This window comes from Vulpes lagopus, chromosome 2 (genome assembly GCF_018345385.1).
Source record: "Vulpes lagopus strain Blue_001 chromosome 2, ASM1834538v1, whole genome shotgun sequence".
NCBI classification, from domain to species: Eukaryota; Metazoa; Chordata; class Mammalia; order Carnivora; family Canidae; genus Vulpes; species Vulpes lagopus.
The window spans coordinates 39877913-40022091 of NC_054825.1; the positions used below are offsets into that span (position 1 = coordinate 39877913).

The 144179-nt window shown below is 42.0% G+C and overlaps 3 protein-coding genes across 5 annotated transcripts in view; 2 read left to right on the forward strand and 1 right to left on the reverse strand.

Moving 5' to 3' along the window:
- Window positions 1-8816: 8816 nt before the first annotated feature.
- LOC121484091 (thymosin beta-4-like) lies at window positions 8817-14300 on the reverse strand. 2 transcript variants are annotated; one of them, XM_041742793.1, is made up of 2 exons: window positions 13937-14300; window positions 8817-9437 (listed from the first exon to the last, which is right to left on the reverse strand). In XM_041742793.1, the coding sequence occupies exon 2, from the start codon at window positions 9361-9363 to the stop codon at window positions 9229-9231; it is 135 nt and encodes a 44-aa protein (XP_041598727.1). In that variant the 5' UTR covers window positions 9364-9437; window positions 13937-14300; the 3' UTR covers window positions 8817-9228. The 2 variants fall into 2 exon arrangements, with proteins under 2 accessions (XP_041598727.1, XP_041598728.1); XM_041742794.1 differs by having other exon boundaries at window positions 14194-14261.
- An 86-nt stretch (window positions 14301-14386) lies between these two features.
- Window positions 14387-85856, forward strand: ERCC6 (ERCC excision repair 6, chromatin remodeling factor). Of its 2 annotated transcripts, XM_041742791.1 has the most exons (21): window positions 14387-14487; window positions 19475-19925; window positions 21744-21864; window positions 23991-24102; window positions 27849-28566; window positions 43756-43881; window positions 49260-49418; window positions 56454-56589; window positions 66467-66637; window positions 67073-67249; window positions 71410-71526; window positions 75290-75385; window positions 77191-77403; window positions 77842-77952; window positions 78375-78494; window positions 79003-79097; window positions 80621-80766; window positions 80852-81550; window positions 83045-83249; window positions 83832-83910; window positions 85024-85856. In XM_041742791.1, the coding sequence occupies exons 2-21, from the start codon at window positions 19489-19491 to the stop codon at window positions 85441-85443; spliced, it is 4458 nt and encodes a 1485-aa protein (XP_041598725.1). In that variant the 5' UTR covers window positions 14387-14487; window positions 19475-19488; the 3' UTR covers window positions 85444-85856. The 2 variants fall into 2 exon arrangements, with proteins under 2 accessions (XP_041598725.1, XP_041598726.1); XM_041742792.1 differs by lacking the exon at window positions 43756-43881.
- A 47610-nt stretch (window positions 85857-133466) lies between these two features.
- DRGX (dorsal root ganglia homeobox) overlaps window positions 133467-144179 on the forward strand; it is a 30329-nt gene continuing 19616 nt past the window's right edge. The window contains exons 1-5 of the mRNA XM_041737670.1: window positions 133467-133500; window positions 137808-137905; window positions 138783-138884; window positions 141763-141941; window positions 142025-142137. Coding sequence (XP_041593604.1) covers window positions 133467-133500; window positions 137808-137905; window positions 138783-138884; window positions 141763-141941; window positions 142025-142137 — 526 coding nt within the window. The remainder of the gene's footprint in view (window positions 133501-137807; window positions 137906-138782; window positions 138885-141762; window positions 141942-142024; window positions 142138-144179) is intronic.

The window sequence follows — 144179 nt, forward strand, 5'->3', positions numbered from 1 at the left end:
TATTCCAACAGGAGGGGGCGAAGTAGGAGTTTCTGAAACTGCTGCCTCCCATCTCCAGGCAAGATAGTGAATCACAAATAGTGTTGCATCCTTGGGAAAAGGCAAAATGTAGTGCCCCTGTGCCTCAATCTGGAAGGCTATCCCAATTCCAAGGCTCCACATAGAATAAACCAAGGCCTGTGTTGACAGTGCACTGTGGTCCAGTTTCCCCCTCTGCTCAGTCTCACTTCCTCCATCCCCTGTAAGTCTCCTGCACACAAATCTGCCTTAGCACCTGTTACCGGTGGGACCCAACTTAGGATACTGCCCATGACTTGTTACTGAGAAAAGCAGTTTGTAAAATCACATCCATCATAAAATCCTGTTCACACGAGGAAGTAGAGAGGTAACTGTCAAGAGTACAGCTTCTGGAGTCCAATGGCCTGAGTTCCAATCCGGGCTTATGGCGGGGTGAGCACAGGAAAATGAGTCAGTTTCTCTGGGCCTCAGTGAATGTGCTGTAAAATGGGGATAAGAACTATACTTACCTCATCAGTACATATGAATACATAAGTACTCCTGTGTTGTGGAAATTAAATGTTACCATGTGTAACTAATTGCAGAGTATTGACCTATGGCAAGCCATCGATTAAAATTAGTTATAATTATTATGTCAAATTATTTACCTCCATATGGCATAGATACCCGAATGATGTAAACCAAAGTTCACAATGGTTGTCTGTCAATGTTGTCTGTCACAATGGTTGTCTGACAGTGTCTGTCAGTGTTCCTGAGCTTTTTTTTTTTTTTAAGATTTTATTTATTTAGTCATGAGAGAAAGAGAGAGAGAGGCAGAGACACAGGCAGAGAGAGGGAGAAGCAGGCTCCATGCAGGGAGCCTGGTGTAGGACTCAATCCCGCAACTCCAGGACCATGCCTTGGGCCGAAGGCGGGTGCTAAACCGCTGAGCCACCCAGGGATCCCCTGGGTTTTTCTTACTACAGTTTTGGTGGTGAGTTGTCTATAACAAAGCTGATATATGTATCATAATATAGTTAAGAATAAAAATGTTTATTATATATAATATGTGACATATGTATGTGTGTGTATATATATACATTTTAAAGAGAACTGACACTGCTACTTGTACCCTGTCAATGCAGTACACACTAAGCTGGCTCCCCCTGCCACCACCACTTAGACCTTCAATCTTCCTGGCCTTTGGTCTCTGACTGTGTCCCTGCCCTGTCCTTTCTTTCTCTGCCAGGCATTGCTTGAACTCCTTACAGGTACTACTTCTCAGATTCCTTTCCAAATATCTCGCTCTCTTGCCCTCAGGAAAATAGTGCCTGTCTGCATTAATTTCCTATCACTGCAAAACCAATTTCTGAATTTCTAGAAGCTTAAACAGCACCCACCATCAGCCCCCAGCTCTGTAGGTCAGAAGTCTGGCCCAGCATGACCAAGAGAGTATGACTCTGTGCATAGTATCATAGGCTGAAATCAAGGTGTCAGCAGGACTGAGTTCTTGTCTGGAAGCGCTGGGGCAAACATCTACTTCCATGCATGTTATTATTGTTGGCAGAGTTCAGTTCCTTGTGGTTCTAAGACTAGAGTCCCTGTTTCCTTGCTAGAAGTCAGCTGGGGGCAGCTCCCAGCTCCTGGAGATCACCTGCATTCCTTGCCACATGGCCCCGTCCATCTTCAATACAGCAGTGGCACGTTGCAAATCTTTGACTTTCCCTTCTGCCACCAGCCAAAGAAAATACTCTACCTTTAAAAGGTTCAGCTGAAAAAAAAAAAATAAAAAAAAATAAAAGGTTCAGCTGATCTTATCAGGCCCATATAAAACATCTCCCTGCTTTAATGTCAGCAGTGTCATATAACATAACCTCACACGGGTATAAACCAGCATACTTCAGAAATGTGTGGGGAAAACCATCACATTGTCCTGGTGTCCAGGCCAGGTCTGGGATCCCTACCTTCATAGCCTCAAACCCCTGGACATAATAGTGAGTGGGAAGAATAAGGAAAACCAAATAAGGAACACTTATGGGCTTCTGCAAGACTCACGGGAGCTGGAGGGGTGTACGGTGTGTGGGGAGAGAGCTGGGGAAAGAAGTGAGCATGGCAGCTAGCTAGACGGATTGTTTAGACCTGGCACAACTTGCTCAGGATGAGGAGCTGCTTCAGGGGCTTGGAAATGGCTTCTGGGAGTCCCCTTAAACGTGAATCAGAGCTGATGAAGCAGTGGGGACAGAGAAGAGAAGTGAGAGAGTAGGTTCTCCAAAGTTCTCTCAACGATTGTCGTACTCACATGTTGGCACAAACAGTGGTTTTCCAACTCATCTGATCCAATGCACCCATTTCTATAACAAATATTTCTTCATATCTCCTATACATAGTTTTTTTGTAAATTGGTATAATGCCCTACTGAGTAAAATAAAAGGGAAATTATTATTATTCATAATAAAATCGTATTCATTTCAACATGCAAGTACCTGGGCAGACCCACACTCAGATGCAAACAAATAGTACCATGCTTGTACCTGTATGTGGAGTCACCTTAAAATTGACAAGCTACAGTGAAGATTGATGCAGGTGTTATACTCGAGATGTGGATACCAAGAGGGCTGTTGCCACTGGGTCAGGAGTTTAAAATGCTGTCAAGGAAACTCCTGGCTTATCTTGCCCACATGGTAATTACATGTCCTTAGTAAAATTGTGCAAAAGGAACTTTATGATTACATGGAGTTCAGGTATGATCCCAGATAATTATAGTTTTTTTTTTAAAAAAAATCTATATACATCTCTACAGAGCATTTGAAAGTCAAGTGGGATGTAGAACAAATCTTTTTATGTCCTACACATTGAGAATGTCAGATTTCCAGATTCTAGCCCAAGAAATGTCTGTGGTGTCCCCTGCTCCCCTCTGCGAGGATCAGGACATTAAGTAGTGCCCTGTGAAAGCATGCCAAGGATATGCAAAGAATGGGCATCCTGCATGCTACTCTGATCTTGCCTTTTTTTTTTTTTTCTGGAATGTCCAGAAAACTGGGCAGTTTCTGCAGAATTCGTTAACACTAAAATGGGGATGCTACCGACTTGGAAATTGCACCTGGGGGGAGGAGCTCTCTGTGGCCTCATTTCTGTTGGCCCTACACTTCTGCTAAAACCCATCACTTACTGTGTGACACTTTCATTATTTACTGCTTCAAGGCTCAGAGCAAAGCGGCCAGGCTGGTCTCCACTCACTCATTCACTAGTTTTAATTAAAACCTCTAGTTTTATTTATGCTGCCACAAACTGATTAACAATTTGCTAGCAAAAAGCAGGAAGTCTTAAAAAGCATCTTGAGGAATCTGTGGGTCTCTAAACACAGACCTCACAGAAATGAGGTGGGTGGTGGGTAGGGGCGCTGTCAGACTGGAGGAGGCACGTTTTTGAAGCTTCCCCACTTGGTTTGACCTGAGAACAGCTACAGGCTCTGAGATCTGAGGTCCCTAAGGGGCTGATGCATTGTGAGGGAGTAGTGGTCATGTCTCTTTATCTGTACACCTGACGGTTCTTGTGGCTCTGGGACAGAGGACAAGCCTGGGAGTGGCATCCCGTGTCCTTGGAAGGAAAAGGTCAAGGTTGTGGGAGCAGCTGAGATCTGGGGAAATGGACATTGACCCAGCCAATTACAAAGCTGTCTGGGGAGTGCTGTGCTGGAATTGAGGACAAAGAACAAGAATTTCCTGCAGCCTGAAGTCAGGTTTCAGGAAAGCTTTATGAAAGGGCTGAATTGAGCTAAATCATGGAGGATTGTAGAATATCCATCACCACAAAGAAGGACATGAGCAAACACTCAGATGTTTATTCCTCTGCTTTCTGAGAGCTAGGCACATGGCTAGCACCAAATATTAGGGAGAGAAAAATGAAAGACGGTAACAGTCTGAATTGTGCAGTTTTAACCTAGCAATGTACAAATGTGATTTTTCCCCCCTCTGATAACCATTACTATCGAGTTTGCTTTTTTGGGTTCTTTTTCCCATTCTTGAAAGTGGGGAGAAAGAAAAGTTGGTCTCTTGCCAGACAATATTACCTAGGTCACATCTGCCAGTATTCTAATGTGGGGTTAAAACCTTTGCATCCTTTCAGGTAAATATTCACGTTACTTGAGTGTTATGATTCTCTTCCCAGGTCTTTCGAAGCAGTGGGCTACTAGCAGAGGAAAGCATGTGACCTCCCTCCCTCCCAACCTCCCCTCTGTGCCCCAGGTGTCTGTGCTCATAGGGCAGTACACAGAAGGGTCTCACTTAAGGACCACCTGCTCTCTTTTTGCTTGCTCATTCCTGCATCTCCTTTGAATGTCAGCCATCTGTGCAGTCTTTGGAGTCCTTATGGATGTGTTTGCTCTCTAGGAGACAATGCAGTGACCTGTGAGCTGCCTGTGCCTTTGTGTAAATGGCACGTCCCCTCTGGTGTGATGGCTCCTAAGAAAGGAGGAGCATTTGTCTCATTGTCTTCCACATTTCTGGCACTGAGCATTTTGACAGTCTTCTGGGTCACCTTCCATCTCAGTTAACTTTTGCTACATAACAAAGTATTTCCAAACACAGAGCTTAACATAGTCAATATATTTTTTTAAAGATTTTATTTATTTATTCATGAGAGACACAGAGAGAGTCAGAGACACAGGCAGAGGGAGAATCAGGCTCCTTGCCTGATATGGGACTTGATCCCAGGACCCCAGGATCATGACCTGAGACAAAAGCAGACACTCAACCTCTGAGCCACCCAGGCGCCCCAACACAGTCAATATTTATTGGTTTTCAAATTCTATGGATCAGTGAGGAATTTCTCTAGTCAGGGTCAGCTCTGCTGATCCCGGAGGTCAGTTAAAAGTCAAGGTCTCACTTGGGACTGAATGGCCTAGGATGACCTCACTCACGTGTCTGGAGTTAATCTAATGTCCCTTTGACTTTTTTTAATGGCAGCTGTTACAAGATTTCCAAAACAAGAATTCAAGCCCTAATGTACTAGAGCTTATTTTTAAATTTTTTTTTTAAGATTTAATTTATTCATGAGAGACACAGAGAGAGGCAGAGACACAGGCAGAGGGAGAAGCAGGATTCCTGTAAGGAATCTAACACAGGACTTGATCCCAGGACCCCAGGATCACGCCCTGAATTGAAGGCAGACACTCAACAGCTGAGCAACCCAGGTGCCCCTAAAAATTGTTTTATTATCATTCACATACCATAAAAATCACTTTTAAAGTGTAAAAGTCAGTGTTTTTTAGGCTATTCACAAAATTGTGCAACCATTACCAATAATTCCAGAACATTGTCATCACTCCAAAAAGAAAATCTGTACTCTAGCAATTACTGTCCAACTCTCCATTACCACAGGCCTTGCAACTACTAATTAATATGATTATTTGCATTTCTGAAAGGACTAATGATGTTGAACATCTTTTCATGTGCTTGTTGGCCATTTATGTATAAATTTTTGAGAAATGTTTATTCAGATGGCTTTCCCATTTTTAATTGATTGTTCTTCATGTTGTTGAGTTGGAAGAGTTGTTTGTATACTCTGGATTCTAGTCCTTCATCAGAAATGATTTGCAAATACTTTCTCCCATTCTGTGGGTTGCCTTTTCACTTTCTAGATGGTGTCCTTTGGTGCACAAAAGTTTTAAACTTTGATGAAGAGCAATTGATCTATTTTTTCCATTGTTGCCATCTTTTGGCTGTCATATCTAAGAATCCATTGCCAAATCCAAGGTCATGAAGATTTACTCCTTAGTTTTCTTCTGAGAGTTTTATAGTTTTAGCTCTTTAGGTCTTTGCTCACTTAAGTCAATTTTTGCATATGGTGTGAGGTTGATTCCAATGTCATTCTTTTGCTTGTGAATATCTAGTTTCCCATCACCAAGTAAAATAAAATTTATTTTATTAAAATAAATTTATTTATTTATTAAAATAAATTCTGATTTATTTCACTTAAGAAAGAATAGACCAAGAGTCTATTCTTTCCCTATTAAATGGTCTTGGCACATGTGTTGAAAATCATCTGGGGGGTCCTGGGTGGCTCAGTGGTTGACTGCCTGCCTTCGGTCCAAGGCATGATTCTGGAGACCAGGGATCGAGTCCCACGTCGGGCTCCCTGCATGGGGCCTGCTTCTCCCTCTGCCTGTGTCTCTGCCTCTCTCTCTCTCTCTCATGAATAAATAAATAAATAAATAAAATATTTTTTAAAAAAAGAAAATCAATTGACTATAGATATATGGGTTTATTTTTGGACTCTCGATTCTGTTCCATTGATCTAAATGATGGTCCTTAGGCCAACAAATATTTTTAAATGTAAATTTACAATGTCACTTTCCTACTTAAAATCCTACAACAGATTTGATTTGCACTTGGAATAAAATCTAAATTGAATGCCTAGCGTACAGAACTCTAGATATCTAGCCTCTAACTGCCTTGGCTTCAGTCACAGTGGCCAAATTTCTAGTCTTTAATTTGCCAAGTTTGTGCCTACATTACCCTCTTTGCACTACTGCTTTCTGCCAAGAATTCCTCTTCTACTTGATACTGATAGTAACCTTCTTTTGTCATTCAGATTGCAGTCAAAATGTCCCCTATTCAGATGCTACTTTTTTTATTACTTCATCTTTTTTTTGCTTAATAAATTTATTTTTCCTCTGCAAGAATGTAAGTCTTATGAGTGCATGGACCTTGTCTGCCTTGTTTACCTCTGTGTCCCCCATATCCAACAGAACACCTGGCTCATAGTAGCCACTGGACAAAATGCATCTGCTAAAATGAAATTACCCAAACCGATTTGTGGGTGCTCTGCTTTCTCTAGTGGCCATTTGTTGAATAGCCTTCTCCGTGAGGTGACTGCTCAAAGGGAGCTGCACGGATAATGAATGAAGAGGTGGAATTGCCACATAGTGTACAGGATACTAAGATCACATAATTCCACTTTGTACAAATTTTATCTGGAAATAGATATCCTGTAAACATGTCCACATCCTCAGGTTATTCTTACTATTGCTAAATTCTTTATGTTCATACTCTCAGTACGTTTCCACTCATGAAGACTAGGTCTGCAATAACTTTCCTTCTCATGTGTTCAGAATCACCATAATTCCCTTCAAAATCTCCTTAAGGTACAACTGCAAATGTCGGTTACCATGCTGGTTACTACTAATAAAATTAGATTGAAATAGTGAAGCCTTACTAAGATTCACCTGTACCTTTTCCTGAAGTTTGAGCAGACCTTTGCTCATACATATCTATTTTTAATTCTTTCCTATTTATTTTGTTTTAAATTTTTAATTGAAGTATTGACATATAACATTAGTTTCAGCTGTGCCGCATAGTGATTCGACAATTCTGTACCATATGAAATGCTCTCCACTTTAAGTGAAGTTCCTGATGTGGGAACCAAAGGCAGAAGAGAAATTAAATTTCCTTGCTACCCACAGCCCATTCACAAATCCTTGAAACAGGCAGAGTGACATTCCTCTAGGGACTGTCTCCATCTTAATACTTTGCTCTGAGCAAAAGCCAATCTTAGCCTGACCCCCAGGATGTTGCACATCTACTTTAACATATAAAAATTCCTTTAGAAATCTCCTTTATTTTTAAATCCTCCAAGATATGTGTTGGCAATCATCCCCCAAGCATATGGCCCACCAATATAAATGGGAGGGTCTCCTGACTAACGTTTTATTAGACGGTAATAAATGACCTTTTCCCAACAATAGCTAGCCCCTTGAAGGTCCTGGAAACATTGCTTCCAAAATTCCTTAGAGACTTACACTACCCCTCCCAACTTGGGAGTATATAATTGGCCACTCCTCATGACCCCAGGGCAGCTCTTTTTGCTCACAAGTCCTGTCCCTGTGCTTTAATAAAATCACCTTTTTGCAGCAAAGACGTCTCAAGAATTCTTTCTTGGCCATGGCTTCAAACCCCAATGTTCTTTCTTACATCATTTACCATCTGTCTGTCACTATACAAAGTTATTACAATATTGTTGACTGTATTCTGTGTTGTACTTTGTATCCTCGTGACTTCTTTTATTACTGGAAGTTACTGGAAGTAGTACTTCTTAATTCCTTCACGTATTTGATCCACCTTTCTTCTAGCAATCATGTTTGTTCTCTTTATGAATGAATCTGTTTTTGTTTTGCTTTCTCATTGTTTTTTAAGGGTTCACATATAAGTGAAATCATATGGTATCTACCTTTTTTTGTCTGATTTATTTCACTTAGCAAAATACCCTCTAGGTCCATCCATGTTGTTGCAAATGACAGGATTTCTTGTTCTTTACTTTTATATATCAGCTTTGGAGAGTAAGGTGTTTGTTGATTCTGTAATCACCCATGTAATGACCCTAAAATTAATGTAATGATTACCCATGTAATGATTCTGTAATGACCCTAAAAGATTATAGAAAAAAGCAGTGCCCAAAATTAATCTGGGAGGGATTTGAGAAAAAGGGTAAAGAGAAAGTTGGACAGAATATATGAAACAGTGAGACTAAAGAGAGGCAAAGGCACAGAATGTCATGGTGTCCAAAGTAGGGACACTATTCCTCATCTCCACACCACACTTCCCCCTGTATACACACATGCACACAAACACACATATATATTTCAATGGAATCATATAACCATTGTTATATATTCATTGCTTTAAAAATTATTTGTTCACTTATTCAACCTATATTTAACATTACTTTTTGTAGTGGTGGCTAACATAATTCTAAATAATATGCTTTTACCTCTATTTTTAGATTTATCAGTTTCGCACAGTGTTCAATGCACTTCCAAAATATTTTTTTCACGTTTTAAAACTTTATTTGCATATTAAAAATTGTGCATTCCAGTAATTAAAATAATTTGAACAAAAAAATGGCACTCTGATTAAACTGCATTTTGACAGCCTGCAAGATACCTTGGGCCAGCTTGGTTTTTTACTCTAGATCTCACTGTCCTCCCACCCAGCTTCTTCCTTCACCAACATGCAAGTTCTTTTCCTTCCCTGCCAGCCAGCCAGCCAGGCAGATGGGAAAGACAGGCGCCTTTGTTGTCAGTAGTTCTCCATTCTTTGATGTGGAAAGGGGCAGCACAGTCATTTAAACTTGATCCAACAGCTTTGCATCTTACAAAGTTAAACAGCTAAAAGAAGTAAAATAAGAAGGCGATGCATGTGGAATGTACAGTGCATATTGGCGGTGCATGCCTCATTACGATTCGCCTGCTTGCTTCTCCTGTTCAATCGTTTCTTTTGAAGGCAGTGGATTTTTCTCTTGCGTTTCTGTCTTCTTCAATTTTGACTTATTGAATTTCTCAATCTCAGCCATATCGGGTTTGTCAGACATGGTTGCAGAGGAAGCGGAGCGAGGCAAATGAGCGAGCTGGTGAGAGGAGAGGGATCCGGTCTGTGCTGCGGTCGCTGCCGAATCCCAACATATTTTTTTTTAAAAGATTTTATTTATTTATTCACGAGAGATACAGAGAGAAGCAGAGACAAAGGCAGAGGGAGAAGCAGGCTCCCTGCAGGGAACTTGATGTGGGACTCGATCCCAGGACCCGGGGATCATGACCTGAGCTGAAGGCAGATGCTCAACCATTGAGCAACCCAGAGGCCCCTATTTCTGTTTTTTGTTTTTGTTTTTTGTTTTTTTTTTCAGTTTTTCCATGTTTCCGAGGAAGCGGAATCAAATTGGGGCATTGCCACTACCCTGAAGTTTTGAAAAATGAGAGTCAACTTAGTCCTTCTGTTTTGTAGAGGTAGGGAGAGAGTTTCTTACACTGAACACTAAATAGAAAGTAAAAGCACAGTGATAATTATGGTCATATTTAAGAGAGTTAATATTTTTAAAGCTCTCAGGACAAAACCTGGTCCACAGTTAGGGCTTTAAAAGTCCTTGTTATGTAAAATGTATTAAAATCCAAAGTAATAAGTACCATAGAAGAGATGCGGTTTGGGGTGCAGAAGGAGCTGCGAAGGCCTAATTCTATTTAGAGGATCAGAGAAAGCTTAAGAAAATAGAAACTTTGGAATGGATGAGAGAAATCCAAGCAGAGAGACCCATATGCAAAGTCATATAGGCCTGAGAATAACAAGTAGCAATATGCTGGGAAAAAATAAACTGTCTCCCTCCTATCAAAAACTCTGGTTCATAGAATTTGTCTGTTTCTGTAGTATATACTCCCACGTGGTCAATTTCAAGTTACCAATGTGAGGCCACTGATTCATATGTTGGAGCCCTAATGTGACTGTACTTAGAGATAGAGCCTTTAGGAAGTACCTAAGGTAAATAAGATCTTAAGGGTGGCATGGGTCCTAATCTGTTAGAGTTGGTGCCCTTATGTGATTAGGAAGAGACAGGAGCACCTGTGTGGCTCAATGATTAATCATCTGCCTCTGGCTAAGGTCATGATCTTGGGGGTCCTAAGATAGAGCCCCGAGTCAGGATCTCTGCTCAGTGGGGAGTCTGCTTTCTCCTCTTCCTCTGCCCCACCCTCACTCTTTTTCTCTCTCAAATCAATCAATCAATCAATCAATCAATCAATCTTTTAAAAAAGGAAGAGACACCAGAACTCTCTCTACCATATGAGGACAGTGAGAAGATAACTATCTGTGAACCCAGAAGAGTCCTCACCAGGATTAATTAGACTTTTCAGCCTCTAGAACAGTAAGAAAATAAATATCTATTGTTGAAGCCACCCAGTGCATGGTATTCTGTTATGGCAGCCTGAGCAAACTAAGGCAGTTGGAAAGAGGTGCACACAATGGTGCTAGCCAGTTCAAGATGACTGCAGCACATTACAAATAGAATAGTAAATAGTTCCTTAAATCTTGAGAGGACAAAAAATGATATAGAAAAAATCAGACTGGGCAGGATAATAAAATGGCTTGGATAATATGTTAAATAGTTTGGATTTTTTCCTGCAGAGGTCGGTCTGAGGCAAAGGAAAGACATGATCCAAAGGGTCTGAAATCCTCACCCAAGTGCATGGGTAGGGAACAAGACTGGGCTAGGAGACTGGTTGCAACAGTCAAGAAAACTGAACATAGGGAATGGAGAAGATGGGATAGATGTGTAATCTATGGGGGAGGTGGAACTGATGGAACTTGGGGACTGAATGGATGTCGGGGGGAGAGGAGAGGTTTTGGTTGACATTCAGACACTGAAGTTCATAAATGAATATTATAAGTAATTGCTTATAATTTATTTTAACCCATTCAGGCTGCTGACAAACTACTACAGACCTGGTGGCTTAGAAACAACAGAAATTTATTTCTCCTAATTCTGGAGGCTGGGAAATCTGAGATCAAGATGCTGATGGATTTGGTGTCTGGTGAGAGCTGACTTCCTGGTTCATGGACAGTCATCTTTTTGCTGTGTCTTCACATGGCAGAAGGGGTGAAGGATATCTCTGGGACCTCTTTTTATAAGGGCACTATATTCCATTCATAAGGGCATGAATGAAAAGAGGGATTTTGGGGTATTCAGGTAAGCACAGGAATCATCAAAATCTAAGTTGTTGCTGCTAATGTGACACTGCTACTTTCAGGCCACAGAGGTCAGAGGAAACTTGGCTTAGAGAAAGTACATAGATACTTCAATTAACTAAATACAAATTCATCTAAAAAGCTTTACTGAATTAATGGTGACTGTTTCATTGCGCATTTTCTACACTAAAGGGATACTAAAAGGATGAATACAATTGTGTAGGGTATAATGCATCTTTTCAGTTTGATGCTCCAAACCTACTCTCCATCTCTCTCAACCCTAACCTAGGCCTGAAGAGGCTGATCTATACAGAATGGCATCAACAGGCTCCATTGCCCTCTGGCTGTCAGTAAGTTTGGCTGGTGGGAGGCAACAACAGATGAAATAATAGAAGGGTAGTGAGTTCGGGGTGTTTATTTCCCCAGTTCCCTCTCAATGAGTGATCATGGGTTGATACATTTCAATTGGTCTTTTCCATTCAACTATTCTCTTCTGAACCAATGTCTTACCATTACCCTTTCATGCCCAGGGATGGTGTATTCATGTTAGTGCTGCCATAATATAGTACTACAAATTGGCTGGCTTATAAAAGAGAAATTTATTTTCTCACAGTCTGGAGGCTATAAGTCTGAGATCAAGGGTTGGCAGGGCTGGTCTTTTCTGAGGCCTTTCTTCTTGAATTGTAGATGGTTGCTGTTTCCCAGGGTCTTCACATGGTCTTACCTCTGTGCATGTCCAATGCCCCAATCTCCCCTTTTTATAAGGACACCAATTATATTGGATTGGAGTCTACCCTAATTACCTCATTTTAACTTAATAAAAGGTTTTTGGGGTTTTTAGAGATCCTATCTCAAAATATAGTCACATTTGAGGTATTGGGGGTTAGGATTTCAGTTGAATTTGGAGAGATGCAATCTAGCCCATAATGTAAGGGAATAGGTCCTGAAGTCTTGCTAGCCTCAGGGGTACTGTGCCATCCTGAGTTGTTTTCTTAATCCTGTCCACATCTTTGTAGAAGTTATTAATTCTCCTGTAGTTTGAGTGTAGCATCTACTTCTTGTCCAAATTCTGATTAATACATGGGGGCTCAGCAAGATAGTGCATATTTAAAAGGGAACCTCATTCTCAAAATGGTTGGGAGCCACTGTATATCTGGGAGAAACAGCTTTCAAATTCAAGCATTAAAACTAATATCTTACCAATGCCTTTCTATTCTCAATAATTGTATCCAGGAGATCACTAGAATTCTTTATTCCTTTTTAAAAAACAAAGTTAGGAGGTGAGGTAAGATGGCAGAAGAGTAGGGTCCCCAAGTCACCTGTCCCCACCAACTTATCTAGATAACTTTCAAATCATCCTGAAAACCTACGAATTCAGTCTGAGATTTAAAGAGAGAACAGCTGTAGTGCTACAGTGAGAAGAGTTTGCACTTCTATCAAGTACAACTTGTTTTTGGCCACTCTGCACTGAGCAAAATGACTAGAAGGAAAAACTCACCAGCCTCGGTGTCCATCAAAAGATGAACGGATAAAGAAGATGTGGTCTATGTATACAACGGAATAGTCCTCAGCCATTAGAAACGACAAATACCCACCATTTGCTTCAACGTGGATGGAACTGGAGGGTATTATGCTGAGTGCAGTAAGTCAATCGGAGAAGGACAAACATTACATGGTCTCATTCATTTGGGGAATATAAAATTTAGTGAAAGGGAATAAAGGGAAAGGAGAGAAAATGAGTGAAAATATCAGTGAGGGTGACAAAACATGAGAGACCCCTAACTCTGGGAAATGAACAAGTAGTAGTGGAAGGGGAGGTGGGTGGGGGTTGGGGTGACTGGGTCATGGGCACCTGAGGGGGCACTTGGCAGGATGAGCACTGGGTGTTATGCTATATGTTGGCAAGTTGAACACCAATAAAAAAAAGAAGACAAAGTTACATTTTTTGTGTGTGTAGGATGACTGTGTGTGTGTGTGTAGGATGACTTGAGGCCAATGCAGATTGGTGCTAACAGGAGAGACATCGTGGTATTACCATTACGCAGTAGTTTCCTAGCCCCCTTTTCCTGTTATCCCACTTCAGGCTTTAAGATGAGGAAGGCACTTCCCTACCCAGGCCCAAGATGTTTTCCTAAAAAGCCAAACCAAACCCAGCAACCCCCCAGAACACAGAGACCTTGTCTGAGTCCTACGACTCCCGGAGGACTTTCCGGAGCTGGCGCTGGAAGAATCCCCTGGGCAATCCCCGTCCTGCAGCGCTGGAATCCCCGGGTTGAGAAGCTGCCTTTTTGGGTAAGCCTGGCACCCATCACGGGCTACTCCTTTCTCAGGTAAAGCTTGGTTTCCTCCCTTTGCGGTCAACATAGGTGTGGATACTTTGTTTCTTCAAAGCTCCAAGCAAACGTTCTCATTTGGCTCAAAATGTCTCCTACCTCTCTGACAGGAGGCCCGATCCGATGGATTCAGTCACGCAGGCCCGCTGCACCCCCACCCCATCCCCGCCCGGACGCGCCGGGGCGGGGCGGGGCGGGGCGGGCGGCAGAGGGCGACAGGCCCGTCTCCACTCGGCGCGCTAACAGCCGTGCCAGGGGCCGGGGGGCAGCAGCGTCCGCCGTGCGTGGGCCCTGGAGTGTGACGTCCGAGCCACCTCCCTTCTCCAACCCTGCTTTCTTTGGGGTTCACGGCATACCTCTCTCTCTCTTCCTGGAGACGTAGCTTTTAATTCCCAAAACCAGACAACACACAAAGCGCGCAGGCAGAAAGGCGGGGCCACACGCCTCCTTAGAGATCACGCGCTCGGGCACGCTCGTCCCGTCGGCCTGGCGCATGCGCCTTGGTCCTGCCGCGCAAGCCCGTCGGGTCACGCTTGGGGCGGTGCTTACGGGGACCGAAGACGCATGCGCCGGGCCGCCCCGGGCCGGCCTCTCAGCTGCTGGCGGCCGTAGTGTCTGCGTTTCCGCTCGGGTGGCCGCGCGGCCCTGGGGTGAGTGTTGGGGCGGCCCGGTTGAAGGTCGGGCGGGGGATGTCTGGGCCCCGCTGGGACTTGCAGGCGCCGGTGGCGTCGCCTCGGGTGTCTGGCCGCCTGCAGGGAGCCCCTCCGCCGGCCGCCCGGGAGCTGGCCCTCGCGATGGGCGCGCGCCGTCAGCGCTGGCGCACCTGCGGCCGGAAGTGACGCGCACGGCGCTCACCTGGGACTGCGGCGGGTCCCAGCCTCAGGCTGGCCGCAGGCTAGCGGGCGGGCCCTGCCGCGAAACCTCAACTTCTGGGCTTCGTGTCGGCGCCGGCGCGCGGGATCGGGATCGGGATCGGGATCGGGATCGGCGCAGCCCTGTTAGATTTAGATGAGAATACTGCAGTTACTTGAAGGGGAGGATCGGGGTGGATACGAGTCAGGCACTTCCGGCATTGACATTGTCAAATGGGAACGTGTGAAGGAAGATCGAGCAGTCTGTACACGAATGCTGTGACATTGATTTCCCACGTAGCTTCCGTCTGCACTGCTGTCACCCTGTTCCAAGTGGCCATCACTTCTCACCCATATGTCTCCCATCATCTCCTTGTGCTGCTTCCTCGGATCTGTTATCCACACAGAGGCCAGGTGGTCTCTTCTGAACATGAGATGGGTCATGCCATCATCACCCTGCTTAAAACTCTTAAAAGTAAAAAAAAAAAATAAATAAAAAACTCTTAAAAATCATTCCATTGCAATGGGAATGAAATCCAAGTTCACGTTTTCCCAGGTCCTTTGTGATCTTACCTACCCCTCCATCCTCACTTATGCCCCACTCCCTCCTCAGCTAGGCATGTGTACAACCAAATCTGCAAACTAGAATCCAGCTCGTCTAGGAGAAGCCCCAGTGCTCAAAGGAGAGGACAGTGAAGATACTGTTTTCCCAGAGGACTGCACCTTACAGAGTGTTAGAAGATATTCTGTAAGATTTACACAATGAAAGGAGTCCTTATCAGCAGCTTTAACTCAGTTATCCATGTAGGATAAAGTAAAAAATTCCCAGTGTTCCACCCTTTCATTTTCCCAAGTGTACCATCTTTTACTAGCCTTAGACAGTACACGTTCCTTTCCAGAATATTCATTCCACTTTTGACCTTATTCATCCTTCAGATACTGGCTCAGATATTACTTTATCATAGAAACCTCCTTTCTCATACCTACTTCTGCACTGTCAATTAGGTTCCTCTGTTATTTTGGCCTTAAGAATCCTGTATTTTTATAGCAGTTACCATACTTACATTTGTGTGTATAATTTATATATGAATATACATATTTAAAATTGTAAATACGTTTAAATGTATATAGTTCTTAAAGTGTGTGTCTCCCCAGGGGACTCTAAGCTCTATGGCGACAAAAACTAGTTAACCTAGTGCATTGCTTGGTATAATTAACTCTCAAATATTTGTTGAATGGATGATTTATTTCACTTCTGAAACTGTTTATCTTCTGATAAGAACCTCCTGGTTTTCAGCTCTCATTCCCAGGAGACTTGCCTTTTGGTCCATAGTCACACCGGGTGGCTTCTTGGTCTTCCTCTCTCCTTCCCTCCCTTCCTATCCCAGTCTGTTCTGGATTGTTTTGTTTTGTTTAAATCTGTCCAGCTGGACCCAGAGTTCAGTTACTTAAACTACTCTCTTCCTCAGCATGGCATCCACGTATCCATGCCCTTTTGTCCTGCTACTTCTCCAAAAAACCGCAACAATGACATTTCCCCTGGGATTGGTAATTACAGAAGGAGGAAATTGTATAGCCTTGGGGATTGTTGTCAGTTTGTGGTTTTGGGGGGCTCCACACTTATGTCACCAGTGTTTGTTCCCCATTGGCTTTTCCCTTCTATAGGACATTTATTCCAGATTCTTACTCTTCTCCAGCCTCCATCCCAACTTCGTCCCTTGACTCAGGAGATGCCGAAGATCCCAGACTTCGGGATATTTTCTCTTTGGTCCACTTTAGCTTCTCTCCTCCTTAAAGATTTAGATTCATGAAGATCATCCTTCTGCCAGGGTCAGAGAAAGATGTGTCTTCTGTTTCCATCTGCATTTGGTCCCTGCTGTCTTGTACAACCTATTCTCCTCAGCATCTGTATCCTTGTCTCTGTAGGTTACCTCCGTATACATCTCCTTGCCCCTATTGCTTCTGTAGTTTTTCTTGACCTAATTTTCCAACCCCAACCCCCTTCATTGTTACATTTATCATTCCACATGTCTCCTTTCCAGCCAGGTTCCTTAGAGGGTAGGCTACCCAACCTGTGGCCTCCATTTCCTGATCAAATCACTTAACTCCTCACTGTCTGATTTTGGCCCCTATGGCTCCACTGAAACTTCTTTTACTAAGGTAATTAGTGACCTGCTAATTTCCAAATTCACTGCTCCCCTTCTGGTTTCCTTACATGAATTTGCCGTATCATTTCCCATTTTTAACCATTCCTTCTTCCTCCTTTTGTATTAGAAGTTTTCACCAAACATTATTTTAGTCTTGTCTTTGTACTGCAATATTAAGATTTTTGATTGAATTGATGTCTTTTTTTTTTTTTTTAACTAAGAGAGGAATCTTTGTATACATACAAATAAGAACAATGAAAACAGAGTTGTTAAATTCCAGCTATCATGAAGGCTCTGAGCCAGAATCCTGCCCACTGTGTTGAAAATGCCGGCTAGCTAGGAATGCCTGGGTGGCTCAGCGGTTGAGTGTCTGCCTTTGGCTCAGGGCGTGATCCCAGGGTCCTGGGATCGAGTCCCACATAGGGGCTCCCTGCATGGAGCCAGCTTCTCCTTCTGCTTATGTCTCTGCCTCTCTCTCTGTGTGTCTCTCATGAATAAATAAAATCTTAAAAAAAGAAAGAAAGAAAATGCCGACTACCTAATGATAGAGCACCAAGCTGATCCTTTCTTCTGAAAATAATCAGAAGGCCCATAGAAAGGAAGAACTTTTTACTCTGCGGTTAACTTTTAACCTTTGCAGTGTTAGCCTCTTCTTACCCTCTGAAAGGATCTCTGGTACTTGTTATAGCCTTGGGATTCCTTGGGCTGCATCCACATCTCATCCAGACTTTTTTCTTGAGCCCAGATTTGCATTTCGGACTGCATGCTGGACATGTTACCTGTGGCTAATAAGCTCTCTACCAGCCCCTCCTTCTGCTTCCCATCTGCTTCCTTTCTGAGATTTTCATTTTTATCACTGAATTCACGAGTGACTCAGTTGTCCACATCAGACTTGTTATTTTAGACTCTTCTCTAAACTTACTTCTGTTCAACATATGTGAAGCATCTTTTGTATATCAGACTCTGGGCCGGGGATTCAGATCTTAGCTTGTATATGTTTCTTTAGCACCAGACTCAGTGCATTGTTCCTTCCTCTGTTTCCAGGTGGCTTCTTGTGCGTGCCTCTTCTACAGACCTGCCTTGCTCTTCTTATTGACATGTTTCTCCTCTAGAGAGTCAGCTACTCTGGAAGGGATGGTGCTAAGTTCTTGCATTTTTGTATCCTAGTGCTTGGCTGCCAAGATGGTTTTATTTAATGAGAAATCAGTGGGGCTTCTGGTATTTTTATATAAATAAAGTTTTGGTGATGAAAGAAATCTTAGTTTATTGACTTAAAAAGCAAGGCTGTCTCTTGGTTATTGCATTGCTTTTTGATGTATTTATTAGATAGAGTTATACAGGCAACACAGCGAGTACATTTTCATTCAAGGAGCATCTGAGAGTATGTGGAGTGAAATGTGAAAGCTTCCTTTATTCGTCCCTGTTTCTTCTTGTTCCTCCTCCCCAAGGGTTGCAGATTTAGTGTATATCTCCAGATCACTTTGAATGCATTCCATACATACAGATGCAGAATACATTTTTAAATCCAACATAAATGTGTTCATATTATGTGATTTTTTTTTTTCAGTTTACAAGATTTTCATATCACGGTTCCTAGAAATACTTAATGCCTTTATTAAACTGTTGACTTGCTACAGTGAACATGCTTATATATATATGTGAATATTTGGTATAAATACCTGGTCATGTGCATTTAAAGTCTTGGTAGATACTGTTAAATTGCCTTCCCAAAGAGTTTTAGTAGTTTATATTGCCACTGGTGTTGTGTGAGGGGGGATCTTCCATGTCTTTAGTGGATATTATCAGGCCCAGCCTGTTTTCGCCAACCTGATTGGCAGGAAATTGTACTGTACATTGAAATGTTTTGTTTTTTTTTTTTAAAGATTTTATTTATTTATTCATGAGAGATAGAGAGGCAGAGATATAGGCAAAGGGAGAAGCAGGCTCCCTGCAGGGAGCCTTATGTGGGACTTGATCCTGGATCCTGGGATCACACCCTGAGCCAAAGGCAGACGCTCAACCACTGAGCCACCCATGGGTCCTGAAATGGGGTTATTTTTGAGAGTATTTAATCTTTCTCAGATTCAGATTTTAGTGGTGATACTAAGTCTCATTCAGAGTTTTTGTAAACGTTCAACCTAAAAGTTTCTAGGGTCGGATTCATACAGAAAATTGTTCCTTACTTCACTAAATTCATATATCACAGTTGATCATGCTGCTGTATTGTGAATCGTTGGTGCCATAGTGCAGTGAAGATGTTAACTTGGAAGGTAGAGCAGTCAAATGACTTCAGTTGATTTGGAGGAGACTCTTAGGGTGTCAGTCAAGATTTTGGTTGCCACTTTTCTTAGCTGGCTCTCCAAATGTCCTTTGTTGTTGATACTGTGTTTTTTCTTCTTGTTTGTCTTCTTTTTCCTTTGGTTAATCTTTCTTATTTACTATCAGAACTCAAGAAGATGTATATAGTTTATGCCATTTTAAGAAAAGTAATACTTGGAGACTTGAATTTCTCATTGGAGGATTATTACTTGATCTTTTAAAAAATCATTCTTTAATTATAAAAGTTTTAAGAAACTATATAAATATCAATTCTTTATAACCAAAATTTGACTTCTTACTTTTTTTTTTTTTCTTTTTAGATCATCTGTAGAGGATGCAAAATGCGAGAATCTCCCACTCAAGTCAAACTCAGGAGCAAGACTGTTTGCTCAGCAAGACTGAGCAAAGTCAATGTGTCAGTGATAAACAAGAAATGACAATCAAGCAAGAAGATGATGGCAATATGGAGGTGGAGGAGAGCCTCCCCTCTTGTTCTCCTGCTAATGGACCATCTGCTTCTGCCGAGGGGCGTTCATCGGAAGTTCCGAAGAGAGGGCCAGCCCTGCTGCATATCGACAGACATCAGATACAGACGGTGGAGCCAAGTGCACAGGCCCTTGAACTGCAGGGGTTAGGTGTGGATGTGTATGACCAGGACGTGCTGGAACAGGGTGTGCTTCGGCAGGTGGACAGTGCCATTCATGAGGCCAGCCGTGCAGCCCAACTTGCTGATGTGGAGAAGGAGTATCGATCAGTCCTGGATGATCTCACGTGAGTGTGGACCATCTTCTCTGGTTGCAGAATTTTTGTCTACATGTGATGGAGAAATTCAGATAGTAGTTGTAGTATTCCAGAAATTTAGGAGATTTATAGAACCTCTTATTTGGAAGATGGAGGCAATTAGGGTAGTTCTCACCCTTGTGTGTGAACCCTAGCCCTTTCCCTCAGGAGCAACATTGAACATTGTAGTCAGGCTTTCATGCCAGCTCATAGCAACCTGTTTATGCATAATGTCCTAGAGAGAAGTACTGTTGTGAGTACCCTGGAATTCATAAGCATGTGCACAAAATGGTTTTCAGAGTGTACCCAAAGGTGTGATGTGTCCTACTTGAGATACCAGGAACACATCGCCACATTGCCCCTCCTCCCATTTCTCTCTTGTTCTGTAGTTTCTTTCCAGTTTCCTGTGTCTAAACCAAGTCTCAGTCTTTTGGTAATTTTTCAGATTTGCATTTCTAGAAATAATGAGAAACAACTCATTGCTTTTCCTTTCTTCTGTCCTACTTGTGACTATAGAAAGATGAAGTCCCATGGAAATGTCATTTGTGTCTTAGAGAAGTAGGCTCTGGACGTGGGCTAGAAGGGCAGAACAGGTGAAGATTCAGCTCATTCCCTATTGCCGGTCTGCCCTGTCTTAGCCATTGTTCTAGGCTGTGTCAGGGCAAGCAGGAAAGAGGAAAGGGATGGATGGAAGGATGGTGCAGTCTCAGATGGGAATGGCTGGAGGAGGGGAAAGGAGGGAAGAATGAGCTGTTGGCTACCCTTGGCCGGGGAGACTGTGGTACAAATGGCTGTTGGAACTTAAAGGACATGTTTTCTGCCAGCAGCTTCCTGGTGTGTCCTCTTGGCCTCTTAAGTAGCAGGTATTCTGGAATACTTGTAGTCTGATCTTCAGGTGTGAGGAACTTGACCCTTCATAAGGAACACACCTTTACATTTGACTGTGGAAATGTGCCTACTGCTTACATAGGTGACACCAGAGTGCTGCAGAATTACCACACAGATTAACACTAGCTCCATGGTGACACGTGGTTAGAATGCATTGATAACATCTTTTATCCTGAAGTCCACAAAGGGTACAAACAGCAAATTATACAAGTGTCAAGACTGAATTTGTGTTTTGAAAATTGAGAGTTATGTCATCTGTTTTAGGAGCATTGTATTAGAGTTTTTTTTTTTTTCTTTTACAGTATAAAATATTATGCTACAGCAAGCCTTCCAGTTGTCACAGATACCTGACATATAAAAAAAAGTCAGCATTTTTAGTACTTTTCCAAACTTCAGATAACTTCCAGAATGGGCTTTAAAAAACCATCTGTGGGTTGTTGATAATGGGGGATGGTGTTTGTGTTTGGGGAAGCAATATATGGGTGTCTCTGTACCTTCCTCTCAATTTTGCTGTGAACCTAAAACTGCTCTAAAAAATAAAATCTTAAAAAATAAAGCTCAAACCACCTACGTACATTGTTTTTCATCTAAGAGGACAACTTATTGCACATTGTTTTAGTACAATCTCTTGAATCAGGCAGACACTTAAAATGCTTGTAGAATGAATGAAACAGCTTACAAATGAGATTGTGCTGATTTCAACCAGCCAGATCAAAGAAAACACTAGCAGTTAATCTTAAACTTCTAATAACCCTTCGAGTTGTATATGTGGCCAACAAGAATTTGCATTCTGGTTTAGTTTCTTTTATCTTTTAGTTAATAATAAGTAAAAGGACATCTTTGTAGCATTTCTGTCTTCATGTTACACTATAACAAAATGTTACCGGAGTAGAAAATAGACATTTTATTTTTATTTTTCAGGTCATGTACGACATCCCTAAGGCAAATCAATAAAATTATTGAACAACTTAGTCCTCAAGCTGCCACCAACAGAAATGTCAACAGGAAACTAGATTCTGTAAAACGACAGAAGTATAATAAGGTGATTCCAAATGTATTAAGTATTGCATTTTTGAAAAAAGTCATCATTTCTGTACATGTAATATTGGGGAAATATTCTGAAGAACAGTTAAGACAGGAAGGAAAAATCTATAATAGAAAACTTTGAGTTCCTTTTTTATGTTTAATATTTCAGTTGCTTCCCTTTAATATCTTCTGTTAAAGAATATCTTTTAAAATACACATATGCATACACACACATTTGAGATAAGGTTCCCTTTTTGGCTTTGCTTGCCAGCTTTTTGATGTTTATAATTACAGTCTTCCTTGTTGTGCTTTTTTTTTCTTTTTTCTCAGCTTAGTTTCCTGTTTGGCATACTAGCCTTTCATCAGTCTCTTGTGTTGTGTGAACTTTCTTTTTTTTGCTTAGCTCCTGCTTGTCCTGATGATGTACACAATGTTTCCTGTTGCTACAGCCATCACACACTCATGCTCACTCACGCACTCACGCTCACTCTTCTTAGGTATAGTTATCACCTGGCCACATTGATGGGTCTGCACTTAGGGTTGTGCAATTTCAGGGTAGGGAATATCTGTTACTTATGACACTGTTTTTATGAGGTTTGAAACATTTTTTAGAATTTATGTATGCTTTATTGAAAACATAGCAAAGTAGGTAGGAATGAATAGTTTTGATCATTTGATTTCTGCTATCTGAAAATATCCTTGTGCTGACAGTTGACGCACTACAGTGAGTAGAGTCCTTGCATCTTTTATTTAACTTCTACTACTGATGTCTATAGACTCAATGCCTCCTTTTGCTTTCCACTCACCAGTCCATTATCTTTGCCATCCCATCTTCTATCACCCACCTCCAGAATAACAGCCCAAAGGTCAGAGCTTGCAGTGGTTTCAGGCCACAGGGGTTTCCCCAGAGCAAAGAGAGGACATCTGGCCTCTTGTGGGAGCGTGTGAATGAACATGCAGAGACCTCTGACCTCGGGCTTCTGGTGGGCTGAGAGGTTTCAAGGAGCAACAAGGACCAGACTTTGGGCCATTTTAGGTACTAGTCTAAGTCAATTCTATATTCCTGTCTTTCTAAAATAGCCCTTTGATGGTTAGAGATAGACTATTCAGAGAGAAAGGCTGTTTTTTGTTGTTTGTTTTTTAGAAAGGGTGTTTAAATGAGATTATGAGGGAAAGACCGAACGAAAAGGAATTGCAGTTTAGTATAACATGGCATTTATATTTAGCATTTCTCCTTATCTCACTCTCATATTTGGTGTTTAAACATTCTTGACCTTGGGAAGAAGAACCAGGTACCATAAGCCTAGTTAATTGGAGAGGCCCTAGGAATGTTTGCATAGCTGAACTCTGGTGATGTGGAGGGAGACGAGTTAAAGAGGGGTCTGAGCTGGGTAGTATATCCACGTGTATATTCCTTTTAAAGCCTAGTGATTGGGGAGACTACTATAAAGGACTATAAAGGATAATCATAAATATAGTAGATTATCAAAGGAGGCTGACATTTTCAAGTTTTTAACATTTGTGTTTGTTTGTTATCCTCATAGCCTGTTGACCTCATAGCCCATCAGTTGATAAGGTCAGAAACAAAAGTTTAATATTTGACCCAGTGCGTAATGGAGAAAAGCAAGGAGAACAGTTCTACCTCCCACATTAGTGGAGAGTCCATACATGAGAACTTAAGTGCTCAGGCACATAGAAGACAATGTCTCTAGCCAGGAGAGTGGTTGGGGACAGGGATTCCTGCCTGATGAAAATGCTTTTGGGCCTACATCCTGTTAGAAAAGTGGCAGTTGCTCAAATAAGTTTTTCTATAGTAATAGTAACATAGAATTTGTTTTATTTTGCTCTTTTTTTTTTTTAAAGATTTTATTTATTCATGAGAGACACCGAGAGAGAGAGAGAGAGAGAGAGAGAGAGCGAGAGAGAGAGGCAGAGGGAGAAGCAGGCTCCATGCAGGGAGCCCGATGTGGGACTCCATCCTGGGACCCAAGGATCATGCCCTGAGCTGAAGGCAGGCTCTCAACCGCTGAGCCACCCAGGCATCCCTATTTTGCTCTTGATTAAAGTTTTTAAATTTATCTTTTGTATTTAAAAAGAAATCACTTCATTGCTGTTTTCTGTGTTCAATATTTATCGTTCAAGGAACAACAGCTAAAGAAGATCACAGCAAAACAAAAACGTCTCCAGGCCATCCTTGGAGGAGTGGAGGTACAAGTTGAGCTAGATCATGCCAATCTGGAGGAGGAGGATATAGGTGAGGATACTTGGGAACAGTGTCTCTTTGTTCTTGAATTGGTGCCTGATGCCTTTAGCTCCTTAGTTCTGGCCTGGGTTTTAAGAAAAATCTGTTTCTTTGCGTTAGTTTTAAAACAGACTTAGGAAAATTTTATTCTCTACACCTGCAGAACCAAATCTCTTAAGTTATAAGGGGGTTTTGGAGAATGAAAGTAAATGTTTAACTGAATCTACTAGAGGCTACTGGTGCACATTTGGTATTATACTCAATAAATTAGGGAGCTTAGCATTCTTGCATAGTTAATTCTGCAGAGACAACATCTTAATCAAATTACATTTTTATGCCCAGCATCATCAGTCACCATTCATAGAATTGCTTTTACATACATTTTTTGGATGTATTTGGCAAGCTTTCCAAGCATCACTTCTGTTATTTAAGAAAAGGTATCTTCATTCAGGTTATAGTATGACTCTGATTTTGTTTTTATTACTGCTTAGGATGGATGTCTTTTGGAAAACCTTTTGAGAAAATGCATAAGCTCTGAAATGAAATATCTTTGTAGTCTATGTGTATGTGTGGGTGTGTATTTGGAAATTGTTGGTAGCTGCTCAGTCATTTAATACTTGAAATGTTGATTAAGGCTTCTTAGCATTTAAGCTTTCCAAGCAAATATTTTCTGCTAGCTCCAGAAGTTTATTTAGTAACATAGGAGAATTATTATGAAGAACTGAGGTAACAGAAAAAAATACTAGAGAGAAGGATTTATAAAGTTCAGTCTCAGAATTTGTTGGGCCTGTGACTGAGACTTTCTGCTGGTGAGGTGCCATGTTTCTCATTCCTGTCTGGCTGCCTAAAACCTGCTGCTGCATTTTACCTTCTCTTGCTTCCTTAGTAAAACTTTGCCCAGGATTAATAGATACTTCCCCAGTTCCAAAAGCCCTTTTTCATTTTTGTTCCACTTGGCCTGTCTGAAACAGCAGATACTTCTGTGTCTGAAGCAGCAGATACTTCTGTGCCTTCCAGGATTCCAGTTGCTCCTGGTTTTCCTTTTGGCCCTCTGACCACTTCAGTGGGTTTTTGTTTTTTTCTTTTTTGAAGGAGAAATTTTGGGGTGGGAAGGATAGGGTGAGGGTAGGGGCATTAACAAGCTGATTCTAAAATTGATGTAGAAATGTATTGGGCCAACAAAAGTTACTTTTGAAGAATAAAATATCAAGACCTGTTATCAAGCTATAGTAATTAAGACAGTGAGGTATTGGCATAAGGAAAGACAAATAGACCAATGGGACAAAATATAGGATCCAGCAAACAGATCCACCCAATATGTGGTCATTTGGCTTATGACAGGTATAGCAATACAGTGCTGTGAAGAAGTGTCTTTTCAGTAAGTGGTGCTGGGCTAACTCACTTGAAGGTAAAATGAATCTCAACCTATTATACCATGTACAAAAATACATTCCAAATAGATTTGAAATATAAATGTGAGTGATAAAACAAAGCTTTTAGAATATAGCTTATGGAAGTATTTTCATGATCTTGGGACAAAGACTTAATGAGACACAAAAGATGCTCATCGTAAAGGAAAAGATTTGGTAAGTGAGCTATATTACAACTAAACTTCTGTTCAAAAGATAGCATTAGGAGAGTGAAAAAGCAGGCTGCAGGGTGGGAGAAGATACTTGCAATACATACATTAATTGAAGGACATGAATCCAGAGTGTATTAAAGAACTCTTGGGAAAGGGCTAAAGACTTGAACATTTTCTTCAAAAGAGACAATTCAGAAAGTCAATAAATCAGTGAAGAGTTGCCCTAGTACATTAGTTAGTAAGGAAATGCAAATTACAATCACAAAGTGGTACCATTACACATGTACCAGAATAGTTAGAATGGCAAGAATGTAGACCAGTTGAAACTCTCAAACATATAAACTTAAAATTAATAGGACCATTTTGAAAAACTGTTTGGCAGTGTCTGCTAAAGCTTAACATACCCAAAGAATTATGTATAAATGTAATACTGAAGAATGTGTACTGGCATATTCATAGCAATGTAATTCATAGTAGCTAAAACCTGGAAACTACCCTAATGTCCATTAATAGTGGGATGGAAAAATTATAGTGTAGTTAGATGATAGAATACTAACAGCAATGAAGATTCACAAACTGCCACTGTCTTCAACAATAAGGATTGATCTCAAGCATAATGTTGAGCAAAATAAACTGACACAAGTATACAAACATTTCCATGTTACTTAAGGTTCAAGGCCAGGTACAGCTTGTTTGTAGTGTTAATAGTGTGGCCAGCCATTCTTTTGGATGGGGTGTGAGACTGGAGGGTACCATGAAGGATGCATCTGGTGGTGCTAGCAATTTCTGATTCTCGATCTGGATCTTGGTGTATGGGTATGTTTTTTCCTGAAAATTCACTGTGCTGTACACTTAATATTTGTGTAATTTCTGATGTGTATTTTTTTCACTGCAAATTTAGTGAAAAACTGTGATATTACTGTACTAAAAGAAATGTAGATTTTAGAATATGGATTCCTCCTCTTTAGCCTTACTTACATTGGTATTTTGGCTGTGGGTAAAGTAATGTTGCTGGAGGTTAAGTTCACCTAATGAAAGAGGGATGACTTCTGGGTGACTTTATATTATCATGACCTAACTTCCAGTTTATGTCCCCTGTTCTGTCAGTTTGCACATCTAACACAGTGCTGTCCAGAAGACTTGATTGCAGTGATGAAAATGCTGTCTGTGTTGTCCATTGTGGTAGCCGTTAGTCACATACAGCTCACTGAGCACTTGAAATATGGCAAGTGCATCTGAGGAATTGAATTTTCAACTTAAATAGCCACAAGGTGACTATTATATTGGGCAGGCAGAGCAAACATTTATGTTTTACCTATTTAGGAACGTGTTGACTCTATGTTTGCAGTTTTACTGTTCTCTTGAATTTAAGTTCCGTGTGGATGCTGGTATTTGAAGTGATATGGAAACTTGGGAGATTATTTCTTCTGGGGCTACGCTTTGATAAGGAAACAGACACATTTATCTGTCTTTGGATGCAGAGAGTATATTTATAATGCATTATTTTAGGAAAAGTTATTGAGAATTTACCTTTTTGAATAGGAGTATATTGAATTTGGCACGATGAATGCTATAACAAATTTTATTCTGTTCTTTATATATGGTATACTTTAGTACATCCATGGTATGTTTTTATTTGTTTGATTTTATAAAATGTTTATTATTTATTTTTTAGAGAGCACGTGTGAGCAGGAGGAGGAGTAGAAGGGGAAGGAGAGGGGAGGGGAGGGGAGGGGAAAGAATCTTAGGCAGGCTCTGCACTGATTGTGGAGCCCACTGTGGGGCTTGATCTCACAACCCTGAGATCATGACATGAGCCAGAACCAACAGCTTGAGCCATCCAGGTACCCCCATCCATGGTATATTTTTAAAATGTGAGTTAGGGATGCCTTGATGGCTCAGCAGTTAAGCTCTGCTTTCAGCTCAGGGCCTGATCCTGGAGTTCAGGGATCGAGTCCTACATTGGGCTCCCTGAGGGGAGCCCGCTTCTCCCTCTACCCTGTGTCTCTTTGTGCACACTCTCTCTCTCTCCCCCACCTCCCTTTCCCTCTCCCCCCCAAATCTTAAAAAAAAAATGTGAGAATTGTAGGTGCTGTTTATTGAAGAAGTGACTATTTCTGTCGTACTCTCTGAAAGGTTTATTCTAGTGCCCAATGCATTGTCATCTCTCTTTCAGAACCGGGGCCATCCTGTCTTGGCAGCATGCTCATGCCTATTCAGGAGACTGCTTGGGAAGAGCTCATCCGCACTGGCCAGATGACACCTTTTGGAACCCAGATTCCTCAGAAATCGGAGAAAAAGCCTAGAAAACTAATGCTCAATGAAGCATCAGGCTTTGAAAAGTATTTGGCAGATCAAGCAAAATTGTCTTTTGAGAGGAAGAAGCAAGCTTGTAATAAAAGAGCAGCTAGAAAAGCCATAGCCTCGGTCGCTTCTGAGCTGAGTGCAACAGTCGATGAAAACAAATCAAATGAGCAAAGCAAAGTTCTCTCAAAAACAGATAAGCGCTTGAAAAAGCACATCAAGAAGCTCCAGAAAAGAGCTCTTCATTTCCAGGGGAGAGTGGGGTTGCCCAAAGGAAAGAAAACTTTGGAGTCTGACATGAGACTGAAGGTGGAGGGCAATTCTGAGGGTGAAGAGTCTGAGTACTTACCCACAGAGGAGGAGCTGGAGGAGGCAGAGGGGGTCAAGCTGACTGGGGAGGACAAAGACTATGAACTGAATCCCATGCTCAAGCGCTGGAAACGGCAGAAAAAAGTAATGGTGCAGGAGAACGAGGATGACTTTTCCCCAAGTTCTGGGGAAGAAGCAGAAGCTGCCTGTGGAGGAAGAGGTCGGAAGGTAGTGAGATGCCGAGATGATGGAGACGAAGATTATTATAAGCAGCGGTTAAGGTCAGTCTGCAGAGTTTGTAAACAGATTGTGCTACTTGCTTGATCTCAGGCAGCAGGTTTATTACATGAGAACTCTAGATTCAGCTTAATGTGTTAGACCCGTTTATCCAAAGGTTGGACTTCCTGCAGCCTTAGCCTCCTAGAACCAGCAGAGTGCCTGAGTCTCTAGGGGAACTAATTCCAAATGCTTCTAACTTTTCTTTATCTCATTCAGATTTGGGGCAAGTCTCAGAAGAAACGTTTAGGGGAAGGGCCAGGGCAAGAGGCATGCAGAGGACCGAGGTGTGAACCCCTATGCCTTTACACTCAGGTCAGCTATAGCCAGGGTCAGGAAAACGAAAAGGCTGGCCTGTGTGATATATGCTGGATGGTGGTTTTTTTTCTTTTGAAGCAGGAAAGTAATTATACAAGACTTTCCTCCATAAAGTAATGGAGATTAAAGCTTTAGTGTATGAAAGAATAAGCTTGTTTTCTTAAATCCCTCCTTCCTTGTCTTGAGAAAATAGTCACCTGCAGAATTACAAACTCCTGTCATGCTGCCAGAGAGGCATGTGGTACCCCTCCTTTTCATTCTCATTTTTGTTGCTGGACACTGACTTTGGGTTTTCTTTCCATGACTCTCTCAGTGGATGATGCAAATAAAATGAAAGGGAAAGTGATTGTGTCTCTTTAGGAAGTCCATTGCCACCTATTTTTGTGAGCCCTGAAAAACGGTCTATACACTGAAGCTACCTGGTGTGCCCACTGAGCAAGACCCTGCTGCATCTTTGATCTCCCACATGAGCTTACCAAGCACTAAGAATGTCCAAGGGAAAGGGAATCTGTTTATCAGATTACTTTTTAAGTATTTGCTCAATAGTTTTTTGTTTTCATTGTAGGGAGACCTCATTTATTGTTTGTTGTAGCTTTCCACTGACCTTCGTGAATACACACTGTCCTAATATCTTTTCCTTCTGTTATTTACTCATTCATTCATTCATTCATTCGAGACGGGGAGGAGGGGGCAGAGACACAGGCAGAGGGAGAAGCAGGCTCTATGCAGGGAGCCCGACATGGGACTCGATTCCGGGTCTCCAGCATCAGGCCCTGGGCTGAAGGCGGCACTAAACCGCTGAGCCACCGGGGCTGCCCTTCCTTCTGTTATTTAGAACTGATGACCCACTTCCAGCTGTCACATACATTCCCTAACCTTTAAAAGCAGATGTGGCATAATTCTTTTCACACAGAGCTTGAGGACCTATGACCTAAATCAGTTCTTAAAAGCTGTTACACTCACACGTGGTAGTCATGTAGCATAGTTAAGGAGTGGCTTACATTTGTTACTTCTCATTGCAACTTTAACTTTATTTGACACATCTAATATGTGCAGAGCCATTTGAGGAATATTCCTGGATGCTCTTGAACCCTGAGCAGTGTAAGTCTCCTGTTTTTTTTTTTTTTTAAAGATTTTATTTATTTATTTATGAGAGACACAGAGAGAGAGGCAGAGACGTAGGCAGAGGGAGAAGCAGGCACCTCTCAGGGAGTCCAATCAGGACTTGGGATCATGCCCTGAGCTGAAGGCAGATGCTCCTCCACTGAGCCACCCAGGTGTCCATCCTTAACTAACTGTAGAGAATTAATAAAAGTGTTAATCTCAACATACTGATTGTAAATGGAAAAATATTTTCTTCCCATTCAATATTAAATTTATTTTAAGTATATTAGTGTGTTGATCAGAAGCAGTTTATTTTGATTGAATTTTAAATATCAGCTTAGTTTAAATTCATGGGAACACATTTTTCTTAATAATGTCAAGATTGTAGACCAGTTATCTCCAAAGCCATATCAAAGCCAGTTTTTTGCTGAAGTTACAGTAAAATCTCAAATGAATTTCAGAAATATCAATAACTCTAATTGCCACCAAAATACTGTAGCTCTTAAAATTTTATAGCCATAGTTATTAAGGCTGTTAAACTGCAGATAGCACATTGAAATGTTTGTATTACATCTCCTTTGGTACTCTTTGGATTGAGGGATGGTAAAAGAAAATGCTTGAGATTGAGAAGCATTATTACCAACAACTGGCAGTTACTTTTTTTATTTTGTTACTTCTTGTTGCTGATCTTTGTATACAGATTGAAATTGTAATGGTATTCCCTTGAGTGAGGAAAAAAAAGACTCAGGCTTCCTTATCTTAACAGTGATTTGATGACAGATGATCAGAATAAAACCCCATGGAGTTTGCAACATAGAAAAAGAGTTTTTCTTTATGGTTAGAGTTTAGGAATATTTACTGAGGCCAAGCACCTTTTACTGAACTTGTATTGGTTATAGCCCTATTAACTATAATGCTCATTTAAACTCAGAGGTGAAAGTAGGTCATTCCTAGATGTCTCATCCCCTTTATTCTCTTAGCTGGAGCGTCACAGATTTTTCTTTAGTTCTCTAGCTTTGTCCCAAATAGGTATCTTTCTTTTTAACTGTTTTCAAGTTGGAATTTCCTCACAAGTCTTTTCTACAGCTTAACCTTTTCTGGAATAGAATAATGGCACTTAGGATCCTACTTTCTCTGACTTCGCCCAAGACCTCAGATCAGTCTTGGAAGTGTTACCCATTTTTTAAACTGCCCCGGTATTTTCTGCCTTTCCCACATTTGTATCTTGCTTCTGTCTCTGTACTAAGTTGCATTTGGAGGCTGTCTCCTTAGTGGTATACCCTGATTTTTATACCTCTGATAATGTACCAGGGTGGATGAACCAGTTCTTAGAAGTACATATTCTGTCCGTTCTTACTCATTCCTTGGTATGCAGATCCTAGAAAGCATCCATTATTTTTTAGTTTTCATTTTATAGCAGCAGAGTTTCTATCAGTGTATTGCTCTTAGTTGTGAGATTTAGGTTTTCTTAAAATACATTGTTGCTCTAGAAAGCTAGGGCCTTAGAAGCTCCAGGAGCCAAAGAAAGACTTAATAGGAGTGACACTTGTTCAGCGTTTGAGTGGTAGGCGTCCCTGGTGAACGCTTACGTGTCACTTATCCAGTCTGTACAGCCGGAACACATCAGGGTGGCCTAGAAGACCAGACATCTCATATGTGCACCTTTCCCCTCCAGGTGATCAAAGATCAGCAGTAAGGACTGCTTTGAAACCTCAGTGTTTCGGATTCATTTCCAGATGAGATATGAGGTACCTCCCATTGCTTTGCCTTTGTTCTCACTGCTTGAATACATTTGTGCACTCTAGGACTGATACTAGGGTTTTTGGCAAGGAATTTGCCGTCTTCCAGGAGATGTGGGCACAAATAGGCCCTAAGCAGAGTGAGGGAATAATGAATTCTGACAGATATTTGGGGAAGACTTCATGGAGGAGATTCATCTCAGCACAGGGCCTTGTCTGTTGGGTAGTTTAGATATGTCGAAATAGATCTTAGGGTGCAGGCTATTGAAAAGGAAAATACTTGCTTTGCTTTGGAAGCACCTCATTTCTCATTTAGATTTCCTTGTATAGTGGTGTGGTAGCTGTGTCTGCAGAGATGCCTGGTTTCTAGGTCGTCCATTATAGGACAGGCAGGTTGCAAGCCCTTGTCTTGCCAGACAGCTCCCATCTTGGGCAGTGGTAGTCTGTTTTGGGGGAGACTGAGGCCCTGTTTGGACTCTCCGGGAAAGGGTGCTGCAGTCTGTTAGCGATGTCTACCATGAGCACAGGGGCCTCAGGGGATAGCAGCAGTATTCATGACAGCTGTTTGACAACCTTCAGATAGAGCAGAAACAAACTGTCGCCAACTCTGGCCTCCTTCTTCAGCAGCAGTCAGCACTGCTTGGGTCAGACTTGGGCTGTAGAGGTCAGATTGCACTCTGAGTGAGAGGATGCACTTCGAAACAAGTGTTGTCTCCTGCTGGCACAGCTAGGATTGATGTTTATCATTTGACTTAAACCCATGCCCTAAATCTTTTCGGTTTCTATTTGCCAGACATTATTGTTTAAGTTGCTACACAATGGGCTGTATTTCCATGGCAGTGAGCAGAGACTAAAGCAGAGGTTCCCAGCCTATAGGAGAACCACTTGGGAGCCTTGCCATTGGAGGTGCTGATTTGGGAGGTCTAGCATGAGGTTACCAGGCAGCAGTTTTTAAAAAGCTTTTCTAGGTATTCTGATGCACTGTCAAGTTTGGGAACTATTTGATGTGTATAAATAGATTTTATATATTCTTTTCCTTTTTGAGGTTGTGGCTTTTGGCAGACTCAGTTTGTGTATGTTTCTCTAAAATCCTCTGTACATTCCCTGCACAGGTGTGTTTATGTAGGGGAGGGCTTGAAGAGGAACTTTGAGGTTAGTTCATTCAGCTATATGCTGTACATAATAGATCATTTGCTTCTCACCAGAGCAGCATATGCTTCAGAAGTACCTGGAAAGCATCTTTAGGACTCAGCCTAGAGTGTCTGAGGCAGCAAGTCAGGAGTGGGAGGAGCTGGATACTGCATGTGTGCTGTGACTGAGCTCCCGCTGATTCTGAGGCAAGTTTGGTGGCATTTTTCATTGTTATAGGCCCTTACTGTGTTTCCGTTTAGGAAGCCCTTGAGGTGGTTGGAAAAAACTGTGGGTAAGGATGCTGGGATTTGAAAATGTAATGCTTTTTCCCTCTGCTCTAGCCCAGAGTCAGCTTGGCATTGCTACTGCAATAAATCTACACACCCCCTCCAAATCCACTCCCACAGCAGTGAGTGAAACACAGTAGAGTTCAGAAACAGACTCTTGAGTAGGTGGTACCTGAGTTTTCTCAGATTATCAGGTACTCAGGGCAAGGTTGCTGAGATCACAGCCTGAAACCGACTTGAGTTGCTGCCTGGGAATGGTTTGAAGGCTTTCCACACTCCCCACTTTGCACTTTTGGTGATTCTTTGTGGTTTCTTTTAGTGAAATTAGAAAAACATTAAGATAAAAAAAACTACCTACACCTTTATTTTTCATATTATTTGTTATTCCAGGTTTTGATCCTTACATATCTTTCATTTATTACAACTATGGTAAGCTGTTGAGACACTTAATCATATCTTATTCAAGTTGATCAACTTGCCTATGATTTCACTGTTAAGAGGTAGAGCTGGGATTTGAAGCCAGGACAGGGTTGTTGTGTAAATGTCATTTTCCTTCCGTTTGTGGAATGTGCAATATCTAGATGTGACCACAAGGTGGTGCCAAGAATCAGCACATAAGCTGCTTCCACCTCACTGTGATGGGAACCAAACCCTAAACCTAAGCCAACTGAATGGGGACTTGGAGAGATTGTAGGGAGTCTAGAAGACTTGACAGGTATGGTATGGATGGGGATAGAATTTGCCTCATGTCTTGTATAATCTGCATCTATAGTCATGATGTCTGTTGCTGTAACTGGTTTCTAATCCATTTAATAAAATACCTTTAAACCTTAAACATTTTTCATTTCTGTCCTTTTTTTTAATTTTATATGACTAATTTTGAGTTTAAAAAGGCTCTCATGACTCCACTCATTATGTAAATCTTACACAGTCTCTTCACACTGCAAGGCTTAATCATTTGGTAAATGGTATCTCTCTTGTCCTTCCCATTGAGCACTGGTGCTGCTGTGGCTAGGGGTGAGTTGGATCCTGGTTTGGAGGGTTTGGCTGTATACATGAAGAGAAAAAAAAGAGACTGAAAAGAGAAAGGCTGTCAGCATTTTCAGATGCTTAGAGGGGTCAAGCCAAGTAGGATAAATGATGAAAAAAGTCTCTTGGACTTGGAAATTTGGAGGCTTTGATGGCCTGAGTGAGGTTGGCATGTGGGGGGTGGAGGGAGGTGCTATGAGAACAGCTATAACTGGTGTCACTGAATGCATACTACTTGGCAGTGCTTCATGTAAGATGGGCTCGTTGGTTTAATCTTCACAACCCCTGAGGAGACAGGAACCTGAGCCTAGAAAGCTGACATAATGTGCCCAAGATAGCATAAATGGAAGAGGCTGGAAGGTGGATTGGGCTCGCAGAAGTGATCCGTCAGCTTGGTGAGTGGGATAGCCTAAGAAGGCTGTTGCCTCAGCAGCACATTTCTGCCGCCACTTGATAGGGACCACCTCCACACTTTTTGTGGGTCTCATTCCTTGCCTGAAATGCCGCTGAAGGCGTTGCCTCCTAGAACCACTCCTCGTTGTTCCATCTCCATTTTATTGTGCTCACAGAGCCTCTTTCTCTTGCCGAGAGCCGGCTCCCTTTGTACTGGGGTTGTCTCATTTATTCTGCATTTGGATTTTGTTTGCACTGGATGACGATTTAGCACATCTGGGAAGGTTCCACATAGGAAAGGCCAAGTTACATTGTAGAGCTTGTCACTTTATTTTTATTTTTTAAAGATTTTATTTATTTGTTAATGAGAGACACAGAGAGAGAGAGAGAGAGAGAGAGAGGCAGAGACACATGCAGAGGAAGAAGCAGGCTCCATGCATGGAGCCTGATGTGGGACTCAATCCTGGGACTCCAGGATCACTCCCTGAGCCGAAGGCAGACGCTTAACTGCTGAGCCACCCAGGCGTCCCAAGCTTGTCACTTTAAAAAAAAATAATTTGCTCCCCAAAATCTGAATTTATTAGAAATTTAATCTAGATTTGATCAAGAAACCTAATGATTTGAAGATTGTTCTTACCATCAGTTTCTGGGAGTTAATTTCTCAAGAAATAAACATATATTCTTATCTGCCCCCCCCCCCCCCCCCCCCCCCGCCGCCCTAGGAGTCTATATTTTTAAGAGAGAAGAAAAAGTTGCTCCCTTAAAGAGTTTTCTTAGAATCTTGGCTTCTTTTAAATGACGAAGCTAAGACACAAATGAAGACTAATTCTGCTTCGTGCTCTGCACGCACCTCTTATTCCAGCTCCAGTGCATAATTGTCTGCATCAGTCTTCATTTACTCTGTGAGATCTGGACTGCTAACTGAGGGTATTTCATCTGCTAAGATGTGCCAATTAAGTCCACCCAGATAGACCATAAAAAGGCAGATAAGAAAAGTAAAACACTGAGTATCTCAATTTAGCAAATTAGACTAATCTGTAAGGGATTCTTAGCTGTCTGAAATAGAAAACCTATCACACTACAGAAATGCAAACTATATTAAATACCCAGCTTGGTGCCTTGAATATATTTTTAAAAATCAAATTGTACTCATTGTGCTTCTGTTGTAGAATTTCTTTCATGGATATTGCAATAAACGGAGAATGATCCTGAGATTGAATTTTCACACCGTATGAGAATGATTTAACTGTATGGTGTGTGACTTTTTCCTCACAGTGCAGATCTGAACTCTGGACTTGGTGGCCCTTGCAGTGTAAAAATGAAAGCAGGGCAGTTTGGTCACTTTTGAATTCCAGGCAGTTTTGGAGTGTATGTGTTCATTTTATTACTATATGATCTGAAGCTACTCGTATTTGACAATTCCTATTGATTAGGTAGATTTTTGCCATATTTGTGGGATGGTATAGGCAGTTGAGTACATTGGTTTGTCTGTTTATAAAATGTATCTAGTGTGTTAGTTCAGCCCTATTTGTAGTAAAAAGAATTGCTTAGCTGATTTTACTGGAAAAAGTTTGCAGGTGTACAGTGAAGAAGTAGTTTTGACTCTGCAGAGTTGAGATAGGTAGGGACATTTTTTGAGACAAATTTAGAATTTGGTTTGCTCTTGTACAATTGTTTTCATTGTACAGTGATTAAAGAGGTGATTACTTACTCTTTGGCTTGCACTATAAGAAAAGAGGTGGCTTTAGGGAGTTTTAAAAATATTTTTGAGAGGCAAGATTATGTAACAGGAATACAGATTCTGGGGGCTGATTATCTGGGTTTGAATTTTCATGTTGGTGATCTTGGCCAGGCTACTTCACCTCTCCCTGCCTACTTCTAACTGAAAAAAGATTAAAAATAGTATCTGCCTCATAGGGTCTGTAAGGATTGAATTAATGAATGAATCAATACAGGTAAATTGCTTAAAACAGTGTCCAGCACACAGTGAACATCAGTACCTATTCTTATTGTTATTATTTGTTTTCTGACTCTAAATCTAAAAAAACATATACATGGTATGGATGTTTGTATGTTCAATTTCAAAACACAGCTAGTCCAGAGCTAGCAAATGTTACCTAGGAGGTGATATGTGACATATGCGTTAGAAATCACAGCCATGGAATTGAACGTCAAAGTCTCATCTAGTAGCTATGAGATTTTTCTACATTTCTTCATCTGTAAAATAGGGATTATAGCAGTACTTTTTTCAGGGGTGGCATGAGGATTACAAAAGATAATATTCCTAAGCTATTAGGCATATGTCAGGCAGTCAATAAATATTACTTATTCTTATTTGCATGCCCACTACCTAGTGGCATTACTGAAAACATTTACTGAAAGATTTCATTGAGCCGGTAGGAGGGTCTGTGAGAATCATGAATAAGAGCCTATGAATATTGATATATATGAAAAGATGTCCTCTTTCCAAAGTAAAAGGCAGTTTAACAATTGTTATGATAGCCAAATAAATATTAGCTATTATATACTTAGTTTTGTTGGTGTCAGGTTTTCTTACCTATTATACTTTTTTTTTCATACGATAAGATCCACTTAGTGATAAAATATCTGTACAAATATGAGCACATTATCAGTAGTTGTTTGGGGAGAAATAAAGATTTCTCCTTTACACTAGGGGGCACTAGACTTCTACCCAGGGGGCATTCTTCAAACTTCACAGCATGGTCATCAGTTCTAAGTGTGGGTAGGTCAGGATTACACTTTGATTCCTCATGGTTTTCTCTGTTCTAAGGTCAGTGTTCAGATCATTCTGTTGTGTCTTGTAAGGCTTGATTTCCACACACCTTGCTGACCTAGATGTGTAGAACGTTATCCCCAAGTGGACTGTGATAATCTTGGCTGATGGCATGGGTAGACTAGCACAATGGCCTTCTAGACTTGGGGGGTATGTCTAACTCCTACCTGCCCAAGATTGCAGTAGATGTTTTCACGGTTGTTATTTTTTTTATTTGTATTTAACCTACGATTAACTAAAATGTCCAATTTTACTTTTTTGTATAATCTCCAGCCAATAATTAATTGTGAGATAGTGTCTGACATGTATGCAGTGTAAACAAAAAATAGTTTCCAAAGAGTGTAGGACCTATATTATCATGTAGTGCTGTGCGAACCTCTTACTTGGTTCCTTTTGTGGCCGGGGAGACAAATACAGTGATGTTGAATGATGTTTCTAAAGTTCAGATCTCCCCTTGCCAGTTATAGACCTGAAATGTAGCGCTCTGCCCACATCTGGTTTTCACTTCTCAGTGTTATCTGAAATCAGTGTCTTTTACCGGGTTCTCCTCTAGTGGCTGCCACCAAAGTCTGAGGAACTGTAGGAGTTAGAAACTCTTTCTAGTGAATAATGTGCTTCATTTTATTTGGTTGCAGCTGTGACTATTGCATGTGTGGATTAAAGAAAAAGATGAAGGTGGGACCATCAAAAGCTTTATTTCCTTTCTAGTAATGTGAGTGTTGTTTAGGGCTAGTTTAAGCTTTTTACCCCCCTCCCCCTGTCAGAAGATGAATTCTTTCATTAAAAAAAGTTGAATTTTTTGCCCACCCTTTCCACATGGATCCAAACTCAGGGCTCCCGATTCTTCCCAAAGGCTGGTGTGCAGAAACCCAGTTTTGTTGCAAAGTGAATCCACTGGAAAACCCGAAAAACAGAACTCAAGACTTGAAAATAACTTATAAAATTTTTACTGGTCGATTTAAAGAATTTCTCTGATTCCGTCCTTGCCATGCCTCATTTCTTTGTGGATCTTAACCATGTTTATCCAGTTGATGCATCTGGGGGTAGTACCTTAACATCATACATTAGAGAGAGGAGGAATGCAGCAGGAGGTAGGCTGTAAATGAGATAAACGGGACAATTCTTGAACCCATTTTTGAATGACCCACTTTGACCATTCCCATGCCACGCATCTGTCCCTGATGTCTTCCTTATCCCTAGCCCGATTCTGAACCGCATTCATTGATTCATTCACTCATGCAGCATGTACTGAGTATCTATATTAAGGTAGGCCATTTTACTGGTCTCTAGGGATGTGAAAACGACTATAAAAACAGTCTCTTGCCTCAGGTGGCTCCCAGTCTAATGGGGGAGATAGGGTTTTCAAATGGTACTGACACTTGGTGAGCGTTCTAGTAGAAACACCAGCCGTGGATTGGGAAGGTACCAGGGGGTAGGACACCTAACTCTGGCTGATCAGAGGAGGCTTCCTCCTTTGGAGGCACTGCTTGAGCAGAGCTCTGAAGGGTCCATGGGGGATGTAGATGTTTATGTTTGTGGGAGGGAAGTTGGGGACAGTATAAGAATGCAGATGGCACAGGAAGGATGGCACTACAAGGTAGTGGCATGACAGCTAGCTATGTTTTCCCACTTACATATTTTGAACATCTTTGGCGTTCTGGAAATTCTTCTTTGAAAATAAGTTAACTTTAAATTGGCTGCAGCTAGCTCTCAGGTGTATTCTTAGGGTTCGATTGATGAGGTGCCCTGGCAACTGGAGGAAGTGTTGTTCCTGGTATAGTTGAACTGATTATGCTGTGCATTGTTGCCAGCAGCCTGGCCCTGGGTCCCCGTTGCTTCTGACAGATCGTTGCTGTGGTCTCAGCCCCAGGCCTCACATCCCAGGCCAGGTTCTTGTTCTTGCATGAATGTAGCAAAGCCAGGGAGCATTTTCTCTGCCTGCATCTGATTGGAATTTAACTTTATGTTTATTGCTGGGTTCTTCTCTTAAGTGGCTGCCAGTGAAGCTGCTAGCGGGCTGACGATGGCAGTCTTGTGAAGAGTTAGAAAAACTGCCAGGGAACACCAGGCCCACTTACTTTTATGTGGTTGCAGCTGTGACTATGATATGTGCAGAGGTTTTTAAATGAGAGTATAGAAAACATGAAAAAGTTATTTCTTTTCCAAAAATGGACTGTTTCCTGCCCCCTTCCACTTTTAAAATCCATTATCTATGTTATTTATTGAAATAACAGATTTGAGATACTTTGGGTCCATATCTGATTTTTAAGATTTTAAATCATTGGGGCCCAGATCTTAATCTTGACCCACCCCCAACCAATTTTAAGTCATTCTGTATCTATTTTTTTGTTACTCTTATACAGAAAGCAGCCATATTTTATGACAGCTCCCTGCATACACATCTATCACAGAATTTTAAAATCAAGGTATTCCAGTAGATACCTTCTGATGGGTAGTTGTGTTTACTCATGGTGATCATGTTAGTCATCATAATTTTCTGAGCATCCGTTTGATTCACAAACATGGTTTTTGTTCAAATGTACATATTTAGGTAGTTCTGTTAAACCCTTGCAGCGTGTTGCATTATCACAAGCGGATTGTATTGTACTATATATTGCCTCCACTTCTTCTCTGTACACGAATGTAGTAATATACTGGCCTCTGGGGATTGCATGCAGGTTTGTGTGAGGATTTCAGTAAGCAGACATGATTACGTATAACAGTGTATTTATTTGTTAAGTACTTATATTCTAGGCTTATGCTAAGTGCTTTACATGTGGCACCTTATTTAATCTTCCCTAAATCTAGGGAAGTGGGTAGACACCATTGTTCTCCTCACTTCACACTTGAGGAAAGGTAGGTGCTGCAGAGGTTAAGTGACTTGCTGAGGGTTAAAGAACTGATAACTTGCAGTCAGAATTTGATTCTAGACCATCTGGGTGCACTTTTGTATTTTGGTTTGTGCTTATTCCATGCGTCAAACCCAGTTTATTCATAGCACGGAGATCCCTTTACACCTGCTGGCCAGACAGATTGCTCAGCCTGCCAGGCTGCAGGACAAGCAGGTTAAGCACACAAAAGAGAGCAACTTAAAGACCCTTGATGGCATCTAGGATGGGAAAGGCATCTGTTTCTCTCAATTCAGGTGAATCTGGCACTCCTCTGCCTCTCTAGTCTGCCACGGCGTTCTTGTCCATTGGCACTTGGTCCTGCACTGCTTCATTGGGCATTGGTTAGATGGTCCGAGGTCTATTTTGGCTACAGGCCACATGAGGAATTACTGCTTTATATAACAGAAGGATCTTTTAGCCTGAGCCACATACGCATGTGGTTTTATAACCTTGGTATTTACTGACTTTAATATGTGTATATGATTCTACTGGGGCAATTTGTCTTAACAATGGTACAAATGTTTGTAGGCAATAATGATTTTTCCCTACCACCTTTAGTCATCCTTTAGCCAAACTGAATAAATATTCAGCTCTTTTCATCTTTATGAAGCGGAAGTCCCTGGAATGCAATCATTTCTGTAGTGGCTTTTGTGGTTTCCTAGGTGCTGTGTTCTGTGGTGACATAACGCCTATACATTTTAGGAGGGAGGAGAAAGAGGAGGATGAAACCCTGTTGACGCAGAGTGATGCAGTGGGAAATTGAAGAGCCACAAAGACTTACTGGCTGAGTCTGAGGAAATAGCTATCATCTGTCAATGGAGTTTAATATGTGATACTCTTTATGTAAAATATTTAGTGACCTTATGCCAGACTTTTAAAACCAGTATCTTGTGGTGTTTTCCTTTTTCTTCCTGTAAAATTATCTTTGTATAATTGCAGAATGGAGTATTTTTAAGGGGATATGGTAGTTTTTGTGATTCTTCTGAGTTTTGTATTATTCATAAGTTTACTAAATACAGGTATCTTTTGTTTTGTAGTTCTGGTTTTGGTTTTGAGTTCTGATTGTAAGGAATTTGGATACTGAGGAATATCTCATTATGTGAAATTGCTTGCTTACTCAATTTCAGATAGTAGGTAACAAGAATCCAGATATATACACCAGGAAAATATATGTTCATCATTTTGGTTTCTAAGTTCCAGTAGTGGATATACTTATATACCAGGGTTTTTTTCAGCCTTGGCACTATTGACATTTGAGACTGGGTAACATTTTGTTGTGGAGGACTGGCTTGTACGTTGTCAGATGTTTAGTAGCACCCCTGGTCTCCACCTGCTAGATGCTAGTAGTAGTATATCTCCCTCCCCACAGCAGTTGTAATGACCAAATATGTCTCTAGACATTGTCAAATTACTCTGTAGGGGCAGGGAGGATGGCCAGATTGCTCTTGGTTGAGAACCACTGCTGTATACCATTGCACTTAACTAAATTTGTAGATAATATGAAACTCAAAAGAATAGCAGACAGAGCCACTGAGAGGTACTTAATTTCATCAATTGCATGAAGATAATTTTTAAGAAAGAAAAATAAGAGAGGAAGAGATGCCTTTAGAAGTTAAGCACAAAAATGTCATCAAATATTTTATATAAAAAGAGTATCTCATGGTTATATGACAGCTATTTTCTTAGGCTTGGCTATATACTGCCTCTTATATTTGCTATTTGGAAATTACCAACAGGGCTTATTTATAGGCACTCTTAGTACCCTAAGAAGCCACTTCAGATCACCAGCTACTTCTTCCTTACTGATCACAGTTAAATTTCAGATAGCCCTTCCTTTTGTTTCTTGAAGAGTTGACATACTCAACAAAGGCAAGACTTTATCAGAGAATGTGCTTTAAGGGCCTCCAGCAGCTACCTGGATGGGGTTGCCTTTTGGTCTTAATATTTGGCGGTGGTTGATACTGGAAAATACCATTGGTCTAACTGGTCAGTGTGTGTGATATTATACTTCCATGTGCTCATTCACCTTCCCCCATACATTCTCTTTGTATTCTTACATAATCGATGATTGATAAATGTCTTCTTATACAAGCTGCTGTTCTCATTCCCTTCCTGGGAGCTTTTTACTTTGAAGGTGTTTATCTGAATTGCTTTATTCCATTCCCAGCATTTTGTGAAATTCCCATTGTGAGCTGTGTGCATACTGAGAAAGGTCATCCTTTTATTTTGGAAGTGAATAGAATGTGAGATTGTTGAGTTTTGTGTGTGTGTGTGTGTGTATACATACACACAAACTCATGACACCAGTGTCCATTATAGTTATTTAAATACAGAATTAGTCTGGTTAAATGACTGCACCTTCCCAACAACCTTAGTGTGTTGTTAAAACTTTCAGATCTTCAGACATTTCTTCTGGTATACATACATGGCATCACCCCTCTGAGATATAAACACTCATTTTATACTTGAAAAGCATCATATTACTAAGTTTATAGGTTAGGTTTTATTTAGTGAACACAGTTTTTCCTAAGTTGTTTACTTTAGCAGTCTTTTGGTATTATTGATGCCCCCCACTTAAGTAAACAATATGTTAATCTGATACATAGGAATTTTGACCCCAAATTGGCTTTGTGTTCAGGATACTATGCTCGCTTATGCTATGACCATCATATCTTTTGCACAGAAATAATAATTATAAATCTGTTTTTGTTATACTGCCATTTTGGAGATACTTATATTGAAGTTTTCACTGAGTCTTTTCTAGAATTAAGTTCATATATCTTAGGAAGTAGCAGAGAAATTTCCCCACAGGATATGCCAGAAGAGGCACAAGTAGTTTTGGTAATGAAATGAGACCTTACAGAAATATTTCTAAAGTAGCTGTAATAATTCAAATAAGAATTGAATTGAGAGAAACGACAAATACCCACCATTTGCTTCGACATGGATGGAACTGGAGGGTATTATGCTGAGTGAAGTAAGTCAGTCGGAGAAGGACAAACATTATATGGTCTCATTCATTTGGGGAATATAAAAAATAGTGAAAGGGAATAAAGGGGAAAGGAGAAAAAATGAGTGGAAAATATCAGAAAGGGAGACAGAAAATGAGAGATTCCTAACTCTGGGAAACGAACTAGGGGTGGTAGAAGGGGAGGTGGGAGGAGGGTGGGGGTGACTGGGTGATGGGCACTGAGGGGGGCACTTGATGGGATGAGCACTGGGTGTTATTCTATATGTTGGCAAATTGAACACCAATAAAAAGTAAATTTATAAATAAATAAATAAATAAATAAATAAATAAATAAATAATAAATAAATAAATAGAATTGAGAAGGAAGGAAAAGAGAATTATTTTTCTTTGAATATCAATGTTTTGGGTAATGATGGTGTAGCAGAAAGCTAAAAGACCATTCTGATTTCCCTCTTTTTCCTGTACATTATTTAGAAATATATTTTAACCTGTCTTTTAACCAAAATAATGGAAACATGGTTTTTATTTTCATGGTAGGAAATGGAATAAGCTGAGGCTGCAGGACAAAGAGAAGTGTCTGAAGCTCGAAGATGATTCTGAGGAGAGCGATGCTGAGTTTGACGATTTTAAAATGCCGGGTTTTCTGTTCAGAAAGCTTTTTAAGTATGTGCCATGTGTTCTTTCCTTTATATCTGTCATCAAGCCATTGTGTACAAATTAATATTTTAGATATGACACAGTAGTAACCTGTGGTCCCTTAAGGTCCTTGCAGCAGTTTATTTCAAATACAGATACCATCAAATGAAATTTTAGCCACGTGCTGCTCATTAGAAGTAGATGATAATAAATTGACTGAAGTGCGCATGGGGCATGTTTGTAAGCTGGTGGATCTGTGTGGACTTGTCTCAGCAGGCAAAAAGCAACACATTTAAAAGCCATCTACACTGAATTAATTTTTTTGTTCTTAGTAATTTTAAGGGACCAAACCTCTAATTTCTTAAGTCAGATGAAGTAAGTAAGTAAGAAGAGTTGTATATTAAAATCAATATTGGGTTTTTTTTGTTTGTTTATGTTTTTTTACTTCTGTGTAGAAATAAAAACTATTGAGAATAGTTTGAGTTTTTTATATTGTACCTAAGGGTATAATACTTTTGAGCTGACTAAATGTGCATCTAAATATTTTATGTAGATGTTGTTCTAATGTCAAAAGAGAAGATCTAGGCAAACACCTTCAGCATTAAATTGCTACTTGGAACTGTGTTTCTTTTTTTTTTTTTTAAATATTTTTTTTTCTTTATTTATTTATGATAGTCACACAGAGAGAGAGAGAGAGAGGCAGAGACACAGGCAGAGGGAGAAACAGGCTCCATGCACCGGGAGCCCGACGTGGGATTCAATCCCGGGTCTCCAGGATCATGCCCTGGGCCAAAGGCAGGCGCCAAACCACTGCGCCACCCAGGGATCCCGGAACTGTGTTTCTTATATGGAGTAGCCTAGTGTTCCAGATAACCAGAAGCTGTGTATTAGATGCCTGTAGGCTCCATGGCCCAGGCCAGTCTCCCATGGTGAACATACATGCTGAGCCACATTTGGGATTTACTTAACAAGATACTTTAGGAAGGCTTCTTGATACGTATAGGAAGTTAAACCATTCAGTAGCTATTTTCTGTTTAGTAGCATCACTTGGTAGTTGGTGCAGGATGTGAACTTTCTTTGAGACAATTATGTTTAATCTCCTTCATAGAGTTGGGTGTCTGCCATGCCTTAAACTCGTGCAAGATGTCTATTTTAAAATAACATGCTTTGGGCAGCCCTGGTGGCGCAGCGGTTTAGTGCTGCCTGCAGCCTGGGGTGTGATTCTGGAGACCCAGGATCAAGTCCCACGTCGGGCTCCCTGCATGGAGCCTGCTTCTCCCTCTGCCTGTGTCTCGGCCTCTCTCTCTCTCTCTCTCTGAATAAAAACAAAACAAACAAAAAAACCATGCTTTTTATATTTCCTCTCAAAGGGCATATATTATAGTTCTAATTTTTATCTCAGTGAGGGGAGGGTGAGCAAAAGGAATTGGGAGTAGTTATTTTATCCCACTGAATATATAGGAAAGCTGAAATCCTAAAGATGTGAAGTGTCTTGGTTGGATTGCCATAACTGGACAGAGCCGACCTATGTAGAAATTCAAATCTGAGTCACTAGTAATTTTTGTAGACAAATCATTTTGTAGTCCAGAGGGGTGGCTACTTTGTTTATTGCCTCTCCCAGATGAGAATTAACTATGGAAGGGTATGCAAACAACATTTATTGACAACTCTTTTTATCTTCTTTAAAGTGATTTCTTATTAAGGAACAGGCCAAATGGTATCAGTGTTGTTCTAGCAAAAGAAATACCCAAATTATAAATTAAATCGACTTAACAAAGAAGAATACTTCTGCATATATAATGAGTTGGCAATTATCCTCAAGAGTTAAATTGAATGTGCATTGCTGTGTGTGAGATTTTTGCTTAAAAAATTTCACGGTTACTAGAACCAAACTTTGCTTACTAAGAGTATATAGTATTCGGTGTATTGACTATTAACCTTATAGTAGTAAATGTAAATACATGTTTATTTATTTTAATGAGTCTTAATTGCACATTTTTGGAAAGTATTTTGTTTTCATTTCTCAAAAACAGGTTTTTTAATATTTCCTAAGTATTACTAACTTCTGTTCCTTTTCTGTATGAAAAAAATTAATGGGGTGATAAGTCTCCATTTTTCTTTTATGATTAAGTTTTAGCCAGGCCAGTTTAATTTTAAGCCATAGATATATTTTTGCTCTATTTACTGCACTCTGTGGAATTAAATTAACAGGGTATAGTTGTACACAAGGGACTCAGAAGGTACAATTATCCATTTAAGTGCTATTTTCTGCAAGATGATGTTTAACTTTAAAAGTTCTATTTTGAAAGTTTGCCCAGCAGATGCATTTGTCTGGATCATTTAGCAATCAAATGACAAACTTCAATCTTTTGACCTTACTTTTAGCCACACTAACAAGTGTAATTTCTTGGGTTAGCGTGACAATGCCAAGATACACCAATTATCTGTGGTTACTTTGTGATACTTCAGTCTCATGGGGGAAGCAGTGTATAATCAGTTTTTACTATTGTACAATAGTTTGTAAAAAAAAAAAAAAAGTTCTGGAAACAATTCTGTAACCCGCTTTAAAGTATGTAATTATTTACAGCATTTATTAGGAAATTAAAGCAACAAAACCTAAGTCAGTTAGTGGTACTGCTGAAACCAGAACCCAGACCCCCTAACTCCTCCTCATCCAGTGATACATGCCTACCAGCCAGTATGCTAGTGCAGTCTGACGGCCTTTGTAGAAAGAGCCACTCTTTGCCATCTTTGCACAGTGTCCCAGTTGTTGGGGATTTCCATGTAGTAATGTGACTTACAGGGCCACCTAGTAGATATTTTTCTCTTAAAACATTTCTTTAGTGTTAATAATTTTATAAACATGTTATGTTTATGCCCTTGGAGATTACATCTGTAGATGAGAAAACACCCATCATGCTATTATTGCCTCTTCTGGATGACATAGGATGCAGCTGTCTTAATGCTCTCCCAAACTCTCTTTGGGATACTGTGCAGGTTGCCACTTTTTATTCCTTTGATGACTTCTCAAGTGCTGCTCTAGATTTTCCCCACCTTGAGTTGATTAGCTCCAGACAGAGAAAGCTGTTGGACCCATGTTGGGAGGAGGTGGTGTGGTATAGTGGGTGAAACACTGGAATGGTCACTGGGAAATTTTGGTCCCTACTCTGCCTGGAGGAGCTGGTCCTGTAGTTGTTCTCCACCTCGGTAAAAGGAGGTTGATTAACTGGTATCTAAGTGCTTCTGATCATTTAACAGTTTTTTGAACTACCTCTTTATTCACAGCTGAGCTTGGTCCAGTGTAGTGGTTCACAATCAGCTTTTATTCTACATCAGGGCTTCTCCTTTCAGCACAACTGACAATTTGGACAGAATGGTTCTTTTGTTGTAAGGATTACTCATTCTGTGCATTGTAGGATGTTGAACAGCAGCTCTGGACTCTGCCTACTAGATTATAATTGTACTTTGCCAGTTATAACAACCGAAAATGACAATCTAGGGATTGCCAACGGTCCCCTGGGGAGCAAAATAGCTCCCCATGGAGAACTGCTGGTCAAGATTATCTCCAAAGTGGAGTCATTTTAGAAGAAGAGTTTCTGGATTTCGGTTCTGGCTTGCTCATTTTTTTCCTAGCAGTGTGACCTTTGGCAAGTTACTTAACCTCTCTGTGCTTTCATATCCTTACTATATAATGGATTGATTATGCAGGGTGGTTGTGAGGCTATGTCCAAACCACCTGGCCAGCTGTCTTCACAGCAGTTGGCTTCTTAAGGAGTTGGTAGCCATTATTCTTTGATTACATACCATGTTAATAGAGCTTGTCCTTCCTAAATTTAATGATCTTTTATCGATACTAGACTTTACTGTGTTTTAATTTTTAATCCTTTTCTTCAGGGTGCATATTCAGTGTGTATATTAGCAAACTTAATAAGCAGCAACATTCTCAAAGTTTCCCTTATATGATAGTAACAGCAACAGCTAGAGGTAAGCTTTTGGAATCGATTTGCAAACTACTGGGGGAAAAGTTAATTATAATACATAATTAAGATATTAAATAAAACTAGCTCAACAAAGACTAGAATCCACAATGAGACTTTAGGTATATACACCACACATACTGAAGTAAATATTGGGCCAGTAAACCAAAAACAAAACCACCTGTGTGTAAGGTGGGAAGCTCATCAGCCCTGGTATTTTCTTTGGAAAAAACAAAACAAAACTTTAGACTTCATTGTCTTTTAAATAGTTTTTGCCTTAGATTTGTTTTTAAACTTGGCATATAATTTTTATACCATTCTATCATGTTGCCTTTCCTTTACTTTCTGAAATGCTTCTTGCATTGTTCCTTTTTTTAAGCTTCATTTTTAGATTGTAGATTAAATATACCATTGATGGAGAAAGGAAAATACCGTTTTTTGAGAACATATTTTTTTTTCTTTGTCTTGTACTCCTTATTTAAAATTGTAATAGCTCTGATTTTTTCATATTTATGATAATGATAATTTGTATTTATGAATCAAATTCTGCTTTAAAATGTTAAAAAGACTTTTTGTATTATTGAGTCTTTTTTTTTTATTTTTTTATTTATTTTTTAATTTATTTATGATAGTCACAGAGAGAGAGAGAGAGAGAGGCAGAGACACAGGCAGAGGGAGAAGCAGGCTCCATGCACCGGGAGCCCGACGTGGGATTCGATCCCGGGTCTCCAGGATCGTGCCCTGGGCCAAAGGCAGGTGCCAAACCGCTGCGCCACCCAGGGATCCCTTATTGAGTCTTTAAACTATTCTTTTTTGCATCTGCTAATAATATGAGAGAATCATCCATCATGTACTAATTTTGTGAGCAGTCCTTTTATTCAGATTTATTTATGGCTTTAAAATTCAATTAAATATTTCCTATAAAAAGATAATGTAATTATCAAGTGACTTTTCAACAGTATATGCTATGAATTGTTCTGTTCTCGGTCTTGCTTTTTGATGCTGTTCAGATAGAAAAAGTAAAAGTTAATGCCTCTTTTTTATAGAAAAATTATTGGAACTTTATGTAACTAAAAATATTTGAGATATTTTTCTGGAAAGATACTGAATAAAAGATAATTTATGCTTGTTTACTAAGCTATTTCTAATGTTGAAAAAGAAATGAAATAGTCCCTAATTACTTCATCTATCAGTTTAATTAGAAATGTGTTAACGTGTTCTATAAAGAAAAATTTGTGATTTTATGCCTAGATAATAAAAAATGTATGACCTTATAAATATAATACTCATGTAAAACACACATCCGGCGTGTTTCTCTGACTGGTACTAGAACCTAGCCAAATGATTAATTCATGAGTACTTTCTGTTATGATCTGTATTATCCACCATTTGCCATTTTCTCTTTCTTGTTGGTGTTTGTTGTTGTAGGTACCAGCAGACAGGTGTTAGGTGGCTGTGGGAATTGCACTGCCAGCAGGCAGGAGGAATTCTGGGAGACGAAATGGGATTGGGCAAGACCATCCAGATAATTGCCTTCTTGGCAGGTCTGAGCTACAGCAAGATCAGGACTCGTGGTTCAAATTACAGGCAAGTGCTCCTCTGCAGACTGTCAGTCTGTGGAGCTCAATTAATATTTCATCAGATGTATTGCTGTGGAGGAGGGTCTTGTGAATTATTGATGACATTTCAATTACAATATTCCTTTAATTCTTTTAGTGGGGGACATCAAAGGAAAATTTTTACGAGACAATGGAGCTGTAGGGCAGGAGAAATTAAACATGTAACACTTTTAATGAATTCCAGGCATTGATGCTTCATTTTGCAGATGAGCCCCACTAGATATTTTGGGTCAATACAGTGTCTAAGGTTAGCTTCTACAAATGGATTGTTTACAAACTCAATTATGTTAATATCAATAGTTTACACAATATGGAATTTTAAATTGGGCATAATACCTTTAGTTCCATTTATTAAATTTTACATTAAAATATTTGTTCTGGCAGGAGACCAGGTGAGCATTACAGTAAGTACATCTATTCATGGGGAAAGTTGGAGCTTTGGAAAAACCATTCTCCCGAATTTCTTTTATAATCAGTACATGCTATTGCATTTATAGATAGTGGTAGTGGTTTGTTTGTTGGGTTTTTTTACATGAAATTGTCTGTTCACTATGCTTTCTTCTCCCTCTTCCAATCTTCAAGAATTTTATATCAACTGTAAAGCCAAAGCATAAATGACTGCCTAAAATGACAGAAAATTATGCTTAGATTGTGATCTTTATTCTTCTTAGGAATGTAAATGAACTATTAAAGCTGTGGTATTCAGAAAGAATCAACATTTAAACTGTGTTAATGCAGTATGTTGGGATTGAAATAATTTTATCTTGAAATACAGTGAGCATTTATTTCAATACTGAAGCTGTAAATTGGCTTTATGTAAATCAGTATTGGTAAAAATAATACTAGGCAAATTATGTAGGGTATTTAATCTTGAGCCCAGATAATCTGAGAGCTCCTTGGATTCCAGTAGGTTTATCTAATGAATAACAGCAGGAAATTTTCCAGATGGTTTTGTTGTAGCAACCTCAGATACTCACTAAATAGGGTTTCGAGACACCTTAACACGGTGTCAATTGTGCCTTATGTCAGCAACTGTAGAAAGTGACTGTCCTGCACTCTGGTTTATCCTCAGAGAAACGTTTAGTATGGAGCCAAATGCAAACCATAAACTATTGAGTAAAGAACTTTATTTTTTGATCTTCCAATAGTGCTTTGTTTTTATCCTTCCATTAATTTAACAGATCACACTTCTCATGAGGAGCATATGAAGTTTTAAAATATTGTAGGAATATTTTATATGATGTAGGAAAGGGAAAAAACATATGGAGATTTTAAAATACTAAATATTTTTTTATTACACAGATGTTTTTGAAGCTGAAGTTTTCCTTCATATATTAGAATTCTATTACATGTTTTGCTTGGGAACATGAAAACATCCCAGCCCAAGGGAAAAGTCAGAGCTGAAAATGAGCATTTAGTGTTTTCATATCTACTAGTGTCATTAGTTTAATATTTTGAAAAGTGCTCTCTCTGTTCTAAATAAGCTCTTTGATTGGCTTGGCTTTGCATCTCTATATGGCTGTTTTTTGTTTGTTTCTTTTTGGTTAACTGGAATGCCCCTGGCTGCTCCAGATGGTTTTTAGGACTGTCCTTCTTTCCTTAAATGATTTCTCAGATTTTCTTATTTCCTGTCTCTTATCTTTCCTTCCCTATCTATTATCATGAAACTTGTATGGAGTCTAATACTCTGGGTCTACGAAACTCAAGTCATCCCTGCAGTGTAGTTTTGATCTAAAAATTAAAACATGCTCTCCAGAGTGGTAGCAATCCTACTAGGAGTGAAGGCAGGGCTAATAATGAGCAGCAGCTGTAATCAATTAACTATCAAAGCTCATATCCTCTTTTCCATAATGAAATAGTGTGGCATGTTGGACTATAGCCCAGATTGTTTTTATTAAAATAGTATTGGTAGAAATATGGCATCCCAGAATGCAGTTCTGTGTCAGCCAAACAGCCGGGCTCTTTATGAACAGAGGTGTGCTGGGGAGCTTGGTCCCCTCCACTTCCACGTGCCAGAGCAAATTGTGTCATGTTTTTCTCACATTTTTATAACGTGTCCACCTCTGCAACTAGATGAGCTTGGAGTTCTTCTCTGTGTTTATATTCTAAAGAAAAATAGATGGTCAAATGAAGTTCTCTGTGAGTCACTCATTTTGGCTATTTACATTTTCTCTGAACCTCTTCAAGCTGTAGATTGGGGGGCCCTAACTTGAGATGGTCTTTGGGATGCAATTTTATGGTCCATGATGACTGAAACAGTGTAAGTCTCTGGGATACCAAGAAGAAATTTCATGGTACAGAGGTTTTTTCAGTTTGGTTTTTTCATGTTTTCGCATGTGTGTTTGTTTTTAAAAGAGGGAGAAGCTTATTACATGCAATTGTAAAAATTTACACTGGTCGTTGTGCTCCTAGTTCATTCTGTCCCCTGGCCATTCATATTATATTGATAGGTCCTCTGAATTTAATGACGACGAAATAAATTATTGACCTTTCAGATTGCAGTTAATACTTTAAAGTCTTATATATCATTTGGTAAATTCCTGGTTACAAATAAATGACTTGCAAAAGTTAATGAACTTTTAAAGGTAAATATTTTCCTTTTAAATCCTGCTAACTTCTAGCCTGTGGATAGCAGATTTCCATCCTGTAAATTGAAGTATTTGACCATTGGAACTATGGGCTTGTCCTGAACTTGTTAGATAATCAATGATAATCAAAGATGAAAGGAATTTTAGCCAGTTTGGTAATTGATGCTAATCACTCTAGTACATTTAGCCATTTCTTATGCTTATCTCACTGGTTTTGAGGGTTAGAAAAGGGTGGTTCAGTTGATGTGACTGTTAATGGATTTGATTGCCCTTCCTGTGGTTCAGGAGCAATCTAGGTCTGCTCCTGGCTTTCCACTCAGTGTGAAAACCTCCATAGTCTTCTAATAGAGGGTGAATGGCAGAAACGAAAGGCCATCATAATGCCAGATAGATGTTCAGTTAGAATAAAATATTGGCCCTAAATGACAAAACGTGAGTCATCCGTATAGCCGTTTGCAGAAAGCATGTGATAAAAAGGAAAAAAAAATGCTATATAACTGAGTAAAGCGTGTGTATATATTTATGCTTACTTGAAAGTGACTTTGTGAATATTTTAAACAGGTTTTGATTGGTTGTTTCCTAATCCCTGCTAAGTGCATATTGATAGTAACTCTTGGGGACATGGAGGATATAAAGAAGCTGGTGCATTTAATCCTTTTAGAAATGAATATTGTCATGGAAGGGGCCAGAACAGAGTCATGCTCTCCCCAGGGAGCTTGAGGGGATGCCTGCATGGGACCTGCCCTTAGTGAGGAACAGAGCCTGGCTTGGGAATTCTTTGGGAAGTGTCAAAGTCTGTTGCAGCCTCTACTTCTTGAACCCTTAGTGTGGACGCAAAGGGGCAGGGGCAGCAGCTATAGCTGAAGAGTAAGAGGATTTAGAAGTGGGTGGAGGCATTTTCTTACTTTGGAATGTAAGGGTGAGCCTTTCAGTTATGGCTTGTTTCTATATTAGAACTACAGATAGTTTTGAGTTGTGCAGCAGATTATTTTTAATATTTCAAGCACTGTGATTTACTCTAACTTACAAATTTTTTTTTTCAAGCTCAGAAATTATTTACTGAGCTGTATCAAGAAGAGAAATTTACCCATATTCCCTAACTTGGAAATAATCTCTTTTAACATTTCAGTATATTTTCTAACCTTTAAGAAAATGTTTTCATTTAATGAAGCCAATATTCATTAATTACATCCTGTGCTAGGCGTTTGAAGAAGAGGCCTATCTTCAAGGAGCTTAGGAGGGATCTGTTCCAATATAAATAATACATGTTATGGTAGGGTTAGTATGGGGTCCTAACTAGGATTGCTATACCAAGGAAGGATCATTACCCATCTGGGGAGATAAAGGAAGACTGTAAAAGAAGTCCAGAGCTAAAGCACAGGTAGATGGCAGCTAGGATAAGAGGGTAAGAAGGGGAATGCCTGGGTGGCTAGGCAGTTTAGTGCCTGCCTTTGGCCCAAGGCGTGATCCTGGAGTCCCAGGATCGAGTCCCACATCAGGCTCCCTGCATGGAGCCTGCTTCTCCCTCTGCCTGTGTCTCTGCCTCTCTCTCTTTCTGTGTCTCTCATGAATAAATAAATAAAATCTTAAAAAAAAAAAAAAAAGAGGGTAAGAAGGGACAAGGGGGATGTGGAGAGATCAGAGGAACGTGCACTTTGTAGGAACTGAAGATAGTGCTGGCAGGTGGTGTGCCGAACCACAAAGGCTGATGCTGGAGTGGGGGCAGTGAGGGAGATGAGGCCGAGGAGGTGAGCAGAGGGCAGTCCTTATGGTCTCCTAGGCCAGCTTAAGGTGTGTAGATTATTCAAGAGCAGTGGGCAAATGTTAAAGTCTTTCAAGCAAAGGGATGAGATATTCAGATTTTGCTTTTTTGAAATGTCTCTGCTAAAAAGTGCAGCAACTTTGGTGAGGTGATAGTGGCCAAAACTGGAGTATCAATAGTGTAGATGGAGAGCCAGGGTGCCTTTCAGAGGAGGTAGACATGACATGAACTCACTGTAGGTTGGGTATGGTAGAGAACAAGAGGGACAGATCAGTGATGAAGCATGGATTTCTAATTTGGGCACCTGGATAGTGGGTGACAGTTCTTTCTATTGGATTTGTAAACATGGGAGGAGGGCAAGGTGGGGGAGGATGATGTGTGGTGCTGTGGGAGCATTTAAGTGGAGAGACCAGCCAGCAATTAGACATCCATGCATGTGATACTTTGGAGTTCAGGAAAGAAATATGGACTGAAGACCTAGATTTGGTGTCATCAGTGTAGAGGGAGTAATTACAACCATGGGAATTAATGAGATAGCATAAGGAAAGTATGTGCAGTGTACATCTAGCTTCAGATATTCAGCATCGTTCTTGGGCAGAAAAAGGTGAGGGAGGGAGGAAGAGTGGCCGTGATTCTGCCTCAGAATGAGTGACAGGTAAGGCCTCAACATCCTTAGTCAGCCTTGGCTCCAAGCTGCCTCCTGGAGCGCGAGCTGAGTGTGAGTCTAGTGCTGAAGAGATTCCCATAGTTTGACTTTGGCTTGATTTTCATTTTGTGCACCAACTGGCGCCCGATTCCCAGCAGGACGGAGGATGAAGTAGACACAGTGGTGAGAGTCTTGATGTCGTAGGGTGTGGACTCCTAGGCACAGGCAAAAGTTAGACGAGAAAAGGGATACTTGTTCTACTGTAATGGGAGGAAGGAGGGCAGGGTGGTACACATTCAGTCAGTACCCTGGTGTGCAATGTATCAAGATATTTGGGCTGCAAGTAGGCAAAACTTACTTTGAGTCATGTTCACAATATACGTGATACACTTAGGAATACAGAGGAGGTGGGCAGTAGACACAGTGTGATCCGCAGCTCAGTGATGTCGTCAGGGACCCAGCGACTTCAGTTTTCTCCTAAGGTCAGTTCTCCTTGTAGTCATAAGATCTCCTTGCCCTGTAGCCCATCTGCCCAGCAGGTGCTGGGCTATATTTCCTTGTTCATATGTGGTAGGAGAGACTGAAAGAGAAAACCCGCCCCCAGCCTAGAATGGAAATCCTTCCTTACACTGAGCAAACCAGTCTTACCAGGCCCTGAGTGGAAGTGTAAGCAACGCTGAGTGGTACTGTGTGCTGACAGCTGTGCATGAGCCTGGGTTCCTGCTTCTCCTGTCTTGCCACAGCCACACAATGGTCAGAGTCCCATCAAGTATATGTATGGGAAGCTAGAGGGGACACCCGCACAAAATCGTGGTTCTGTTAGGAAGGAGAGAGGGAGAGATGAATGTTGATGAAGTGGCCACCATGACCAATCTACTGGCTCTCTATGTGAAAGTGAGTTGGAGTGAATGCATAAGTCATTTTGTTTTTTAAAAGACTTCTTACGAGCATTTTTCCAGGTTTTTAAATATTCTTCATGTGACTTTAATGGTTCTGTGTTATTCTATCTTACTTAACAAGCCCTTGTAATATTTGTTGGTATGGCACTGTTCTGAGCACTTTAAAGGTATTAACTGAATAAATCTTCATTTAACCCTATGTGATCAGTACGATTATTACTCCTCTTTCAAAATTAAGAAACTGAGGTTCAGAAAGGTTTTACTTAACCTGTGCCCAAGATCATGCAGTTAATGTGTGCAGAGCTGGAGTTCAGACCCAGGCAGTGCTCCTAATGACTAGCTTGTGCTGAATTAAAGAAATGGAATGGTTTGTTCATCCCTTGTCTTAATGGATGTTTAGGTGGCGCCCATGTTTTCCACAGTGCAGATAATGCTCCAGTGGGTATCCCGGTATATAAATGTGTCTTTGGGAGTGCTGTTAAGGTTCTCGCTGGGTAGTGCTTTGTGCTCCTTGTCGTGCTCTGCTGCTTTCCCCAAGAACAGTGCAGCTGCACTCTTGGCATGGGCTTTCTAGGGGAAGTGGTCACTGTCATGGCCCTCCATTTGAGTGTTTATCACATGGAGAAGTGAGCAGCACAGTATTATGAAAGCAGACTGCAATGGTCAGGAGACAGACTGTAGGTGTTGTTGGCATCTACTGGTATCCATGTTGCCATGGGCATGCCAACCCTTCAACCCCTGAGCACTGCAGCATTTCTTCCCAGGGCTGGGAGGTTGACTGAAATCTTGTGGGCAAAAACTTGTAAGATTCTCTTGTGTTTGAAGAGATACATAACGTCTCCTCTCACCTGAAATAGAAGAGGAAATGAAAGTATTTTTGTTACGTAATTTTTGTTTTACTTATTTATTTTTTACTTAATTCTAGATTTCACTTACTAGGTGTTAATCTCACTAGCTTTTTCTTTAAAGAAAATATCAATGAATTTCTATAGCTCAGCTCTTCTTTTTAAAACTGTTATCTATTTGTTTCCTTTTTTGTCTTTGGTGGTTAATCATCCATATGCTGTCATTCATGGTTGTGTTTTCTTCTTGGATGTTTTGGGTGCAGGTTCAAGGGATTGGGTCCGACTATAATTGTCTGTCCAACGACAGTGATGCATCAGTGGGTGAAGGAATTTCACACCTGGTGGCCTCCGTTCAGAGTGGCAATTCTACATGAAACTGGCTCCTCTACACAGAAAAAGGTGACACTACAATACTTCAGTACCAGTTAGTTTGCTTGGTTTTAAACTTCTTTTACATATTTGTTTTTCCTTTGATCCATGTATTGCTCAAATGTATGTTCCTGTATTTCTTTTGTGCATTTACTTACTGTTACTGGTTTAATTTAGAGTTCTGTATTTTCAAAACAATTATGAATATAGGCTTTATCATTCTAACTGTTCATAGTGTTGTTAAGACATGTTTGTTGTCCAGCAAAACACAACTGGGCACTGACAGGGCACCACAAGCCTGATAGCATGATTGGGACCATACACGGGAGGCTTATTTAATAGTTAGCTAGTGGGATTCGGGCTTTTAGTGGCTTTCCACAGTTTTAAGAAAGTGTAATGTAATAACTCCTCATTGGCAAATGCATTTGTTAACATGCTTTTCAGCATATTTTTAATGAACAAAGAATAACCGGCCCTTTTGAGAATTTCCTAATTTGTGTTGTTGCTTTTTAGTTAAATTGCTTTGTGTTCTCTGAATCCTTAGCTAACATGTAAGCATAATCACTGTATTTTGAGAGTTGAATTTCTTCACTCATTTGTAGTTTTAGTCACATTATTAAAGTTTATTTGTGCTCAAATGGGTAGCATAGAGAGCTTGTATTATGCTTTTTTAGTTCTCAGCTCTGACCATCTAGACTGTAAGCAGTGTAAAGTGCTCCATAAGCATTTGCTGAGTAGCTACTAATTACACATCTTCACCTTGGGTTTGCAGGTTACTTTATTGACACGAAGTGGCAGTTATGAGTTCTTCCTTTCCCAAGTCTTTGTAGCTTTTGAGTGAACTCTTCTGTACCCCCAGGAGAGCAGTGCACCCAAAAGAGCAGCTGAGTATTTGCCTCACAGAGTTAGACACATGTGAGCCCCTAAACTCCATTGTCTCTTCAGTTTTGCCCAGTACCCCTTTCCTCCAAACTCCTATTTTGTTCAGGATCATGAGTAGGTGGAGCTTTTGACAGAAGTGAATCAGGAGTATATACAATTTGGTAGCTCAGTTTTGGTGAGATGGAATCTTGCTATACTAGCTGCTGTTAAAACCAACTGACTTTGCCCTAATTTTAAATGATAAATGGAAAACTGAGTTAAAATAATTAATGAAGGAGGGTTAATGCCATGATCAAAACAAAACAGCATGAAGATAACCATTTAGATTGTTATCAAACTAAGTTGTCATAACTATCTTTTTGTCACCCGTATAAAACGTTGTTGCCTTCATTCATTTCCATCTCTCTTGACATTTCTTGGTGTTTTGTATTACAAAATCCTGCAGGATTCATTAGTGGATGTTTCTCTTTAAAAGGTATATTTTCAAAAAATAAAAAAAAAAGGAAAAGAAAAGGCACATTTTCCGTATGTTCCTCTTTATCCTTTTATTTTCTTTGGGGTTACTGAAGGGTGTATACTCACTTGCACCTTTATCATAGCTTATCTGCATTTCCGCTTTTATTATAACCTGAAGAACTATCTTCGTGTAAATGAAATATCTCTGTTGGTGAGACTTGCTTCCTTGTTTGGAGGGCAGAACTTTAGAGAATAGATACTTCACTTTTGTTTGCAGTGATTCCATCTTCTGAGGTGGTTTTGCACATGCAAACACATGCATACATGTGATTGTTCATAATTTTTCTGGTGCTTTACCATTTACCAAGGGCCTTAACTTGTTTCTTATTTAACTTTTGAGGAAAAGCAGTAGACTTGTGTTCTTCCTTTGACCCTTAACTCTACCATTTCTTTTCCATTATAAAGTATCCCAGATCTCTAAAGTTGTAAGTTGTTATGCAAACAACCAAAAAGATGTTTGTTTGCATCTTACAAACCATACTCTTGACTTAGAAACATAGTTTATTATTTATTATTGTTAGTATCTGTTTATTATTTGTATTGAGGACACATTGAAAATACATTAAATCCTTTGCACAGACCTTGTTAGTAACACTTCCAAGATCAGAACTCTAGCTGCTGGATTCAAATACCTTTGCTCCTTTATTTTAATATTTGTTCGTGAAGATCTTCATCACCACCCCATGCGTACCTGTTGATTTGCAGATAATGTGTTAGATTGCAGTAGAGTTCGTTTTTTAATCGTAGTTCAAACATTCTGTCAGTGCTGGTCCCTAAGCCAGCATCTAATTTCTGACTTCCTTTTTTTTCTTATCAGCTAAGATTCTTTTTCTTCATGGGGGAGCTTTCTGTGCCCACTAGCCTGTCCAGATAATGGTGCTCTGGCATAAGGGACATTCAGTGCTAGAGCAAATATGGAAGCGAATTTCTCTTTAGAAAACTTAAAAGTAGAGTGCTTGGCTGGCTTAGTTGATTGAGCATTTGCCTTCAGCTTGGTCACAATCTCGGGGTCCTGGGATCAAGCCCCATCCCATGTCTGGCTTCCAGCTCACTGGGGAGTCTGCGTCTCCCTCTGCCCCTCCTTCCTGCTTGTGCGTGCATGCTCTCTCTCTCTCTCAATAAATAAATAAATAAATAAACAAACAAATAAATAAAATCTTAAAAAAGAAAACTTGAAAGTAATTCAAGAGTTGTTCTGCTTATTCAAATAGATTGTCTTTGTCGTAGCTGATATGACATACAATTTTGAAAATTAAAAAAATCTTCACTTAGAGCACAGACATCAGATGATCAATTTCTGAATGGAACACATCTGTCATTCTTCTTCCTTGTGTTGCCTTTTTGCTTCCCACCTCTCTCGCATGTGACCCTGTATTATCTTTGTTAATACTCTTTGATTGACAGCATAATTTAGAATTACCAAATGCAAACCCAGTGACCATGCAGAAATATATGTGGCTAGTTTTTTCAACCCAAACAATCAAGTCAGATAAAGACATTTTCAGTCTTCTGGATCTCCTCTTAATGGTCAATTGAAATCTCATTTCATGGGAATCTAAGATTTTCCTTTTCTCATTATGTTTTGTGATCCCTTTTTTATAACATAGAGAAATTTGCTACATGAATTGATTAACACACATTTGTTGAGTAACCATAAACATGACATTGCATTTGAGGCTGTTAAGTCTCCGAAAAAATGGATGTGATGTTTTTAACTGACCTTGAAAAGCTAACCATTTTCTTGGGGAGAGAAAATATTTGTAAAGATAATAAAAGGCAGTTTTGTGATACTTATCCCATAACTCACAGTGGATGGTGGCATCTTTAGCACTGTTATGAAGTTTATTTAATTATTAAGGACACTTTACTTAGTTTGTTAGAAGTTGTTTTAATGAGAAATTTCTTGCTTATATTCTGAAACAGTTTTCACTTTGTCTCTCCCACCTTTTCTTGCTGTATCGTACAGATACAGTAATTCTGTGGAATATTTTTGGTAATTCAAAGAGTTTTATTTTATCTCATTTTGACAAACTTGGGGCGTTTAGAGGCGTGAGTAGGAAATACAACAATAGCTTAAAGGTTCCAAAGCATAGGTTTTGTCATTACCAGACCAAGGTTTGAATCTTGGATTTGCCATTTTACAGCTTTGTGACCTTGGGCAAGTCACTTAGCTTCTGTGAATCTAGTTTGATCTCCTAAAAAAATGAGTATTTTTTGGTAGTTTTGTTAATTGTTGGGGTAATAGGTGTGCATGAGAAGTGTATTGTCGTCCTTGGCCTGTAACATTTACTCAGGTAGTTCCTGCTGTTAGCAACAAAGAATGCTGTAGACCTATTCTCAGTAGGCAAAAGAAAGGATGCTCTGGTATTTCTGACTCAGTATAAATACTTTCTAGGTCAAAGGTTCACACTTGCTTTATCAAATATGTTCGTGGGCATTTACGTCTAGACCTTTTTTCTCACAGTCAGATGCATTTGGCCCCAGGTGGAAACAATGAAATAGCATGTTAAAATTCTTTTTGTGAAACACAAGGTGTGATTAAAGAAAAAAACACAGGAAAACATGGCTGCTTGATGAAACTGCCATTATGAGTTCTTTAAAAATACCTGTTTTCTAGAACACTAGAGTCAAAGGACTTGGCTTTTTAAAGAGCTGGAAGGGAGTCAGGTAAAAACATAACAAATAAAAGTAGAAAAGGGCCACATGGTCCCTCAAGCATCCTAAATATTTCAGACCCGTTCCAAGTACACAAATTATAACACAAAGTGATATAATTCCTATTAACTTTAGAGACGGTGTATACACCTGATACAAGAAATGATAGATGTTGTGTTTGTTCTGTGAGGTATATTGTAAAATTATGTTGCTGGAGCCCTTTTTTTCTTCATTGTCAGCACAAATCCTTGTTTATTAAAGATTTAGCTTGAAGGAAATTTTAATTAATTACAGGTGCAGTAAATCCTGCCTGGGAAGCTGCCGTGCTGTGTTTACCGTGAATGGCCTTCATGTGCCTGTGCTCCTCTCCACTCTCCCTGCTGCCTGACAGTGTGATTTATGGCTGTTGTTTTCTACCAGTCCACTGTTTGCCCTCTAGGAGGGATTGGTCTCCTGAGCCCCCATAATAACAGCAGCACTTTCACAGACATCTTTTAATGACAACAGCACTGCATTCAGTAAGTCAGGCTAATTGCAGATGTACCCTATTAATTGCAAAAACTAGGAGAGGTTACATATTTTACAAGCTTTTAATTTGAAACCGCCCGAGATGATTTGTCTTAAGTATTTGGATAGAGATGTCCATAATCAACAATTCACCATTATTGAAACTAGTCTAGGCAGTTACAGAATTCTGAGATTGAATCAGGTGAAAACAAAGTCTTAGATGGTGTTTTTGCCCAGTGGCTGTTAAGTGGAAGTTAATTTTCAATAGAGATGCTTGAAAAAAAATTCTTAGTCTTATAAAAGTATCTTTTTGATTCTTATTCATCATCTTCCATCTGTCTGAATATGGTAGAAATGGTTCAACATTACAGAATTTTCCAAGTAAACTTCAGTCCTTAAACATGGAAAAGAAGTTGAATTTGGCGCCAGTGGTGTGTTTGTGAGGTTTGGCATCTCGTTTGTTCAGGTGTGGTGAAGTGACATCCAGAATCCAGGTCAGGATGGCATTCTTTGGGGGGTTTCAGGGAATGGCCAATGGCGAGTCTGTGCATCCAGCAGTTACCGGAGTTCCAGGGTCCTGAGCAGGTGGACCCACATTTGCAGGGCTTGGCTGTCACCCAGTAGACATTTTATACATGTGGATGGTAATTTGACCTCTGCTGGTTTTGAAGCCCCAAGCATTTGTAGTTGTTTTCATCCCCCTCTTCTCTCTGTGCATGCGTAGAGCTCCAGGCCTAGAGGACAGTTGGGCTCGGACATTCTTGGTTTTGGTCTGCTGCCCTCTCGGGTCTTCTAATAACCACTGTGTTCCTGGAGGAGAAAATAAGGTAGAGTTGTGGCGGCTGCCTGTCCACGGGCTCCATGGAAAACTTAGATGCAGGGGAGCTATTAGCATCAGCTCTGGCTTCTGAAAGTCACGGGACCTGCAGGATGAGGCATTCAGGGTGGAGCAGTGCATCTTGAGACAACTTGCTTTTCTTCTTGGGCACTAGTAGCTGTGGCAGGGCTGGTGGTGGTAGAGTAACAGTGTAGTCAGGGTGAAGCAGAGGGAAGGGAGTCCCAGGAGAAACCTACGTGTGTTTGTAAAGCTGGGAGCCCTGAGGTTTTTACTCTGCATTCACCATAAAGTACGGAGTTGGGAAATGGTTAGTCAGGTATGCTCTTCAGTGTAGTACTGTGCAGATATTGAAAACTGACTAGGAGGATGGCGAAGTAGTAGTCATAATAATAATAATACAGCTCTTCCATTGAACCTTTAATACCTGCCAGGTACTATAGTTGTTCTCTAAAGCAGTTTTATGAACTTGGAAGTTTTGAGTGTAGTATGACATGAGAAAGTCTTTTTTCTCTCTTCGTTCTTCTCTTTCAAAATTTTTTGGCTCTTGTCATACCCTTTTATACTCTGTTGAATTAAATATTCCAATCCTAGTTTATTAACATATTAAAATCACTTTTGAAGATGTTGAATTTTATAAAATTTTTATAATTATGATTATATGAATTATTGCATTAGGTTTCCTGATATTTTGCTATTCTTATATTCCTGTGATGAGCCTTATTAGGTTGATATAATATATGGCTAGGTTTTATTAGTAATAGGTCTCTAGTAGGGAGTACATGCGTAAGTGTGTTGCATCTGTTACTTTGGAAAACAGGGTTTTGCTAGCCTTATAGTCATGAAGTGAAATACATCCTGTCTTTTCCTGCATTTTGGAATAGTTTAAACAATAGAATGGATTCCTGTATTGCTCAGGAAACCCTTTGGGTCTGGTTGGCTTTTGGTGAGAAGAGCATACCATCTTCTTCAAGTTCTTTAGTAATTGGTCTGATAAGTTTGTCTCATTTTTCTTGGGTTCATTTTGGTGCTTTATTTTTTAAACAGTTGTCCTGTGTCCAAATGTTCAGGCTTTTGGCTCACTGGTGGTAGTTGTGAGAATATACATTTGTGTATTGTCTACATCTGGGTTGTGCTCTTTTTGACATTCTCATGCTGTGTGTCTGATTCTGTGCTTACAGAGGTTTGTGTGTTTTGGTTTGGTTTTTGCAGTGAGGTGGTTTGTTTTTTGCTTTTTCAGTTCTACCAGCTTTGTGGGTTTTTTTTTTTTTATGGTCCACTAAATTTTGTTTTTGTCTTATTCTCTCATTTTCCTTTTTTAGCAGATTGCATTTACTGATCACTCAGTTTGATTTTAGCCTCAGTGGTGTGTAAAGAATGAGTATTCTTTGTGAAACTTTGCTGATAGCTATTAAAAAAGGAGCTCATGGATGGTGGTGCTCACATCCATTTGTATCTTAATTTTTGACCTTTGTTTTCCTTAATCTTATTTTCTCTGTACTGGTTTGTCACACTCTGGCAGGCGGTAGATGTCTTGCTTCTTAGCACAGCTCTGAGGGCTTTGCACCCCTGGTTTGTTGTGGGGCTTGTTGGTAGGTAAAGGTGCATGGCTTCTCCTCCTGTGTCTGTTATCTCATTTAAGATATAAAATATTCCTCTTTTCTTCTCTTCAGTTCCTCTTGTCTGATATTTGTATTTCTAGTCCTGCCCTGTTTCTGTTCTCATTTCTTGGGTAATTCCCATATTTTCACCTTTCAGTGCCAGTCTTGTTTGGATCCAAGAGTCTGGCCATGTGTACCCACTGGAAAGTTACGCTGCTAATAACCCACTATCATTGTGGAGACTCTTGGTACATTTAGTCTGAAACCAGCTCTCATATTTTCTGTTTATTGTATTTTCTCTTTTCTTGATTTTTTTTCTATTTTCTATTACTTTTTTCCCCTAGAGTGGTTTTGATAATACTACAGTCTTTTTTTTTTTTTTTTTTTTACAGTCTATTTCTTGTCTCCTATTTACGTTGAAGTAGCAGCTATGGATCAGTAGACAGGCTTGTTTTTCACCAATCCATCCTGTTTCTCTTTCACAGGGTTGTTCACATTTTCTTTTTCTGGTTTTTAAAAAAGCGAACATGGACAGCCCCAGTGGCTCAGCAGTTTAGCGCCGCCTTCGGCCCAGGGTGTGATCCGGAGACCCGGGATCAAGTCCCACATCAGGCTCTCTGCATGGAACCTGCTTCTCCCTCTGCCTGTGTCTCTGCCTCTCTCTGTGTCTCTCGTGAATAAGTAAATAAATAAATAATAAATAAATAAATAAATAAATAAATAAATAAATAAATAAGCAAGCAAGTGGATGGTATCTGTCACCTGTGCTCTTTGGACAGGGCGGGATTTAATATAAAAGTACACTTTTATTTTCTCCTGTTCTTGCTCTAGGTTTTGTTAAACTAAACAGGAATTATAGTGACACTTAAAAATATATCTGTTTTTATATTTTATATTTATTCTTAATGGTTTAATTAATATTTAAAACAATGTTTTAATATTTGCTTGCTGTTTTAATACAGGTTTCCCTGCTATCCAAAAGTAGAGCATTCCTATAAAACCTTTCATACACTGAAATGGCTTCAAGTAAAGAAGTACTTACTGTTAGTTTATATGGAAAAGTTTTTTAGCATTCCTAGACCCAAATAATAATCTCTCTTAGGCTTTTCTGATACCTTAGGGCACATCTTGCTAACATGCACAAAATAAATCAGGATAATGCACAGATGCTTCACAGACCCAGTTCAAAGCTGCAGCGCTTGCTGCCCAGATGCCAAGTGTAGTTCCTGGGGAAGAAGCTTGGTGGCACCACTCTCATGCTGGGGGGGTGCTGCCTCTGTAATGGCTCTCTTCGAAACAAAGACTGAACGCTATTTTTGCTTTTACCTTTCTTCATAAAAGAGTAAATCCTCTTTGGCTTTCTTTTGGTTGGCAAAAACAAATACTAATGTGGGTCTTCCCGTAAAAGTGAAGTGGCCTAACTGAACTTTGGAAAAGCAGAAGATACCTATAATTTATTTTAAGAACTTATGTACATATTACATGTAATTTTCCCTTAATTTCTTTTTTCTTTCGCTGTTAAGTATGAGGCAGTGATGCCTAATATTTAGTTAAGACTAGCTTTGGAGTTGGCTACCTGTCTACATTCAGATCATGACTCCATCCCTTACCAGCTCTGTGACCTGGTATATTATTACAGTTTCCTCCTCAGTAAGAAGGACCTCTGTCCTTTTTCAGGGAGCTACTAGGAGTGCTCTCTCTGTGATGAGCATTCTGAGTCAGGGAGTGCTGCTGTCTACTGTTCTGCAGCATGCTGTGTGTTCCAGAGACACTTTCTTCTGCCCTTGGACAAGGATGGTGTTCTTTCAGTGACCACACCCCTGTACTTGCTGGATATATAGCATTCTGTAACTAGCCTATCTCTTGCTGGTTTATTTTCTGTTTTTTGCCTGTCTAGAGGTGGAATTTATTTTTTCTCTCAAGCATGATTGCTGGTTTGGATCAGTGTAGAACTCCAGGGTCAAAGCTTTTCCCCTAGAATTATGGAAAGATTCTCTCTTTGCTTTCTGACAATTTTAGTGTAATAGAAGAGATGTCCAACTCGTCTGGAGTCTTTTTCCTCGGAAGGGAATCTTTTCTTCTTCTGTTTTGTTCTGACTAGAAGCTGCAGCATTTTCTTTACTTTGGGAATTCTAGTAGGTATATGCCTAGGGCTTGGTGTCTTTTCAGTGTTTCTGCCTGACACTTCATTACATTTTGCTCTATACACTCTTGTTTCTCCTCAGAACTTTTTTCTGTCTTTAAAAAAAAAATTGCTTTTATATCTTTTTCTATTCTTTCCTCTTGGAATTAGTGTTCTGCATCGATAGAGTACCCAGATTTGTCTTTCTTGTCTCCCTGGCTTTTCTCTCATTTTCTTTTCTGGTTTAAAAATAATCACTTCCCAGGCAGCCCCCGTGGCTCAGTGGTTTAGCGCCGCCTTCAGCCCAGGGCGTGGTCCTGGAGACCCAGGCTCGAGTTCCAAACAGGGAGCCTGCTTCTCCCTCTATGTCTCTGACTCTGTGTGTGATTCATGAATAAATAAATAAAAATCTAAAAAAAAAAAAAAATCACTTCCCATATATCTTGTTATTTTAAGGTTAACAAGAATTGACACAGGTTATTTTAGAAAGATAAATATTGGATAAGTGTTTACATATTATAACTTTTTCTGGTTTTCTTTTGAGGTTCCCCCTGCCTTTAACAGTAGATACTGTAGTCCGTGTTTACCAGTTACAGATTAATGAAACATAAAGTGAACTTCCAGTGCTGATAGTGTAGACTTGTAATTTTATGTATTATGTTTGTATACGTATCTTAAAAATGCATTACATTATATCATTGAAAGATTGCCGTTTAAAGAATTCTGCTCATTTAGTTCATTTAAATGAACTTCTTTAAAACTGCCTTTACTATTTTATCATGATTTTAGGAGAAACTAATTCGAGATATTGCTCATTGTCATGGCATTTTGATCACTTCTTACTCTTACATTCGGCTGATGCAAGATGACATTAGCAGGCATGACTGGCACTATGTGATCTTGGACGAGGGACACAAAATTCGAAATCCAAATGCTGCTGTCACCCTTGCTTGCAAACAGGTATGGCCTTTTGTAACAAGGGAGATTTCCACGTGGAAAATGATACTTGAGAATAAACTCTGCTTTTAGTAACACATTTACTGATTCTTGTGCCTTTGCATAAGGAGTTTGAAATACATCTTAATGCAGAAAGTTCTTTACTCTTGTACATAATCATGGTTTTAAAAATTCTGATTGTTCGCATTACTGTCTCTCTAGAGATCAATTGTTAGAATGTAACCAAATCCAACTCTGAATCCTAGTATTCAGTTTGAACAAGAAAAATCCTTCCCTATTTGTCTTTTCTATGTAAAATGTCTACATTTTGGACATGACTAAAACAACATGTAAAAGTGTTAAATAACAAGATTGCATGGGAATATTTTGGCTTAGGGATGGTGATCATCTCTTGAAAAGTGAATTTAATAAAAAAAGTGTTTTCTTTCCTCCAAATAGTTCCGTACCCCTCATCGCATCATCTTGTCTGGCTCACCAATGCAAAATAACCTCCGGGAGCTGTGGTCGCTCTTTGACTTCATCTTCCCAGGAAAATTAGGCACATTGCCCGTGTTCATGGAGCAGTTCTCAGTCCCCATTACCATGGGGGGATATTCAAATGCCTCCCCAGTACAGGTAACGTATTAGGCAGGTAACACTTTTAGGCATTTTAATATTTAAAGTGTTCCTACTAAATACTATACTTTGTAGCCAGGTCATTTATAATATAAGGGAAATTGCCAAACTTGTAAACTGGTATTTGCCCAATGTCACAAAATTATTTTTGCTGAACAGCTCATATTTTTCCAGATGATTTTTAAAAAAATCATGTGTAGCATTCAAAAGCAGTCAGAAATTATGAAACAAGAATGAATCAGTTCTGGACACTATATAATTTAGTGTATCTTATAAGATTGTATAAAAACTTAGAAAAGGGGAAACTAGGGAAGATGGAGTTGTTCAGAGAGGACTTAATGCAACACTTGTGTCCCTTCACCTGATTCTGGGAAAACAGGTCAAGAAGAGCGGGGGCATTCTAGATTAGGGCAGCAGTGTGAACATAGCCATGTTGTGTGGCCACGGGCAGTGAAGAAACATGCCTGATTTATTACTAGAGATGCTTGTAGGGTAGCAGGGAAGGTACAGATGCCAGAAACAGGGGTCTTGAAAGGGAGGCAGAGGCTCTTAGGCAGCTGAGCAGGAGGCTGCAAGAGGGTTGCTCTCGGAGGGTCACTCAGGCTGCAGGTGGTGATGGGATAGAGGCTGGCTTTGAGACACCTGCAGGAATTGTTAGGGGTGAGGGTGATGAAGACCTGGACCCAGACTTGGGTAGTGGCTCTGAGAAAGAGGATAGAGAGAAAAAGTTCCAAGTGGGGTCTTTTTTGGCAGAACAAACAAGATGTGGGGGCTGATAAGATAAAGGAAGTGGGGTGGAGGTGGTGAGCTTGTTAGAGCTGAGTCCTGAGGTTTTAGACCTGGGTGACTGGCAGAAAGCAGTTGTGTCACAGACAGGAACATCAGGAGGCTGACCTGAGGGCAGTTTGTGGCATTTGGAAGCAGGCCTCAGCCTTGGTGAGGGGCATAGCCCTCAGACGGGGCCTGTGCCTGCCAGGTCATGACCAACTCAGAAATAAAGCCATCCACCAAGAGAAACATTTCCATGTTTACAAATATTTAATGAAAGAATTTTAAAATTAGGGGATTATCAAAAAGCATTTTAAAAGCTTTTACATTTTGAGGTAGAATGATTTGTAACTAACTTTTATATAAGCCTCTTCCTCCACTGAATTCCCACTGTCCTTCATTTATACCAGTCTTGGAGAAATTTTTATTTTGAACTAGTTTTACCTTAACAGAAAGTTGCACGAATTAGAAAAAGAACTCCCATACTCTTCCCTAGATTCACCAGGTGTTAGCCTTTGCTGACATTTGCTGCATTGGCTTTATCTTCCCTTCCCTCCCTCTTCTTTCCTCACTCTTTGCATGTGCACACAGATTTAGACTGTTTTTCGGGCATCATTGGAGAGCAGGTTGTAGACATTCTGTCCCTTTCCTCCCAGCCCTTCAGTGTGTATTTCCTAAGAACAAGGATATCACCCTACCTGACCACATAGAAACATCCAAATCAGGAAGAAGTTGAGCACCAAGGTCTAGTCTCTAGGCATTCATGTTTGCCAGGAGTTCTGGTAGTTGCCCTGTCTCTTTAGTCCTCCTTTAATCTGCAGCAGTTTCTATATTCTTGCTTTGCCTTTCACGACTTTCAGATCTTCCCAAACTACAGGCCTCTTACTTTGTAGGATGTGCCTCGCTTTGGATTTGTCTTCCATGCTCTGTGACTTGTCTTTCTCAGTGCTTCACATCTGGAGGCATAAGCTGTCGGCCTCTCCTTCCTTGGTGGTAATAGTTAGTGGTGTCTGGTTATTTGGGTAAGGTGGTATTTACCAAATTTCTAAATGGTGATATTTACCAGATTTCAAAGTTGACCCCTTCCTTTGGAATTAAAGTCATTTTTAGTGAGAGACTTGGAGACCTTGGAAACATGTTATCTTTCTTCACTGACATCCTTGTTTCAGAAGTCTGCGTACTTACCCATTTTCCCTTTGTAGGTTATAACAGAGCTCTTGTTTTTATATTTGTTTTTTTGTTTAAGTCCATGGTTGCCATAAGTTACTGAATCCCAAGAAGATAGTCTGTCAGCAGATATTTATTATGTCAGGTTGGGACTAAAATGATGGGAGGTGGCTGCCAATCAGAACCTTCCATTGAATAGCATTCCCCCTCTAGTGGGATGATCATAGTACAGGGAAATGAGGACTATGATCAGGGGAGATATTCAATATCAGAGCTTGTGGGAGTCAGGAAAGGCTTCCTAGGGGAGAGATGACTACATGAGGCTGAGGGAGGGTAAGGGGGAAGAACTGTAACCGCCAAGAATGTGGCCTGCTTCTTGGCTTTGCGTGTTAAGCTTAAGGTTTAGAACTGAAAAGAACCTCCCCATTTCTTGCTCAAGGTTATTGAGACTCAGTGGTTTGGTGACTGGCCTAAGGTCCCTCGGCTCTGGGACAGGGACAACTGGGGAGTGGTTATTACTCTGCCTTGTCAGGAATAGGAAGGAAGGACAGGCATGCTCAGCTAGGTTTCCATGGCACTGGGGAGCTGGGAGTGATAGTTAAGAGGAATACAGTTGGGTCCCCACCTTTTGTGTACTCACAGAGAGATAACAAGGCAGATGGGAAGTAAATAGAGGGTCAGCTTTATTGCCCGAAGCACAGGATTGCCTAGGAAAGGGACTGAGAATGTGGCTGGACATCAAGGCTGAAGCTGGTGTTTAGTCTTCCTTACTGTCCCATCCCCAGCTCTTTCTAGAGTTTTAGTTCTTCCTCTGAAGGAGAATTGGGTGTCACATCCCTAGCCACTATGAGCTCTGACCTCTGTGAGTTCACCACAGTGGGCCAGAAACAGGGAGGAGTGGCAGAAGGATCCAGAGAGGTACAGACAGGAGAGAGAGTCGGAAGGGGCAGCCAGGCCACTCATCACCCCAGCCCTGGTTTTCCAGCATTATTGTCCAGCTCACTCGTGCTTCTGGGGGAGAGAAATGTGGGTAGAGGTGGAGATGTAGAGACTTCCCTTAACATACTGTATATATTTTTAGGAAGAATTTAAACAGTGTACTTGCTTCCTTGGTAGGACTGTAAGGTCTTGTTAAATTTTGAAATTTTTCATCTCTATATTACAAACCATAATATGATCATCATCTTAAGGGTATTTTGTCTGAGTGATACGTTTATTAAGTTACCTGTAACTAAAAGTTGTTGATTAATTGAACTTGTTACTCTTTGCTATTCCAAGTAAATCCTGTTTTTTATTTTAAAATGTTTTTTACTATGTTAATTTCTTAACATGGAGTTTTCTCTGTTATGGTCAAGCTCTTTTTATTGTCATTCATTTTGCAGCTAACTTTGTTAAATTTAGATTTTGGTTGTAATTTTTCTTGTTCCATTAAATACTAATTTACTAGGTTGTTAAGCCTATTTAGATTTTTTTAAGTATCAATAATTTATTGAATTCTTTGTTTGCCTTTAAGTGAATTGCAGAGGGAGTGTTTCCTGAGCTATGGGTCTTTGTTTTTCTGCGTACAGTTAATACCCATCTCATGTGGCTATGCTCCATTACAGAACCATATGCTCCATCTCAGGGTAGAGTGACCTTTCATTTCTGGGATCATAGGGCTTTTCTTGAACTTACTCTCCCAAGTCCCCAGTGGGCAGTAATCCCTGCTTATTATCTGGTTGCTCCCATGGCTGCAGCTTTCCCCTAGAGTTAGCTTTTGATCTGCAGTCTTGCAGTGCAGCAGTTCCTTTGTAGCTTTTGGAGAATGCAAGATTATAAACAGATTTATTTGAAAGCCGTTTTTTCCCTAGAGGGTAGTCGAGAACCAAAGAAATCTCTACTTTAGGGTCTAACAGTATAATCATAATCATAATGATAATTGTTATTAAAACAAAGTATGGAGGAGGAATAGGGCACAAAATTACCAGTTCTTTTGTTATACATTTTGGTTAATAAGTTTTTTTTTTTTACTGATGATATCTTATGAAAGATACCACCATCTGGAGTATATGGAACTTATTCTTATTTTTCCAAACCATTTTCTAATTCCCAGCCAATTTTGTATAACCATAGGTCATTAGAGGTGCAAGGTTTAAAATTGTCTTAAACCTTGGAATCAACTGAGAGGTAAGAACAAATGCATCTATCAAACATAAGTAATTGTTTGCCCTTTTCTCTTATTAAAGGTTAAAACTGCTTATAAATGTGCATGTGTCTTACGAGATACCATAAATCCATACCTGCTTCGGAGAATGAAGTCAGATGTCAAAATGAGCCTTTCTTTGCCAGATAAAAATGAACAGGTCTGTAATCCAGGAATTATCAAACCAATCCTAATGTATGGGTGCACCTGTCTGTTTACACGTGCTTTTCACATGCAGAATTGGTGAGGCTAACAGGTGTGGTTGCTGGTGCTACAGGGCAGCTGGTTTATATCTATATATACCTGTCTGTGGCAGGTGAGCCTGCTGTCGCATCTGCCCTGAGCAAGACTCTTCCTTGGTCTATAGGCTTTGATCTTACTCTTATTAACACAGAGATCCCTGCAGCTGCACTTTTGAACTTCTCCATTTTTCGTCAAACCCTCCAACTCATTCATGTTCCGAATCGGGTACCAGTCATGTTCATGGGAGATAGTAGTGAACAGTGCAACTGCTTACTCTCATGGATCTCACATTCATTCTTGAGGAGAGACAGTCATAGACACATATGACACATGGCAAGTAGCAGTAATGTGGAGGAATCAATGAGCAGGGTAAGAGGATATATCAGTTGATAAAGAGATGACTGTGGGCATGTAGGGCCATGGTTTGGGGAAGTGGGCTTCTTATAAGGAATGATGAGAAGTCTCTCTGATAAACAGACATTTGAGCAAAGGCCTAAAGAAGGTAAAGGAAGTGAATCATGGTTGGTTTCAGAAGAAGAGTATTCCAGGTCGATGGAAATGGAAGGTTGTTGGTACCTCCAAGGACCAGCAGGGAAGGCAGTGTGGCCTGAGAGCCCATGGAGGGAGAAGTCAGTAAGGAGGCTAGATCACCAAGGCCTACTGGTCATGGTGAAGACTTCAGATTTTACCGGGAGTGAGGAGGCATTTCATGGAGATACTGAGCCAAGGAGTGATGTCATCTAACCTAAGCTGTAAAAGGGACACCCTTTTAAAGCTTATCGTAGTGTTCTGTTATCTCAACAGATGACTGCACCCTCTTTGCAACATCCAAAAGTAAATACATTGTAGATTCTCAATGGTGAGACTAGAAAGGATCTTGGAGATGTGTCACCAAGGCTGCTTGTATCCCTGTCCCCAACCTCCCTACCCCCAAACCCTTGATCTTCACATTCCCCTTACCAGTCTTCTTTTCCCATCAGTGTCTTGGGCTGCAGTGCTCTTGCTATGTCTGATTCCAGATTCATCTGTTATTGTGCTGTTTTATTTGTCCTTACTCCTGCTTTCATTTCTTTGCTCCACATCCTCATAAATTAGCGCAGCCAGTGTCTGACTGGTTTCCCAGCCGTTGGCACTCTCCACTCCATTCAGTATTGCACAGTGTTACTGGATTAGTTTTCCAAGGCTCATCTTTCTACTGGCCTGCCTGCATATCCCTCTGCCCATCAAGAATCCTAATTTAGCTCATTTGCACCAATTTATTTTCACTATGGAGTCCCAGAATGACTCTTCTTTGTAATCCATGTAGCAGCCAAGGCAAATGACTTGGAAACAGTTCCTGTTTTCCAAACATGTGCCACTTGTTTTTCCATTAGCATGTCATGTTCCCTCTACCTTGGTCTCCACCCTGCTGCACCCACCCACCCCATCCCCCAGCAAACCCACACACAAAAGTTGTAAGATCCCACTTGACTAGATAGAACTGCTTGGGGATGGGACTTGGTCCTACTCACCTTAAAGTGCTATGTAAGAACTGAAACAGTGATTTGCAGACACTAAGCAGGTGGTGAATAATTAGTTCAGTTAACCTTGTGGTTAACAGAGGAAAGGCTTTTCTCTTTTGCCATTGTATTTAAAAGACTGAAACAAATTTAAGAAATCAAGAGATAGAAATACCCAGGTTCATATTTTCAAAAGATTACTCCAGCAGCATATGAAAGCATTGGGAGAGGAAGGATAACAGAGACAAAGGGATGAGTTAGCTGGTCCTTCCAGAGTCCATGGAGGGGAGGGTAAGCCTGAATTGCAGAGGGTAGTGGGGCTGGCAGGTGCTTCCCAGGTTTCCTGTTTAGATGTTGGGTTGGATCCGTTGCCAGATACTTTAAAAGGACAGAGCATGGAAGAGATAGTTGTGTTTTATTCGGTTCATTTGAAGTGCCCATGGCACATCTGCTTGCCCAAAAGGCAGTTATAAATGGGTCTTGGGTTCTTAGGAGAGTTGTAGGGGGGATGTAGTTGTGACCTCTGATCAGGGAAGGTGTGAAACTTATGAGCAGGGATGAGGTTGCCCAAGGTGCATACATAGAACATGCAGAGAAAAGCTGCAGTGTTGTGGATATGGTTTCAGGAGGGGCTACCTGGGAGGACAGGAGGCCTAGGCAGAAGGGCAGGTGGTAGGGTAGAGGAAGTGGAATCATGAGGCCTAGGGGCTCAGTGTGGCTGGCTGCTAGGAAGTCATTATTGAGCTTGTCCACAGCACTTTCTCAGCAGACATGCCCTCCAGGCTTGTGCTGGGACCAGGAGAGGCTGAAAGCCAAGGATGTGGGGATGATAATTATATGTAATCCTTTCAGGGAGTTCAGCCATCAGTTTTTGAAGAGTCTAAGGTGGTGGATCATTGTTGAGAGGAAGAAGTGAGGGTTTTCAGATCTGGTATGAAAGTCAAGGGTTGTCCTAGATCCAGAACAGGGAGCTAGGTGTTCCCTTGAAAATAAAGGAAAACAAAGTGAGGTGGATAAAGTGCATAAATTTTACGGAGTGAAAATTAGAGGATCATGACTGATAGTTTCAGTTTCTGTTTTTATTTTTGTCTCTTTGTTTTTTAAGATTTTTATTTGTTTGAGACAGTGTGAGAGAGAGTGCATGAGCGGGGGGTCAGGGGAGAGGAAAAAAAAAAAAACGCAGACTCCTCACTGAACAGGGAGCTGTACCTGGGGCCTGATCCCAGGACCCCAGGATCATGACCTGAGCCAAAGGCAGGTATCTAACCCACTGAGACACCTAGCTGTCCCCGTTTGATTGTTTTTAAGTAGAGGTAGAGACAAAGGTGAGTAGGTGCGTGGGTGGCTTGGGGAGAATGAGGAGTGTTGTCACAGCCATTCTGGGTTTATAGAATGCACTGAGCAAGGAGTACATAGAAAATTCCCCTGGAGACCAGGAGCAGGCCACTGCCCAGAGGAGTGGTATTCTCCAGCAGTACTCAGCACTTAGCATAAAGGAACAGAGATGACAGGTGTTTGAGTCATTCTTCATTTGGAAGTCCTCAAGGCAGATGTAGTGAGTGGCAAAGGGATAGCTAAAGGATAAGATCTTGGGTTTATGACTAGCCAAGGAATAGGGTCAAGCCATGAGGTGATGGCAGTGGACATGAAAGAGAGGAGGATTGAGAGGCAGAAGGTCAAGGAACATTCTGGCATGGAGTAACAGACACAGTTGGGTACAGATAGGTCAGGTAAACTTGGGAACCTGTGCTTCAACCTCCAGGAAAGGGAGCAAGTCAGGAGAGGGCAGGGTCCCTGTCAGATGTGCTGAAGTGAAGTGTGGGTGAGGGGCATGGGTGGTGAGTGCTAAGAGGCTAGGATGGAGGAGGGCTTGTGCACCTGGTCCTGAACTTTGTTGTGAGAAGGAAACCAGTCTTCAGGGACTATTGGGATAGTGGGTGGGGACCAGAAGGTGGATGGACAGAAAAAGTGGAGGGGCTGTTGAGAAGGGGTGACTATGTCCTTGTTTAGCTCTGAGATGTAGCACTGTTTTGGCTTTTTAAAATAAGTGGTACATTGTTAAAATTGTATACATTGTGCTTTTTTTGGTTAGAAAGTTTTGTTGATATTTTAATTATTTTATTATTATTATTTTTTAATTCTGTGGAGTTTTTTTTTTTTCTTTGTTCCCCTCCTCCATAGGTCTTATTTTGCCGTCTTACAGAGGAGCAACATAAAGTCTACCAAAATTTTATCGATTCTAAAGAAGTTTACAGAATTCTCAATGGAGACATGCAGGTCAGCTAAATAACAGAAACTGGAGAAATGAATTGTGGAGTCAGGAAGCAGGGGAGGAAAGGAAATTAGTACTAGTCATATTTCACTGGTAACTCTTGGAAACATTTGGGTGTGAACAATCACTTAATTCAAAGCCCTTCCAAAAGTAAGAGAATGCAGTTATATTTGAGCACATGTCTTTTTGCCTGTAGTGCAGCACAGTTACACTTGAACCCCACATCACATGGTTTAGCAGGTCTGTAGCGGTGAGTCCTGCAGGGATGCATGGTCCTATGCAGAATACAGGGAAGTGGCTCTGGACTGCTGGGGTTAGCAGGTGCATGAAGGAAGAATTATTATTATAAATATTTGTGTAAGTAATTAAATTTTAGTTGTTGGCAATACTCAGCAATAGATGTTGGTATGTTCAGTAAGCATATGTAGTAGGTTTATAATCAGCATATACTTTGAAGCTCCATATGAACTATTCAGTTTCTTTGTGCTTCAGGATCCTAAAGTATGAATTGTGATTTATTAGACACACGAAACTTCCTTAGTCTTGGGTCTCTTCTCACTGGAGGTACAGCTGAGTATCAAGCACTATACTCTGAAACACACTCTCCTACTTATACACAGAGGTTGATAAAGAGATGACTGTGAGTAGCATGGCTGCTTGGGTCCCATCGCATCTTTTTCTTCCAATTGAAGTCATTTCAGTTCTAGCCATGGCTTACCATTTCTCTTCATTCTATCTTTGACCTCTATGGGAGGTTCTTAAATCATTCACATTGACTCAGCTCTCCTAAGTCTGCCCTTAACTTATTATCTTCATGCGCCTCCAAGTTGTGAAGCCTTAATTGGTCTAGATTAGCACTGACTTATGGATACAGAATGTAAGCTGCATGTATGATTTTTAAATTGTCCTAATAGTCACATTAGAAAAGGTAAAGAGAAAAACAGGTGAAGTCAATTTTGGCAATGAATTTTATTTAGCCTGATATATTTAAAAATGTTATTTTAATACATAATCAAAAATTTCTAATTATGAATGCGATATTATTACCTCTTAAAAAAACTGTATCTCCAAAATATTTTACATTTGTAACACATCTCAACTTAGATTAGCTCTCTGTGGCTTGGGGCCACTGTACTGGAAGCACAGATCTAGAGGTTGACAGAGGAGTTACAGATGATTCTTGGGGGAATTCTGAAATATTCTTGATTTGTTTAGATTCTTAATTATTTAAGTGTTGTTTGTGAGTTAGAACTACCATACTCTTTGATTATTGGCTTAACTTACGTTTATTCTTTTTCTCCGTGAGCTTTTGTACACATGAACTTGATTTGAGTCACACTTGGGAAGCTGTGAAGGATGCCCTCATGATGGGGTCTGGAGGGCAGGCCCTCCTGGTCTCCTATGCCCTTCTGCTGGGTGAACCATCCTCATATCTTTCCCATTTGTGTATTTCCCATGCAGATGTTTTCTGATATTCTAATGTATAGGTAGATGAAACTTCCACCACTGACTTATGTTAAACTACAGAACTTTTAGTGAGGAGTACTTAGTGTAGTATTTGAATGCATTTGCTAAGTCATCTGCCTGATTTCTCCAAATTTAGATGGGCATTACACTTTATTTAAGATAGAAGATGAGTCATTTTTTTATATGCTGTGAATTTCTTTCTAGTGAGAGAAAAGAAATCATCAGCAATTGAATATGAACAGTAGATGTTTGGTCCCATAGAATGTTTTTGTTTCCAGAGAACTTCCCTTATCAAGAATTTACATGTTATAATCCAAATGCACATAATTCTTTTATACCATAGATTTTCTCTGGACTTGTAGCCCTAAGAAAAATCTGCAACCATCCTGATCTTTTTTCTGGAGGCCCGAAGAATCTCAAAGCTATTCCAGATGACGAAGAAGAAGATCAATTTGGATACTGGAAACGTTCTGGGAAAATGATAGTAGTTGAGTCCTTGTTGAAAATATGGCACAAGCAGGGTCAACGAGTATTGCTATTTTCTCAGTCAAGACAAGTGAGCATACAGACTTTGTAAAGAAACAATTTGATTTTTTAAGACTTATAACCAGTTATTAAGAAAATGGGATATAATCTAAAATTATCATTCTAAAAGCAAATTCACCTGCTGATACTGAAATGGCAGCCTACAAATCTCTTTGGGAGCTTGAAGAGTTGGTGTCCAGAAGCTGACTCTTTTGAAAGGTGTACCATGTGGTTCTAGGGTGTGGGCAAGTATGGATTTGATCTCAGATAGATACCCTGTAAGAATTAATAGTAAGGAAATACCAAAAATACTCTTGTAGTAGTAATATTTATCTGCCTCAAAGCAAGAAGCTCCTTTTAATTTAAACCTATTGGGGAAGGCATGACTATTTAGACAAATGTGGACATACTCACTGGAGGTTTATATTTGATTTTTAAACTGTTATCCCCTATCCTCTCTCCCAAACAGATGTTGGACATACTTGAAGTATTCCTTAGAGCCCAGAAGTATTCTTACCTCAAAATGGATGGTACCACTGCAATAGCTTCAAGACAACCACTGATTACAAGATATAATGAGGTAACAAGTGAATTTAACAGTAAAGTCAAATAGTGCTACTCCATGCAGGGGAAGGAAGAATAGCCTCACCCACCTGTGCCCTGCTTATACTGGGACGGGCAGCAGGTAAAGAGAGACATTCTGCTTTTAACTCTGGGTATTCTTAGATATGTGTGTATGTGTGTGTGTATGTGTATGTGTATGTGTGTGTAAAGAAAGAATGTGTATTCCTTCTTGAAAAGCCAATTCTGAGATATTGCCAATATAATTGGTATTAAAAACAGGAGTTGTGAGATGGGATCTTGACTGACCAGCAGTCTCTAGGACATAACCCATCCTTTGTATCGGGAAGAGGTTTCCATGTGCAGAATATGTAAAGATAGAGGTGAAGAGCTGTAACTAGTCTTAAATGTGCATACCAGATATTGTGCATCTTACTCTAGGACACATCCATATTTGTGTTTCTTCTGACCACCCGGGTGGGTGGCATCGGAGTCAACCTGACAGGGGCTAATAGAGTCATTATCTATGATCCCGACTGGAACCCAAGCACAGATACACAGGTAAAGGAGTGTGTGAGTGACATACAATTGAGTGGCCAGCACTTGGGAGGGGCCTTTGGTGCCCCTGTCCGTTTCTGCATAGGGCTCCCATTTTGGTTGTTGCCTAGGCCTCGGCATGGAGGAAGACCCTGTCTAGCCTCATAGTTGGGAAGAGTCTTTAGCAGTTTATCTGTAGCATTCATCACTACATCTGGGGTACAAAGAAAGTGCATAAAGTACAAATAAACACATTGTTTTTTAGGTAGAGGTGGCTAAATATGTCTTTGTCACCTGCCTGTTTATCTTCCTTAGTACACCTTAGCTATATTTAGTGTCATTAGCTAGAATTTTAGCTTTGGCAAAGAAAGGAAGCAGCCCGCTGTCTCTGTTTCTTTTAGTTGCAGCCCTTGTCATTGGGAAGGGCGCTTGTCCTTGGGAAGAGCGCTTGTCCTTGGGAAGGGCACTTGTCATTGGGAAGGGTGCTTGTCATTGGGAAGGGCACTTGTTGAGATGTATCTCTCTGTCATAGGCCCGGGAGCGAGCATGGAGGATAGGCCAAAAGAAGCAGGTGACGGTGTACAGGCTTCTGACTGCGGGTACCATTGAAGAAAAGATTTACCACCGGTCAGTACAGATGCCTGCCCGCTCTGTGACTGGAGACTGCTGTCCTGGCTGTAGTGTGTGCAGGATGTAGATATAGAAGTATGCCACCAGGATTTTGAGCCAGGAATTTTTAAAATGTATTGCTCTAAAAAAGTATTTTCAGGGATCCCTGGGTGGCGCAGTGGTTTGGCACCTGCCTTTGGCCCGGGGCGTGATCCTGGAGACCCGGGATCGAATCCCACGTCAGGCTCCCTGCATGGAACCTGCTTCTCCCTCTGCCTATGTCTCTGCCTCTCTCTCTCTGTGTGTGTGACTATCATGAATAAATAAATAAAATCTTTAAAAAAAAAGTATTTTCATCTTAGAGCAATAGTTACTATAACTTAAAGGATATATGGGGATTTTGTTGTTTTTGTATTTTTTTTCTTTCTCGTTAAAGTAAATTTATTATTATTGTGAGTTTTTAAAAAATATCTTTGAACCCAATCATTTTTCTACCTTATTAAACATCAAGGACTACTTATGTGTGAACTTCATCTTAATTGTTATTTAAGAGAAATGTATCGTTCACTATAGTGAACCATCTTTTTTTCAGAAAAATTTTAAGAAGTGACAAAGTTGAAATACCTGATGGAATTTTCACATACCATTGCAGCTGTGATCAGCATGGGTAGCCTGGTGATCTTTGGCTCAAATACCCCTGAGCGAGAGGTTGACCAGGATGCCTGTTTCTTTCTCCATCCCTCTGTACAATGTGTAGGTGTTTAGGCGAGGGCCCCTTTAACAGTGGGGTGGAGACACTGCCATCTTCTCTCCATCCTCTGCCGAAGACTTTATTCTTGAGCTGCACCCCAGCTTTTCAGTTGAGGCTCCCTGCTTACCACCATGCACTGGGCCATTCCCAGATAGGGTGCGTGTTCTTCAAGCTCTTATTCTGAGAGGATAAGAGACTAGCTATATCCTGTGAGGGAGAGCTTCCCCTTAGATGTGCTTTAGCCTTGGGGGGAATAGTGGGGGAGACTGCTTTGTAGGGATGTCTGGGCAGGAGTGACAGTGGTGTAGAGGTTCAGTATAGAGTATGAAACAGCAGGCAGAAGGTGGGTAAAATGGCTTCAAGTGAAAGCTTTGTAAAGCCCAGGTAAGAAGTTTCCTGAATCCCATCACAGAAGGGTCCTCAGAAAGGTAGGTCAGGGGACTTTTGGTCCAGCAGTCCAGGAAGCCAACTCCTTCCACCTCAGAGGAGCTGTGAGTCACATGATTGTATGTAGAGTGGTGTTTCCTGACATGTGATGAATATTGGAGATTGAAAAAGCTCCCTGGGTATAAATAATAAGATACTCTGTAATTTAAATTCTGTAAAGCGTGGGGGACCACCTGATATTTTATGTACTTTCTGAATTGTAATCTTTCAAGGTGAAAAGTTTGAGGATGATTTAGATATTTTTTCAGCTACAGTTATCATACCTTTCATATTGTTTTATAACTAGGATTTTGAGGTCCAGTTAAACATTGTTTTTTATCAGTTTAATGTTTTATCTTTTTAGACAAATTTTCAAGCAGTTTCTGACAAACAGAGTGCTGAAAGATCCTAAGCAAAGGCGATTTTTCAAGTCCAACGATCTTTATGAGCTGTTCACTCTGACGAGTCCTGGTGCATCCCAGAGCACTGAAACAAGTGCTATTTTTGCAGGTATTACATAAAATAATTTAACTTAAAGTAATAAATTACAGAAGAATTATGTAATGTGACTTGAGTGTGTTTTACCCCTTTACAGGAACTGGTTCAGAAGTTCAGACTCCGAAACTCCATTTAAAAAGAAAACTTCCACCGGCCTTTGGAGCAGACCATAATATTCCAATATGCAGAAAGTTCCCTGATTCTAATGCATCCACAAATGATACCACATCATCTGAAGAGAAATTTACAGCTAAAGGAGCTGGAGTAAATGCAATAACTTCTGATCAAGGCGATCCTTTGAAAGATGCCCCCCAAACTCCTAGGAATCTCACTGGCAGTGGTGGACCTGAAGAAAAGACAAAGGCAGTACCTATACTAGAGGAGTTTGTGACTAGTGGACGTGTGGATTGTTCCAGTTCTCCAAGAACTAGCAAAATGGATGGGCTATCTAGTGAGGAAAGCATCCATGAAAAGCAAGGTCTTTCTGACAGAAGAGAAAGCTGCCAGGCTCAAACAGAACCTCTTCAGGAGAATAAGGAGTCGGAAAATAATTTTTCAAAGCACAAGTCAAAAACAAAACATAGTGTGCTGGAAGAAGAGACCCTGGAGCAACTTCAGAGGCCAAAGTCAAAGCTTAAGAACACTAAGCTTTGTAGAGATGCCAGGTTTGAAGGAACCCGAATTCCACACCTGGTGAAGAAAAGACGGTACCAGAAGCAGGACAGTGAAATTGAGAGTGAGACCAGTGAACAGAGCAATGATGATTATGTCTTGGAAAAGCTTTTCAAAAAGTCAGGTAATGTTTTTGCTGAATTTGCCACAGGTGTGCTGGGAACAGGTGGGGAGTAGGCCATTTCTAGCAGTGGCAGACTTTACTCACAGGGCACAGTGGGCTCTCAGCTGGAGGTATTTTATTCTTCTAAAATTCAGATTTTGTATTGACATTTTGACAATAGTATTCACCTGTCTTTTCTGAAGACCTAGAGGAATTTGAAACTTTGACTTATAACCACATACAGAAGGCTGCAGTGCTTTAAGTAGGTTTGTACTATCTGAACAGTAGTGAGTAATAGGAAGGTTCTGTACATGCTGTATTTATCTGATTTTTCAACCACAGAGATTAACAGTCATGGGGGAGAGGCAGAGGCATGGCCAGAGGTAGGCACTCTGGAAATAGAAAAGCTGATCACTAATAGATTGGTAATGTCAAGGGAGAGAAAACTCAGGAAAGCAGATTCAACAGTTGCTCAGGACTGGGGAGGAGCAGCCCAGCACAGCTTAGTTGTTCCTGGGGGTGTCGGCCTGTTGTTCAGGCCAGTGTGATGGCCCTGAGTTACCAGAGATCACTATTTGTGGTTCTTGGTTTGGGAAGGCCAGGTTTCTCTACGGCATTTCAGATAGAAACCATCTGAGCCTGATACTTTACCATAAGAAAGTTTATTGGTAACTTTCTACTCTTCCTGCTGTTACTAGCCTGTTTCCCTAGGAAATGATCTCTTTTGTCTAGTTTTCAAGTTTATTTGCACAGAGGCATTAAAAATATTCTTATAATAATTTTTTAAAATTTGCTTCTGTTTCAAGATAATTTCTCCCTTGTCATTTCTGACTTTTAGTATTTCCACCAACCCTTTTTTGGTCAGGTTAAGCTAGTGGTTTGTCTATTTTGTGATTTTTTAAAAAATAAACTATTTTAATTTATTAATTAGATCTAGGGTTGTTCTCTTATTTTTGTTTTTATCTTTATTCCTTGTGCTTTTGTTTTTGTTGTGTTTTGTTGAGTTTTTTGGCTCAGTTTTTATAAGAATCTTTGACTTGGAAATTTAATTCATTTGTTTTTATTCTTTCATTTTATTGATATACAAATATTTAAGGCTACGAATTTTCCAGATAAACTGCATTAAATTCTGATAAGTAGCATTTTCATGATCATTACTTTTTAGAAATTTTATAATTCTGGTTTCTATTTTTATATTTATTCCTTCAATAGAGAATTGATTAATAGAAGGCTTTAAATTTTTCCAGATAGCAAGGATGTTGAAGTTGTGTTGACAAAGGCTTATGCTTCAATTATTATAAAACAGGGATAGTTAATAGTTCGTGCTTTGTCGGGTAGTGATGAGGGCTAAGTGGTGATCACATTTATAACGTTCCTGGGTCATAATAGTCAACTTGGCAAATAACTACAAGTGTTCAGTATTTTTTCTCTACCCACAATATATTAGATTATACAGAAGAAAAAATACGTATACAAACTGAAATAATATGTCACTGTTTCCTTTGTTCTTGCTAGTCGGTGTGCACAGTGTCATGAGACATGATGCTATCATGGATGGAGCTGATCCAGATTATGTGCTGGTGGAGGCAGAGGCCAACCGAGTGGCCCAGGATGCTCTGAAAGCACTGAGGCTCTCTCGTCAGCAATGTCTGGGGGCATCGTCTGGTGTTCCCACCTGGACGGGCCATAGGGGCATTTCTGGTGCACCAGCAGGCATAAAGTAAGACATTACTGCTCTGCCATGCATGTGAGGAGGTCAGACCATGTAGGCTAGCAGTAAAGTCAGGGCAGGCGTGCTAGAAAATCTCTCAGGGAGGGGTCAGGTCAGCCAGATTTGCGTGACTTGGCAAAAAACATTTATAATCTTATGTTCTTCCTTACATTGTCCCCTGCTCTCCAAAGCTGAGTTTTCAGGGAGAAAACTGTATTGTTTTGTTTAAGAGATGATGTTAACAATAAGAGATACAGAGTAGTGATTACACTTTAATGAGATGATCAGCCGTTGTTCAGCAGTCAGTAACTACTGTGCTATTTGGTATGCTCGTTTAGAATAATTCCCTATCTCGAATTTGACAGTACTTTCCATCATATGTTGAACAAGTTATTGAGAGGTTCTGACTTGAGACTCTTCCTAGGAGAGTAAAGGAGAAAAATTGAAGGGAATGAGTGGCATGGCTGTGGAAGAATAATCATGCAGAAGAAAATTTTTCCAGGAGAAGATTAAGTTGTTGAAAGGGAAATTTTGTCTCTCAATCACAAAAGCAAACATTTTATCTACTGTGTGATTCTTTTCCTTATTTAGGAGTAGATTTGGTCAGAAAAGGAATTCCAAGTTCTCTGTGCAGCATCCTTCTTCAGCATCGTCAAAGGAGAAATGCCAGGTAATGTGAAAGCCTTGATAATTTTTGGGTGTGAGACTTATTTGACTGAATTGCCATGAAAATTTAACCTGATGGGGATATGAGGAAAACCGCTGGCATAATGACACCTGGTATTTGTGTTGTATGCTCTGATTAATGAAGCACTTTCATCTGAAGCTGAAAGGGCCAGACAGCTTTGTAAAAGACAAAGTCTTAAACCCAACTCCATAGCAGAATCTCTGTTTTGCTCTCTGAAAGTCAGGGAATAAGTGATGTGTGAGTTGCTGCCCAGGCAGCCTGCTCCATCCAGAGGTGAACACCAGCTCCACAGAGCACTGCCCTCTAGAATGAAGGTCATGAAAACCGCCTGGAATGTTGTTTGTATTAACTGGCTGCTGGAGCCTTGTGCCCATCTCTCCCTGTCCTGTAACCCCCCGGATGCCTTGAGTGCGTCACTGAGTAAAGACTAGAGCAAACTTTATCATTCACTGCTCTCTCTTCGGTCTTTTCTGCTCAATGGTTATGTTACTGATGAAAGTTGAAGACTCCCAAGTTCAGACTCCTATTTTAGATTAATATGAACACATTTAGGGATAGAGAACCTTTTTCGGCTTCCCGTGTTGTGTTCTTTTAACATTAGAGATAGTGAAGAAAAATCAGATTGTGGTGGTGTTTTAGGGCAAAAGATGAGAAAGTGTCAAAAGATGTAAAAGTTAAGAGAAGGAAGTACAGCTCTGCTATTGTTCCTTATCCCACAGTGCCTGGAGTAGGGTGTCCTGGGGTGGGGGGAAGGACAGGAAAAACCTGCAGAACCCGTGCCTCCTGGAACTGGCTTTCCCACCAAAGGGAGGCTCAGTGCCCTACCCTGCCCCCCACCTCTCACCACACAGAATGATGATGCAGGGAAGAGTGTAGTTTGGGGGATTTGTTTTTTTAAAGAAATGTTCTTTAATGGTGGGTAGATTTCAGTGGTTGACTTGCTCCCTGTCTCTTTCTGTTCCATGGCATCTCCTTCCTTCCTGGCAGCCTCATTGCCATGGGCTCAAGTGTTTATGGCTCCTCAGGGCCTTTGGGAAAATAGTGAGAGCATGAACTAGAAGCTGGTGTGTCACTGCAGTGGTTTTCTTTCTCCAGGATGGTGTCCCAAGAAAAGATGGAAAGGATAATGCTTCTGAGCACTTCAGTGGAAAAGTGGAAGATACAGAGTCTTCACCTGGGGCTCTCCCTTCATCCTCACTGTTGGCTAAAATGAGAGCTAGGAACCACCTGATTCTGCCACAGCGGCTGGAAAGTGAAAATGCACACCAAGAGGCTCCTGCTCCACCACCCCCCACCACGGAACACGATGACCTGCTGGTGGAAATGAGAAACTTCATTGCTTTTCAGGCCCGTGTGGATGGCCAGGCAAGCACTCAGGAGATACTACAGGAGTTTGAATCGAAGCTGTCAGCCTCACAGTCTTGTGTCTTTCGACAACTGTTGAGAAATCTATGTACTTTTCATAGAACTTCTAGTGGCGAAGGAATTTGGAAACTTAAGCCAGAATACTGCTGACCAACATTATTTTTTAAATTCTCAGTTTCCTAATGGAAATTTCTGATTATTAATCCTATGATTAATTATCATGTTCGTCAACAAGTTGGCATCATTTGATGTTTACTTTGAATGATATCTACCTCATAATTTAAAACTTTAAGGAAGAAGAAATTCATCTCCAAAACTTAAAAGTTTTAAAAATACTTGGGTTGATATTTTTATTTTGACACCATGAATTAAATGCATTATAAAATCAGGGACCTAACAGTTAATCCTTGGATTGCATTTGTTCCTTTATCCAAAAGATGCCATCAGCACATTGCTGTTCATTTAGATGTTTGTAGGCCAGATATCTCAAGAATTCTTTTTATTGGTGCTAAAAACATGTCTTATGTTCAGTCAGACCTATTCAATAAATTGGTTCACCAGTATCTGATAACAGATATTTATGTTTGGTGCATAGCTTTTAAACATTTAAATTTATCATTTGCTACCCATAAAAAAATCAGACTTGTCTTTTAAATATATTAATTGCCTTTAAACGCTCTTCCTTTTAAGATACTGATAAATCGGCACATATTTTCATTAGTAAGGCATGAAATAGCGTGGTAATAAATGAGGAGACCTATACTTGCAGAAGGTTTAGTGTACTCAGCTTATAATGGCTTTACTTTAAACAAAGGGCATCTTTTCCCCCGCTACAGGGAGTGTTGGTTTTAGGAAAATAAAATTTATTATCTTGAAAAAACTACACAAAAACTTAAGCAGAACCAAAGGCAAGTACAAATAAAACAGCCAAAAAAAACCCTCAAAACAAAAAAACAAAACAGCCAACATACATATGCACACAGTGTTACTCTAGACCACAGCCAACATGCCATGGTTGCCTTGTAGTGACCGCTGTTGGGGCCCGTGCTCTCTGCTGACCCGCAGGGAGATGACTTTGAGTGTTTTAAATTTTATTTATTGTTTGCTTTTCTACGGATGCTGATTACTTTGTATTGGGGACTGTTGTTCTCCTTATGTATTATCTTCTTTCCAGTTGTCCTTTGCTTTCACTGTGACTATCCTGTTCTAGAGGTTTGGTTTTCAGCTGTTTTCTGGCTATTGCTTATGTATTTATAGTTCTGTGATGGTATTGTTTTGATCCTTACTTTGTTCCCTTAGCCTTGATTTTCTCGTTTCCTTATTGTTTTATCAGCTCTGAAGTCTTGTTTTCTTAAATTCATTACATTGTTTAAATTTTTTCTAGAGATGTTACAGTGCAGTTTGTTCCTTGGGTTCTCTCTCGCATGCTATTTTTCCGCTCTGCTTTTTCTGTATCATGCTTACCTTCCTCCCAAGCCGTTTACTTATGTTGCAGACGAGCAGCTCTGTCCATATTTGTATACTCTTCCCTGTGACCCAGAGAGAAGGGATTTGGATTTGGGGATTGGGAAAAGCCTCTGCTGGGGACCATGCCGCTCTGGTTGGAGGATTTATGTTTTACCTCTCCATTTTGAGATTTTGTTAAATAGCTTGGGCCAAAGAGCCCTCCCTGTAGGCAGGATGTGTCATAGAGTCATGATTCTCACCAGGATTTTCTGCTGCTTTTTTTTGAATTCTGGCTTACTCATTTTATTCTGTATTTAGAGTGATATATTAGAGGAAGAAGATTCTATTATTGTTTGCTGTCATTATCTAGAAGTCATAGAAGGGATTTTTAAACAGCTCAATAAATTCTAAACTTGAGAATTTGGCTCAGGAGGGAGTCAAAACTCATGACTGTTTTGTTTCTGGGAAATTCTTTTTTTATTTTTATTTTTGTGATCATTAGCCTGTAAGAAAATTGCTTTCCCCCTATTCTCAGATTGAATGCAGTTCATTATCTTTCTGTCTGAAATCTGAACTCTACTGAGTGAGAGAAGTTGCAGGCTTCTCATCCAATAGAAAATACCATCAAAAGCTATGATGCAGTAAAAGCAGGGTGGTCCTCACCTTAGTTTGTGTCTCTGCTCTGCCACCAACATGCTGAGACCTTGGGCAGGTTGCTGCCCTGCTTGTGTCTCAGTGTGGACATGTATCAAGATTGTCATCATGCCTCCAAGGTAGATAGGCTTAGAGGAAGATGGTAGAGAGTAACTACCATAGATAGATGATAGAGAGTAACTTATTCATTTAGATAGAATCCACTTTCTGGAACTTTAAAAGCTTTGTACAATGTAGATAGATTTAATGTAGTAGCGTGTTATATTGGTACCAAGCTACAGTAAAGGATTTTAAATTTTGTGAAATTTTAAGACTTCCTTAGTTCATACATGAATATACTATCACTGTTTTAAAAATTTCAGGCAGTACTTTGCCTCCTCACTGTTCCTGCTCCCATTCCAGAGATAAGGATTTTATTCAGTGTGTGTTCTTTCAGGCTGTTTGCCATGTATTTGCAAATACACCTCCTTCCTTCACTAACAAGGTTCTGGAGTTTTACCTGGATGCATGGCTGCTCAGCTGAAGACTCCACTTTCCTGCCTCCCTTAGAGTTAATTGTGGCCCCGTGACTGGGCAGTGGGATATACGTGGAACTTCCAGAATGGGCCCTTAAATAAGGGAGTGGGGTATGCTCCTTTTTGGGTGAGATTCCAGGGGGAGCTTAAGCAGTGATATGGAAGCTACAGAGGTGGTGTGTTGAGACTGGAGAAGCTGGCCTGCCAGCCTTGAGCTGCTTTCCTTCTACCTGTTATTTAAGACCAAAATAAATTCCTGACTTGCTTAAACCACTGTCTTTTGGAGTCTCTTTTATTACCGAACTAGCTTTGCTTTATGTATGTGATTTAATGTAGATGGGATTTGTATCATCCTTACTGTTTTGCAGCTAGCTTTTCATTTACATACAAGACATCTTTTCATCCCTGCAATTATATCTCTACCTTCACGGAGCTGCTGGATTAAAAATGATACATATATTTTAAATTTTTTTAAAAAGGTTTTATAATTTTGATTTAATTAACATATACTGTATTAGTGGTTTCAGAGGTAGAATTCAGTAATTCATCATTTGTATACAACACCCAGTGCAAGTTACTTCAAGTACCCTCCTTAATGCCCACCACCCAGTTACCCCATCCCCCCATCCACCTCCTCAGTTTGTTTCCTATAGTTGAGTCTCTTATGGTTTGCCTCCCTCTCTGTTTTCATCTTATTTTTCCTTCCGTTCTTCTATGTTCATCTGTTTTGTTTCTTAAATTCCACATAGTGAAAAAGTGACAGATTTTTAATTTTAATGGATGTAATGAAACTGCTTCCTTCCACTTACATTCCATAAGAAGACCCATTCTCCACAGTCTTGCCAACCATCGAACTCGAGAGATCTTTGTTTTTGTTTTGTTTTTAACCAATCTTGTAGTTGAAAATACCTTGTTTGAACTTCAGTTTCCCTGATTACTTATAAAACCAAACATTTGCATGTTTTGGGGCCAGTTGTAGGTATTTTTGAGTATTGCCTGTGCACATCACATTTGTCTAGTTTTATAATTGCTTATAAATATTTGAGGGTCCCTCCCCCCAAACAAAATGAAAAGGCAATCATCCCAATTATTATTGAAGCTTTTCATTCTTCATTCTTCTCTCCGTCTGAAATGTCAAGTCTATTGTATGCTAAGTTGTCTCTTCCTGGACAATGGATCCAGATGTCTATTCTCCCAACCATACTCTTCACTGACTGACTTTGTACTGTTTTGCTGTCTACAGTCAGATTCCTAGTCCTTCCTGCCTCTGCCCCCATTGTCTTGTGTATTTCTTGTTCCAGGTGAATCTTAGAATCAGTTTGTTATGTTACTAAGATTGTGTTGCTCTTTTGATTAGGATTGCATCAGTTTATTCATTGATTTGAGGATAATCGACTTATTCAAATTAATACAATTTTTCCCATTAGGATCATGATAGGTCTCATTTTACTAAAGTATTTTATATTCTTTGATAAAATTTTAATGACTCTTCATAAAGGTCTTGCCACATTTCATATTAGGCTTATTCCCAGGTATTTTATAGATTTTTAGTTTTGGTTGGGGGAATCTTTCTTACATAAGAATGTGGGGAAATAGAACATTCATGTATCTACTTTGCATATGATGTCATTTATCATATAGAAGTTTTAAATCAAGTATAGTTGAACTCAGTCTTTTCCATGTTTCGTTTCCCTATTTAAAAGTCCTTTCCTAACCCAAGGTCATGATTACATTCTCATAAATTCACTTGTAAATTCCATATGGAAAGTTATTTTTCCTAACACCTTTTTAAAAAAATATATCCCATTTTTCCCTCCTGATTTGTGAAGCTATTTCTATGATTATATCCAACTTTCATGTAACTATGGGAGTATTTCTGAGCTCTATATTCTGTTAAATTGATTCAGTTATCTAACTTTGCCAATGACCCAGTTTTAATCATTGTAGCTTTATAATTGGCTATCACATATGGTGGAACGATTCCCCTCATCTTCCAAAAATGCCTTAGTTCCTGGTTCCATGTAAATTTTTGGGATCACGTCACATTTAGATTCTTGTTTTCAAAATTGTAATTATACAGATTATTTGGGGAGGATTGTTTATGATCTTGAGTTTCTCATCTATGGGTAGGGCATTTTTAATACATATCTATTATGAAGACATAATTCCACTATATCTTCCCCTTATAATAAAGTCATGCACATCTTACATTTATGTCTAATTATCCTACAGTTTTGATTGCTATAGTAAATGACATTTAAAAGACATTTTCTAGTTCATAAGACTACTGTTGATTTTACATATTGGTGTGTATCTAGCAATCTTGCTAAATTATTTTACTAATCCTAATAGTCTATAAATTGTCCTGCATGTAACATTCATGTCAGCTGCAAATAATGACAATTGCGTTTCTTCTATTCCAATACTTACATACTTTATATACCTCCAATATGGTAATGAATATAAATGGCAACAGTTGGCCTCTTTGTCTTATTTCTTATGTGAAAGATAAACTTATAAAGTTTTACCATTAACTATGCAGTTGCTGTTATTTTGTAGCAGATGCTCCTTATCAGGTTAAGGAAATGCCCTTTCCAGTCCTAAATCCAGTGTTGAATTTTATTAAATGCTTTTTCCTCACCACTGATTTAATTGTGTAGTTTTCTCCTTTAGATATCTTAGTGTCATAAAGTACACAATCAAATGTCTTTTAGACTTCCACTTCCATAATGGCGGTGTGAGGAACTACATGGACTTGCCATTCAGAAAGCAGAATGGCAAATAACTGGGCAAAATATTAAAAGACATCCGCCTCCCCCCAAATCCTTTAGTGTTTCTGGAAATAATCCTAAGGACATACTGCAAATGAAGAGACAGTCAAGAAAAGCTACTAAATCGTGTTAAAAACAGCAAGAATCTGTGATTCTTTAGCCATAATCCATTCTTTCCCTGCCTTCTCCCACTTCAGATGTGATGACAGATACGGTATTCCAGGTGGGTTTAGCCTGAAGGGTTAGGTTCCCTCCAGCAGTCCCCAAGGGATACAATATCTCACTGAGAGGGGCATGCTGCTAGCCTTTTTCATTCCCTCCAGCTCCAAGTTGCAGAAACTTAAGTTTATGGAATTAAAAAGTACAACAAATTAAAAATTCACTAGATGGGCTCAGGAGGAAATTTGAACTGTCAGGAGAAAGATTCAGCCAACTTGCAGATAGATTGGTAGAGATCATGATGCTATCCAAAGAACAGGGAAGAAAATGAAGAAAAAATGTACACAGCCTCAGAAGAACAATACCCCATTAGGTGCACCAATGTATGCATGAGAGTGCCAGAAGGAGAGGGGAAAGAAAGAAGAAAAATAAACAAATAATGGCTGAAAACTTCCCAAGTTTTTTGAGAAATCTCCATGAAGCTCAAGGAACTCCAAGCAGGATAAGCACAAAGGGACCCACAGACACATCATAGTAAACATTCTGAAATCAAAGACAAAGGGAACACCTTGAAAATAGCAAGTGAAAGATGATGCATTATTTACAAGGGAACTTCAGTAAGATTAACAACTTCTCAGAAGAAACAATAGAGGTTAGAATGCAGGGATAACTCTCAAAGTGCTCAAAGAGAAAAAACCTATCAATCAAGAATCCTATATCCAGTAAAAATATTCAAAAATGAAATACAGGGCTTTCCAGATAAAAATGGAGAATGGTTTTTCCTAGCAGCCCTAACAAAAAAATACTAACAGAAGTTCTTCAGGCTGAAAGCAAGGGATTCAGATAGTAATGCAAATCTACATAAACAGTTTCAGTAAAAGTAATCATGTTATTATAAAATACATTGTAAATGCATATTTTTCCTCTAAGCTGATTAAAAAAGCAACTGTAAAAAATAATATGTGTATAGTGTATTGTTGAGCCTATAACATACAGAAATGTAGTACATCTGTAACTACAGTTGCCAATAACTGCAAAGGAGGTGAGGGGAGCAAAGCTGTAACAGGCTAATGAAATGATGACAGGTGACAAAATAATAGTTACAACACTGTAATGTTGGGTTTGCAACATTAATAGATGTGTATAACCATAATGCTGCAAAAAAATGAGAAGGCAATATAGGAGTAATGTTTCTATATATTATTGGAATTAAGCTAGAAAAAAACTATAACAGATCCTGATAAGAGGTATATGCTAAATCTGAAAGCAACCTCGAAAAAAATAACTAAAAAGATAGTGAAAAAATCATGAATGAACTTAAAATACTACTTCACAAAATATTCATTCAATGCAAAAGAAAACAGTAAAGAAGAATGGATGAATAGATAAGTAAAATGTAGTATACCCATACCATGGAATATTGTTCAGCCATGAAAAAGAATAAAGGCATGATACACATTACAACATGGCTGGAACCTCAAAAATATCATACTAAGTGACAGAAGCAGACGCAAAAGACTAAATATAATTGTATGATCCTAAATATAATTGTATGATCATTTATATGAAATGTCCAGAATAGACAAGAAGTCGATAGAGAAACATGTAGATTGGAAGTTACCAGAGGCTGGGAGTAAGTAAGGGAGTGATGTGGAGTGACCACTTAATATGTACACAGATCTCTTTTTGGGTGATTAAAATGTTTTGGAACTAAATAGAGTTGGTGGTTGCACAACATTGTGAATGTACTAAAGGCCACTGAATTGTGTACTTAAAATGTTTCCAGGTGTTCAATAAGTTGCATTTTTCTGAAAAACTGTGCATTTTGTTTAAGTTTTCCAAGTTGTTCCTTTGTGGATATCACCTCTTTGTCATTGGTATTCTGCATTTCGCTTTGATGTGTGTGGATTTATTTTGATCATACATGAATCTCATGCTTCCTGAATTTGAGGATTTGTATCTTTCAGTAATTCTGGAAAACTGTAGGATTATTTCCTTGAATGTGCATCTCCCCAGTTTTCTCTATTCCCATCCTTCTGGGACTCTTTCTTTCTAATTTTCTATTTAATTCATCCATTGCATTTTTAGTTTTTTAATTTTGTAACTGTATTTTTAGTTTTAAAACTATAATTTTGATTTCTAAAGTTGCTCCCCACCCCCAAAACTTCCTGATTTTGTTCCACAATAATTTTCTCTTTGAATTTTTCTCTTCCAGCTAGTAATTTTAAACCATTGTTTTAGAATCTCCATCTCATTACTGTGATGGCTGGGGTTCTTGGTATTCATCCTGTTCCGTGTTATGTCTGTTGGCTCTCCCCCATAGTAGGTTGTTTTGTGTGTGCTTGCAGTGTTGGATGTGAGTCATCTTCAGAGGGACTGACTTATCTGTGGGTGTAAGCCATGCCTCACCAGTGTGGCTTCACATTTGCTGATGTCCTCTGATACTACCAGCCTGGGACCAATTTTTGTGTTATTTTCTTGGTTTGCAGTTTCCTGGATCACATGGTAGTGTAAATTTGAACCCCATGTGAGCATATAGTTATAAATTCTCAGTGGGCAGGTGTAGGGGTGAGGTATGAAGGAAAAAAATTCCCCACTAAGAATCTGGACTCAGGGATCCCTGGGTGGCGCAGTGGATTGGCGCCTGCTTTTGGCCCGGGGCGCGATCCTGGGGACCCGGGATCGAATCCCACGTCGGGCTCCCTGCATGGAGCCTGCTTCTCTCTCTGCCTGTGTCTCTGCCTCTCTCTCTCTCTCTGTGTGACTATCATGAATAAATAAATAAAATCTTAAAAAAAAAAAGAATCTGGACTCAAACAGAAAAGTTTCTCTATGCCAGGAGAAGCCTTTGTTTCTCTAAGAATCGGAGCTATATATAGGGGTCCTGTTCTGCCTCCTGGTCTCTCATCCATGCTTTGGTGTTAAATCCAAACTTCTAGATTTCAGAAGCAGCACTTTATGGTAAGCATGTACTACTCTATGTTTTTCAGTTTCTTTTCTTCAAGATTTTATTTATGTATTCATGAGAGAGACACAGTGAGAGAGGCAGAGACACAGGCAGAGGGAGAAACAGGCTCCCCACTGGAAACCTGATACCAGACTCGGTCCCGGGATCCCTGGATCATGCCCTGAGACTCAATCACTGAGCCACCTAGGTGCCCCTGTTTTTCAGTTTCTTTTTCAGTTGTGGGCTCTGGCAGTTCACTTTGCAAAGAGCTCTGGTTTTACATCATAGAACATTTCTTATTTCCAAAGACTTTTAGGTGATCCTATCTGTTACATTGCTGAAACTATGACATTTTCTGTTTAGTCATGTTAGTATAAAGGATTTTCAATAGTGCCTGGCACAAAAATAAGGGCTGTGTGTGTTAGCTGTTATTATTGTGTGGTTGTTACTATTATCTTTATAGTTCTAGGATTTTGACAGCTGATTCTCATATATTCTAGGTATTCCAAATATCATCTACACATAATGTCAGGATTGTCTCTTGCCTTTCAATACTATTACCTCTTATTATTTTCTTACTTACGTGGTTCTTCTAGCCCAGTGTTAATCAGGAATGGTGATTAGTGTGTCTTGTTCCTACTTGAATGAGGAACACTTTCCATATGTTAACCATATTTGCGCTGTTTCTGGTTGACCCTTTTTAATGAGTTAAGAACTTTTATTCCTATTCCTAGCTTGCAAATTGTTTTTATTAAGAACAAATGTTTAATTTTTCAGTTGCATTTTCTGCATTTACTGAGATGATACTTTCTTTAATCTGCTAACATTCTGAAGTGGATTAATACGGTAGATCTAGTTTTTGTTGAATCAACTCATTCAGTCATTCCGGGGATGTTCTCAATATTGGGTTAGAGGTGGGAGATCCCAACTGGGTCATGATATATTTTGCTTTTAATATATTGATGGTTTCTGCTGGCTAATACTTTGGGGTTTTATTGCTTTGGTTTTGTTTTTGCAATTTTTAAAAGATATATTTTTTTTTTGAGAGAGAGAGAGAGAATGAGTGGTGAGGAGAGGCAGAGGGAGAGAGAGAAAGCAGACTCCCTGCTGAGTGGGAAGCTTGATGCAGGGCTCAATCCCAGGACCCAGAGATCATGACTTGAGCCAAAGACAGATGCTTAACTGACTGAGCCACCCAAACACTCCTCATTTTTTTTTTTAAATTTCAATTCAATTAACAGGGATGCCTGGGTGGCTTAGCGGCTGAGCATCTGCCTTTGGCTCAGGTCATGATCCCAGGGTCCTGGGATTGAGTCCCACATTGGGCTCCCTGCATGGAGCCTGCTTCTCCTTCTGTCTATGTCTCTGCCTCCATCTCTGTCTCTCATGAATGAATAAATAAAATCTTAAAAAAGTAAATTCAATTAACATATAGCATATTATTATTTTCTGAGGTAGAGTTCAGTGACTCATCAGTCTTATATAATACCCAGCGCTCATTACATTACATGCCCTCCTTAATGTTCAGCTGGCTAATACTTTGCTTGTAACCCTTTGGTTTATAAGGGAATTTGCTCTATAGTTTTTTCTCTCACTTTTTGATGTGCTCTCTATGCGTGTACACTTGTGTGTGTGTAAAGGTTATTCTGCTTTTGGAAAATGAATTGACACACTTCTCACCTTGTTCTAAGAGGAGTTCATACCACCTGGGAATTATATGAACATTTGATGGAATGCTTGTAAAACTTTGGGTTTGAAACCTTTGGGTGTGTTAGGCTTTTTCCAAATGAATGGCGGAGAAATTAAAAACAAAACAAAACAAAACAAAACAAAATAAAACAAAAACAAATAACAGCAGAGCCAGGCAGTAGGTTCCAGAGTGCTTTTATTTATTTATTTATTTATTTTAAATTAATTTTTTATTGGTGTTCAATTTACCAACATACAGAAAAACACCCAGTGCTCATCCTGTCAAGTGCCCCCCTCAGTGCCCATCACCCAGTCACCCCCACCCCGCGCCCTCCTCCCCTTCCACCACCCCTAGTTCGTTTCCCAGAGTTAGGAGTCTTCGTGTTCTGTCTCCCTTTCTGATATTTCCCAACATTTCTTTTCCCTTCCCTTCTATTCCCTTTCACTATTACTTATATTCCCCAAATGAAGTGCTTTTAACGGGGAGCGCTCCCTGCGAGGTTCCGTGCCTCGGAGAGGTGGCCCGAGTCTGGGGGCGGGGGGTTGAGGTGTGGGGTTTTAAGTCTCATTGGTTCCGGTCCGGATCCGGGTGGCTCCCTTGCCAAATTAGGCAAGGGAACACCATGTCCCTAGGTGATTGGCTGGGGGTGGGGATAGTACAGACGATGGGGGTGGTCCCCGGCTGGAAAGTCCTGGATGGAAGGTTTGGGTTTCCTGTCTAGGCTTCGATTTACTGGAGATGAGGCGGTGGTCAGGGCTGCCTTGGCGGGAAGATGAGCCATTTTGACCCGGTTTGAGATGTCCGCCCGGTTGGGTGCCCCTGTCTCTCAGCCAGCCCAACAGGGTGAATGTTTCACTTTGGTCCTTAGGCTCATTAAATTGATTGTTGATGTTTCTTTTAATTTCACAATATATTGTTCATCTCTGAAGTTTGTCATTGGTCCTTCTTTCCTAATAGTCTACTCCTTGGTCATGAATGCATTAGGCTCTCTTATCCCTCAAGTATGTTAATTATCTTTAATCTCCTTTCATTTCTTCTAGCCAACTCATTTTCTTGAACCCCAGCGCTGCAGCTTGCTGTTTTGGTACTCCAGTGACCTCCTGCTGCCGGTGGGCTCAGCACCCGGCCACTCCCACCTTGGCAGCCACCACCTGTTCCATCTGAGTTTGCCTTCTCATTCCATTGTGTCTGCCCTTCAGAGATGCTTCATAATTTCTGATTCATAGTGGCCTTCCTTTACTCATTTTCCAATGTTTATCGATATATATATATCTAATACAACTATATATGACTGTTTTTATATGTGTATATATATTTTGTTGGGAAAGAGTGTCAAGCATTTACGCTCAGTCTACCATTTGATTCAGTCTTCATATAATGACTCTGCTTTAACTTCTTTAACCTAAGTGTATTAACACTTAATTCATGAGAGTCATTTTAGAACATATTTTTTATCTGAATCTTAATTTACTGCCCAAGTGGGAAAGATTCTTTCAGAAGTTGAATTTCACTTTCCCATTCAGTGTCCTCTGCTGTTAAATCTCTGGGACTTCATTTATGCAGAGAGGGAAGGGAAGGTGATGAGCCAGGCACACCAAGGGGATATTTTATACCTCCACTGGCACAAGTGTCTGAAGTGAATGCAAACTAAGTAATTATCTACAGGCGAAGAATGTCACTAACATTTTTAGTCTATTGGATATGTTTCAATACTCAAATTATTGGTTGGAGTATAATTTTGAATTTTTTTTTTCTGGAGAATGAAAATTTCATTTTGCTGAGCAAGTAGCCTGAGAGTAAATGGAAAATATTTTTCACTAAACATAGAAATGAAATTTTGGAGGTGAAGAATCTAACAAGACAGGTAATCTCAGTCCCTTTTAACAGAAGAAGCTCTTCATAGTTCTATGACCACCTGTCCCCTAGTAAGACCAACTCAACAAGAGTGCTGGAAACCCCTGCCCCAAACCTTATATTTTACATATTTCCTCTTTTGTGTATTGTAGATTTCAGATTTGAAAAGCTTTGTTCTGCATATTTCTTTTACCGATATTGTGAATATCAGATTTGACAAAAAAGGCTGGAACCCAGCTTCAATTTAGATTTTTGCTTTGGATCGCCCTGAGTTTAAAACAAATTCATCTTTGCAACTAATGCATCTCATTAGTATTGTCACTGTCAAGAATTTCAAGTTGCTTGTTAGAACCCTCTGCTTCTAGTGGGAGAAAAGGCAGCACCTTAGTTTGTACTTTGGTTTGAGAAACTCTGTTTCTAATATTGGCCACCACCATTTATCTTTTTCTATTTCACAAAGAATGTGGCACCCTCAACCTTGTAAGCATTACAGAAGGACCTCTACAAACATGCTTCCTTTTTGTTTTTCATGGCAATCGGGGAGGACCAGGTCACTCCTGCTTAGTTTGGCCCACTAGGGGCAAGAAGAGGGAGGAGGCTGGAGTGGTGTGTGGTCCACTGGCTCTGGTAACCTTGACCTTAGGCTCTAACTGTAATTTGGAAAATATCCATGCAAATTAGGAAAACTAGGGGTTGGGACTCCTTGGTGGCTCAGCAATTGAGCAACTCTCTTTGGCTCAGGGAATGATCCTGAAGGTGGGGGATCGGGTCCCACATCGGGTTCCTTGCATGGAGCCTGCCTCTCCCTCTGCCTGTGTCTCTGCCTCCCTCTCTCTGTGTCTCATGAGTAAATAAATAAAATCTTAAAAAAAAAAAAAAGGAAAAATAGGGGTGTTACTCTTCTGCCTTGGGCAGAAATGGTGTGGGGGAGTTAGACATTTGCAACTGTGGCTATTCATTTTAGTTCCTTCGCCCTTTGCCCCTAGAGGCAGATACCTCCAGGGCAATCTTGTTGGAGAAGATGGTCCTGAAAGGGACCGCGGTACCTCGGGCCTTCCTTACTTCTGGACACTTTCCTGGCTTATCTCGTAAAATGAGGTTTTATTTCAAATTTAGAGCACCAGCTCTCGCTCTTACACTTCTTCCTTTCTCTTTTGCATTGCCGGCTCATCTCCTTTTGGTTTTTTTCATGGGTCCAAACTAGTCATCAAAACCACCAAAGCTCCATTTTTAAACCCACAAAATCAGGAAAACAGCTTCATACAGCTGCACTTGAGTTGGTGAGACTGCTGGTGCTGGGACAGAGCTAAATCCGGGGCACCCAGGAATGGAAAACCCATGCCCTGGGTGACACTGGGAGTGCACGGAACATCCCCCTGGGAGAATGGCTGCAGAGACCCTGGCAACTGCGGGACAACACATTTTACTGTTAAGAAATCATGAGACACAATTGTACACCCTGTAAAATGGGTCTGCATCATGGAAAAGAGGCAGAGGAACGATGTAAATAACTGTTCTGCCTTTAAGAGGACAAAGTAGGTTTAAAATCCTTCTTCATTAATCATGTTTTTATAATAGTCACATTTTAGAATAATTTTAATTTGCATTAAAAAGGAGGTTTCCTCCTCCATTTAAGAACCACAATTTGGAACCTCAAACACACTAAGATGTCAAGATGGGAAAGTAATATTTTAATAGGGCTTCCAACTGCATCCCCTCCCTCCAGCCTGATAACTCCCTGCCTTACGGCTCACCTGTTTCTTCAGATATGTTGGCTCCCAGCCTTGTCAAGCTTCTCATTCCTGAGGATAAATATTCATTTGTATGGTGATTTTCTCCTCTGGATTTCCCCTATTTCTAAGTTACTAGTTTTCAGTGAAGTACCTTTTACTTACACTTTTTTTTTCTTTTACTTACACTTTTTAACATACCTTTTAAGTTATGCTCTTTCATGAAGGCAGAATTAAATGATATTTTGCCCAGCTTTTGCCAATATGAAGATTATACAAAACCTGTTTTAGATCTTTTTTTCTTAAAGAAATAAATGTGACAAAAGGAACCTACCATCTCAATTCCTTTTCACTTCCTCTCCCTGAAGTAACTAGATACCTGATGTTGATGTATTAATCTTCTAAAGTTGGCATATGTTATTCCAAACATATTTTTATTCTTTGATTATATATCTAGCCATACACTAATAGAGTATTTTTTTTAGAAAAAATATTAAACAGAATAGTGTCATTCTGTGCATATTTTGTGCAACTTACTTTTTCACACACTATGCTCTTGAGATTAGGTCCGTGTTGGTCATGCATTGCTCGTTTGTTCATCTTAACTGTTGCATAATATTCCATTGTGATCTAATTCCTTACTGATAGGCATTTTTTGCTATAATCAGGAATAATACTGTGAACAGCATAGTCCCTGATTCCTTGTGCACAAATGCAAGGGCTTTTCCAAGACAGACGTCTAGTTGTGGGGTTGTATTTTCAGTTTGTCTTATGAACTAACAAAGTGCTCCCTATAGTCATACTGATTTACTCTTCCACCAGCACTTTATGAGAGCTTCACCCTTGCCAATACTTGTTAGGTTTAGAAGACATTTATACATCCAAAAAGGGTATCTATTTTATTTGTTTTTACTTTGATGTTAAAACAGCATTAAAAGATGTCTTAGTTTTTCTAGTAGAACTTTAATATGACAAAGCCATATTGCCAAAATGTGATTCTTAAGCAAATACTGAGTAATGTTTTAAATTCAGAAATAGAGCTTCTATGATGAGCACATAGAAATGATTAATATTCTTTTTAAAGACTTTGTTCTTTTAATCATAGAAAATTTCTTCATTTCATGGTTACAGAATGGTGCTAAGTAATCTCTTTTCTTGTAACTCAAAGGAGGTACATATTTTATTTGTTGTAGCAAATTCCTAAATGAAAAATAGGCAAATAATGTCATATCTAACCAGCGGCAACCTCCTCCCTTGACCTGCATACTCAGGAATTCTGAGTTGAGACTCTTCATTATGTGGCCTTGGGGTCATTTTTGCCAGTCATCAACAAATTCACTTATCAAATGCCAAGGCAGTTGAATCACTGTGAGTGGTTTTGTTGTAGGATTGTGCCATGGCGAAAAACTTACATTTTTGGACACTTACCTATGTTCATTGAATAAATCTAGTTAAGTGGCAACACATATTTAAAATGTATTTTAAATGGACAGATATTGAAATTGTATCTCATTGTTTTATTTTCATCTCTCCCTTTACTAGAAAGATTGAACAACTTTTTGTTTGCTCAAGATACTGTTCATCAAGTTCCTTTTCTGTGAATTGCCTATTTATATCATTTGCTTATTTCTATTACCCTTTTCTTACTGATTTTAGGACTTACATAGTCTAGATATCTTTTATTGGTATGTTACAAAAGTTACCTCTGAATGGCTTGTGTTTTTACTTTGTATGATGTATCTCTTATCAGAGAAGTTTTCAGCTATCAGTCTCTTTATTTACAGTTTGAGTATATTATGCTATGTTTATAAAATCATTCCCTCTCCCCAAAGTTATAAAAATCATCTGTATTTTCATTTAAAGTTTTATTTTTCATATTCATGTCTTCAAAAAAAATCACTTGTTTTGTGGAGGATGTGAGCTAGGAATCTAATTCTATCTTTTTCCATATGGATCCTAATCACAGATGGATGTTGAGTATTATCACAATCAATGATTGTTATTTTATTTCTTCCCTCGATCTTTTCATATGATAAAGCAAACTGCTCTGCTCTCATTGTGTTCCTGTGATAAATCCTACTTTGCTACTATTTTTGAATATACTGTTAGATTCTGTTTGCCGCTATTTTATGTAGGGTATTGCATCTGTGTTCATAAACGAATCTGAAGTAAGACTTTCCATTTATGTACTATTCTCATTTAGAACATATATTGAGTTAGGAGAGGTTTCCTGCTCTTTCAGTTCTTTGGAGAAATTTGCATAAGGTTATCTATTCCTAGAAGTTTTGGAAGAACCCACCTGTTTTACTGTGTATGTCTGTATTTGTGGAATAGTTTCAACTATTGATTCTACTTAAAGAAATAGATACAAATCTATTCTGCATTTTCATTCCTTTTGTGTTACTTTTATTGTTATATTTCTGTAGAAAATGTTTCACTTTATCCAGATTTTCAAGTTTATTGGCAAAAACTTACTCATCTTATTTTCACATGATTATTTCCATTTTGACTGATTGTGTTCCTTTATATTTCTAAGATTGTTTTTTTGTTTTTCCTCCTTTTATCTCACTACCATTCTGGAGGTTTGTCTCTTTTATTAGACTCTTCGAAGAACCAGCTTTTAGATTTTGTCATTCTCTCTATTATTTCTTTGATTACTATGTTATTAGCTTTCTAATGGACCTCAGGTGCTCAGAATTGGATAAGTGAGAATTCTTGGCTCAGGATGCTCATCATTATCCTGTCATGGCCTGTTTTATTGTGTTTATGTATGTCATAATAACCGTGTGGGAGCCCACTGCTTGACATGAGGAAAGGACAACTCCAATAGTTCACATCTACCCATTTATTCCTCCTGCTTCCCTCAGCTGTCTCCTCCAACTGACTACCACTCTTCTGGATCTTGTACTTTTCCTTCTTTTCCTTCTGTATTTGTGTGTATTTTTAAAAGTACATTGTTTATTTATAGGTGCTCTTACTGTAAAAAAAAGGGGGGGGCATCTTGCAGTACATAATATTCCAGGACTTGTTTTTTTGTTTGTTTGCTTTTTTAGAGAGAGCAGCATATGGTAAGTGTCAGGAGTCAGGGGAGGGGGCAGAGGGAGAGGGAGAGACAATCTTAAGTAGGTTCCATGCTCAGTGTGGAGCCCAACATGGGGCTTGATCTCATGACCCTGAGATCACGACCTGAGCCAAAATCAAGAGTTGGATGTTTAATGACTGAACCACATAGGTGCCCCTGGGACTTGTTTTTTTAAAGTCAGGATTATGCTGCTATGTCTCATCCATGTTGCTGCATATAGCTGTACTTCTTCAATTTCACCATTGTATGATACGCCATTTGATGAATGTTCCATAATTTATTCATTTATTAAAAGGCATTCCGTTATTTCCAGGTCTTTTTATTATAAACACAATGGCTATCAACATTCTGATATATGCTCTCTGCTATTACATGAGTAAGACCATCTCTTGGACATATTTTAGTGGACATAACCAGGAATGCAATTACATCAATTGTTCCAAAAATCACCCTTTCAAGCAAAGTATAAGAAATCCTGTTGATTCATACCCTTTTCAACAGCCAATGCTATTGACTTCTTAGTCTTTGTGGATCAAATGAGTGTAAAATCTCCCCTTAATCTTTTTCTTTTTAAGTTTTATTTGTTTAAATAATCTCTATACCCCAGACTCACAACCCCGAGATTGAGTCACATGCTGGGACACCTGGGTGGGTCAGCGGTTGAGAGTATCTGCATTTCACTCAGGGCGTGATCCCGGAGTGCCGGGATCAAGTCCTACATCAGGCTTCCTGCATGGAACCTGCTTCTCCCTCTGCCTATGTCTCTGCTTCTCTCTCTGTGTCTCTCTCATAAATAAATAAAATCCTAAAAAAAAAAAAAAAAAAAAGTCACATGCTCTTTGGACTGAGCCATCCAGGCACTGTTCTCCCAATCTTAATTTGATTTTCCCTTGATCATTGATTCACAAATGATATTGAACATTTCTCAATATGTGTTTTCTTTCTTTTTTTTTTCTCCTGCTCATTTTTATTGGATTGTTTGATCTCATTAATTCGTAGGGGTTCTTCATATCCTTGATGCTAATCTGGTGTAGGTTATACATGTTGCAAATATGCTCTCCTACTCTGTAACTTGTCTTTCTCTTTAAGGTGTTTGTGGATGAACATAAATTCTTAGTTTGATACAGTCAAACTTATAAAAATTTTAATGCCAGTGCTTGCTGTCTCCTGTTAAAAAAATCTTTAATTACTGTAAATTCAGGAAGATGTTTATTTATAATTTCTGCTAAAAATTTTACTTTGCCATTTGAGTACTTAATCCATCTGGAATTCATTTTTATGTATGGACTGAGATAGAGATTCGATTTCACTTATTTCCTCAAATGAACATGGTTTTAAAATCATTTTCTTTTGGAGTTTTGGAGTTTTACCCTGTTATTCTTTTAAATAATGTCTTGAGTTGGGCTCTTGTTTCATGATTCTTTCATCTTCCTTGTATTTTAATACTGCATCTCTTATAAAATGGCGTATAGCTGTATTAAAAAATCCATCTGAAATTGTTGTATTTCAGTGGGAAAATATAGTCAGTTTATAACTGAGATTGCTAATAAATCTATATTTACTTCTATCTTTTTTTGGGATTTATTATTATTATGCTTAGTTTCAGTCCTCAACTTCATTTTTGTCCTCTATCTTCTGTGAATTGTTTTTTTTCTCTTTAACTTTTTTTTTGTTATTCCCTATAACTTTTATTTACTTGGAAGTTATACAGTTTAATGCTATTCTTTAAAAGTTAAATATGCATTCTAAAAAAAAATCAGCATTTTTATCCTTTTTCTGAAAAATAAAAGCACCCCAGGACCCTTGAACTGTTATTGTATCTCTTCCCTGACTTGCTGCACCTTGTCTTGCTTTCAGGTCTGCCTTCTTTCCAGTGATGCCCACTGAGCATAGTGTTGCTTTGTATAGTTTATGCTCCTTTACATGTACATAGAGTTCACTCATTTCTTTCTTTATTATTGCTGGAAACATCTCTCTCCTTACTTCTAGATCCAGTTTTTTGCTTTGGAAGCACATCCCTAAATAGTCCTCTCTGAGGGAGCAAGTGAATGAGTGTAAATGGCATACTCTGCTTGAATAAAAATTACCGTTTCACCTCACTCTGGGATGGTTCTTCAGCTGAGCATGGGATGCTTGGTTAACAAGTATGTGTTTGCAGTGTATTGAAGATATCCTCTTCAAGAAAAGATATCCTTTTCTTGTCTTCTGGCTTCTTCTCATGCTCTTTAGATCCCTGCCATTAGATAATCATTGCCTGGAAACAACAAATGTTGGAGAGGATGCGGAGAAAAGGGAACCCTCTTACACTGTTGGTGGGAATGTGAACTGGTGCAGCCACTCTGGAAAACTGTGTGGAGGTTCCTCAAAGAGTTAAAAAGAGACCTGCCCTACGACCCAGCAATTGCACTGCTGGGGATTTACCCCAAAGATACAGATGCAATGAAACGCCGGGACATCTGCACCCCGATGTTTCTAGCAGCAATGTCCACAATAGCCAACTGTGGAAGAGCCTCGGTGTCCATCGAAAGATGAATGGATAAAGAAGATGTGGTCTATGTATACAATGGAATATTCCTCAGCCATTAGAAATGACGAATACCCACCATTTGCTTCAACGTGGATGGAACTGGAGGGTATTATGCTGAGTGAAATAAGTCAATCGGAGAAGGACAAACAGTGTATGTTCTCATTCATTTGGGGAATATAAATAATAGTGAAAGGGAATAGAAGGGAAGGGAGAAGAAATGTGTGGGAAATATCAGAAAGGGAGACAGAACATAAAGACTCCTGACTCTGGGAGATGAACTAAGGGTGGTGGAAGGGGAGGAGGGCAGGGGGGTGGGGGTGAATGGGTGACGGGCACTGAGGGGGGCACTTGACGGGATGAACACTGGGTGTTATTCTGTATGTTGGTAAATTGAACACCAATAAAAAATTAATATATTAAAAAAAAGATAATCATTGCCTTGCAATGTCATTGGTCTTTTCTCTCTGGTTGCTCTCTAGGTTTTCTTTTGTCTTTTCTTCTCAAATGTTTTTTAGTGAGATATAACCATGAGTTCTTTTTAAATTTTTGTTTTTAAGAACTACTGCGCTTCCTCAATCTGAGGAGTGATCATTTTTTATAATTTCTTAAAAATGATGAACTTCTCAAAAATTGCCTTTCCTCCCTCCTCCGCATGCTTTCCTTCCTGAATGCTTGTCTATGTGTGTCGGCTTCTCCCATCCTAGTCTCTAAGTCTTGAACTCCTCAGAGGGTTTCATCTGTTTCTCTTGCTGTGATGCATGCCTGGTGATTTCCTCAGATTGGCCGCCACCCCCTCATTCATTCTCCCCTCAGAAGGATTTAACTTGCTCTTTAACCTATTGAGTTGTTAATTTCAGTGGCTTACATCTATAAATCTTTTATTTTGTTTTCTTTTCCTTAGCTGATCTTTTCAAAGTTCCTTGTTCTCACAGGGTTCTAATCTCTTTAATCATTTAAAATAGTCTGACATATAAACTTTTTTTTTATAAGATCTTTTTTTTTTAATTTTTATTTATTTATGATAGTCACACACAGAGAGAGAGGCAGAGACACAGGCAGAGGAAGAAGCAGGCTCCATGCACCGGGAGCCCGACGTGGGATTCGATCCCGGGTCTCCAGGATCGCGCCCTGGGCCAAAGGCAGGCGCCAAACCGCTGCGCCACCCAGGGATCCCGACATATAAACTTTTTAATGGTTTACTCATTCAAGTTTGGTGGGGGTGGGGAGGCTAATCCTCTTGTTTGACATTCCTACTAATTTTTACTCATCATGTCTTATTCCCTGTATATTGTGGAATTCTTAAATTGGAACTAACTACATAGCAGGAGTTTCATTTGTTTTTTTTTATTTTTTTAAACATTTTTTAAAATTTTATTTATTCATTCGTAGAGACAGAGAGAGAGAGAGAGAGAGGCAGAAACACAGGCAGAGGGAGAAGCAGGCTCCATGCAGGGAGCCCGATGTGGGACTCGAACCCAGGTGCCCAGGAGCACACTGCGGGCTGTAGGCGGCGCTAAACCGCTGTACCACCGGGGCTGCCCTCATTTGTTTTTATTGACTGTGGGAATCTTCGGCTGGGAAATTACTCCTTTTTTAAAATCAATTTATTTTTTATTGGTGTTCAATTTGCCAACATATAGAATAACAACACCCAGTGCTCATCCCGTTGGTTTTGCTTTTGTTTTCCTCTAGAATGCCTAGGGTTTCACCCAATCATAACCAATTCTCATGTTAATTTTTCAGTTTAGGGATTTCCACATTTCCCTGATTGTGTACCTGGGGACTACAAACCTATGTGTGATGTAAGCTTAGGTTTTTACTTTCCCTGGGGAGAATCTTCCCTCTTCCCCAGCCTGCCCCCGACGTTAGACCCCTGTGCACATCCCAGCTACCCTGGTCTCATTTATGCTGCTGGGCAGACTTTTCCTTGTTCCCCTTTCACCGGAGGCCCCACATCGCTGCAAATCCTAGCTTTGTGCAGTGGTCTCAGTTCCAGCTCTCTGGCTTGAGCGGGCACCATGAGTTTTCTCCTGTCTCTCTGCGGGATGTTAATGCATAGGAATAATTATCTCTGATGAGCAATAGAAATGTTCCAAATACAAGTATGAATCTTTTTTAAATATTAAATCAATAGTGAAGTGAAATGCACACTCGCTCTAATGAGGGACAGTCCCAACAGGGAAGTCATCAGTAAAGTGACTTGTGGACACACGTCTTCATCCCAGGGTGGATCCTTAGAGGAGGAAGTGTGGGTGGGATTGTGGGAAAAGCATCTATAGCTACACTTTATAAGATATAGTCACCAGGCAAATGTGGCTATGGAACACTTGAGATGTAGCCAGTCCAGTGTCCACTGAGATGTGCTTCAAGCTAAAAAGACTTCAAAAACAATATGAAAAAGAATGTAAATATGGAAACAATGTAAAAATAATATAAAATATTTCAGAGCATTTTTATATAGATTACATGTTGAAATAATAATGTTTTAAAGTATTTTTTAAAAAGAAAACATCATTTAACTAAATTAATTTATGTCCTTTTATTTTAAAAATATGTGGCTATTAGAAAATTTATGATTCAATCTGTGGCTCAGATTATATTTTTGAGAGCCATCCTAGTCAAAGTGAAGTTTTGGGCCAGCAGCATTGGCATCACCCAGGAACTTGATAGAATTCTGCACAGGACCTCAGGCCTCAGAACCTGCATTTTAATAAGATCTCTATGATTTGTGTGCATGTTAGAGATCAGTGGTTCTGAAACATGGGTGGGTATCACTATGTCCTGGAAGGCTCCTTAAATCAGAGTGCTGGGCCCCACCCCTAGAGTTCCTGATTCAGTAGACTTAGGGTGGGGCCTAGAATCTGCTTTTCTAACAAGATCCTAGGTGGTGCTGAGGCTTCTGACTGAGGACCTCACTTTGAGAGCCACCTACTCTCTCTATATTTTGGAAGATAACAACCAGATATATCCCTAGGACCTAATTAGGGGTTAGAGCAAAGTTCTGGGGATTAGTTATTTTGGAACTTATCCTCTAGGATAGATGGGTATAGTTATCCTAGTTATAGGATACATATCCTAGAATATAGAATATAGAATATAATCTTCTTTCTGTTCCTTCATACCAGGCTCTCTGAGAGTTATCCCCAAATCCCTACTCTTTTAAATGGATTGGAGCAAAAAATTCTTAGAAGGTGGAAATGAAAATTATAGGAATGTGAAAAAGTCTTTCCTTTGCTCAGAGATAGGAAAGAGCTTCCCAGCCTCCATTCGCCATCTCCCATTCACCTCCATTCACCATCTACCACCATCCACCTCCATTCACTATCTACTATCCACTTCCACCCCACCTTAATTCACTTCCATTTACCATCCACCACACACCTTCACTCACCATCCACCACCATCCACCTCCACTTCCCTTTATCTCCATTCGCCATTCACCGCCATTTACCATATTCACCTCCATTCACCGTCCACCACCATCACCTCCACTTCCATTTGCCACCTTTCATCCACCTCCACTCACCATTCTTCATTCATCATTGATGTCCCTTCACTCTCTTGGTCCTCACAGCCTGCATGTAGGTTTTCTTTTCTTTTCTTTTTTTTTTTTTGCATGTAGGTTTTCTTAACAGAAGGATGAAGAATTTGAGGATACAGGATGTGAGTGACTTTCCCTCTTTTTAGAGCCTCCTTTCAGCAGCACCATTGAACATCAGTGCAGCAACTTTGCCTCATGCTGCCATTTCCTCTGCCTGTTCTATGATGAGTAAGAGTTGCCATTCCAAAGACAGAGCTGAATCCTGGCTATCCCACACACCCAGGCACTTGGGTCATCAAGCATTTTGAGACATATTTTCAAAAGACAATGTAGATGAGGGAGGGTAAGTGATTTAGCAGAATAAAGTTGAAGGGAGAGGAAGACAATATGCTGAGGATGGCCAGAGAGCCTCAGAGTTAGAAGCACAAGGGCTGGTTGGAGGCTGAATGCAGCAGAATCTCTTCCAAGTCTGGAAATGCCAGATCCCTTCTGCTACCCAGGAAGTATAGGAATGTTGACCATCTGCAGAAATGAACTGGAGGAGTTGTGGGCTTTGGGCACCAGGCACAGCAGAGAGTGGGAGTACAGAGGCATCAGCAAGATAGAAATCAAGTTGATGACTGTAGAGATGGTGAGAGCCAAGCCACCTTCTCCATCCTGGGCCCAGAATCCCAGTAGCCAGATTTCATCCCCTAGTCAGGAAATTGGCAGATTCTTCTGGAAAAACTGAGTGGCCAAGAGAAAAGACCCCACTTTTTAGATCCTTCAGGATGAAGGGGACTCCAAATAGTGGGAGTTCCCCAGGAAGGTCATCAACCAGCCAGCTCTGTCCTTGCACATGGAGCTTCCATTTTTGATGCCTCTTTATGCATTAAGAACACGCAAGTAAGGATTAATCATTTAAGAACCATATGTATACCTATGTATTCCCACCCCAGTCAAGGCATAGCATACATTTGGTTAATGACCAGCTTTAGAAAAGTATTTGACTTTTAAAACATATACATATATTTCTTTGTTAAAAAATAAAAGAAAGACAGAAGAGTCCCATTGCTCCGAAACACTTTCATCTCCTCCAACCACACATGATATACTCCTTCAAGTGAGTGGCCCCAACACAGTTTCAGCATCTATTTCATATACCCATGGGCCTCCGCCAATGTGAGCTGAGTGTGCTTGGAGGACAGAGAAAGGACGTGGTGTCTGCAGTCCCATTTCCTGTGGCACTCGGGCTGGATCTCATGACCTTGGCTGGGCTAGTGGTGAGGGTTGTAAGGGAAACCCAGGGCCCAGAAACTTGGTTTGGTTTGATTATATTGGTTTGATTATATCCCCAAATGAGGGCTGACTGTGCATGGAGAAGCCAAGGGAACCTCCAGAAGACTAAACTAAAGGTATCCCTATGGTCGTTTGTTTTGCTCAACAGTGCAGTGAATAGCACTTGTGCTGAGCTCTTGGGAAGAGCTGAGAGGCTGAGTGTGTTTCCCTTTCTCTGGAGCTTGAGGTGAGGTAGTTGGGTGAGGGATAGGATGGAGAAGAGGGCGCCCAGGCTGACTTCCAGGATCCCCCTTACGTAGCACTCTAGGGCTGGGTGAGAGGTTCTGTGAGGGTTTCCTTATGAAAGTGTGTGGCCTGGATGTAGTCATGAGAGGAGCAAGTGTAGTAGAGCAATTATCACAGGGCGAGTGGGGCTTTTGGGGAAGCCACCCACCAGTGATAGGTTAGGAGACTGCAAGCTTCTCTGCACTCATCCCAGTTGAGTTGGAGAGAGCATGTCTGTAAAGGGACAACCAGCCTTGGCCTATCCAAATAAATTTCCCCGAGCTCTGAGGTTGCCCACAGCCCATGGGCCCAGAGTCAGGTTGGGACGGAAGTTCCTGGTCTGAAGCCTACCTGAGGGAATGGCCTGCTCTCTGGTTGACTGGGGAGGCCTGTGGGGAGCCTGTAGGGGGAAAGAAGCCATGGAGGGTCTCTTGAAAGACAGGGTGGGCATCTTCAGGAGCAGGAATCAAGGTGGCACAGGGTAGGCACTCTGTTTCTGAGGTGAATTTGGCAAATTCCCAAGTGCACCTTTCTTTTCCATCCTTATTCCCCCTCTCTCTTTCTTCCTTTCTCATTTGGTCATGCTTATTGGGTGCCAACTGTGTGTACCATTAATCCATTCTCTAAGGGTAAAGACTGTGTTCTCAGAGACCCTAATCCTAGGGGAGATGGGCTCTCAATGATCAAGACACAGGACAAACCAATGTCCTGGTAAGAGTCTCAAGAGACAGGTGGATGGATTGCCACAGGAATCCAAGGGAGCTGTTGTCAAGCTGGCATACTGTACTCATTCATCCACGGCTTTCTATCAGGCAGTGTCCCTGTAGCAGTCCCTGCCATCTACACTGGCCCTGAGATGTGCATAGGTGCTGCTAGGCAGGAAAGGAAAGGTATTCTAGGAGAAGGATAGGGAGGGCTGCACGGGGACGTGAGTGGTGGTGGTGGGTTAGAAGTAATCGTAGAAGGCCTGGAATGAGGAGAATGGACTAAACTTTATTTCATAGGTAACAAGGAGACATATGCTCACTGGAGGAACTTTGGAAGATATGAAAAATGTGAAGAACTAGTAACAATATCCATAATCATACTTCTATGGGCAACTATTAACTAGGTGTAGTCACATCCAGTCTTTTTCTCTCATGACTTTTACAGCAGATTATATTTTATAACTATATTTTCATTTGATGTCTTCACTAACTTATTTTCTCATGTTAAGAATTCTCTTGGTCACATAATATTGTATCAGGTAGATGGGTCATCATTAGCATCTTGTGTTACAAGTAATACTGATGGGCATTTCCAGGCACAAAGGTTTTTTTTTTTCTCCCCTCTCATTCTGGATTAGTTTCTTGGAAGGATTTCCAGGTCAGTGGCCCTTAACTTTCCCAGAAATGAGGAGGCCAGCTCCCTGGTGGTCAGTGCTGTGGCATTTCCTGGCATCTGGGTCTTATCTCTTAATAGCTCCAAGGGCAGCTTTTCTCCTCTTTCAGGAATTGAGCACCGCTCACTATGGGGTTGCCATGTTAGCACGTGTTATATTGTGAAGTCCTGAGATTGACCCCAGGGTTGGAGCAAGGGAGCCTCCTTTCAGCCTGGGACCTGCCTCTGACCCTGGCTGGTGCTGGATGTCCCCTGGACAATAAAGGGGCAGAGCCTCAACTCTCTTGGAAGGAGGGGCTTGGGGGGGCACAGGATGCAGCACCGTTGAGTGCTTATGATGTGCCGGCACTACTCCCACTCCTCTGGATGTCTTGTCTCAGATGCTTCTCCTCCAGCCCTCTCCAACCCAAAGCCCGGGCTCCTCTGGCTTCAGTCCCCAGGTGGGGTGCTCAAGCTCCCTAGAGGTCGAGCATGGCTGCAGAGCTGCAGGGTGCCTGTTGGCCAGTGCCCTCTTTTCACTCTTTCAGGGGAGCCCGAAGCAGAGGATCCGAGTCAGCACACAATAACCTTTAATTTAAAAATATTTTTATTTTGAAATAATTTCCAACTAACTGAAAAGTTATGAGAGTGGCAGAAAACTCCCATGTGCCTTTGACCCAGATTCACCAAGTGTTTATATTTTTGCCCCGTTTGCTTATGTGCACTCCACACACACACACACACACACACACACACACACACACACACTTTTGCTCCTGAACATGTGAGAGTAAGTTGCAGACTCATGACCCTTTACCCCTAAATATTTCAGTGTGGTTTTCCCAAGGAAAGAAAAATCTCTCAGTTATTTGCAGGATATGCATCAAGGTTGAGAAATTTCCTATTGATATGTTACCATCACCTGATACAAAGTCCATCTTAAAATTTTGTCAGTTGTCCCACACTGTTCCCTGCAGCTCCTCCTGCCCGCCTGTCCAGGACCACACACTGCCTGGGGTTCTCCAGCCTTTTAATTTCCTTCAACTGGGAAGTCCCATTTTTCCTCTGCCTTCATAGCCTCCCCAGCCTGAACTCTGCAGAACTTCTCTATTGGGGCCTGTGGTGTGCTTCCTCACAGTTAGGGTTAGGTGAAGCACTGTTAGCAGAGGTGGTGTGGTGTCCCCTCAGTGCATGGCACAGGCAGGCACAAGGAGCCTCTGGCCCTTGAGTGAGTCATGCTGACCTCGACCACCTTGGGACAGTGGGCTCCTCCACTCTGCATTACTCTTTCTTTCCTCTCTTTGAGCTTAGTTAGTAATTTGTATGTGAAGAAATTCTTTGAGATTACGCAGCTGTTTTTCATCAAACTTTTGCCCAATATTTTTAACCTTCATTAATGTGTTTGCCTGAGTCCATGATTACTCTGATGGTTGCCAGAAGAAGGTCTAACTCTGCCATTCCCTCTACATTTATTATTGGCATTACTGGAAGGAAGAGCTGTCACTCCTTATGTATTTATTTACAGCAGAATGGACTCATAGAATTTTATTTTGTTCAGTAGATTATAATCCATTAGTATCCTCGTTTATTTTGATGCTCAGATATTCCCAGTCTTGGCCAGAAGCTGCTTTAAGCGAGCTCTTGTGGCCTTTTGATATATTCCCATCATTTTTGGCTAATTCCTTACCTCCTGGCACAGCAAGATGGTTCAGGCTTATAGTATACTTTCCCTGCGTGAGCTGGAATCAGCCACTTCTCTGAGGAGTTCTGCTTCTCTCTCTTGTTTCTCTCTCTTTCTGTCTCATGCACACACATGAACATGAGCAGGGCTGATGTGGGGCTTGATCTCACAACTCTGAGATCATGACATGAGCTGAAATCAAGGGTCAGGCACACTCAAGTGACTGAACCATTCAGGCATCCCTCTCTTTCTCTCTTTTATTTTTTACTTTTTATTCTGAAATAACTTCAAAGTTACATAGCATTTGCAATCTGGCTTCTGTTTTAGTGGGGGAATGCTATTTAGAAACCAAGTACTTACTATATGTGCTCATTGCTATTGGAGTATTGTTTTTCTTCTGTATTAAGTCTGTCCTCGTGAACAGAAAGATAATGGGCTTATGGTAATGCTTTATTTACTTTATTTTTTAAAGATCTTATTTATTTTTATTTATTCATGAGAGAGAGAAACAGAGACATAGGCAGAAGGAAAAGCAGGCTCCCTGCAGGGAGCCTGATGCAGGACTTGATCCCAGGACTGAAGGCAAACGCTGAACCATTGAACCACCCAGATGCACCTGTGATAGTGCTTTAAAGTGCTCAGTCAAAATAAATTTTGGGGGGTGCCTGGGTGGTTCAGTTCATTAAGCATCTGCCTTCAGCTTAGGCCATGATTCCACAGTCCTGGGGATTGAGTCCCACACTGGACTCCCTGCTCAATGGGAAGTCCACTTCTCCTGCTCCCCCTGCCTGTGCTCTCTTTCTCTCTCTGTCAAACAAATAAATAAAATCTTAAAAAAAATAAATTTTGGGTTACTAATATGAGACAGTTTATAGAAAGAGTCAATAGTAAACCCAGGATTTGTTGTATCATACTTTATTTTATTTTTAAAAAAGATTTTATTTATTTATTTATTTATTTATTTATTTATTTATTTATTATTTATTCATGACAAACAGAGTGAGATAGAGGCAGATAGGTGGAGGGAGAAGCAGGCACCATGTGGGGAGCCTGATGTGGATTCAATCCCAGGACCCCGGGATCACAACCTGAGCCAAAGGGAGGCCCTCAACTGCTGAGCCACCCAGGCATCCCCGTATCACATGGGAATATGAATCAGTGAAGCCAGAAAAGCCCCAGATTATTTTTTCATGGACTTATTTTTAAACACCAAAGGGCACTTTGGAGTACACCCCCCAAAACACTAATACTGAGAATGCCCAGCTCATGGGAAAGTTGGATAAGGCTAAGGAAAATAGCTCATTTATACCAAGTCATATGAGTTAATGCTCTCAGTAGACCTTTAAGGTTTTTACCATTTTTGTTGCTATTGCACAGATGGAGAAACTGAGGCACAAAATACTATTCAGTGAGGCAAAGCTGCTTGATGCTACAGTAATTCAAGCCTGTAATGGTGACCATGGATGCTGAGCTCTGCTTTCCTAATTTTGTGTGTTGGATGTAGGATTGCATGAATTTAAGGTATCTTCCATTGTTCATCTTCAAAGATAAATGGTTTATTGGGGTTGTCTTTCCATTAAAATCATACACATCTGGCTTAGGTCTGTTTAAGCAGAAAACCATGACTTGCTCTCTTGGTTGGTCTTAGGGAAATTGGTACATATTAAGGACTTTTTACTTGTCTCTACATACCTTGTAAATTTCAGTTCCTTATATACAAAATGGTGATAAATATAGTTCCTACTTCTGAGGCTATTGGGAAGATTGGTTTCAGATAATGCTAATAAAATATCAAGTGTCTGGCACATAGTAAGTTCCCAGTAAATGTTAACCATTAAAAAAAAAATCACTCCGCTAATGAGAGTCAGAGTCAGAATTTGTACCAAGGCAGTGTGGCTGAAGGACCATCTTGTTTAACCCCTACCTGTTTGGCCCCTGGCACTTGGATGGTGTCGCCTGGTGACTGCCTGGATTCAGAGGAAAAGCCTTAGCCTGGAGCTTTCTGGTCCTGACCACAAGCCGAAGTGTAGGTAAGGCAAGATTGACCAGGAGTGGGACAGGAAAGGGAATGGGTTTTCTACATCAACAATAGGAGTAAGAAGCTTCTCAGGGAGACTGCCTGGCCCTGCTGGCTGGTGAGGACGAACCACACTCAGCCTGAGTAAGCAAGAGGCTCTGTTGACAGTGCATTGGGTGTCGCAGGGCCCCTGTGACAGGCAGGGGAGACATCAGACAGGAAGGTGCCTTGGTGAGCTAGGAAGGAGGCCCGGCCCAAGGGCAACACAGAGCCCCGGCATCAAGCAGGCAGCACTGTTATGCTGCCTGGCCACAGTGCGTGGGCAGCACTGTGCATTTACAAGGCCCTTCAATATCCCCTCTTTGATCATATCAGCATGAAAACTCTGCCAAGAGGTGGTGCTGTCTGCATTTTACGTGTCTGAAAGTGAGGCACCAGGAGGCCGCTGTATAATGTAGTAGGTAAGAACATGGGTACAAATTCTAGCTCTGCCATTTACCTTCTGATGACTTGGTTAATCTAGTCATCCACTCTAACCTTCATTTCCTTTTACAGAAACTGAGGTCAGTTTGGGGTCTTATAGGGCTGAATGAATTATTTAATTAAGCTCATCCATACCAAGTCAAATGACTTTAATGTTCTCAGCAGGCCTATGAGGTGTATGCTATCATGATTGCTATTATACAGTGGGGGAAACTGAGACACAAAACACTGTTCAGCTAGTAAGAACTGGAGCCAGAATTTGAACCCAGGTGGTATGGCTGTGGGAAAATCCTATTTAACTTCTATCCATTTGGACTCCAGCATGTGGATAAAATACATGGATCATGTATGACTCTTGACTGTTGCTTATAGCTGCCCAGCAGGCAAGAGGTGGGCCAGCACTAGACAGGCAATAAGAGTCTTGGTTACAGGTAAAGCCCTACCTGTACTTACTGCCCTTGGGGAACAGAGAGAGAGGCTGAGGGTCAGGTGCAGGGAGGTGAGGCTCAGGCCAGGGCTAGGTGAACATGCCTCCACAGCTCTGGGGGTTTCCCAGCAGAAGCCACCTTCTCTCATCACCATCGGCCACCTCGGTGGCTACAGAGTGTAAGAGACAGCTTGAGGGGGCCAGTGGCCTGCCAGAAGCACATCCTCTAAGTGGACTCCAGGATATCCGCTAGTAGGGCCTGGGTCATCCTGCCCTCCAGCTATCAGGTCAACTACTGCAAGAGACAGTGTGTCGATCCACTGGGACACAGGATCAATTCTTCTAATCACACCTCCTTCATGTTCTTCCTCTCCCACTATAAGATGAGCCCCAACATCTCCAGCCCCTCCTGTCTCCAACAAGCTCAATGCTGTCAGCTTCCTCTACTTCAATGAGCAGAAGACACAGTGTGCTGTGGCAGTATGCAGACATGTTGGTGGAGAATTGTGGTTGCCAGGAAGGCAGGGGTGGGTGGCAGTTCCTCCTGGGGCTTCACCCTGGTACAAACTTGGCTCTATTGAGTAGTAGGAGCAGGAAGCAGGTATGGGAAGAAAAAAATCCACTTGGAAGCCTAGAGCACCAGATCTTGTCTAAGAATGCATTGAATTCCCTTTGTGACAGATGAGGCATAGATTCTCCTTAAGCCTTGGTTTATCCACTTGCAAGGTGAAGTTAAATCTTGACTGACCTCACTAGGATTAGCCAAGGACTTGGGAATGGTACTGCCTGGGGAGGAAAGGGTAGCTGGTTTCATTCTGGCAGTGGCTGTTATTGCTTGTGTCATCCTCTCCTGTAGGGTCATTCACTGCTGGGTCCCTGTGGACCACACAGGCTGGGCACAGAGTCAGCCCTTGATAGTACTGAATCAATAATTAATGAACTGGAAGCTTCTGTAGTCATTCTTCTTGCAAGGCCATGTCTGGAGGAAGCAGGAGGAAGAGTTTCATGTCTTCCCTGCCTTCCTCATCTCCCCCACTGCTTGCGTCCTAAGTCTTAGTTTGGGGCCTTCCCCTCCCCCAGCTGGCTGGACAGTGGATGGGAGGGGCAGTCAGCCTTAGAAGGTGGGTCAGCAAAGTGTTTATGAAGCTTAGGGAAGTAGGTCGTGGAACAGCTGAGACCTTGCACAGCCAACACACCAAGGGCACCTGCATCCCTGTGCAGCTGAGACAGAGTGAGGGTAAAGCAGGTGTCTCTGATCCTCTCTCTTCTTGACACACTCACCTGGATCCCAGGTGAGATCACCAGAGGTTTAATGAAATCAGAACAAGAACCTTGCCTCCTGGTAAGCTACCACTGTCAATCAGGTTGTGAAAAGAGAGAAGTAAGTCTTCTCTGTGGTCCGTTGTAAATGTATGTTGCAGCTTAGATAAAGGGAAAGTAAAGAAGAAAGAAGAAACTCCTGCCAGAAAATTCTTTAGTATGTTATCCAGGAGAAACCATTTATTTGAAAATTTAAGAATAGGTATGAACTAAATGTCCATCTATGAGGAACTGGTGAATGGAAGAATTTCCTTCCTCCTTCCCTCCTCTCCTCTCCATCCCTTCTACCTTCCTCCCTTCCTCCCTCCTTTCCTTCCTCCCTCCCTTCCTTCCTTCCTTCCTTCCTGCCTTCCTGCCTTCTTTCCTTCCTTCCTCCATCCATCTACCCACCTATCCACCATCCATCCATCCATCCATTTTTCTGTCTAAATTGTGGAGAAGATATTGAAAATGATGTTCATAGCGAGATGTTCACAACATCACTGGATAAAAAAATTGGTTACAAAATTGGGTAGTGAGATCTTGTGCAATTTTTGTTTTCTTCTCACTTACGTTTTCTACCTTTTCTACAGTGAAGGTATTAGTGAGAGAAGAAACAACTATTTTTAAAACAAAGCTGATGTGCTCTCTGATTTGGGCAGCATGAACACTGACCAGAGGAGATACGTATCTTGGCAGGGGAAGCAAGGAGGGCCGGGGTTACAGGGACATCTCTAGGCCTTGTTTACAACCTGTTGTGGGCTCCTTCCTGGTACAGATGAGGTTCTAGTGACCTCTGGGGTTCCCACATCAACTTAACATCCCATTCAAGGATTATTTCTGTGTCCTGCAGACCTAAAGATGAAGGCGGTTGGCTTCTGGTCCTTTGCACACCGAGAATGTGGTTAAAGTCCTATGTTTGGACCCGGCTCTGCCCCTGGCCAGCTGGCTGTGTGACTTTAAGAGAGTCCTCCAAGTTTTCTGAATAGCAGCATCCTTATCCAGAAAGAGTGGGGGAATGCCTCATCTCTCAAGGAGTAAATGCACAGTAAGAAAATAAAAAGTAAAGAGACTGTAGTGAAGGAGATGAAATAAACACTATTCACATAAAAGGTGGCAGAGAAGATGGTGCTTAGCCAGGCTGGGAGCATCTAGGAACAGGTTTCACTGGACCCTCTTCGGCAAGACCAAGCCTGGCACAGAGCTGGCTTTTGGGACATGTCTGCTACTTAAGGAAGGTGTGGGGGACATAATGGGGTGGAGAGGAGAAAGAGACAGGGCCTATGTGTTTCTGGGGTAAGGGAGGCATGTCAGCAGAGTGGCCATTAAGGCTGTACACAGTTGGCACTCGATCAATGGATATGTGCTGGATGAATGGATGGATGGCTGAGCAAGCTGGGTCTAGAGCAGAGTTTCTCACTTTCAGTACTGTTGACATTTGGGGCCAGATGGGTGATTCTTGGTCGTGTGTGTGGGAGTCCTCTGCATTGCAGGAAGTTTAACAGTATCTTTGGTCTCCCACTAGATGCCAGTAGCAACTCCTCACCCCAACAGGTTGTGACAACCAGAAACATCTCCAGACGTTTCTAAATGTCTCCTGGGAGTAAAGTCGTCCCAGTTGAAAACTATGGGTCTAGAGGAATGAACAGGAGCTCTCAAAGGTGAGAGGGGAGTGGGTGCTGTGGAAGGAGTACTCAGACCCCCTCGGCTTGGTCCCTCCCCACTCTCCCAATCACCCTCACACCCCCCAAGCAGTCCTGCCTGCTGGGCCTGCTGGAGACAGGGTGTAGCTCATGAGCTGCAGAGCCAGGTGTCCAGCCCTGGCTACTTTCCTACCAGTCAATCAAGATGGGGTTGGGGGCTACTGGCAGTGCCTCACCCTGCCCCAGCTCAGTCTCTACACAGTTCTGTGGTTTTAGCTTCCCCCCCCTTTTTTTTTTTTTTTAGATTTCACTTATGTATTCATGAAAGACACAGGGAGAAAGAGAGGCAGAGACATGGGCAGAGGGAGAAACAGTTTCCATGCAGGGAGCCTGACCTGGGACCTGATTCTGGGTCTCCAGGATCACACCCTGGGCCGAAGGCAGTGCTAAACCGCTGAGCCACCCAGGCTGCCCTGGTTTTAGCCTCCTATCCCACCTTCTGTGAGTCTGTCAGCCACCAGTGTCCTTAAACCCCACCTCAGACAGAAGCCTCATGATCCTGCAGCGAAAACACGGCTGCTCAGGAACGAGTCTTTGGGAGCACTGGCCATCTGCAGGACACAAAGGCATGGACTCCTTAGCAGACCTCCTGAGCCTGGTGCTACTGCATCACACTGGTGCCCAGACAGCAGGACACCTGGGGGCATGTCTCGGCCCCTCTAGCCTGGTCCAGATTATTGATTGGTTAGATGGCAGCACACACAACACCCACTGTCTTCAAATAATCCCCCTATTTATAGTTAGGAGCCAAACAAGTCCTCAACTTGTCTTGTGTTGTGCCCCCCAAGTGTTTGTGTGCTCAGGACCAGTGTCAGGCTGCCCCCTGGAAATCTTGTGTGAGGGGGCCTTGCCCTTCTTCCCAGGATTCCAGCTTGAGGGCTAGTGTGGCTCTGTAGAGCCTAGGGTCTCATAAGGCCTCGGTGCCCCACAATATCACCCTCAAACACTTTCCTGTGAGACAGCAAGAGCTGAAAGGGGGCTCCACTCTTCCATTTGCTGACTGGCTGCACAGTGTGGGGGAGTCTTTCCATGAGTATGCACAGTGAGGACAAGCCATCATACAAGGTGCATTGAGGGCTCCTCAGTGTCCTTTGTCTGGATATTTCCCTTCCCCTTCATTCTCTCACTGTTTCCCATGATTCCCCCTGCCCCCCATCTCCTCCTAAGCAGAAACGAAGATTCAATGGAATCAGGAGCCTGAATGTGGGACTAGAATAGACTGTTTCCACTTCCTAAGGCTGGAAAAGCCAGATGGGGGAGTGTAGGATGGAGGAGGGGTGATAGGAGCTAGACTGGGGTCCTCCTGGGGGCTGGAGAGGAGGGGAGTCTCCCTTCTTGGGCCTCTGAGAAGTGAGGGTGCTGCCTGCCCATGACTTGATGCATTGTGTGTGGTGGTGTGGGCTCTTGAGAGACAACCTCTGCCCTCACCAAGGCCAAAATGCAGAGAGATTGGTCGAGATTGTTGGGGGAGTGAACACAACACCACTTGCGCATGTTAAACCAAGAAAAACATTTGCAAAGTGGATGCCAAACAGAAGAGTAAAATCTTAATTGCATTAAGCTCTTACAAATCATTAATCCTCCAGTAAAAATTATGAAACTTCCAACAGAAAAACAAGCACAGAGTGAGAAGACCCCCCCTAAAAAAACCCCCAAAAGAAATACAATACAATATAAGCAATATAGGTATGGCAAACTGTTTAACCCCATAAAATCATTGAAAAAGAGGGAGAAAGAGAGAAGATAGAAAAAGACATCTTTTGTGTGTGGCTTGTTAGCCTGTCAGAAATTATTTTGAAAGTTGCCCACTGCCTCTGTGAATATGGGGTGACACATCCAGGCACCTGGGCCATGGGGAACTTCCACTATCCCTGTGGTCCCTGGGTTTATGATTGCTCTCCATGAGGGCGGACATCCTGCTGGAGTGGTGGGCTCAGAGCCAGAAGCAAAGAGGGATGAATAAGTGATGGGTTTCTGGGCACCAGGAGGCAGCCGGGATTACAGTAAATGAAATCTGAACAGCAAGGACCTCACTCACCAGCAGCTCTGCACTGGCGCCTTCTCTAAATGATCTCTTTTTGTGCACCCTCACCATAGTTTGATTATGGCCCATTAAACAGCAATAATTAAAACAAAATATATTGGATTTGTTTATCCTGGATTTCATAAGGATATGAGTTTTGCAGTGGTGGCGGTGCAGAGCAGGGACTACAGGGCTCATAATTAGCAGGATAATTAAGGAGAAGTTGTCTTTGTAGCAAGAAGGTGCATTTCTCAGGGGCAACAAACTCTTCTGGTGGTGGAGTGTCCTGCCTGGGGGTACTCCAGGGGACCAGGAGCTGTTGGAAGCTGGTCCAGGCTGGGAATGAGCTGGGGCTCTTCAGTCAGCAAAATGCTGTGTGACAGGTACCGTTCTAGACACTGGATGCGTATTAGGTTTGCATGCTAGCAGGGAGACGCTAAGCACATACCATTAAAATTTGTGAGAAGGTATTGATGGCTAAAAAAGGAAGTTAAAACAGGGGATGGGTAGAGAGTTGGGGAGAATAAGGTTGTGGTGGCCCTGGAAATCTGCTCTTGAAGAGATGACTTTGAGCTGAGGGTGGATGAAGTGCGGGTCAGGGCCTGAAGCCTTCTCAGACAGAGAGAAGGGCAAAGACAAGAGCGGGAAGACCACCGGTCAGGCTGGGGCTGAGAGGCTTTGGGAGGGGCTCATCGCCAATGGGCCAGGAAGCTGATTCAGTGGTCTTTCCTGCTGAAGAGGAAGGAGCTATGCCCTGTACAGTTTGCCTGCATAGTTTTCTAGCCCACATCCCACTGTCCTTTTGCCTAGGGTTTCCTGATTGGCACCTCTGTCCCCAACCACGCTCTTCTCCTAAGAGCCTGTCCAGGGGATCAGGGGCTCCACCCAAACTTCCATCCCCTGGCCCAGGACTTCTCACCAGGAGTATCTGACATTCCAGACTGTCCCTGAGACCTGGCCTGGCTCCAACTTTGCTACCTCTGATTAAAGGGAGTGAATGGATGTAGTTTTCAGTTGGGGGCTGTGCTCACTGATGTTTAACACCCATGCAGGCTGGTCCCCTTTTAAACAATGGAGACCTGAAGGGTGCTCAAGGCAAAAGGGAAGCCACAAAGAAAAATATTTAAGTAAGTTTGACCTTTCGCAGAAATGGGAAGAAGTTTGAATGATGCTTATGAAACATAAATATCCCTATTGTTTGATCAAAACAGTTTGTCTACTGAAAATTTATGTTGAGAAAATGACAATAGGTGTGGATATCCCACAATAGTCCCCCAAATAAGATAGTGGCAATACGTTGACAGTTGTTCCCCAATATCTATTCCCCATAATGATAGAGCCTACAGTATTTATCTGGCACATGGATGTCAAAATAAAAACTGTTTCTAAGTCTCCGATCAGCCAGGTGTGGCCATAGTTCTGGCTCATGTGGTGAGAGCAGAGGTAACAGGCGCAGCCTGCAGACCCTGGCCCTCCCACGAAGGATGTATTACTTATTCTCCCTGGTGGCTGCACTGCAGATATGGGGAGGGGTCCTCTGGGCCATCAAGGCAAGAGCTGCACTCAAGGCATGGTGGAAAAGGCACATTAAGGAAAACCTTACCACCTCCTGGAGCCCAGCCACCATACCAGACTGGATGTCCACATAAAAGGGAAATAAACTGTCTTGTTTCAGCCACTATTTGAGGTCTTCAGTATAGTACCTGGACATATGTCCCAACTATGTTTAGAACCTCTAAGAATATTGTGAAACATTCAAGGACGTGCTAAGATATTCACAATCTCTTGCTAAGTGAATAAGAAACTAAAAAACCGGTAATGGTATGATCCCATTTTTTCCCTTAAAAAGTATGCGTGCAAGAAATTCATGTAAAATATCGTAAACCATATAATAACATGTTAATAATGGTTATCTTTAGGTTGTGACATTATTGATGGTTTTAGTTTATTGTCTTATGTGCTATTTAAAAAAACATTTTAACATTTAATTTATTGATCGATTGATTTTTCCTTTAGACAACTTTTTCTGAAGAGCACAATAAAAGGCAAGTCAGCCATAAGCCCGCTATTTTTAAAAATCTATCCAGGGGCTGTAGAGTCAGATGCCTTCCGAAGTCAGACAGAAATCACCATTGTGTGAAGGGGCAAGATGCTACAAAGGGGCAGGGACTGGACCTTGGCCAGTTGGGTTCTGTAGAGTTGTTTTCATATTTTAAATAATGTAAAATAAAGCCAATATCAATTCTGGTCAAACAGAAAAACTCTTATAGTGATAGCCTGGTGAACAAACTGCATCAAGTAAGAAATGAGGGTTCCCCTCCCCTAAACCCATTCCCCCACCTTCATCTCCCCTACCTAACCACTCTGCAGCAGAGAGGGAAGGAGGTAGGCCACACTTGGATAGGCAGGGCGGAGTTTAGCATAGGCTTAGCCAGGTGGAGGCAGGATTTGTGGGGATGGGGAGGGGAGGAAAGGGAGTGGGAGGGGGGAAGGGAGGAGATGGAGGGAATGGGCATACCAGAAAATGGCAAAAGCATGGTGGGATTTTGACAGAGGAGCAGGAGGGCAAGGCTGTGACTCACTCTCCTGCCCCCCCCCTTTAGCTTTATTATGAAAGGGAGACCACCTGTGCTGCTACCACCATATCCACAGAGCATTTTACTGCTTCATAAACGACTTCTTTTTAAGATTTTATTTATTTATTCATGAGAGACACAGAGACACACACAGAGAGAGAGAGAGGCAGAGACATAGGCAGAGGGAGAAGCAGGCTCCATGTGGGAGCCTGATGTGGGACTTGATCCCAGGATCATGCCCTGGGCTGAAGGGAGGGGCTCAACTGAGCCAACCAGGCGTCCCCATAAATGAGATGGGAATCATTTCTCTTCTCTTATCAATGGAGAGATTGATGTTCAAAAAGATCAGATGACTCGAGATCTGGAAAGCAGCAACAGGGATTTTGTATCTAGAATGCCATATCCCTTATACTACTTCAGAATGTACAGTGGGGAGACAGAAGGCTCTGGAATGGTGTGAGTGAAGCTTGGCAAAGCAGCCTCAGACAGTGCTCTCATAGAGCTGTAGCTTTTCTTGCAAGACTGGACTATGTGTCCACCTTGCTCTGCAAACTATAAGTCACTTATGACCATCTTGGAGGTGACCGCTGTGACTGCTGAGAGGTTTGCAGCATCATTTGGTAAGAGATACAAGAGAGATGAGATGATTGATTGGCTCTTAATTCATGTACTTATTTATGTCCCAACTTGTCCCAGAGAGCATCGAAGGACATAAGACTGCACTGCAGGGAGAGGCATTGATTGCCAAATGACTGTTCATGTCTATGCCCTCTAGACTTGAGCCCACAGATCTTGCCTTATTCACTTATGCACCTAACAGATCTCTACTGCATGTCTACTAGGTAAGAGGCATTGGGCTAAGTGTTGAGCATATCATGATGAGCCCAGGCTGACCTCTTCTCTACCTTCATGGCATCACCTTGGAGAGACAATATTAGCAAATACAAAACAAAACAACAACACACACACATAATAAAGGTTTTAAGAACAGTGAAAGAGGGCAGCCCCGGTGGCCCAGTGGTTTAGCACCGCCTTCAGCCCGGGGTGTGATCCTGGAGACCAGGGATGGAGTCCCATGTCGGGCTCCCTGCATGGAGCCTGCTTCTCCCTCTGCCTGTGTCTCTGCCTCTCTCTCTCTCTCTCTCTGTGTGTCTGTCGTGAATAAATAAAATCTTAAAAAAAAAAAGAACAGTGAAAGAAAAGACATCTCTTTTCTTTTGCCTCTAGCATAAGGCTGGCAGAAACAAGATTTTCAGCGAGCATCTGTTGAAGGAATGTGAAGGAGAACAGAATGTTTGGGATGGACAGGATGGACATCTGGGGGGCTGTGCTGGGGACTTCCACCTTCCCAGCAAAGGTGAGGTATTGTCCATCCCTTGCTTCAGCTGCTCTCCTGCAGCTCTCCAAGCTCATTCTTTCTGGCCGGGACTTCCTGGGCCAAGCTGCTGGGGGGCTGTGAGGGTAGTCCTCTCCAGGGGTGCAAAGCCTGGAGACCTGGCTTTGGCAAACTCTGCTACAATGGTTAGGAGAGGCTTTCCTGACACACTAATCTCCTGAGTCTCTGGAATTTTGTTTACAGGTACATTCCCTGAAGGTTACTTGGCCCAAAACTGGTACTCCATAGTTATCTGTGGGATGAACAAAGAAATGAATGAAGGTGGGTGGGGGATGGGACAACTAGGTGAGGGGCATTAAGGAGGGCACATGATGTGATGAGCACTGGGTATTATGTGCAACTGATGAATTATTGAACTCTACATCTGAAACTAATGATGTACTATATGTTGGCTAATTGAATTTAAATTTTTAAAAAAGTAATGAATAGACAGGTGAACAGTGAGGCTTCTAGTGTGGCTCAGTATGTGGTGCTGAGCTTTGCCCCTGACCTGGCTGGCCTGTGGGGTGCTGTAGGCTACATGGCACCAAAGCTGAGAGGGCACTGCCAGCACTGGCCTTGCTCAGACATCAGTCAATTTCGCTCAATAAATATTTATGTTGGGATTTAAATATACTCTGAGAGTCTGCTGCTGGATGAAGCTGAGGCCAGCAAGAGAAAGAGGAGGCAGTGAGTGCCTTACTGGCGTGTGCAGAGAAATGTACATGTGTGTACATAGGTGGCCTGGTCATGCTAGGCAAGGTGATGGCAAACCAACTCACAAAGAGAGAACCAGACAGTTCACGTAGAAAAATGGGGCGGGCAGGTTGGGGACAGGGCCTGGGAGGGGTGGGTTCTAATCGTGGACGGGAGTGGGCTGGTCGAAGGGAAGAGGGTGGGTCTGACAACAAATCCAGGTTTGCAAAGCTATCACAGAGAAGCACACTTGTCAAGTGTGGACTTTGTGTGTGGGGGGGAGGGGGGAGGGAACAGGGGGTGGAGCTACTTGATGGCTGGGACAGATAACCACAGGGCAGGCATTGTCAATCCCAGTTTGTAGACAAGGAAAGGAGGGGTTTAGGGAGAAGCCAAATTTGACTACCAGTCCACCTGATCAAAAACTCTCCCCTCCCACTGGAGGTGTTTACATAATTCAAGTCTATTAGAAATTGGAAGGCATTCATTATGTTTACTAATCATTCATGTAGCAAACTTATTTCATTTCTTCAATAGTCATTTCAATTAAATTCTGCACATTTATTGAGCACTTAGCATGGGCAATTGACTGTATTTTTTGTTTCAAGAGAAGCATGTCTTATTAAAAAGAGTGTAGCAAACAACGCTGGGCTTAGGCTGGGAGGTTTGGCCTCCAGTCATGCTTCTCCTGGTTGCTAACTGCACGTTGTTCTCTCTCTGCTCCCAGTCTCCACATTCTACAGCTCTGTTATTTCATTCTTCTGGAGAATTGTTTTGCACCAAAGAGCTGACCTTGAAAGTTATTTTTCCTAGGTTTATTGGTGAGATAATGCAGGCTTGGAGACTACGATCTTTCTTCTATTTTTGGCTGTATCTTATTCGAGATTTTCTTGGATTGGTTTCATTTTCTTATTCACAATTCATTATTACATTTTTAATAATAGTCAGCTAAGCTTACCAACTAACTGTTTATTAAATGATTTTGCTCCAAGCCAATGACTCCAGTGGATCCATCAGAGTAGTCATGCATGTTGGGATCTTAGAAATTGAAACTGTTGGTGCACCTATAGGACATATCCCAGACTGATGTGTGAGCTACTCCTCCAATGTTCTCACTGTATCTGGAACTAGGAAGAAGGGGGCTGAAGGCTGATGCTGAGCCCTGTCAAGACCCCTGGAACCCTGTGGACAGAGGGGGAGACTGTGGGCTCTGGGGAAGGATAATTCTCCATCTAAAGCTTCATGAGGATACATGAATGTGGGGATCCCTCCCCCAGTTGAAGGTAGGCTGTATTCTGAGAGCTGCCCCTCCACAGTGCTCTCTAGGACAGTGGAGAGAAGGCCCAGTGAATCCAGTGGATTTTTGTATGGTACCAGGTAGTGCCAGTTTCCTTTCTCCCTGCCATCTCATCTCCTTTCCTAGCCAGAAACTCTAGGGGTTGCCCTCAAGGCCAAAAGCTTAGGTTTGTGTCCTCTGTACCTAGCACAGAGTAAATACTAGATATATGTTTATTGAATTGGACTGAATTAAACCCAGGAACTCCAGAGGTTATGCACTTTCTCTCCCCTCCCATCCTAACACTTGACAAGAAGTCGTTATTAATCTGAAAATTATGATAGAATCTATGTCAGGAAGGAAAGTCAGATGCCTGCAGGAACCAGGCTGGTCACACAAATGCAAAAAGTGACCTGGAGGAAAGTAATGTGGAATAGTGGTGCTTGTGGCTAAGCAGGATTGACATGCTCAGTCTAAGGGGAATCCATTTGAATTCCTAAAAAAAATTTGTTAGCCAAATAAAATACCTTTGATCCAGTTTAAAGGTTTTCTAGTCACATAGCTGTGTACTGAGTGCAGCTCAACAAATCTGACAATGAAGCATGAAGGAGGAAAACATATAAGGAAGCAAGTATGGCAGACTGGCAGATAGGTAGGATGAGGAGCCACAAAGATGCTTTCCCCAGGGTGGTGCTGCTTTGGCCCAAGGTGGGCTCGTCTTGGAGACAACCAGAAAAGGTTTGTGCCATCTATGAGTATCTATGAGTACTCAAAGCTGCACCAGGTAAGATCTCCCCAGGCATGTGTCCCCTAGTGGGCTGTTAGTGGCAGGCCAGTAATTGATAGTAATGAGGGTAGAACCATCATAGCTGGTATTTACCGAGTGATCGCTATGTGCTGGGCATGGCTTTCAGCATTTTTCCCCTTTGGTTTAAAAAATAGACTTTATTTTTTGAGCAGTTTTCAATATGCAGCAAAATTGAGCAGAAAGTACAGAGAATTCCCATCTACTCCTTGCCTCTACATGTGCACAGCCTCACCGTTATCAACACTCCTCGCCAGAGTTGCACGTTGACACAACATAATTGCCCAGAGCCCACAGTTTGTATTAGGTTGCACTGTTGGTGTTGTCCATTCTATGGGTTTTTGACAAAAGTATAATGGCACATACCCACCTCTGTAGTATCATTCAGGAGAGTTTTACTGTCCTGAACATCTTCTAGCAGTGTTTTTAATCTTCTCAGCAGCACTTGTTATAGGCACTTTCATCCTCCTTCTCAGAGGAAGTCACTGAGTTCCGGAGAGAACCGGTGGCTTTCTCAGGTGCGCCCTATTTTATGAAGCTAGTATGCATAGACTCTGCAGGCGGCCAGATGCAATGCTTTGTTACTCTGGGAGGATTAGGCAGCTTTGAACTGAGCTGCAAGACTCCCTGGGTGCCACATGGGAATACACTTGGTCCTACGGCCATCTCAGATGAAGTTATTGGAAGTTGGCTTGCATTTTAGTGGCTGCTATTACTTTTACATGATAGTAAAACTAATGAATGATAGGAAACTTCCAAGATAATAAAATGCATATCTATCCCTCGTTGTATATATATATTTTCCTGTTTGTAGCTCTCTGTTCATCTGGAGTTTCAATTAGCTGCTGGGTTTTATTTTTCCCCCACACATCATATCATGTTTAGAGAACTCAAGTTTTCTTGGCAATTTCCAAAACTACAAAATGGCAATAGATTAGCTCACAAGTAGAGAGTATGTGGTGTCCATACTGAGCAAGTGGATGCTTCACCTTCCGCTTTGGGAGCACTGTGTGCCCGCTGGGGGTTACATCAGGGAGGCTTTAAAAAATGTGATAACAGAACAACAGTACAAATCACCCAGCTCCTTCCAAAAACACGTAATTGAGAATTCAGTGTAGTTTTTTTTTCTTCCCTGAAAATGGAGATATTGTTATGGTTTTAAACCATGCTTACCGAAATTGTTTCTGCTAAACAAAGTTTTAAAAGGAAGGTTGGGGGAAAATCTGAGCATAATTGAGTTGTCAAATCCAACAATATATGTTTATGTATCTGGGCTCAAAACATGTTGACAGTGGTATTTTGAAATGTTTCTCTAGTTTCCCCAAAACAGAGCAGACAGTAAGAAATGAATACCATGTGTGATGGTTGACACATCAACCTGGAGTCTCAAATCTCTGCATTTGCTAGGGATTTGGGATTCTTTTCAGGAGTCAATTTAAAAAACTCATAATTCAACTGAAAGACAACTTAGGGCTTTCAGGTAGAGAAGCTCTAGTTTACAGCATTTTATTGCTGCTCTCAGTGTTTTTGAAAAGACAATTTTTCCCTTCGCAGAACAAGCTTAAAATTAGAAAAATCAAACACCCATTAGAGAAAGCAGATTTACTTTGCTATTAATTGATGTAGAGACGTAAAGCTTCCATCACTCAGGCGGGAGCCTAGCACATCCCCTGCAGACATTTTCAGGGGCCAGTGGGTCAGTGGCAGCCCACTCGGCCTAAACAGGAGCCGTCTGCCTTTCGGAGTGGAGGCTTGAATTTTCAGTGGTAGAAATGCGCTGGGAAGAGGAGAAGCCACATCTGCACACATATCTTAGGGGGTGTGTGACTCTCTCTCTCTTCCCACTTTGTTCTATTTTTTAAAAAGTGAACAACCTTGAAAGTTGACAAATCCACCCTATTCTGGCTTCTCTGTGTGCTGCTGGACAGAAGGTAAAGTAGCATGCCTGTTCAGTAGCCAGCAAATGACTCAGAGAGGGAAGGGAGACTCTGCGGCTGCTGTGAATTAAATACGGAGAAGGAGCGTGGAGGACCAACCACAGACTCGTCTTCTTCCAGAGGCTGGAAAGCAACGCAGATGGGGGTGGGGAGGGCCAGCGGTGTAAGAATCTGTTGAAATATGACCGGTGGTTTTAACTTTAAATAAGCTTTTCTGGCCTGATAGAAGCCCCCTCTCATGTCTCCCGCAGCTTTGATTTTGGAAGACGTCACATTCCTCATTAAAGCAATCACTGTTAAAACATAAAGCAACACAGGATTTATTTCTTCATTAAACTGATGATCCGTATATGAAGCCAATTAACATTATGAGTCTGGTGAACATCAAGTGTAAAGAGGTTAGAGAAAATTAAAAGCAGTCACCTTGGTCTTTAGATAAAGAAAGTACACTTTTAGATTGTAAATTATCAGAGTGTCCAAGCGGGACAGATCGGTGAATTTGGTTAATTGAAAAATACATTTCACCCCACAAGAATCAAGGAAAAATAACCTTTTCGTTTCGAACGTCCTTTTTGGTGGGGGGGGGGGAGCCGTAGCGGATACGCGGTGGTCCCCTTCGGAGCCGAGTGTCAGGGACAGTCAGGAGAAAAAAGGGGGCTCACGTCATCAAAGTTTGCTGTAGGCTTTCGTCTCTACTCGCTTGGCCGCTGGTTTATTCGCTGTTTTGCCCGCAGAAGGGGACCGGCCGCGTGGCTTCGGGAGAAGGACGTCGGGCGAGGCGGGCGGAGGGTCCCGGCTGCTGCGAGCCCGCGCGAGGTTGGTGTTCCCCGGGGCCGCCGCCTGGTCCCTTCGGGAGACGGGGCGGGAGCGGGCCCCGGCCACGGGCTGCGGGCTGCGGGGCTGCGGGGCTGCGGGGCTGCGGGGCTGCGGGCTGCGGGGCTGCGGGGCTGCGGGGCTGCGGGCTGCGGGCTGCGGGGCTGCGGGGCTGCGGGCTGCGGGGCTGCGGGGCTGCGGGCTGCGGGGCTGCGGGGCTGCGGGGCTGCGGGGCTGCGGGCTGCGGGGCTGCGGGGCTGCGGGGCTGCGGGCTGCGGGCTGCGGGGCTGCGGGGCTGCGGAGCTACGGGGCTGCGGGGCTGCGGGGCTGCGGGCTGCGGGCTGCGGGGCTGCGGGGCTGCGGGCTGCGGGGCTGCGGGGCTGCCGGGCTGCGGGCTGCCGGGCTGCGGGCTGCGGGCTGCGGGCTGCGGGGCTGCGGGCTGCGGGGCTGCGGGGCTGCCGGGCTGCGGGCTGCCGGGCTGCGGGCTGCGGGGCTGCGGGGCTGCGGGGCTGCGGGACTGCGGGGCTGCGGGCTGCGGGGCTGCGGGGCGGGAGCGGCGAGCGGGGCCGCGGAGCGCCGAGCGCGCGTCCCGAGTTGACTTGAGCTGGTTGGTGGGGTCGGGAGAGGACTGGGGTCAGCGCCCCACAGCCGGGCATCCGACAGGGCGGGCCCCACAGCCGCGCAGCACAGCCCCGGGGGGGGGGGGGGGGGCGCTGTCCAGGGTCCTGACCGGCCGGGCGGCTGGGGCTGCCCTCCGGCCGCAGACCCAGGAGCAGCCTGGCCAGGCCCCGGGGCACCTCCCGGCCTGGCGGGAATCTGCTTGGGCGGATGCGAGGGAGGGAGAGCGGGGACGGGCGCGTGGACTTCGCTGGCTTTGGGGGCCAGTGAGGCTCGGGCGCCCGACGCGGCGGGTCCCCGCAGCAGGCCCGGGAGCGGCTGCAGCCCCTCGGCCGAGCCCTCCCGACACCTACCTCCCCGGTCCGCTCGACAGGCACCCGGCTCTTGGGGCGCACACGGTGCGCAGACGGGGGGCTGGAACCCGAGGGGGCTTCTGACAGCGCCGGGCGTGCAGGCGTGGCCTCGGGCCCTCGGGCCCTCGGGAGCGGCTCCGCAGGGCAGGGGTCCTCGGAGCGGCGCACGAGGGACACAGCGCGCCAGCCTCGGGCCCGGATCGACACAGGGCCGGCTCTCAGGTGCCCGCGCCCGCAGACGCGGAAGCGGCGCTCCCTGCAGGTGTGGTGCCCGCGGCCGGCGGGCTCCCTGCGCTCCGACCCGAGCCGGCCCCGGCGCCTGCTTCCGCGCGGCGTGGCCTCCTCCGCCGGGCGGCCGAACCCAGAAGGGGCCGCTGAAGTGCCCGGGGCCCTAAGTTGCCTCGGCTGGAGCGGCGCTGAGTTTCCGGAGGGGTCTAAGAGCGGCCCAGGTGCCCGCCACTCTCCCTTCCGGCCCACGAGCCTGCCCCGCGGCGGGGATCCGCGCGTGGGCCTACCAGGCCTTTTGTTTCCAACACGCTGTGTCTTTAAGATCAAGGCTGGATCCTAGGCCGTGCAGGGAGGGACCCGACCGACCCACCGCCTCGCCAGGGCTCCCGAAAGCAGCATTAGAATGTTTATAAAATATTCAATTTATGCAGTCTGTCCAAGAAGCCATCGTCCCAAAATAAAATCAGCAGTCTAGACGGAACACAGACACCAGAACTTATCAACAGTTGTCTGACTTGCATCTTCTGATGCATCTTGAGTGGGTCATAATACCAACTTTATTTTCAGTGGTGCATAAATTAATTACATGCATTTAATAACCAAAATATCATTATATTCCCCCTTTAATATCATAAAGGCTTTCCGCCAGGGAAGCACTTAATAGTGCAGGGGGCCGTAACGGGCTATTATCCTGGTGTAATGCTATTACAGAACCAATTATGCACCATTAGACTTGCTTTTTTTGCAGTTTATGTGATTTGATCCAATCCCGCGCCCCTGACTTGAAAATTTCAGCCCGGTACTTTAGAGTTTAATTTTCACCCAGGCAGAGGGAAGGGCGGTCTCTCTCCGCTGAGTGTCTGCCTCGGATGCATTTTAAAAGTAATTGCGAAGGGTCCCACCGCATATCATTTGCATCAAGAAGCGAACATAAATTCAGGGACCCCTTGCTGAGAACAAAATCAAACTTTCCTTTTGTACAGTCGCTTGGAAAGGAAAGCCGTGTGCAAAGAGTCCCCCCAAAAACCCATCCCGCAGCTACAATTAGCAGCGCTTTGTCAATTCGCAGCCCGGGAGTCGCCAGGCCTCTGACAAGGGCGAGCCCAAATCCAAGCTTTCACGGAGAAAGGTTTGAGTCAGAGGAGACTGGGGGTGGGTGTGGGTGGAGTGTTCAGAAAATGCCTTTTGGGGGTGATGGTGGTAGTGGTGATTGTTTCTATCCTCTTTTAAAAGAAGAAAAACATTTCCGATGTTTGCTGAGAAATGATGGATTTTTTTTTTTTAACACCACGTGGGCCATTTGTAAGGCCCAATAGACCTATCCAAGTTACTCGCTGTAGACAGCGCTGGAAATAATCAGATTAAGGCCAATTATGCGTGAGATTATAAAGGCGAGTGCTGAGCGGCGGCGCGCGCTGTAGACAGACAGCAAGACATCTGGCCACTTCCCGAGTCACTTTCTGGGCCTGCGGGCGCCAGCCGCGCAGAGCCCCGCCCGCTTCCCGCCGAGCCTGGGAGCGGACCAGAGGCGGTCGCGCTCCAGCCCTACCTCGTCCGCCGCCGCCGAGGTACGCGCGCCTCCGACCCACTCACCGGCCCCCGCGGCCGGCCTTGGGGCTCCGCTGCTTGCCCGGCCCGGGCTGCGGCTCGCGCAGATGGCCCGGAGCGCTCGCTGGTCCTGGCTGCGGTGGCCGGGGGCAGGGCTTGCGGCGGGGACCCCAGAGAGCCGGTGGCCGGATTGCCTGGGCTTGGTGTTGGGGCCCGCGAGGTGGACCCGAACCGAAGGGCTGTCCCACGGGGGACCGGGCTTGAGATGGCGCTGCCACGTCCCCTCCAGTCCCCACAGTGGGCTAAGGGAGGGGGGTGGCTTCCAGGAGGAGGGCCCAGGGTGCACCAGGACCAGTCCAGCGCGTGCAGAGGGAGACTTAGCCTTATCGTTGTTTGCTTTGCAGCCAGGCCGGAGCGTCGCGCGCCGTGTTTGTCCAGCGGTCACCCTCCCGGCCACCCTCCCCAGGCCCCGCCGTCCAGCTGATCCGGCCGTCGGCGATGTTTTATTTCCACTGTCCGCCGCAGCTAGACGGTGAGTAAGCGCGGTGCCTGGGGCCGCTCGGGACGCACCCGCTGGCCAGAAGGCTCCCGAGCGGCAGCGTGGCGGGTGCCTGGTGGGGTTCCCGCTCCGCGTGGGTTGCAACCGCCGGGCGGTGGGTACGGGAGCCCCCGGCCTCCCCCCTACATCCCGCTCCAGCCGTCCGCCTTCTCCCCACCTGCCTCCCACCTCCCTCGCGGCCTGGGCGGGTTGGCCCCGGGGCTATTGGCACAGCAGGGACCTGCCGGTCCTCCCAGCACAGATGCTGGTGTCACGCCTCTAATGGGGTCTCCTCCGCCCTGGGGGCCGCATCAATCTTTCACGGTGTTTTGCAAACATCCGGAAAAGCCAAGGTGGACTGGGGAGTTGGCCCTCATCACCCTGATCCCAACCGTGACCATGAAGGACCCTTGGCTAGGCTGCTCTCATTTGGAGCACAGGGCAGTACTGCTCAGGGAAGCTTTAAGGTCTGTTGCTGGCCACGATGACTGTCTGGAACTAGGTGACCCTACCTACCACCACCCCAGGTGCCCTGGTATGGTTTCTTCCCTGTGTCTCACTGCCTTTCTTGACCCCAGATGCCAACCACTCCCTACTCCCTGGGGCAGCCATGGCCAGAGTTTGAGACTCTGAGGGCCTTAGAAGAAATTTTGCCTCAGGATCCCTCATGTGGTTTGGATTGTGCACTAGATTGTGGGAGTAAGTTTGTTAGAAGGGGACAGCTTGGCTTTCTGGTGCCCACATGCAGGGCCTGGGGGACCCTCTGGGTGGACATCAAACAAATGCAAAGCCACACATTCTGAACTTTTAACAGCATCTTCCTCAGAGCAGGAGTCTTAATCTTGCGATACCAAGAACTTTAATAACTGGGAGCAATACCAGGACTTGGCTTTGACAACCTACCTACTCCTTTGATTTATTTGTGGGATGGGAGAGTTTTGGAGGCCAGGAAATGGAGGGAGGCATGGGGGAGAGGCATAGGGGGAGGGCAAAGGTGGTGAGGCACCTCGGGATCGGAGACATCAGAACAAGCTCGTCCACCTTGTCTCCAGTTACCTGGAGCAGTAGCTAAGCCTTAGCTGGCTGGCAAGCACAGGGATTTCAGGCAGTTTGTTTTTGACTTAACCATGGAGGCTTTTAAGAATTCAGTAGAATTTTCTAAAGGAGCTAAGGATCAGTGCTTAAACCCTGCTAGTCCCATCAACATTCCTAAAAAGGGAAGACCAGACACTTGCCTGCATTACACCTCCTTTAATCTCCAAGGATTTGTGCTGCCCTGTTTTATGAGGAAGTTGAAAGGCACAGCCCCTGACACTGTACACCAGGCCTGGAGGGAGATCTTTTGCATGTGTGGAGGACATGCCTTCTCTGCTTTCTGAACCTGGGGTTTGGACTGATTGGTATGACATGGCCCACTCTTGAGGTTAAAGAGTGGAAGGTCAAGATTTGGGTATTTAACAGGTGGTGGGCTGCTTGGGTAACTTAGAGGAAAGCTCTGTTTGCAGAATGGGTTGCAGAAGTCACTTAGGGTGAGTCCTGGCCTGGCCTGTCATGGTCCTGGGGTACTAAGCTGTTGGCCACTCACCTTTCCTTCCCACACCCTAGGCATATCCCACATTCATGCTGATTTTGTGTGCTATGACTAGAAGAAAAGGAGATGTGTCTTATGCACCTTTTTATTCCTTTGCAGATGTGTTTCTGAGCCAGTTTTGCAGAAAGGGTGTTTTATGTTAGTGTAGTATTGCGGGGGAATAGGTGATCTGCTGCATATGGGAAGGCTGAAAACAGACTTTTGGAATATGACATCTCTTTCAGCCTATGAGTTGTTTAATTTTTCACTTTTATTAATCTAGAGAGGCATAAAGAAGAAAGCAAAGCATGGCTCATCATCTCATTTCTCAGATAATTTTACTAATATTGAACTAAAAAGTACTGCGTATACCTGCTTAGGAAATTCAAATAGAAACCTACACATTGAAAAGTGAAATCCTCCTTCTTCACCACCTCTTTTGTTGGTGTCTTGTGATTCCCTCAAGAAAAACACTTTTTTTTTCCTATATGTTATGCCTCATTTACGCTGAGATCATACTGCCACATCCCTTGGGATTTTTTTTTTAACTTTGCAACATATATTTTGAGGATTATTTCATGTCAATATATACAGATCTATGGATTTCTTTTAAACAGCTGTGTAATATTCCATTATATGTTGTACTGATGGGGACTTTGGCTGTTTCCAGTTGTTTGTTGTTGTTGTTTTTTTTTTCCTATGGTCATGTTGCCAGGAATGTTATTCTTTTTCTCGTTTGGCATACTTTAATGTATTCCTGGATTAAATATGTGTATCTGTACTGAAATTTTTGATGAATATTGTCAAATTACCCTGTAACCCCCTAATAAGGCTACACCAATTAATGCTCCTACAAATGGTTAATGAACATGCACATTTTATTACACTCTTAACTGTACTGGTATCATTATACACTTTTTTTTTTTTTGGTCAAAATGGTGAAAATAGTAGTTTATGGTTCTGTTTTGTTTAATTACTAGCAGGGTGTAACATTTTCATATTATCAACATTTCTACTTCCTTTTAAGTAAAAAGCCTCCTCATGTTTTCCTCTTTTCTTATTAATTTGATGGTCCACTCAGTCTTTTTTAGGGTTCAATTTGACACACAATGTTTCACTTGCAGAAATTACGTGCATACATTGTGGAGCAATTGCAGGCCAGCAAGTATAAGTTAGAAGGCTGAGGCAGATCATGTTTGGAGCATCTCAGAGTCTGCATTCCATCCTCACCAATCAAAGGGAGATGATTTGATTTCCTGCAAAATAATGTAAATAAGACTGCTTTGAGGCTGTCCGTTTGAAGTTTCCAATGAGCTGGAGAGAAATCTTTGTAACTAGGGTTTTGAGGAAAAGTGCAATTTGGACAAGATGATGGAAGGGAAGGCTTCAGGAGAGACTGGTATCGTGGCAAAGGATGTAGCACTGGAGAGCAGAATAATAAGTAGGAGGGACCCCCGTTAGTAGACTGAATTTTAAAAAGTCCAGAGGATCTTGCCTCTTTGGGACTGAGGTCTTTCTGAGGGAGATTGCCTGTGTGGCTTACTGGCTTCTGATGCCAAACATGCAGTGCTTCTGAGACCAGAGCCCACAGCAGGTACAGCATTCACTGGCAATTGGGCACTCACTCGTTTGTTTTTCTAAGAAGCCATTGTAGACTGTTGAGTAAATGGTGCATATTTGGAAAAAAAATCTGGATGCACATTTGGGGCAAAACTCTGTTCTGGCTTTTATACGAGTTTTGGGGACTGCTAAGGAGGACAGTGGAAAGAACACCTTTCTTTTTAGGGAAGGGAGAGCAATGGACCCTTTATGAGCCTGGCCAGAGGGTGGGGTGCTCTTTGAGAGTGGCTCTGCTTAAGTCTGCTTGGAATTCAGGATGCTAGCTATTAGTGCAGACCTCTTATTAATTGACATCTATATAACAGATCCACTATGGTGCTGATGAGCTGTGACCAACAGTAATTAATATTCATTTATAAACTTCTTACCTCGTTGTGTCCTAAAGTTCTGGGAGAAATGTGCAGTGAAAGCTCTTAATGTTTTCTCTCCTCTCCCACCCCCAGCAGCCTTGTTGTTTATAAGAAACAAGGGAAAGTAAACTAACAGGTGAGCACATGGGAAGTGTGGAGGCTTCCATGAAAGAATCTGAGGTAGGGGATGAGATCAAAGCACATTGGATGCAAGTACAGCTGGAAACCAAAGGGCAGGTGAAGGCTCTGCCTCAAGCCAGTGATGCTTCCCAGCATAGAGTCCAAAATTTCACAAGAAGCCGATTTGACCTTCTTGGGGGAGGAAGGTCTTCACCTGTCCTATTAAATAAACAGAGTTGATGGGGCAGCCTGGGTGGCTCAGCGGTTTAGTGCCACCTTCGGCCCAGGTCGTGGTCCTGGAGACCCGGGATCGAGTCCCACGTTGGGCTCCCTGCATGGAACCTGCTTCTCCCTCTGCCTGTGTCTCTAGCTCTCTCTCTCTCTCTCTCTCTGTCTCTCATGAATAAATAAATGAAATTAAAAAAAAATAAACAAGAGTTGGGCCTAAAATCAAAGGTTATTGGGTGAGAGAGAGCATGAGAAAGTGGAAAAGAAGGGACCCCCACGAGATCAGCAGAGAAAGATGCCATTGGGGAGACAGGACTCCACCTGGAGTTATCTCCAAACAAGCACATTTATCTGGGGTCGCTGTGAAGACAGGGAGGCCCTCTGCTCAGGCTGACTCAGTTTGCTCCCAGTAGGTACCGCACCCTTTGGCAATCACTCTCCAGGAGATTTCGACGATGGCTTTCTGCGCAGGAAGCAGCGCCGGAACCGGACAACATTTACTCTACAGCAGGTAAGGATGGCCCTCCCTTTCTGAGAGTTAGCTACTTCCTGCCTCCCAAAATATCAGAGTTGGAGCAGCTCTTGTTTGTCTTTTAAAATAAAGCCAACTATGGAAACTGGATCTTTTTGTTTTCTTGAACACTTTGTGTGTCAAGAAATCCATTTGAGGAGAGGGCAGATGGACCTTATGATCCCAGCTAGGAAGTGAAACGGCGATAGTGATCACTTGCATTTGCCTTAGGTTGGTAGTTGGGGAAACACTTCCACATCAGAAATGTCATTTGAACCTTGAGAAATGCAGGTAGATAGATAGATGGGAAGACTGGGGCCCAAAAAACTGACTGTTTTTTGGAAGGTATCGCCGTCCATAAATGGAAGGGCTACAAGTGAGACTCTCATACTCTGTTTTCTGGACCTGGGCTCTCTCCCTTAGATCTGTGCAAACTGGAGCTGTCAGGAAGGTGGCCTGAACACCTCTAGGTAGTTTCTGTGGGACTGACATAGTGAGGGCGTCTGCAAGTTGTTTCTGTTCCCCCTCTGTTCTATGGGGAAAGCTGTGTGGATTGCTCTGATTCCTCAGGCCACCCTCAGAATCTTTGATACCTAAGAATATATTTACATGTAAAAGCATCTACATATCTGTGCTTCTCATTTTATTTCTTGGGTGAGCATGATACCTCGTTATTAAGTCTTAGCCTCTAAGATATCCATGGTTAAAATCTGAATTCTGTGGCATCTTTTTGAAGAGCTCTCTTCTCCCTCTTCCTCCTCTATTTGATCTGTGAAACTACTTCCTCACCCACTCCTAGCAAATGTGAAATATGCATATGCTTCCTCTCACCTTGCCACAGCTTCTCACCAGTAAATATTTTTCTTCCTTTCACTAGCTGGAAGCTCTTGAGGCAGTTTTTGCTCAAACACACTACCCCGATGTCTTCACCAGAGAAGAGCTAGCCATGAAAATAAACCTCACAGAAGCCAGAGTGCAGGTAAACCTTCTTTTTAATTATTTAACTCTCTCATATTAAAACTGGCAAACTTTTTTTTTGACATCATGACGGCAGAGTGCACATTTGGCCAAAGAAAGCAAATGAAGACTATCTGTCATTTTCATGGTGCACTTTAATAACATCAACATAATGTGGAATATTAGATTAGGTTGATTAATCGGTCATTCATAATTAACTAGTGATAATGTTCTACACTAATTTGTCCGCGTCTCTAAGGTACTAAATTACATCAATGCACATCCATTTCCTTGCTTTGGAAAAAAAAAAAAAAGCTGAGATGCTATTCTCAAAGCAGCCCTGACTGCTCTGGGGTAAGGCTGGTCAATTGCAGAGAACTGTGTTTTCAGATGGGAACAGGGTAGGATCTGCTTTCCAGAAATTGCATCATGTCCAACTTTTCCCCTGTCCGCGGACCCTTTCAGTGAAGTGGATCCAAAGAACATGTGCAATTTAAAAATCTTTAAAGGGCAGCAGCGAGGGGGCTGCCTCCAAGCTGGCCCTCGGTGACCGTCTCTAAGCAGGATTTCTTTTTAGAAGCCACACAGTGATTACGTTTAAGTACACAAACCCGTGGAGCCCAGCAGATGTGCCCGAGCGCGGGAGGAACAGATTCGCAGAGCCGCCTCTCCGGGAGAGCTATTCTTTGAGCACAATTATATATTCATTTTATTTATGGGGTTTCCTCCATGCTGTTTCTGTTCTTTTTTATGTAGGGGCTTGGGGTTAAGACTATGCAAAGATCTAATTGTAGGAAATATAATAGTTTGCTTTTGGTTCCCCTGGGTCATGTTAGTATCTCTTAAAAACCAATGGCTGAAGAGAGATAATGGAATTCTGGGCAGTAAATTGGGGGTTGTAAACAAATTATTTCCCCTATAATCAGATTATGTGATCCTGATTATTAAATCTGAACATGAATCATTGGTCATATGCAGGCAAATTAAACTGATTATTATTTGGAAATGAAAATCTCCTTTGGCCAGGATGCTGTCTATCCCTTCTTTTTTTAATGCCAGCTTGCCAATAGCTGCCTAAAGACTGAACTGCAAATTGAGATAAATGACACAATTATTGAGCATTCAGAAGTGGAAGATCATAACTTCTCCCTGAAAGGTGCAAGGGTGAGATAGGGGTGGTAACAATTAAGGCTGAGAACTGTTGTTCGGGCTGTTGTCAGCTATTATGCAAACAGACAATGGCTGTGAAGCATTTGTTTAGTGAGCCTCCATGTGGGGACTTGGGCTTCGGTGGTGGCGGGAAGGGAGATGTGTTTACATTTATATCTCTTGCTCATTCAAATATGATTAATGTTCTATAAAGCAGGGTCTTAATCGAAGCTGATGTTGTCAAACAATAACTAAATAGGGAAATAAACGACTCCATCATGCTCTTTCTTCAGAAGCAGGCGAACTGTCAGTGCAAAGTCATTAAAATATGATAATGAAAAATAGCTCAATTAAATGTTGTTATAGCTGTGACCTTCATTCAATTAAGACACAAGAAAGTGTCTGCATTTTGCTTTGCATTTAACTGCCCTAAATTTAGAATATAGATAAAATCATTATTCAATGGTTGCTGATATGTGCAATTAAAAGCCAACTCGATTAAAAAAAGAAAGAAACTGAGTTAAAGGAGAATGAAAATTCAGAAGTGGGGTGGGCTGGCGGAGGGCTCAGCCCTGGGACCCAGGCTCTCTCCTGGGCCAGCGTGAGATGGGAGGAGGAAAGGATGCCCGGGGGAGTGGGAGGGAGGTCTAGCCAAGCCTTTTTTGAAAGCCAGGAATTATCTCCCAGGAGATGAGGGAAGAGGTTCTGCTGGATAAAGAGCTGCAGGATTGCACTGACCTCTGGGAACATCTTGGGCCCCGCCTGCTCGGCTGCCGTGAGGCGGTCCTTCTGCATGCAGATATTGTTGGGATTGCCAAGGCTTGGAGAATTCCACACCGGCCTCTAAGAAGGCACTTAGAGCAGGTGAATCACAAGTGTCTTCCCAACCTGATGATGGCAGAGATAAGCGTACTTGATGTTTCCCGGGTGACTGCTGTGTGTTGGGCACAGTGCTCAGCATTTTCCGTGCATCTCTGTGCTAACAGTGTCCAGGGGTGGCCACCGTTATTACTTCCATGGAGTTCGGATCTGGTCCTTAGCCCAACCACTGGTCTTCAAATGTGGGTCTGTCACTTACCTACCACCTGCCTGACCTTGGGCTGGTTAATTAGCTTGTCTGCTTAGTTTTCTCATCTGTAAAATGGGGCTAGGTCTACCTGCCTTAGAGGGTTGGGGTGGATTCTAAACCAGATTCACACTAAACCAGGGCTGATTCCAGAGTCATTATTTCTCATGGGTGCACTGGGCTGCCAGTCACAAGCTTCATGATGTGTCAGAAATGATTTCGGGGTTAAATCACAGGTCTTAGGCCAGACACATTTGAGTGCTCAGGAGGACCTGCTGGAAGAGTGAATGAATATTTTTGGTGAGGAAACCCCAGGGCAGTGTTTTGCAGACTGCTTTCATGATGATTCCTCCTCCTGCCTCCCCCCAACCGTAGGAGATACATTTCACATTAAATAAGGGCACTTGAATACATGGAGCATTTCCACAAGATAACACTTGTGCCCTTACTGTGGGCAGTGCATTTGGATACTTTCTATGATTTAACCTTCATTAAAAATTCCTGTCATGCCTTCTACCCATCTTTGGGTCTGAAGCTGCAGTTCAGAGGGCACTGCTTTGGGAGCTCTTTCGGAGAGAGGAGCAACTGCTACAATGAGCAGAACCCAGGCATTTGGGTTTGGGTACTGGTTCCCTCCTGCTGATTTTCTGCCTTCATTGGATGTGCTTCTCCCCTGGGGACTCAGGTTTGGTTCCAGAACCGACGGGCCAAATGGAGGAAAACAGAGAGAGGGGCTTCTGACCAAGAGCCAGGAGCCAAGGAGCCCATGGCAGAGGTGACGCCACCACCCGTGAGAAACATCAATTCCCCGCCCCCGGGGGACCAGGCCCGGAGCAAGAAGGAGGCCCTGGAAGCCCAGCAGAGGTGAGGTGGTGGGATCCTGGGGTCTGGAGGCATGGTGGGCACACAGTTGCTGGGACTCAATGTGATTTTCTTTTCTCTAGCAGCCTGGGGAGAACTGTGGGTCCGACGGGACCTTTCTTTCCTTCTTGCTTGCCGGGGACCCTCCTGAATACAGCCACATATGCCCAGGCCCTGTCACATGTTGCTTCCCTGAAAGGTAAGATTTGTGTCCTTTGGCTGGCAGGGTGGGGCTGGGGTTATGCTGGCTTGGCATTATTTCCACGGGGTCGTGGAGGTTGGCTGGCCACTCTGTTTTCCCAGTTCCACCCATCAGCCTTACACCTTGGGCTGGTGCAGCACCGTCTCTCCTTCTGTCCGTCACAGCCAGGGTCATGAACAGCATCTGTTCCCCCACATGCTATCTTGTTTGATTTCTACATGGCCTGAGATGATAGGCGTTACTGCATCAGATGGGGGATTGTCTGAGAGGCGGTTGTTTCACAGGGGACCATTCTGGGTTCACAGTTTGCTTTTTCTCATTGGTGACAGTCTTGGGTGTTAACCTGAAGCTCCTGGCTGAGCCTTGATGGCGATTGTCCCAGGTGCCTCTCTGTGTGTGCAGCGTGCCCACCCGCCTCCCTGGGGACTGCTGATGTCAGAGGTCTGAACCATTAGGACTGGTGATTTTCCAGGATTGGCTCTCTTCTTATTAACAGCTCTTGTTGTCTGATGTTTTGTCAGGCCCAGAGAGAGGAACTCCCTGGGGACTTCTGGGGCATCCCCACTGGATGAACATGCCCATCCACTGTCTCTCAATTCCTGGCCTCAGACATACTCCTCCTCCTGTGATGAGGCCAGGCAGCTGTGCCGGCCCAGAGTGGGGCTGGGTGTCACGGTGGGTCTGGGGCAGTGACGGTTAGTGCTATTCTTGGGGCTTCTCTGTCACAAGAGGTCAGGGAGGGGGAGGTACGGGTGTAGGCTGTAGACTTTCTCCTGATGATAGACAATGGGAGAGTCCCCTCCTAGAGACTGCCCTGTTTGTTCTGCATTAGGATCTGGGGTCTCCTGCCCTTGAGGGGACCCTCTCCAGCTGGTAAGTCAGACACACACACACACACACACAAACACACACACACAGAGTGGCAATCTGCAATGCAAATGTGGTTTCTGGAGGCTGAATGAGGACGTGACAGAACTTCCCTGGGTAGTCTCCAGAAGGGAGAGAAAGGCATTTTAGGCATAGGGAACAGCATGTGCAGAGTGCCAGGAGAAGGGAGGAGAACCAGATGTGTTTTGAGAATGGTTGGTATGGTGGGTGCCCATGGGAGAGTGCGCAGAGATAATGTGGAGGTGCCTGGCAGGGCCAAAGCTTGAAGGCCCTGAAAGCCATGCTCCTGGGTTTGGATTTTCTATTGTAGGGGGTGGGGCTGGAGGCCCAGAGCCACTTCTGAGTAGTCCAGGTTACTGGGCAAATCCCCTCACTTAGATAGCTGGCATGCATGGATGAGGCTCCCCTCTGTCCAGCTCTAGGCCCCGTGCCCTTCCTAATGCTTCCTTCCACTCCAGGGCCCTGGGGGCTCCAGAGGCCATGGAGAGCTCCCCACAGAGGGGCCTTGGAACAGGATACAGTAGGCTGATAGGGCAATACAGAGGTGCAGTCCCAATTGGAAGGGGCTTCTGGAAGGAGATTACCAGTGGAACTTGGGTATCATTTAAGGAGCTGGTCTGGGCAGAGGAGTAGTCCCATGTCTGTGTGCCAAATCCTCTCTGCTTTGGTGGGGGCCGACTCAGCTCTCGAGAGTAACCATCTCTTTTATAAATGTTCTTTGCTTGCCTCACTCCAGCCTCATGTGTTATAGGTGATTGCTGTGTCTCAACTATGGCAACCATGGCTGGGCTCCCTGGCCAGCCAAGGTGGGGCCCTGGCAGAGGCCTGTGGTGGCTCAGGGAAGGGAGAGAGGGCCAGGCTGCTGAGCAGGGGGAGCAGGACAGTGTCTGCCACTGGGAGGCCCAGGGCAGTGGTGAGAGGGAGATGGAGCTAAGGCTTCTGTCATCTGAGTTAGGACCCAAGGCAGAGGCAGGGGCTAGTGGGAGGGACTGGTAAAGGTAAATGTCTCACCTCCTTCTTCCTTTACTGGTATGTACCCCTCTCCAGCCCTTCCCTAAACTTTTCAGGCTGGGCTCTGACCTTGGGGCCCATTTTGTGTCTGCCTCATTAGAAACAGACTTTCCAGGGCTCCTGGGTGGCTTAGCAGTTGA

Coding starts and splice junctions, on each gene's coding strand:
- LOC121484091 (XM_041742793.1), bottom strand. CDS start 9,363: ATGTCTGACAAACCCGATATGGCTGAGATTGAGAAATTCAATAAGTCA.
- ERCC6 (XM_041742791.1), top strand. CDS start 19,489: ATGCAAAATGCGAGAATCTCCCACTCAAGTCAAACTCAGGAGCAAGAC. Junction 77,404..77,841: donor TATTTTCTCAGTCAAGACAA/GTGAGCATACAG, acceptor TCTCCCAAACAG/ATGTTGGACATACTTGAAGT. Junction 81,551..83,044: donor AAAGCTTTTCAAAAAGTCAG/GTAATGTTTTTG, acceptor TGTTCTTGCTAG/TCGGTGTGCACAGTGTCATG.